Source organism: Rhinopithecus roxellana, chromosome 8 (genome assembly GCF_007565055.1).
Source record: "Rhinopithecus roxellana isolate Shanxi Qingling chromosome 8, ASM756505v1, whole genome shotgun sequence".
NCBI classification, from domain to species: Eukaryota; Metazoa; Chordata; class Mammalia; order Primates; family Cercopithecidae; genus Rhinopithecus; species Rhinopithecus roxellana.
In genome coordinates this window covers 111,930,364-112,074,542 of record NC_044556.1, presented here as the reverse complement: position 1 = coordinate 112,074,542, position 144,179 = coordinate 111,930,364, and the positions used below count along the sequence as shown (strand labels likewise).

Sequence of the window (144,179 nt, the reverse complement as noted above, 5' to 3'; positions counted from 1 at the left end):
TAATGGGATGGCTGGGTCATATGGTACTTCTAGTTCTAGATCCTCATGCACACGTATGTTTATTGCAGCACTATTCACAATAGCAAAGAATTGGAATCAACCCAAATGTCCATCAGTGACAGGCTGGATTAAGAAAATGTGGCACATATACACCATGGAATACTATGCAGCCATAAAAAAGGATGCGTTTGTGTCCTTTGTAGGGACATGGACCCTAGAACTTAAAGTATAATTTAAAAAAAAAAAAAAAAAAGAACTGAGGAGCATGAGCATGTATTCTAGAACAGCACAGATGCCTGTGTAGTTGGAATGGAGAATGGGAAGATGAGATCAGTGAGAGACAACAGCAAAATATGACTGGAAACTAAACTAAAAAGGGTCCTGCAGCAGCCTTTTGAGGCCCTTGACTTTCTGTCTAGGATGGAAAAACATGAATCTTAGAATATTTACTAGGTAAATGCGCGTTGTTTTTCAAAGAGATACACAAATTCACATTTCGATTGCTAATGCATCAGAGTTCGTTTCACTCCATATCCTCATTCGAACATAGTATATTCACTCATTTAAATATCTGCTGAAAAATAGCAAGTATGGAGTACAACCATGGTTTTAATTTCCATGATTATTATCCATATGCAGTATCATTTGATATGTTTATTGATCATCCATACTTTCTACTCTATTAACTACCTATTCAGGCCTTTTGCAGACATTTTTTTTCTGTTGGGTTATTTTCCTTTGTCTTAATGATTCCTAAAGATTGTGTACATATTTACTTACTGATTCAGTTCCACATCCAATTACCCACATGGCCTTTCCACTTGAATGGCTTTAGATATATCAGGTGTACTGTATTCTGATATTTCCCTATCCCATACCTGTTCCAGGCGCATCCTTGCCTACCACTTCTGATCACAATGGTACCCCTTAATACCTCTGGCCCAAAGGTTTGGGGTCACCCATGAGTGCTGTCTTCTGTACACACGCTACAGCCAGTCTACAATATTTCTCTTGGCTCTACTTCCAAAGACATCCAGAATCCAACCGCTTCTCACCATCTTCACTGCAACCTACCTGCTCTGGGCCACTTATTCTTCGTGAATTTATGAAATGTTCATGGAATCTTGCTGCTTCTACCCGTGCCCCTCAGCAACCTACTCCCTACAGAGTAGCAAAAATGATATGTGTACTACTTCTCTGCACAAGACCCTATATTGACTTCCCATCTGCCTTAGAATAAAAGTCTTAACAAAGAGGCTTTTCTGGCCGGGCGCGGTGGCTCAAGCCTGTAATCCCAGCACTTTGGGAGGCCGAGACGGGCGGATCACGAGGTCAGGAAATCGAGACCATCCTGGCTAACATGGTGAAACCCCGTCTCTACTAAAAAATACAAAAAACTAGCCAGGCGAGGTGGCGGGCGCCTGTAGTCCCAGCTACTCGGGAGGCTGAGGCAGGAGAATGGCGTGAACCTGGGAGGCGGAGCTTGCAGTGAGCTGAGATCCGGCCACTGCACTCCAGCCAGGGTGACAGAGCGAGACTCCGTCTCAAAAAAAAAAAAAAAAAAAAAAAAAAAAGAGGCTTTTCTATATAGCAGAAAGCCAGATGAAAGAAAATACAAAGTTATTTTAAACAATGAAATACTATGTCACAGTTTTATATTTTAAAAATGTCTTAACCATCAGTACTTGCATGAATGAATCTCCCAAGCAAACTGTTAAGTGCAAACAAATAAAGTGCTTTTGATATGATTCTGTCAATATAAAGCTCAAAAGAGATATGCACACATATATTTGAAGATATAGACATTTATGATAAAAGTGTAAAGATAAATGATTTACAAAACAAAATTAAGAACGTGGTGGCTCTCCAGAGAAGAAGGGAAGAGACCACCAGGAGCTCAAATACATTGTTGATGACATTTCTTCTGTGTATAGTAATTACAGGTTATTTCATTTTAAATTTGTAAATATTAATTAGATGGATTTTATTGTGTACAATGTATTTCATATTATGAATTAAAATAATTTTAATTTTAAAAGTGTTAAAAAATTATCCCAAAGCCACAATGAAGATCTCATTTTGATGTTCTACTGAATCACATTAATGAGTTCACCACTGTCTTCCCACTCCTGATACAGTTACAAACACAGACATCCTTCTAATAACTAAACAGTCTGTGTATTGTGCATGAGAATTGCACCCCATCCCAATGGCAAACACTCAATAAAATATATACAAAATGAGACCAACTCATTGCTGTGAATTTTCTAATCACAGCAGTCCAATGACTACACAAAGAGGTGATTGCTTAAAAAATACCTGGACAGGGCAATTTATAAAGAAAAGAAGTTTAATTGTCTTAAGGTTCTATGGGCTGTGCAGGAAGTGTGATTCTGGTATCTTCCAGGCTCCTGGGGAGGCCTCAGGAAGCTTCCAATCAGGGCAGAAATCAAAGGGGGAGCGAGACATCTCACATATTGGGAGCAGGAGCAACAGAGAGAGAGCAGGGAGGGGCTATACACTTTTAAACAACCACATCTCAAGAGAACTCACTCAGTATCACAAGAACAGCCCCAAGAGGATGATGGTAAACTATTCATGAGAAATCTACCCTCATAATCCAATCACCTCCCTCCAGGCACCACCTCTGACTCAGGAGATCACAATTTGAAATGAAATTTGGGTGGAGACACAGGTCCAAACAATATCAAATCCATAGATAGCTATCTAAAATAGCCATAAAATATAACTTTATGATAACAAATTTAATCCCTCACTTGTGGGGTCCAAAACAAGCAAAAAGATAATAAGGACACATCACCGTAGTTTTCGCAGGAAAACTGAAGTTATAAATTGAGATCAATCGCACAGGAATCTCAGCTCCATCTCTTGACACCTACCTAAGGCAAATAATGCTCTTCTCAAATCTATGTGCATTTAGGTATTAATGCAAAGGTTTGCTATGACAGAAAACTCCTCTCTCTGCAGACCTGGAACAGGTAAAATATGACAAAGTAGGTGGAGGTGAACTATTAATTTACTGGCTCTTTCACTAGAGGCAGGCACATTCCCATAAATAAAGGTGAGTAAAGGGGCCATGTGAGAGACAGAAGACTAAAGCAGGACCCTTGGTGTGAAGTCAGAGTAGGTGATGGGCTTCTGGCCTATATAAAAGGGGCTTAAAACAAAGGAGTCAAACTGCTGTCTGCAGTTAATTTATTTTATTATGTTTTTAATTGAAAAATAAGAATTGTATATATTGATGGAACACATGTGATATATATATATATTTTTTTTTATTATACTTTAAGTTCTAGGGTAAATGTGCACAACATGCAGTTTTGTTACATATGTATACATGTGCCATGTTGGTGTGCTGTACCCATTAACTCATCATTTACATTAGGTATATCTCCTAATGCTATCCTTCCCCCCACCCCCTCCCCACAATAGGACCTGGTGTGTGATGTTCCCCTTCTTGTGTCCAAGTGATCTCATTGTTCAATTCCCACCTATGAGTGAGAACATGCGGTGTTTGGTTTTCTCTTCTTGAGACAGTTTGCTGAGAATGACGGTTTCCAGCTGTGTCCATGTCCCTACAAAGGATGCAAACTCATCTTTTTTTATGGCTGCATAATATTCCATGGTGCATATGTGCCACATTTTCTTAATCCAGTCTGTCACTGATGGACATTTGGGTTGATTCCAAGTCTTTGCTATTGTGAATAGTGCCGCAATAAACATACGTGTGCATGTGTCTTTATAGCAGCATGACTTATAATCCTTTGGGTATATCCCCAGTAATGGGATGGCTGGGTCAAATGGTATTTCTAGTTCTAGATCCTTGAGGAATCGCCACACTGTTTTCCACAATGGTTGAACTAGTTTACAGTCCCACCAACAGTGTAAAAGTCTTCCTGTTTCTCCACATCCTCTCCAGCACCTGTTGTTTCCTGATTTTTTAATGACTGCCATTCTAACTGTGTGAGATAGTATCTCATTGTGGTTTTGATTTGCATTTCTCTGATGGTGAGTGATGATGAGCATTTTTTCATGTGTCTGTTGGCTGTATGAATGTCTTCTTTTGAGAAGTGTCTGTTCATATCCTTTGCCCACTTTTTGATGGGGTTGTTTGTTTTTTTCTTGTAAATTTGATTGAGTTCTTTGTAGGTTCTGGATATTAGTTCTCTGTCAGATGAATAGATTGCACAAATTTTCTCCCATTCTGTAGGTTGCCTGTTCACTCTGATGGTAGTTTCTTTTGCTGTGCAGAAGCTCTTTAGTTTAATTAGATCCCATTTGTCAATTTTGGCTTTTGTTGCTGTACAATGTGATATTTTAATACATGTTTACATTGTAGAATGATTAAATCATGGTAATTAACAAATCTATCACCTCATACACTTCTATTTTGTGTTGGAAACATTTAAAATCTATTTTCTTTAGCAATTTTTAAATATATAATGCACAATTATTTGTGATAGTCATCATTCAGTGCAATAGATCACTAAAGCTTATTTTTCCTGTCTCACTGAAATTTCATAATCTTTGATCAAAATCTCCCCTTTAGTATCCATCCCCTAAAACCTAAATATTTAAATTAGTATTAGCATCTGTTATATAGGATATAATAATAACAACAACAATATTTTGAACATGTATGGGAATGAAATATTTCTCTAAATTGGCACAATGAAAAAAATGAGGTGAGAAGATTATGGGAAGCCCAAGATATATTTCAATCCAAAAGATATCTTTAAGCAATCGGGAAGGTGGGACACTAAGTAGAAAATGATAGAAAGTAATTGAGGTTAGGAGCATACTCATTGAAGTAGCAGGAAAGAAATATAATGTAAGTCAGCAGAAAGAGAGAGAATGTAATGCACAAATAAAATTCTGAGTGCCAAAGTGACTGAATGGACCCTCCTCTTAACCAAGGGGATCCCAAGAAACCTGAAAAAATAGCTCAGGCCATGATGGAAAAGGGGGGGTCACACACACCCTCATCCCTGTGGAGTTTAGGCACAAGGGACCAGCATTAACATTAAAATAGAGATCATAAGGCTGACAAAACAGATTCTTTGTAGCAGTGAGATACCCACCCAGCTCCAACCTGACTCTGGTATCGGATCACATGATAGAGAGCAGGCCTTGAAGGAAATCAAAGTATTTTTGTCCCGAAATATATTCTCTTTGACATATTTTGAAATGTCCCTGCAAAGCCCTCTCTTGTAGGAGGAATTTGTATTCTGTAGAGAATCTCCTTCCCTTACCAGGTCTTTTCCAGATTTTTTAAAGATCTGATAAGATACATTCACCATCCATTCCTTCCGAAGCCTGTTACTTAGAGGCTTCACAGACACAACAAGAACCTTGGCTTCCACAACCTCCCTCATCTTAACTCAAGCATTTCTTTATGCTGACTTCAACTCTTCTCAGGCAAAACTTAACTTTTTCAACCCATTGCCAAGCAGGAAATCTTTGAATTCACCTAGGAGCTAAAGAGCCCTCTCCCACACCCTACCTTCTAGATGTCTCACCTTTCAGGGCCAAACCAGTGTACACTTTGCATGTATTGATTTATATCTGCCTGTAATTTCTGTCTCCCTAAAGTGTATAGAAGCAATCTGTAACCCAGCTACCTTGGGAATCCATCTCCCTAAAATGTGTAAAAGCAATCTGTAACCCAGCTACCTTGGGAATCTGTCTCCCTACAATGTGTATAAGTGAGCTGTAACCCAGCTACCTGGGCATGTCTTCTCAGGACCTCCTGAGGCTGTGTCGTGAGTCATGGTCATTCGTATCTGGCTGAAAATAAACCTCTTCAAATAGTTTACAGAGTTTGGCTTTCTGCATCAACAAAACTAATGGAGTTTGTGTTACTCAGGAAATTTTCTTGTTTAATCAATACTTTCCTCTACATGAGGGCTGAAATTAAAACACTTTAACTGATAAAAGGAATTTGCTGTATTAAAATAACTGAAGTCAATTCAATCTATCCCAGGATTTTTATGTTTTTCACTGACTTGACTGAACCTTTTACCAAACTGAAAACTTTTTTGTTAAGAATCTAGCCCAAGTTCTTCAGCTTTATAAATACATAAAACTTATGAGCTAACTTTAAATAACCAAACAGCTACTTTTGAAGAGAGCTGAATATCATATCTTTCCACACTTAATAAAATAATGGTATTTTTAGTGCAGTGACAATTTTATTATAAATGCTGTGACCCAGTCACAATACTAAAAGAAAGAGTCCAGTTATGAATCTGGATTGTTTTCCAAATACTGAAATTGGTAGTCATACGAGGGAACTAGGGCTGTCCTCGGAATGATCAGTTTATTCCAGTGAATAATAATCATATGCGGATAAACGTCATGGAACATAAGCACAGTTGTTAAATGAGCCCAAAGTTATCAAGGGGGACTCATTTTGCTGCTCTACCTCAAATTAATGGAACAAACTATTGTCTGTCTTCCTATTCACAAATACAGACACAGTGTGTTTAATAATAAGCAAATAGTCCAGTACTTTGTATGAGAATTGCATCTGGTCCCAGGTGAAACCTAAAACTTTTGGTCAAAATTTGCCTGATTTCACTGTTGCCAAGGTGCCTTTAAATGAACTTGGGGCTTCATTACTGTCCAGAATGCCAGGGAGAGCTAAGTTAGAAACCCAAAGGATATTATAACAAGTTCTTCTCCTCCTGGGATCCCAACTGCAGGTGCCAGTGCCTGTCGTTTCCTCTATTTAATTAAAACTTTTTAACTGGCATATTGTAGCACTCTAACAAGTCCCCTAGCACACCCAGAGCAGAGGTTTAACTGGCAGGGATCCAAGCTCCAGGAAGTTGCCAAGTAAAGAAAACAAAGCTGCTTTCAAATCCCTCTTCCCTGGTCTTTCGTATTCTGTGAGAAACGATTTAAACCATCCCTCAGTCCCTGTGCCTTTCACATATCCCTATTTTAATTTTTAAGAACTCTCATTGGGAGGCCAAGCGATTGTCAAATGAGAGAACTAGACTACCTCAAGAGAATATCTCTGGGAACTGTTTCTATCAGAATAAAGCAATCACGTTTTGAGTTAAAATTGTTGGGTAATAACCGATGCTTTTTCTTTGTTCCCCTACCACAAAGTTGTCTTGTTGTTGCTGTTATTCATATCTATCTTAACTCATCTTTATGAAACAAAACTGAATACAACACAAGGTCCTCCGTTAATGGACAAATTTCAGGAGAAAAGATATATTTATCAAACCCACCCCAGCTAGAAAATCAATTTTGATTTTATAAACTAATTCAAAGACTCATGCTGCCTTTCATCATCTTCCTACCCATCCCCTCAAACAAAGATTGGTTACTAACCACAAACTAATCTGCTTGAACAACTGATCACTGGTCATAGCCTGAATAAAACTGAGATTTATTAATTATATACACGATATATTATTTAACAGAAAAAATCTATACATAGATGGCTAAATATAGATTTAGAAATTGATATAAATACATCTAAATATGGATGATAGATACAGGTGAGTAGAGGCATAGGAATGAATATGATCATGGATATAGGTAAGGCGGCCATAGACCTAAGTTTACTTAAGACAGGCTCATTTTATACATCTCACACTAGTGTTATTATTAACCGGTCTTCATTAATTATCAACGTTATCTATTTTTGGATGATAAATTTTAAGTTCCCAGTAAACAGAAAATATATATACGCGCACACACACACACACACACACAAACATATGTACAGGTATGATTAGGTTATATCTATTTTTGAGTACAGATAAATTTATATATAGTTATTCTATCTATCTACAGAAAATTATTTTTTGTGAATTCTTGTGAATTTATTCTAAGTGGAGTGCTGAGTCATTCTGTTTTAATATTATGCTAGATGTAAACAAGTTCTATAACACAAAATTTTCTGAGCACTCCTTTCACTATTGTGATTCTCAGGGTATAAGTGATAGGGTTTAATATCAGGGTAATAATTCTATATGTCATAGAGACGAATCTATCTCTGACAGAGAATAGCTAACTGGAAAAGGTGCACATGTAGGTAAATATGGCCGTGTCATAAAACAGAGAGACTACACAAGAGGAAAATTGCTCATGGAAAAGGGCTCTGCTCTTGCCTTCCACAGACTGGATCTTTAGGAGAGTGGAAATGATGTATCTTAAGAGACAAAGGTGATCATGAAGGCACCGATCCCCAAGATACCTGATACCACAAAAACAACCATTTTTTTCATGTCCATTGATGTGCAGGACAGAAGCACCACTGGTAACATGTTACCAGAATACTGGGTAACTCCATCTGGTTTGCAGAAAAGACAGGTGGGAGTGACCACTGTGTGGAGGGAATTGAGAAATCAGCTAGTTGCCTAGATCCCTCCCAGACACCAGCTGGAAACAGCAAACTTTGGTCATAATCAGTGTGTAATGAAGGGGGAGAGTAGGTGGCCACATACAGGTCATAAGCCATGGTGGCAAGAATGAAGACTTCTGTTTCCAGGGACACCAGGAAATACAACTGCAAAGCACAACCAACAAAAGAAATGCTGTGCTCCTCAGTCAAGAGATTCCCTGGCATCTGGGGAATAGTGGCTGATGCATATTATATGTCTAAAAGGGACACATTTACCAAAAGGTGATAACGTAGAAGTGCACAACCTAACCTCAGTCCCAGTGGCTAAGAGAATGACTCCATTTCCCACCAAAGGAATCTGATGATGGCAAAGACCACAAAAAGAGGACAGTGCACCTCGGGGAGGTCTGAGAGCCTCGTGAGGATAAACTGAATCACTGTGGGAAAATTGTCTCCTCTCTCCACAGGGTATTTCTGGAAGGAATAAACCAATAAACACAGGTAACAAACCAGGGAGCTTAGTAATGAGAAATTCTTGGAGAGTAATTGATGCATGGCTGATGATGAATTGTGCTAGCCCTACTTTAATTAGGGATTTCAATTATTATTAGAACTACTTTATAAAACATCTCCTGCACTCATATTTTTTAAAATATTCATACTCAGTTCCTTTTCAAGAGAAAGACTCTGGCCTCCCAAAGTGCTAGAATTACTGGCGTGAGCCACTGTGCCTGGCCCTAGTGACAGATTTTTATGGGCACTTATAGATGGTCTAAAAAACCATATGCAAATATTTTTCAGATTGTTTTTTATTTTGGGAAAATGAAGGTTTCTACAACATATTGTTTCAGTGTTAAAATAAAGTGAAGGAATCAGCATTGCATTTGAACTATATTCTTCCTAGTGGGTTAGTGTGAAAAAGAGAGTTTGGCTGATTCCTAGAACTCTACCAGTCCTTAAATAATCTCTGGGGTCTATTATTGTTCACACATTCCATGGTGATTCCTGGGAAGGTGTAGGGGGACCCCCTGAAACTATTGCTATGGAATAAAAGATGAAATGCTCCTGATTATTGTAAATACAAAATTGCATGCAGGATTGTGTAAAGACAATGCCAGGTTGGGCTGCCCGAATGAGCCAACAGCGCATGATGTGCTTCCCCCTGCAGAAAGCCTATGAACAGATGTGCAGTCAGAGAGGTTTCATATCACCAAGATTCCTATCCCAGAAAAGCAGATGTTCATAGCTCTGGGAATGGAATGTGACCCTCGTGGAGAGCCTATAAACAGATGCATGAGGGGCGATGTTCATATGAATAACACAGGGCTATAAACGCCCTCATCTTGCCACAGCTCTTCTAGGCCTCTTCAGGGTTAAGGCATAGTCCCTTCCGGGAATTTCTGGTCTAACCGGTTGTCTAGCTTCACGTCCTGTTTCTATGGATTGTTTGTAACCAGCTTTTGCTGCAACTGTTACTGCTGATTAATATCTTGCTAATCATAGGTTATGGAAAGACTGTGTTCCTGTTTTAAGGCTCTGTTAGAAATTAGCAGATGCACACACTCTATTGTAAATTCCTATCTCTGTATACTGTACTTCTGCATACTGATGTTATGTTAAAGAATTACTTCATCCCCCTGTGACCATCTCACTTCATAATCAAACGACCCTAAATCCCTCACTAACCTACCCACACCCTCACTAAACTTAATAATAAATGCTGGTATATCCAGTGCATTGGTGGCATCACACGACCAGAAGGCAGTGACCCACCTGGACCCAGCTTTAACTGTCTTTGTGTGGCTATTATTTCTCGACCTGCTGATCCGCCTGGGAACAAAGAAAGCCCCATTGCATTGTGGGCTGCCTGCCAGATCCCACAATAGGAGGAAGCTTGGCTGCTCGGTTTCTGAGTCTGGGTGAGATGATGTTCTGTGAAGGGGCATCAGTTGTTCTTTGGTGTAATCTCTTTTGGTGAAATCTGCTCTGTACATCAGACAATTGCATCGCTACCAAGTTTCACACCAAATATTTGAAAGGATAGTATTGAATCTAAAACCAAATCTTAGTTTTTATTAAATTTATGGAAAGGCCAATTTATTCTGACACAATTATTATATATGGTTAAATAATTGCATGTTAATTTATTTTAATGTAAATATTTTTATGTTACTCTTCTGAGCCAAATTCTGAAGAAAAAATAATACATTTCCTTGTTGAAAAAAATATTTACCTCCTTAGTAAAAATGATGTTGACCTTTCAGTATTGTTTGGGATTTCACAACCCAGTGACAGCTGATGGTGCATTTTTCACACCTGCTTAAGCACTTGCTTTATTCTCCCTTGTATTGTCAGTGTTCATAACTTTGTGCACTATCTCAATATTAAATATCATGGAGAAGCTGTGTATTATTCCTTACTATATAAGTTGTGATAAAAACTTTGGCAATTAGCAGATATATAGAAAATGCAGATAAACAATGGAATGAAGGAATGAATAAATGCTTATCTGCTATGGCAGAGCATCTCTAGTGAGAAGAAATAAATATGCGTGTATAAGTTTAACATCATAATCATTAAAATATAAACATTAGCATGTCATTTCCAGAAAGTATTCCTTAATAAAATAAATTTAGCCTATAAAATATAAATACAATATAACTGATACTGTCAATGTCACCCAAACAAGAAACAAATACATTCACACATTTATTCAATTCCTTCTTCTCTTAAAATGTGTGGATTTGACCACATGTCTGAGAATGTTTAATAAAATATGGGTTATCAAAAATCATTCATGCTAGATAGGGTGACTTTATCTACTCTCATTTAATTTTTAAATTGTGTTTGTGTGTACCCTAATAGCCCACATAACACAATGTTTAAAAATGTTGGAAAAAAACACTTTAATTAAAAGTCTCCAATACTTGTTCCATGTTTCTGTCACTTTGAAAACTAATTTATTTTCTTTTATGTTACGTGTGCATGAAAGAAAATTCAAAGAGAGAAGATAGTTAGAAAATAAAGTGTAAAAGTTACTTTCTATGCTCCTCTTCCACCCATTTATTTTGCCTGGTGGAAACTAGTAATGCTTTTCTTTCTCAGACAAAATATATAGAAAAATAATACAAATGATACATAATGATTTGTTTACACAAATGGCACTAAATTATTTTCTGTCCCCATTTTTTTCCTGTAAGATTTTAATAAAAATGCTGAGTACTTGAGAGATGTTATTTTTTTTCCCAAAAAGCACTGGGTCTGTACCACATTTTCAGAGAAAAGCAACTTTGATTGCCTATCTCTTCAAATGATGAAATTTAGGAAAGAAAATTACTATAATAATCACAAAGTGCTTGAACATCATTCAGTCAATGAAAGATGTTTAACATGTCAATGAAAGAGAATGCAACATAAAACAACTGCCATGTCCATTTTCAGGTTCTCAAATGTTCACAGTTCTATAGAGCTATGCAAATTGTCTATCTACATCTTTATATTTTAATATTTTGAAGATATAATAGCAAATTTAAGAAATTAACTAAGGCAGTTTTTATTATAAGAAAAGTAATATCTTGAGACAGTAGATATTGATTTCCATATTAAATACCCATTTTCCTTTTTACTCACACTAATTTGACTCAACAACAAAAAAAAAAACCGCTGGGTGTGATGACTCATGCCTATAATCCCAGCACCTTGGGAGGCCAAGGCAGGTGGATCACTTGAGGTTAGGAGTTTGAGACCAGCCTGGCCAACAACCCAGTTCTACTAAAAATACAAAAATTAGCTGGGCATGGTGGTGCGTGCCTGTAATCCCAGCTACTCAGGAGGCTGAGGCAGAAGAATCGCTTAAACCCGGGAGGTGGAGGTTGTAGTGAGCCAAGATTGCAGCAACTGCACTCCAGCCTGGGGGATGGAAAGAGACTCTGTCTCAAAAAAATAAAATAAATAAAGGATTATAAAAAATAAGTTAATAACACCCTGATTTAAGCATACAATCTGGTTCTTCACAAGGTTACATAATCAATACATATCTTTCAAAAAATAAAAATACATTTCCCTAAATCTTAAACTTGACTGTTTAAATTTGTTAAATCAAATTATCAAACTTTTGGTCTTGATCTATAGAATGCAGAACTTGTTCATGTGGGAAGATAACTTGTATTTGTATTAACTTTTCTAAAACAAACATAACTAAATCCTATGTTTTAGCCATCTAATTAGAGAAATAAGAATGATCATGCTGTTAATAACATACTGCTGAGGAAGATGTGCTATAATCTTCCTTATTAACCATATGGATTGACTACTTATATATTACAGAATCAGATAAGTTCTTGTTTAGTGCAATCTCTCTACTTGTTTTGTGCAGTTACTTGGTGTAAATGTAAGCCTCTACATACATAAAGAATACACATTGAAGTCAGATGTGATGGTTTAAGCAGATAAACATAATGAGAATCAGCTCAAGGGATGTGTGCCTATAACTAGCAGTCTATTGACAATTTCCTAGAAATCAAACTTTCTTAGTATTTCTGTACTTATTATTTCCCATGTTTGCATATGATCACATCCATATGTACCATGTATGAAGTTTTTCTCTTTAGGAAATAGTTATTTCAAGTTTCCACTATACAGAGAAAAATAAAATTAGCTGATCAGGTAAAAATATCTCAGGTATATTTGAAATCTAAAGATTTTTTTAGTATATCAATATTATCTCACTTAAATATCTTTTAAAAAGAAGGGGTTATATTATCAATACAAAATTTAAGTTTAAGAAGGAAGCTTATTCAGTCAACAAATCGCATCAGCAAAGAAAGGCAAACTCCTCGCCTACATATAAGTCTCATATTAGAATTTAGTCTAACCCAGAATGTCCTGTCAAAGTAAGCTTTATAAGTGAAGAAATAAAAATTGCTTTCAGATATGCAAACATTAAGCTAATTCATTACTAGACCTGCTTTACAGGAGGCCTATTTGGGAGTGGTAAACATGGATAAAAAGAAAGATATCTGCCACCATAAAAACACACTTAAGCACACAGCCAACTGAAACTATAAATCAAGTACAAAATCAAATGTGCAAAACAACTAGCTAACAACACAACATGATCAAACCCTCATATATCAATATCACCCTTGAATGTAAATGGAGTAAATATCCAAAAAGCATAGAGTGGCAAATTGGATAAAGAGGCAAGACCAAACTGTCTGCTGTCTTCAAGGGACCAGTCTCACATGTCAGGACACATGCAAAGGTACATAGGTTCAAAGTAAAAGGATGGAGAAGGATCTACCATGTAAACAGAAAATAAAAACGAGCACGGGATGCTATTCTTAGGAAAAAATAGACATTAAACAAACAACAGACAAGAAAGACAAAAAGGAGCATTACATAATGATAAAGAATTCAATTCAAAAAGAAGAATTAACAATCCTAAATATATATGCACTCAAGATTGGTGCACCCAGATTCATAGAACAAGACTTTAGGGTCCTACTAAGAGACTTACATAACCACAAAATAGTAATGGGATGCTTCAACACTCCAAGCACGTCAAGCACCAGATCATGGAGGCAGAAAACTAACAAAGATATTCTGGATTTAAACTAAACACATGACCAATGGGACCCAGTAGACATCAACAGAATACACCAAGAAACAACTGCAGAATATACATTCTTCTTATCTGCACATGCCACGTACTCTAAGACTGACCACATGGTAGGCCATGGGCAAGTCTCAACAGACTGAATAAAGCCAAAATCATACTAAGCACATTCTTGGACCACACTACAATAAAAATACAAATCAATACCAAAATCTCTTACAACCATTCAGTTAAATAGAAACTAAACAACTAGCTCCTGGATGACTTTTGAGTAAACAACAAAATTAAGGCAGAAATCAAGACATTTTTTGAAACTAATGAAAACAGAGACACCTTAATCTTTGAGACACAGCCAAGGTAGTATTAAGAGGAAAGCTTATGGCACTAAATGTCTAAACCAACTTGCTGGAAAGATGTCAAATTAGCAACCTAACATTGCATGTAGAGGAACTAAAAACAAGAGCGAACCAGCCCCAACCCTAGCAGAAGAAATGAAATAACCAATTCAGAGCAGGAGTGAACAAAACTCAAACACAAGAATCTATACAAAGAATCAATAAAAATAAAATGTACCTCTTGGAATGAATAAGCAAGATTAATAGACCACTAGCTAGATTAACAAAGAAAGGAGAGAGTAGCTTCAAATAAGCATGAACAGATATGAAGCGTGACATTACAAATGACCCCACAGAAATATAAAAAATCTTCAGAGATGATTACAAACACTTCTATGCACACATGCTAGAAAAAAATAAAAGAAATTAATAAATTCCTGGAAACAATCTCCCAAGATTGGGAGGGCAAAGTATTTGGATGATGATGGAGATAATTAAAGCCAACAGTCCTTTGCCAAAGCTGGACTCATGGTATTTAACAGTCTTTGTGTAAATTTAAGGTTCTTAATAAATACTCAGAATCTATTAATTGCCGGAGGGGTAAAGCAAAGCTCTGTTGTAAAATAAGACTGATTCCCAGTAGGTACGGTCCCAGTATACACAGTGTATGGGTGACCATTATGGAACAAAAGAATACTTGTTATTTTGCTCTATAAAATGGGAACTTCAGGGGTGGATACGTATTACTGTCAGGAATGATTGTTATAGAAATGAATTTAAACAACTTGCTTAATTATTACAAAGGGAGTGATTCCATCTGTTTGGAGGAAGGCAATCAAACTGCAAAAAATATAAAAATTGCTACTATTATCCAACCTACAGTAACTCTGCAACAGACACGAAGAAAAGTTGGTAGGCATGTATCTATATTTTGGCTATCTTCAGGTCTTCCGGGTTCACAGGTGTGGTGGCTGATGGGCACTTCAGGTTCCAGGTCCAGGGTTTTGGGTATCGCAGGTTTGACCCTTGAAACATGTATCCACCTACCTAATAACAGTACTTTGACTGCAGAAGGCATGGCCAGTTATCACTGAAAATAGTTCCTTCCATTGGGGTTGTAATTGTTGAGGTGATCCCTCCTTCCATGTTTTAATGAGTACCTTATCTCCTGGCCTGATTTGGGGGTTGCTGGTTAGTTCCCAGTGTGGGGAGTCTTTGAGTTCCAAGGTTTTGTAAAACTTGCTGTAATTATCCCAGTTTAACTAGGTATTTTACTAAACTGGATTTTTCTGGATCAGTAATTAGATCATTAGTTAAAAATAGCCTTCCATATAACATTTCGTATGAGCTCATATTAACTTTTGCTCTAAGGGTATTACAGATCCTTAAGAGGGCTATGAGCAGTAAGCAGACCCAAGTTTCTGATGTTTCCTGACACAGCTCAGCTAATGCCCGTTTTAGAGTTTGGTTAGCCCTTTCTACTTTCCAGAAGGATTGAGACCTCTATGCTGAATGTAAATGGTGTTTGATTCGAGAGCCTTAGCAACCCTTTGAATTATTTGGAAGATAAAGGACGTCCCATTATCACGTTGGAGGCTCTGAGGTGACCCAAACCAGGAGATTATTTCTTTCAAGAAAAACTTTATAACCTCATTATTCTTGTCTGTTATGGTAGGGTAAGCTTCAACCTAACCACTAAAGGTATCTGCTAGCACTAAAAAAACTTTCGTGGCCTCTGCAAACTAGCATATCAAAGTGGTGAAGTCTAAGTGCCAGTCTTCCCCTGGGTAAGTTTCTCTACTCTGGCCTTGTTCAATGAGAGGGGGCATTTGGTTTCCTGAGTTTTTAAGTGCACACAGTGAGCAGGCTTGACAGATCTGCTTAACCACCGAAGCCAAGTTAGGCCCAATGAAGAGACTGTTAACCATGGCAAGGGTGGCCTCTCTCCTTATATGGAAAGTCATGCAGGGTTCTTATAATTCTTCATTGGGCTATTTGACAGAGAGAAAATTTTGATGCCATATACCACCAGGATCCTTGTTTTTGTCCTTCTTTCTCCTTTATTAACTGTTCTTCCTGTGGTTTGTATTCAGATTCTACTGGGAATCAGAGAAAGGAGGCAGTGCTAGATCTGTTGGGATTGCACCCTGAAGGCTTTGGCTTTGGCTTCTCTACCAGCCTTTCTGTTCCCTTGTGCTATAGCAGTTAAGTCCCTTTGATGGCCCCTACAATTATTGCTGCAGCTTTTGGCAGGTATATTGCTTCCAGTAGCTGAAGAATTTCAGGCCCATGCTTTATAGGGAAGTGTTTGCTAGTTAGTAGTCCTCTTTCTTTCCAGTTTGCCCAGCATGAGCACGAACCACAAGGAATGCATATTTAGAATCTGTATAGATGTTAAGCCTTTTCCTTTATCCCAACATTAATGCTCAGGTAAGATTTCTGCCTTTTGTGCTGGGATGCCGGGGGCATTGGCTGTATCCAGTTTGGTGCTTCCCATTTGACACAAAACTACTGCCATCTGTGACCTAGTCATCCTTAGAATCTGGGAGAAGCTCATCTTTTAAATCAGCCAGCTAAGATATGTGCGTGTAACAGCCTGTTCATGGGAATGATCAGTTACCGGGCCTGTGGGTAGCAACGAACCTGGATTCAAGTGGTTACAGATTTTAAGGGTTACATCTGGATTGTCTAGGAGCATGGCCTGGTATTTGGTTAACCTTTCCCCCACCAACCAGATGTGTCCTTTTATTTCAAAGAATGACTTCACCTGATGGGGGGTTAGAACTTCCAGTGGTCGCCCCAGGGTGATTCTAGTTGCTTCCTTTACTAACACAGCAGTGGCTGCTATTGCCCACAGATAACTTGGCCATCCGAGGCCACTCTATCCAACTTGTTTAAAGAGTCGGCAGTTCCTCTGGGTTCTGACCCTAACTTCTTGGTTAGCACTCCCATAACTATGCCCTTTTTTTCCTGCTACATACAAAGAGAAGGGCTTAGTTAGGTCTGGGATGTCAAGGTTGGGAGCCTCTTTTAGCTTGGTGAAGGCTTCTCTCATTTTCAGGGTCCATTGCAGTAGCTCAGTTTCTGGCCCCTTGTTGCTTCATACAGAGGCTTTACTATGATTCTGAAACTTGGTACCCATATTCTGCAAAACCCAGCTATTACCAGAAAAGAACGAAGCTTTTGCTTGGTGTAGGGGGGACCTAAATTGCATATAGCTTGCACTTGTTCTGGGGATATTTGCTGAGCTCCAGCAGCACAACCAATTTGTGTAGAAATCACCACTAAAGAACTTATTCATGTATTAATTTTGTAACCTAAAACTTTGCTGAATTTATTTATTAGTTCTAGGAGCTTTTTGGATGAGCCTTTATGGTTTTCCAGGTATACAACGATGTCATCAGCAAACATCAACAATTTGACTTCCTCTTTACTGATTTGGATGTCCTTTATTTCTCTCTAGTCTGATTGTTCTATGCTGAATAGAAGAGGTGAAAGTGGGCATCCTTGTCTTGCTCCAGATCTCATGGAAAAATGCTTTCAACTTTTCCGCTTTCAGTATAACATTGGTTGTGGGTTTGTCACAGATGATGCTGGGATAATTGGCAAGCCAGATATAGAAGAATGAAACTGGATCCTCATCTCTCACCTTACATAAAAATCAACTCAAGATGCATCAAAGACTTAAATCTAAGACCTGAAACCCTAAAAATTCTGGAAGACAACATTGGAAGACCCTTTCTAAACATTGGCTTAGGCAAAGATTTTATGACCAAGAATCCAATCACAAATGCAACAAAAACAAAGATAAACAGATGGGACTTAATTAAACTAAAAAGCTTTTGTACATCAAAATAAATAATCATCAGAGTAAACAGACAACCCAGAGAGTTGGAGAAAAGCTTCACAATCTATTCTTCCAACAAAGGACTAATATCCAGAATCTATAAGAAACTCAAACAAATCAGCAAGAAAACAACCCCATCAAAAAGTAGGCTAAGGACAGGAATAGACAATTCTCAAAAGAAGATATACAAATGGCCGACAAATAAAAAAAATGCTCAACATCACTAATTATCAGAAAAATGCAAATCAAAACCACAATGTGATACTGCCTTACTCCTGCAAGAATGGCCAAAATCAAAAAATCAAAAAATAATAGATGTTGGAGTGGACACACCATGAAATGAAGACTGTGTTACCATTGTAGAATGTAATCTGACATATGAAAATGCTCACCTCAAAGACCCAACCCTAGTTAACTAAATCAAATATCTAATACTAGCCACTTCACGTTTTGTTCAAGGATAGCGAGCTTCTATAGTCTGTGGTGCTATATGCCATTTGATGATCAATCAATATTATACTAAAATCGAGGATTAGGAAGTTGGTTTCCAGAGCTATGTTATTAAATACGGCACCGTTAAACACATGACCTTTGTGTACTTTGAAATGTGATTAGTATAACAGAGGAGCTAAATTAATACTTTTTATTAATTTGTATTTAAAGAACTGATATCTGATTCATTTATTGGAACATTTTTAAGTATGTTTGAAACCATCAGAATATGGAAATCTATTTTTTCCCTTCAAATTTCATAACATCTGAATACAAATTATTTTCAGTGAAAGTTTAGTGCTCCACTTCCTGCCCACAGAGCCCCCCCCACTGGAACACTTCTTACCTGCAGTGTCTCCCACCAGAGTGCCCCCGACCAAACCACCCTCTGCCCATGACACCCCTTGCTGGAGTGACCCCACCTGCAGCACACTATGCCAGAGTACCTCCCACCTCTGATGTTCTCACTGCCCCCATGAGAGCATCTATACCTGTGGCCCCTAGTCATCTCCTACACAGTGCTGTTGATACTGGTCTGGGAGTACCTTGACTCCTCCAGCCCAGCCAGAGATTGGCCTCAAGGGACCAGAGGACAAAGTCACTGACCCAATCCCAATCCCTCAGGATTACAGCATGCCACTCAGGGGTCTGGAGCTGAGCTTTGCCTTTTAAAATCATCTGGAAATGAAGCCATTTAACTATACCCAATTTGCACCACAGTCAAATCCTCAAGGGCAATAAAGATCATAAAAACAAAAAGGCCTATCCAAAGGACAGAAACTTCAAAGGATAAAGAAACATCAACCTTCACAGATAAGAAAGAACCAGTATCAAATCCTCACATATCAGTATTAAACCTGAATGTAAATGGGCTAAATGCTCCACTTAACAGACATAGGGTGGTAAGTTGAGTGAAGAAGCAAGAACCAACTGTCTTCTGTGTTCAGGAGATCCATCTCACAAGTAGTGATACCCACAAGCTCAAAGTAAAGAGATAGTGGAAGATCTATCAGGTAAACAGAAAGCAAAATATACCAAGAGTAGTTATTCATATATCAGATAAAACAGATATTAAATCAATAATGATAAAAAGGACAAAAAAGTGGATTACAAAATAATAAAGGGCTAAACCCAACAAGACTTAATTATCCTAGTCATACATGCACCCAACATTGGAGCTTCCAGATTCATAAAACAAATTCTTAGTGATCTATGAAGTGATTTAGATAACCATACAATACTACTGGAAGAATTCAACACCCCACTGACAGCTTTAGATAGACCATTGAGGCAGAAAACTAACAAAAACATTCTGGAGTTACACTCAACATTTGACCAATTGGACCTAATAGACAACTCCAGGACATTCTACACAACAACAACAGAATATGCATTTTTTTCTCATCTGTACATGGTACCTACTCTATGGTTCACCACATGCACAGTCATAAAACACATTTCAGCAAATTCAAAAATCTGAAATTATACCAAGCACACTCTCAGAAGATAGCACAATAAAAATCGAAATTACTATCAAGAAGATCTATCAAAATCATACAATCACATGGAAATTAAACAATCTGCTCCTGAATGAGTACAGAATGAAATTAAGGCAGAAAACAAAAATTATTTGAAACAAATGAAAACATAGACACAACATATCAGAATTTTGGGGGCACAGCTAAAGCAGCATTAAGAAGAAACTTTATAGTGCTAAATGCTTGTGTCAGGAAATTAGAAAGGTCTCAATTTAACAGGCTCACATTGCAACTAGAGGAACTAGAAAACAAGAGCAAGCCAACCTCAAACTAGCAGAAGAAAATAAATAACCAAAATCAGAGCTTAACTGAATGAAATTGAGATGGAAAAATCCATACAAAAAAAAATAACCAAAAATTGGTTTTTCAAATGATTAAACAAGATTGATAGACCACTAGCAAGCTTAATAAAGAAAAAAGAGAAGATCCAAATTTTAAAAATCCAAAGTAACAAAAGTGACATTACAGCAAACCACACAGAAATAAGAAAAACCTCAGAGACTATTATGAACACTTCTGTGCATATAAACTAGAAAGCCTAGAAGAAATGCATAAAATCCTGGAAACACACAGCCTCCCAAGATTGAAGCTGGAAGAAATTAAAGTAGTGAACAGACCAAGAATGAGTTCTGAAACTGAATAAGTAATAAGATGCCTACCAAGAAGAAAACCTTAGACCAGATGGATTCACGGCTGAATTCTACCAGACATACAAAGAAGAGTTAGTGCCAGCCTTACTGAAATTATTCCAAAAAATCAAAAGGTAGGAACTCATTCTATGAAGACTGCATCATTCTGATACCAAAATCTGGCAGAGACACAACAAAAAATGAAAACTTTACACCAACATTCTTGACAAACAGAGACGCAGAAATTCTCAATAAAATACTAGCAAACCAAATCCAGCAGCACATCAAAAAGCTAATTCACCATAACCGAGTAGGCTTTATCTCTTGGATGCAAGGCTGGTTTAACATATGTAAATACATACATGTGATTTTCTGCATAAACAGAATTAAAAGCAGAAACTACATGATCAGCTCAATAGATGCAGAAAAAGCCTTTGATAAATTCAACACTGCTTCAGGGTGAAAACCCTCAAAGAAACAACCTTGAAACAATAAGAGTCACCTAGGGAAACACACACACACACACACACACACACACACCCAACACCACACTGAACAGGCAGAAGCTGGAAGCATTCCCCTTGCTTGAGAACTGGAACAAGATAAGGATGCACATTCTCACCACTCCTACTAAACATAGTACTGGAAGTGCTAGCCATAATAATCAAGCAAGAGAAAGAAATAGAAGTCATCCAAATAGGAAAAGAGGATGCCAAACTATCTCTTATCGGATAATATAATTATGTACCTAGAAAACGCCATCAATTCTACTGGAAGGTTCATAGAACTGATAAATGACCAGTAAAGTTTCAGGATATAAAATCAATGTATAAAAATCAGTAGCATTTTTATTCACTAACAACATCTAGGCTGACGGCCAAATTGAGAACACAATCCTATTTACAATAGTCACAAAAAAATATATACCTAGTAATACAGCTTACCAACAAGATGAAAGATATCTAGAGTACTAATTACAAAACACTGATGAAAGAAATCTGAGATGACACAAATGGAAAAACATTCTATGCTTATAGATGTTAAGAATCAATATTGTTAAAATAGCCATACTGCCCAAAGCAATTTACAGACGCAATGCTATTGCTATCAAACTGCCAATGTCATTTTTCACAGAATTAGAAAAACAATTTTAAAATTCATGCAGAAGAATAAAAGAGCCCAATCTGCTAAAGCAACCCTAAGCAAAAAGAACAAAGCCAGAGGCATCACACTACTCAGTCTCAAACTATACTACGAGGCAACAGTAATCAAAACATTATGGTGCTGGCACAAAAAAAGAAACATAGACCAATGGAACAGAATACATATCCCCAAAATAAAATCACACACCTACAACCTCCTGATCTTCAACAAAGTTGACAATAACAATGCAGAAAGGACCGTTTAATAAATGGCGCTGGGATAACTGGCTAGCCACATGACAAAGATTAACAGTAGACTCCTTCTTTTCGCCATATACAAAAATTAATTCAAGACGGATTAAAGACTTAAGTGTAAGATCTAAAACAATAAAAACCCTAGAAGAAAACCTAGGAAGTACAATTTTGGACATTGTCTTTGGCAAAAATTTCACGATGAAGATGGTAAAAGGAATTGCAACAAAAACAAAAATTGACAAATGGGACCTAATTAAACTAAAAGCTTTGGCATAGCAAAACATACAACCTACAGAATAGTAGAAAATATTTGCCAATGATGCATTTGACAATGGTATAATATCCAGAATCTATGATGAAGTTTAACAAATCAGCAAGCAAAAAACACATAAGCACATTAACAAATGAAAAAAGGACATGAAAATATACTTCTCAGCCAATAAATACTAGAAAAAAAAGCTAATTATTACTAATCATTAGAGAAATGCAAATCAAAACTACAATGAGATACCATCTCACAGCCAGTCAGAATGACTATTATTAAAAAGAAACAAAAAGCAAAAAAACAAAACACCAGATGCTGGCAAAGTTGCAGGAAAAAAGGAATGCTTATAAACTGCTGGTGAAAATGTAATTCAGCCACTGTGGAAAGCAGTTTGTAGATTTCTCAGAGAACATAAAACAGAACTACTATTTGACCCAGAAGTCCTACTATTTGGTATATGCCCAAAGGAAAATAAATCATTTTCCATAAAGACACATTCAGTCATGTGTTTAATCACGTGTGTTTTGCTATTCACAAGAGCAAAGACATAGAACCAACTAAGGTTCTATCAACAGTGGACTGAATAAAGAAAATGTGGTATACATACACCATGGAATAGTGCACTGCAATAAAAAGAATGAAATAATTTCCTTTGCAGCAATGTGGATGCAGCTGAAGGCCAATATCCTAAGTGAACTAACACAGTAACAGAAAGGCAAATACTCTATGTTCTCACTTAAAGGGAGAGCTAAACATAGAATACCTATGGAGACAATGAAGGGAACAATACACAGGGAGGACTGTCTATTACTCCACACTCTGCATCCATGTATACAGGTTATTTAGCTTACAAGTATGAGTGAGGACATGTGGTATTTGAATTTGTGCTTCTGAGTTGTTTTGCACAAGATAATTAAGCTGACTCTTCACTTGGGTCTTTCTTCGGGGTCATAGTGAGCGTATAAGATTCAGGTATAAGATGATTGCCCCTTCCTCTCCATGGGACCAAGAGCAGACTTATTTATTTTTTGTTACAAAATATACATGTTCTTCCAAATGAGTGCTTCCAGCTGCACTATTGACCCACTTTGTGTGCCTACTTGGAGCTGCAGCGTCACTCCTGCATGACCTCAGGACAAGGAGAAGAGTTTCACGTCTTTTCTTCTGCCAGAATTCATGAAACACCTAACTCATTAGCTTTTAAGTCAGATAAAGTCACATCCCAGAAAATACATCTATGTGGAAAGAAGCCAGAAGAGGCTGAAAGAACAGTCAAACCACAATGCAAGGCTGATCCTTCTAAAGAAGAAGAAAGGAAGGAAGTACAGTACAGTTCTCAGTTCTACCAACATTCCAGAGGCTGATGAGGAACCCTTTACAAAAGGTCACCTATCAGAGAGCGGCTGTCTACCAGGAATGAACATGCTTTAGCTTACCTGCTGCATTCAGACATCGACGGGAGCAGCCCACGAGATATGTGGCATGGGGCCAACTTGGTGATGGATTTCGGAGCACAGCCACTGGCATTGTCAGAAAATTAGCAGGTACCCAAATTATCTGCCTTCATTCAGAGATCTGAAAGACACATTCTCATGACTGCCATATGGGGCATTAGATCCTAGGGTGTTCATTGATTTTTTTTTAAATTATTGGAGTTATCTCTCCATTTTCTTCTGGAGAAAGTTTGTTATATAGGTAAATTGCATATCATGAGAGCTTGCTGTACACACTGTTTTGTAAACCAGTTAATAAGCATGATACTCAATAGATAGTTTTTCAATCCTCACCCTCCTCCTACACTCTACCCTCTGACAGGCCCCAGTGTCTCTCGTTCCCTTCTTTGTGTCTACGTGTGCTCAGTATTCAACTCCCACTTGCAAGTGAGAATGTGTAGTATTTGGCTTTCTGTTCCTACGTCAGTTTCCTAAGGATAATGGCCTCCAGCTTTATGCATGTGGCTGCAAAGGACATGATCTCATCCTTTTTTATGGCTGCACAGTAAGTGTACATGTACTACATTTTCTTTCTATCATTGATGAGCATCTATCATTGATGAGCATCTAGGTTGATTCTATCATTGATGGACTATCATTGATGGGTATCATTGATGGGCATCTAGATTGAATCCATATCTTTGCTCTTGTGTATAGTGCTGTGATGAACATAATGTGTACATGTGTCTTTATGGTAGAATCATTGATATTCCTTTGGGTATATACCCAGTAATGAAATTGCTGGGTCGAATGGTAGTTCTAAGTTCTGTGAGAAATCTCCAAACTGCTTCCACAATGGCTGAACTAATTTACCTTCCCACCAGCAGTATACAAATGTTCCCTTTTGTCCACAACCATGACAGCATCTGTTATTTTTCAGCTTATTAATGATACCAATTCTGACTGGTGTGAGACGGTATCTCATTGTGGCTTAGATTTACATTTCTTTCATGATTAGTGATGTAGAGCATTTTTTCATATGCTTGCTGGCTGTGTATATGTCTTTCTTTTGAAAAGCATCTGTTCACATCTTTTGCCTATTTTTTAATGGGGTTGTTTCTTTTTACTTGATTATTTATTAAGGTTCCTTATAGACTCCGAATATTACATTATTTTCAGATACATAGTTTGCAAATATTTTCTTTGATTCTGTGGACTGTTTACTCTGTTGATAGTGTCTTTTGCATTGCAGAAGCTCTTTAATTACATCCCGTATATTAATCTTTGGTTTTGTTGAAGTTGCTTTGGGTGTCTTCATCATAAAATGTTTGCCAAGATCTATGTCTTGAATGATATTTCCTAAGTTATTTTCCAGGGTTTTCATGTGTCAGTGTTTAATCCATTTCGAGTTGATTTTTGTGTATGGTGTAAGGAAGGGGTCCAGTTTCAATTTTCTGCATATGGCTAGGCAGTTATTTCAAAACCATCTATTAAATAGGGAGTCCTTTTCTTTTCCTACTGCTTACTTTTGTCAACTTTGTAAAGATCAGATGTTGTAGGTGTGTGGCATTATTTATGGGCTCTCTATTCTGTTTCATTGGTCTATGCGTCTGTTTTTATACCAGTACCATACTGTTTTGGTTACAGTAGCCCTGGAGTATAGTTTGAAGTCAGGTAATGTGATTTTCTTCAGTTTTGTTCTTTTTGCTTGTGATTGCTTTGGCTACCAGAGCTTTTTTTTAGTTTCATGTAAATTTAAGAATAGTTTTTTTATTCCAATTCTGTGAAAAATGTCATTGGTAGTTTGATAGAAACAGCATTGAATGAGAAAGTGATAAAATTTAAATGGTAAATAAATAAGAAACAAAATAATATAAGCTAGCTATCAGGGCTCAAAGAAACAAACAAGTAATAATCATAACAATAATAAGAATGAAATTTAATGGTAAGAGTAAAATCTCTCTAGCGATGTTAGAATTGAACCGAAAGGTGGTGGAAAAGAAGGAGTCAGTTTTGGCAACGTTTGTGGACCTAACATTTCAGCTAGGGTGGACAGCATGCAAAACCCCAATCCAGAACAAACTTTATTTGCATTAGTAATAAAAAAGAGTATTAATATGGCTAGGAACAGAATTAATAAAAGAATAATATTAATAAAAGAAGTCAGAGTTAGATGATAGGCCATTTATGTAGCACTTTGAAATCTACCAAGGAATTTTTATATCATATTATGTATTGGGGTAAGCCACTAGAAGATTTAAAATATTTTAGCATAAGACTAGTATAATTCCCCCTTGTCTCTTTGTTTTTTCTTTCTTTGCTTGTTTTCTTGCTTGTTGTTGTTATTGTTAATTTTTTAAGGTTAAATATCACAGAGAAACATGTTAAAGAAGAAATAAATATAGGACAAAATTCAGGTGGTTTTTGTGGCAATCTGAGGAAAAGATGATAGTAGCTTGAACAAAAGAAATAGGAGTGGACACAGAGAAATGTTTGCAGATACCAAATGCCTGTAGTGAGAGCTGATATTTCTTAATGAAGAACTGGATTTGTGAATGTATAAAAATTATAGCACCAAAGGGGGTGACTAGATTTTTTTTGACAATTTCACTTGTTCAAATTTACCTTTACTAAGAGAGGTATGTGGGAAAAAAAACAATGACATAAAGAAGTTTGTTGGTGGTATAAGTATTTTGGCCTTGTTAGGTTTATGATACATATTAAACATCCCATGTGTATGTTTGGTAAGTATTCAATATATTGGTGTGAAATTTAGAGTAACCACCAAAGGTGGATGTCTAATTTTTGGAGTACCTGACATACAGATGTTCCTCAAAGCTACTGAAGTGGACCAACTCTCTGGGGAAGATAACATAGAGAAGAAAGCCATGCCCAGATCTTCAGTTTACACTAAGAATTGATGGCTGAACTGAGGAGAAATTTAACAGGATGAAGAAAGTTCAGCATGGGGGAGAAAGCCAGGAATGTGTCTGCCACAGCAGCCTGGAAAAGAGCAGGGCTCAAGAGTGAGGAGTGCTCAGTGGGACAGGGTGCTGCTAAGACTTCAGGTAGGATGAGGAGAGAGAAGAGGCCACTGGATTTATTAAGACTGACGTGGTGGATGATACGACTTCATTTTAATTGTATTGATTTAGGAATTAATAATAGTTATGAAGGTCAGACAGTCATTTTAGACAACATTTTTAAGAACTTTGTCTCTAAGGGAAACAGATATAGAGGGATGTACCTGAATGTGGAACTGGAATATAAAAAAATTTAGTGGACTGTATCTTGAGACATGTCTGTACATCACTGACAAGCATTCTGACAGGGATCATGTGGAAGCAATGTCTTTTGAAAAGCAAGTAAGAGTTGAGTCCAAGTAACAGCCAGAAGGACTTTAGTTTTCTATTTTAACAGAAGGGAAGACAGAAATGCCATTAAAAATGCAAATGTCTTTGGATTTCATGGTGGTAAGAACACCAATTGCATTGCTTATATTTTCTTAATAAAGTATACAATGTAGGTACAGTTACTGTTGTGAAAGGCAAGGCAAGGTATTGAATAATTTTTTTCTGGAGTGAAAGAGTAAAAACAGTAAGAAATATTCTTTCTCATATTCCTTCTCAGAATTGTCTACCTAATGCTTTTGGTACCAATAAAGGGACTTGTGTGTTGATATCCACCTATGTTCAGCTGTTCAACTCCACATATTGAATAGGCACATGGTTGGGCTTTATGTTCAGCTGTTCAACTCCACATATTGAATAGGCACATGGTTGGGCTTTATCAGATTCACGATGTTCTCATATGTTGAAGAAAGAGAGACGTGCAAGTAAATCAAGGCAATTTCAGAGACTGAATAAGGATTTTGAAAACAAAAAAAAAAGGTTAAGGAAGAAAATGGAAACCAACAGAGTACTAGATAATGGCAATTTGTGTGCTAGATAATTTCTGTCTTCCCTTTTCAGATTCACCTTCTGATTTCTCTACTCTGCTCCAGAAAAAGCTGACCCCTAGGTTTTGAGTCATCCAGGTTCCTTTCCTCTGCATGCCAGGTGTATTCATCCAGTGAGAACATAGCAAATGTATTAGTCCATTCTCATACTGCTATTAATAAGAAGAACTACCCAGGACTGGCTAATTTAGAAAGGAAAGAGATATAATTGGCTTACAGTTCTGCATGGCTGGGGAGACCTCAGGAAACTTACAATCATGGCAGAAAGAGAAAGAGAAGTAAGGTACCCTATTTGTAACATAGCAGGAGGGAGAAGTGCTGAGTGAAGAGGGAAAGAGACCATTATAAAACCATCAGATCTCATGAGAACTCACTCACTATCACAACAACAGCAGGGGCGAAACCACCTCCATAATTCAATTATCTACATCTGGTCTCTCCCTTGACACGTGAGAATTATGGGGATTACAATTCAAGATGAGATTTCAGTGGGGACACAAAACCTAACCATATCACTCCACCCCTGCCTCCTTCCAAATCTCATGCCCCTTTCACATTTCAAACCAATCATGCCTTCCAACACTCCCCAGTCTTAACTCATTCCAGCGTTAATTAACCCAAAAGTCCAAGTTCAGAGTCTCCTCTGAGACAAGGCAAGTCCCTTCTACCTATGAGCCTGCAAAATCAAAATAAACATCAAGTTAGTTACTTCCTAAATACAATAGGTGCGCAAGCATTAGGTAAATACACTCATTCCAAATGGGAGAAATTGGCCAGAACAAAGGGGCTACAGGCCCCATGCAAGTCTGAAATCCAGGGAGGCAGTCAAATATTAAAGTCCTGAAATGATTTCCTTTGACTCTGTGTCTCATACTGAAGTGACACTGATGCAAAAGGTAGGTTCCCACGGTCTTGGGCAGCAACGTGGCTGTGGCTTCACAGGGTACAGCCCCCCTCCCAGCTGCTTTCATAGGCTGGCATTGAGTGCCAGGTGGCTTTTCCAGGTGCATGGTGCAAGCTGTCAGTGGATCTACCATTCCGGGGTCTGCAGGATGGTGGCACTCGTCTCACAGCTCCACTAGGCAGTACCCCAGTAAGGACTCTGTGTGGGGGTCCAACTTCACATTTCCCTGTAGCACTGCCCTAGCAGAGATTCTCCATGTGGGCTCCACCCCTGTAGAAAACTTTTGCCTGGAGATTCAGCCATTTCCATGCATCCTCTGAAATCTAGGAGGAGGCTCCCATACCTCAATTTTTTACTTCTGTGCACCCACAGGCCCAATACCACATGTAAGCTGCCAAAGTTTGGGGCTTGTACCATATGAAGCAATGGCCTGAGTTGTATTATACACTGGCCCCTTTTAGCCACAGCTGGGATGGAGGGCATCACATCCTGAGACTGCAAAAAGCAGCAAGGACCTGGACCCAGCCTGTAAAATCATTTTTTCCTCCTAGGCCTCTAGACCTGTGATGGGAAGGGCTGCTGTACAGTTTGCCAACATGCTCTGGTGATATTTTCCTCATTGTCTTGATGATTAACATTTGGCTCCTTGTTATTTATGCAAATTTCTGCAGCCAGCTTGAATTTCTCCTCAGAAAAAGCGTTCTTCTCTTCCATTGCATTATCAGGCTGCACATTTTCTGAACTTTTTGCTCTCCTTCCCTTCTAAACATAAGTTCCAATTCCAAACTATCTCTTTGTGAATGGATAAAACTGAATACTTTGTTTTATCTTGAAAACTTTGCTGCAAAGAAATTTCTTCTGCCAGATGCCCAGAATCATTGCTCTCAAGTTCAAAGTTTCACAGATAACTAGGGCAGGGGGAAATGCCATTAGTCTTTGTACTAAAGCGTAGCAAGTGTGACCTTTACTTTATTTCCCAGTAAGTTCTTCATTTACAGCTGAGAACACCTCAGCCTGGACTTCATTGATCATACCACTAGTAACATTTTGGTCAAAACCACTAAACAATTCTTGAGGAAGTTCCAAACTTTCCCACATCTTCCTGTCTTCTTCTGAGCTCTCTGAACTGTTCCAACCTCTTCTTTTTACCCTGTTCCAAAATCACTTTCACATTTTGGGGTATCTTAATAGCAGTACCCCACCCTACTGGTATCAATTTACTGTATTTGTCCATTTTTACACTGCTATAAAGACATATGAGAGACTGGGTAATTTATAAAGAAAAGAGGTTTAATTGACTCACACTTCAACATGGCTGGGGAGGCCTCAGGAATCTTACAATTATGGTAGACGGTGAGAGAGAAGCAAAGCACCTTCTTCACAAGGCAGCAGGAAGGAGATGTGTCAAGTGAAAAGGGAAGAACGCCTTATAAAACCACCAGATCTTGTGAGGACTTACTATCATGGAAACAGCATAGGGGAAACCACCCTCATGATTCAATTACCTCCACCTGGTCTCTCTCCGTGGGGATTACGAGGATTACAATTCAAGATGATATTTGGGTGGGGATACAAAGCCTAACCATATCATCAGAATACTGGAGGGTGGAAGGAGAGGTCAGAGTATTTAACTCTACTTCTTCCTGCCAGCCTATGGTCTGGCAATTGCCCTCTTCCTTTGCCTAAGTTCACAGCTACCATTGTCAGTGAATAAAACCACTTTCTTCTTACCCATTGAGATTTCATCTTGTTAATTCTATTATGTGACATTATTGCTTGTTGGGTCTCTTAACCTTAATAACCACATGTAAATAGTTCTTTCATTAAAATCTCTTCTCAACTCCTTTGAGCAGGACATCTGTTTTCTACCAGTACCCAATTAATTCTCCAATTGAGACCCTAAGAACCTCACAAAACAACACATCAAAATGGGTTCTTGAATTGGTTTGCTCACCTGTTTTGGAATACAAGAATAACTTCAGACTGATAAGCCTAGATTAATTTGGAAGGATACAGAGTTACATTACCAATTGAATATATGACCATCCAAGTTCTCTTATGCTACAGGAAAGACATGGATTGGGAGGAGTGTGATCCTGAGAAATGGGTTGCAGACAGTTGTATAAACAAAGACAAGAGTGGCAACTTTGAAACTGAAAACACTGAACATTACTTATTGGTGTAAGAATTTCATACCCCCATCCTGATTTGAGACAATTAGCACCTCTGTACATAAGTATTTTCGTTGGCTTCGACTGGGTAAGTTATTCACATGTTTGCCAGAATCTTTCACTTCCTCTAAAGCATAGGAGATTGATATCCAGCTTGGCAGAGAAGAAGTAGAGAATATGCACTAAGGAATATGGCTCATGTACTAAGTGAGCTGTAGGTCTTAACATTTTTCTTGGCAGAAGTCTGAGGGACAACTATGGATGTACATTCTATGGCTTTTAGACAAAATAAGATGTAATATAAGATCAGATACAGTAATATTCATTACCATGGGTACTCCTGAAGGATTTATAATTTAATATGTTGGTTAAGTGTCTGGAAAGAGCATTCACAGTCTTCTGTGTTGACTAATTGAAATCTGGACTTAAAGGAGGCCTACAGTAAATGAGTATGAGATGCCAGAACTTCTGTGTCAAAGTATAGCAAGACGAATACTAAGGCTTAGTGAGATGGGCATTTATTATGGTCACTCTACCCAACCAGTTGTTATCTGTACTTACGGGAGGGCCCAAAGGCCACTGTTGTTGTTGCTGTAACTTTAAATCATATTAATTTTTTTTATTTTTAAGCAGAGCACCAGAATCCTAGAAAAGCTTGTGGCTGTCCTCAGTAGTCCACAAATAACAGTGAGGCATTACACACGGATTCCATTGGCCTCTCTGATATCAAAGAGTTTTAGACATGTTGAAGGGGCGTAAAAATCAGAGAGAAGGTAGACACATCTCTGGCAGATGGTGAGCTCAGTTTCTGTGTATTACAAACTTTCATCGAGTTCTGAGAAGCACACCTGCTCCACCTGACCCAATCATGACAAACTAAATACATCCCTGCATTCTGGGATAGCTCACTGAACAGAGGCTCTAACACCAGCTGCCATGCACCTTGACATTGCTCCCCTCCAGCCAAAGCTTATAAATGACAAGTGACACAGAGAAACCAGGGCTCTTTTCTGTCTTTCTGCAAGGAAATACAGCATATACTCCTGGTAAAGTTAAAATTATACCTTCTCCTTTTAAGCCTTTTGATTGAAGGTTCACAAAAACATGACAACTTTTGGAAATCAGATCTCTAACCCAGATAACTGAAAGAAAAATAAAGGAAACTGTATAAAAAATAATATTGTCCCTAATACTGTCAATTCAAAACTTTACCTCAAAATTCTTTTCACTCAAGAAGTAATGCTTATTAACTGTTCTTACTGGCAAGAAACTTGCTCAGGAGAAGCAAATATTCTAAAGAACAGAAATTTAGTCCAATTTTTTTTTTTTTTTTTTTTTTTTTGAGACGGAGTCTTGCTCTGTCGCCCAGGCTGGAGTGCAGTGGCGCGATCTCAGCTCACTACAAGCTCGGCCTCCTGGATTCAAGCCATTCTCCTGCCTCAGCCTCCTGAGTAGCTGGGACTACAGGTGCCTGCCACCACGGCCGGCTAATTTTTTTGTATTTTTAGTAAAGACGGGGTTTCACCGTGTTAGTCAGGACGATCTCAATCTCCTGACCTTGTGATACGCCCACCTCAGCCTCCCAAAGTGCTGGGGATTACAGGCATGAGTCACCACTCCTGGCCAGTCCAAAAATATTTTTTAATTGAAAAATCAAAGATTTTTTTCTTAAATAATTACAAATAGATAAAAACATACATTTTTAACATAATTTAAATTGTAATGATGAATCAGGATCATTAATATAAAAAACCATTCTTTCCATTTCTAAAGTATATCACTTATAACAGAGCTTTCTCTGAGACCTCTACAGATATTAGAGAACAAAAAAAGTGGTGGAATAATTTAGTTTTTAGGACATTTAACATATTAATATGTATAGCAACTTTCTTAGAAAGGATTATACTAAGTAATATTTCCCACATTTTAGCAGCATTTTTTCATTTATTTTCAAACAGCATCCTGTAGGAAGCCATTACTAGATGTATACTTTGGAATACACTGCCACAGAGGTGGCTATAATTAAAAAGTGGGTAATGCAGAAGAAAGGGACAAATGAGGCTTCCCATCTCTGAGCTGCTTTGGTCTATAACTTCCCTGAAATGACTTTCCAGAAAAAGACCTTGATGTCTGCTTTCCTTTGGAGATTTTTCTGTTTCACATAAAGGCAGGGTACCACATGTGTTACTATGATCCACAGGAGCAGTGCAATCGAGTGCCTTTTTTGAAAACTGTGGTCAATAAGCCAGATCAACCTGCTCCCCATCAGGGCCTATTCCTGTGTGTTCCTATGGACTGACCTCTTACAGGTTAACAGTCTGCAGAACATGACTCAAAATCTCACCTGAAGGACCACCTTTCTAACCTACACTTCCTTGACAAGATGTAAAGGACATTATTCACCATTTCAAAAATTCAACATTTCCAACTACTACCCAACTCACACTAATCCCCTCCAAGGTTGGTTTCCCTTCCAATACTTATCTCTCATCTCTATTCTCTACCTCATTTAGTAGTATCACCATCTACCTAGGCACTTCAGCTGGAAAGCATGGGGAAAATGTCTGTTTCTCTCTCTCTCTACTCAGCCACAAGTGCCATTAACCTCTAGGCCCCAGCATGTTCATCCTCTAATCTCCCTCAAATCTAACTTGCTCTTCTCCATTTCCAATTCATACTAACTCTCAACATCTCCTGGCTTTATAACAATCTCCCATCTGGCCTCCTTGCTTTCTCTACATCATCTTCATTCTAGATTCACTTCTGAATCACACATCTGGGCATGCTGCTACAGTTCTTTTTCTTTTTTTTTTTTTTTGAGATGGAGTCTTGCTCTATCGCCAGGCTAGAGTGCAGTGGCACAATCTCAGCTCACTGCAACCTCCATCTCCCGGGTTCAAGCCATTCTCCTGCCTCAGCCTCCCGAGTAGCTGGGATTACAGGCATCTGCCACCACGCCCAGCTAATTTTCATATTTTTAGTAGAGACAGGGTTTCACCAGGATTGTCTCGATCTCCTGACCTCATGATCTACCTGCCTCGGCCTCCCAAAGTGCTGGGCTTACAGGCATGAGCTGGGCTTACAGGCATGAGGCATGCTGGGATTACAGGCATGAGCCACCGCGCCCACCCGTTCTCACTTTCACATACATATTCCCACTAAACCTTAAAGCAAGTCTCTTAGAACTAGTTGATACCTTGCACATGTGCTTCAGCAAACATGGATAAGAAGATTCATATGAGGACTGTTGCTCACAATAAAAATTTACAAATGACCCAAATTATGTGACATAATCAAGTGGAATAATAGGCAGCAAGGAAAAACAAATTAAACTGTACACACAGCTGGATATTAATAACATACTACTGAGTGAAATAAGCTAGCTCCAAGTCATACCATACAGAATAATAAGCTTCTTATGAAGTTCATAAATGACTAAAAGTAAATAGAATATTGTTTAGGTGCTATATTTAGGCTACACATACATGTGAACATATATACACAAACAACACATATACATACATACACAAACATATATAAATATATGCACACTGACAAAACTATGAAAACTATAAAAAAGGCAACAGAACAATCAGCACAAAGAGGTAAGAGAGACAGGCATACAGGCTGCAGAGAAAAAGTACAGAGATAAATACAGACAATGTTGTTATTCTCTGGTTGGATATCATCATATATGATCATGCTATTGTTTAGCTATTTAATTATTAAAAGAAAGCCGTGCATGAGCTAAGAATTATATGTCCAATTCAGTACAGCTAAGGTATAGTGAAAGGAAGGGAGGCAGGAAGAGAGTGAGAAAAGAACTGTGTAATGCAGGAAGAAGTTTCCACGTTTAAAAGAGGACTTGAGGCCGGGGGCAGTGGCTCATGCCTGTAATCCCAGCACTTTGGGAGGCCGAGGCAGGTGGATCACCTGTGGTCAGGAGTTCGAGACCATGGCCAACATGGTGAAACCCTGTCTCTACTAAAAATACAAAATTAGCCAGGCGTGGTGGCAGGCGCCTGTAATCCCAGGTACTTGGGAGGCTGAGGCAGGAGAATTGCTTGAACCCTGGAGGCAGAGGTTGCAGTGAGCCAAGATCACGCCATTGTACTCCAGCCTGAGCAACAAGAGCGAAACTCTGTCTCAAAAAAACAAAATAAAACAAAATAAAACAAAAAAAGAAAAAACAAACAAACAAAAAAAAGAGGACTTGAAAAGGAAAAAGACCCAGAGCAAAACCATGTTAGTGAAAACTGGCTACGTGGGTCTGACAGTCAATGCTTTTGGTAAACTGTAATCTGTGGCCTATCTACAGGGAAGAGATTCTCCAAAAGAGCATTCAAGCAGCATAGATCACCCCAGCAGTGCTATCTGCCCCCTCCTCCTGAGCTTGCCAAGATTTGGGGGTTTTAATTAGGCCTCCCCATTCCTGGATCCCAAAGCACTCCAAGCAAGGTAATGTTGGTACTGTTTATCCCTACATGCAGTGTGCCATCTGAAATCTTGAGAGTTGCCCATGTCAGTCTATTTTGTTTTTTAAAAAGGATGATTATAAAATAAAGTGAACATCTGGATCTCTGGCCAAGTGAACCTCAACCTCCCTTAAAAACCTCAAGATGCTCATCTTCATTTACTAAGAAGCAGTAACTCTCTTCAAATTCTTAAGAAAACAATACAATATTAATTGCAATCTAGATCTCCCAATATGTCTTCCTTTGATCAGTTGTCAAGGACATTAAGGAGATGTCAAGACTCCTCAAAAGTTGGGGATGTGTGTGTAAGGGGAGAGATTTGTGACCAATTACAATGCAGAAAAGTTAAATAACATTTCCAACATCCTGGTTTGAGGCGCAAACACATTTGATGTGGAAGGAAATGGATTAAGAAGGAACAAAGCTATAATTTATAGCTTCAGTATGGTCATGGGACAGGAGATAACGTGTGGCACTTACAAATTCCATGTCCAGGCCAGGAAAAGCAAAACAGAAACAAGGACCAAGAGGGTGGTAGTTAACCTAGAAAGACTGAGGACTAAGTAAGTTCCTACTGCTGGGCAAGTCCATGCAAAGCAAAACCAGCAAGTGACAAGCAGCTGTCAACAACTTTGGCTTCCTGCCTACCCTGAGATACTCTTTCCAATAATTCAAATCTAAAAGGTTTTAAGCAGCATGAGAATTAAAAAAGAAAAGAAAAATCCACCTCTGTGAAAGAGTGGCTTATATACAGGTGACCGTTTTGGATGGCACACCTTAGCATTACTAACTTAATGCATCAGAAAGGTCACATACCCATCCTCTGTAAATCAGGACAGAACCGTGCCCTCTACTTGTTTTCTGCTCGAGCTTCATCCTTGACTTCTGAAGTTAATTTTAATGGTTTCAGCCCTTCCTCTCTGTTTCCAAGAGTTTTATTTAACTTTCTTTTATCCCCCATTCACACCCTGACAGATTATGGTAAAAAATAACAAAAAGTCCATAGACTTTGAAATCAGATAGACCTGGGTTTAAATCAGATAGATCTGATGCTTCATCTCTGAATCTTAACTGTAAGATTCTGCAAAATGGACTAGTAATAACTACTCCTGAAGTTTTTCTGACTGTTAAATGAGACCATGTATGGAAACATATCATGTCTGTTGTAGTAGATATGCTACAGTGACACAGCACATCTACTCCACGACAAATCATTCACGCCTCAGATAGTATCTGGAACAGTTAAGCCTCAGATAGTATCTGGAACAATAAGCTGCTCAACTGCAATCATCTTCTCAACACATTTACCAAAATACAGAAACGTGCTATGCATCAATTACTTGCGAAAATTCTATCTCCAGCCCTGATCTCTCTCCCTTGAGTTAGAGCCCTGAATTTGTAGCTACTTAGTGAATATTACTATCTACTAGAGATGTTAGAATTGGCTAGAATGCATTTTATGCCATTGCTATTAGAAATAGGAAAGCAGACCTCAACACATGAATTCATTTGGCCTCTGTTATACATACACAGACAGGATAGGACGTAGGACTTAGGTCACCCACCTCTCTATTTCCTGTATTTTCCAAAGTGCTTCTTGATGACTCTCCACCAGCTGAACCATATAGAAAAGCAAACTTATCACCACATTTCCTCCAAAATTAGCTCCCCCTCTGGACTTATTTCTATTAATTGAACCTTAATTTTCCTGGTCTGATTCAGGACTTGCAATGTCCTTGGCAAGATTTTCTGCCTTCTTCTACAACCATCCACCAGTCTCTGCACCCACTTGTTACCAAACTACCATAATTTCGTCTTTTACAAAGTCTCCTGTCTATCCTTTCCTTTAAGTTTCACCTTGACAGCACATTCTAGAACCTCATTACCTCACACCAGGACAAAGGGGTCCTACCCAGACGACCTTCCACCTGCCCATCTAATCCCAAACACTCTATGCACACTGCCACTTTCACCATCCCATATCCACGCTTCACAGAGACACCTGCAAAAACACTTCTAATGCAAGACTCAGCCACAACTGAGCCTGAGTGTGACATCTAGGGGACACGTTGACAAAGAACCACAGGAGAAACCAAAGACATGGGTAAAGAACCAGGAGAGGAGACTCCAAAGAAAGGTGAAGACCCGGAGGCAGACACCAAAAAAGAGATGAGAACGTCAAACATTGCTCTTTCGCAGCCTAAAGTCCTCCAAGTAAATGTCAGAAGCCAGCAAATGCCTTGGGGAGCTGATAGGGAGCCCTGACCCATCTCCGGAGATTAATCAGAAACCTGTGCAAGTAGAACAAGGGGCGGGAAGACTGATCTAGCTACACGGGAGGCCAAGGTGACGCTGAGGGACTCACTCACAGATCCTGAAGGCTCAGCAGGGTCTGCACGGGGTCTAAGGAACCCAGCACTGAAACGCCATTCCGCGTTGCTCAGGCACTCCGTGGACACGCGCTCGACTCCCACATCCTGAAGATGTTCGTTATCCCGGGAAGACGTTTATCAGAAGAGAATTTCAAAAAGAATAAGTAACTTTTCAGTAAATGTCTTCAATGAGACTCCCGCTTTAAGGCAACTGTTGAACTTTCCCCAGTGTTGGAGGATACATGTGACGACATGAAATGTTCCCATTTTTCAAAGTTTTCATCTACCAAGTCGTTCATGTGCGGTTTAGCACCGTTAAGTTCACTCCTCAAAGTAATAGGTCCTATATTATGGCAGAAGATTCTTCGTCCTAAATTTCTGATTCAAAATCGGGAAAAACTTCCAAGTCATAAAAGATACAGATATTTACCAGTATTCCAGTGAAATGTATAACATAAATGGAAAAATACGAGTAATCACTGAGTCACCTTTTCCAGATGTCTCAGAGAAAACCTCTGACCATAATGCCCATGGAAAATCATCTTAATTCCAGAAAGCGGGGGCTGAGGGGACACACTGTTGAGAGCGTGAGTCATGGGAAATCACGAGTGGTGGCAGGCGCCCCGCCTCAGTTCCCCTCAGGAGAGGGCGCCCGCCGGCGTCCGCCCAGCGCGCCCTCCCGCGCTGCCTCGTCCCAGTTCGGCCCGGATTCCCCGTCTCCAGTCGCCGGCGTCGTGAGGCTCGCGTGAATCCCCAGCGCCCGAGCCTCGCTATGGCCGCCCGGTCGCTCTGAGAGGTTCCAGGCAGCGCAAGGGCGGGATCCTCACGGCGCAGGCGCGCGCCTCTGCCACAGCCAGGAGAGGAGCGCGCGGCAGCAGCTACAGGGAACCGTTAGTGGAGGAGCCCCGCCCCCACGGCCGCCAGGCCCGCGCCTCCCACTCCGCCTCCTAAGCTGGAAGCTGAGAGAACCCAGGGCTCGGGCTCCACCGCCCGAGCCTGTCGCAGAGCGTGGCAAGTCCCCTTTCGGGAAGACTAGATCCTCAGACCGACATGCCTGTGGCCCAGGTGGCATTTCCAGGACAGGCCACTCACCAAGAAGCCAGACGACCAACTTCCCTTCTCTTCGGGCTAAGGTGGACACAATTGCTTCACTTTTAGTTTTAGTGACATTAAACATGCTCTGGGAAATGATGTCCCGTTTCTGAGTCAGCAGTCCCGCCTTTTCCACTTCTAAAGAGGGAATCATGAATTCCCTAGACTGCTATAAAAGTTAGGCCTAAATAAGATGATAGAACGTCGCATCAGACTTTTGAATCTTTTGGTAACTTTAGTAAGGGTTTGCGGCTTGGTGGCGAGAATTCCTGGCTCGTTCAAAGAAAGCTTTACCAAAGGAGAATTAACCTAGAGAAGGGTTAAACACCGTCACACATCAAGTGACAAATCCGAGGGGACTTTGCATTAGTAAAGAAAAATGAGGCGCAGGCCCTTAGATGCTGTAAAGGCGACACACCGTCAGCTGTACTGGCCACTCCAGAAAATATCAAAAACACATGTGGTTTCTGAATTCTTCTTAGATTTTTGACCACCTTTGATTAAACATCCTGGCTTGCAACATTTTATGTAATATCTGCAAATGGAGTGAGCTGGCTATAGCAGTATGTGCATTAAAATATATCTAATGCATGCTAATAGTGTATTTTTATGAAATTTCAGCCCTAGAGACAATAGTAGGAAACTTAAGATGTAAACTCGTGAAACATTCCATCATAAAACTGATTACGTTGAAAAAGGGAAGTAGTATAAAAAGGAAATAGAGTAATAAGTGCCAAAATACACTCTGATGCACTTGTCCATTTTCGTGTGTCTTCCAACTATTGTTATTTTTCCAGTCAGTTAATTTCTCCTCTGCTTTTCCTTCATTTTCCTAAGTTGTTCTTCACTTTCTACCCCTCTCCCTGCTCCACTTTTCCCCTGTGGCAGTGAATCAACTGTGTGATCCCAGCTCTCACAACTGCTGCTGGGAGGGTGTGGATAAGTTACAGCTCCTAGCTCACTTTCTCACCTGTACAGCGGGATTGACCACACCCTCCTCCCAGGGTTATTATGGGGTGGAGCAAGTCATGATCTGGGAGGTGCTCATTTATTCTTATCAGAAGATGGGAAGCCCCTACTATGAACTGGACACTGGTATAAGGACCCAGAAGCACAGTTCCTGTGCTCAGGGATCACATAACCTCATGGGAACAGCAACCAGAGAAGAATTTCATGAGGATGAGCTCCATGCTCTATCCTCACTCCAGGCCTCTTCCTTTTCCTTCTCTTTTACTTTGCATCTTAATGCTCAAGGCTAATGCCAAAAAAAAAAAGTGAAGTAGGGAAAGGGTTTCTAGAGCATCTCAAGCTTCTTTATGTCAACTTTACCTCCCTCTCCTGATGGACTCTGCTCTTTTCTCCACCCCATCCTCATTTCTGTGGAGTTCAGCAAATGTTAACTGCACAATCCTTGTGCAGGCACTCTACCAGGTGCTGAGAAATCAAATAACCTAATTTCAGTGTAAAAGTGAGAGTACTGAAATCAAGGGAACTTATCTAAGTCATCTGTTGCTGCCAAAAGCCCAGATAGTGTTTTCCATCAACAGGACTTTCCTGGGCCTCCACCATGGCTTTATGCCCCAGCAGGACAGAGCTGCCCTCCTGGTTGATTTTACATTTCTAATGAAATCTGTTTTTTTTCTTTTTCTTTTATGTCCCCATTATTTATATTCCCAAGCACACTGCAGAGCTCAGCTCCCAGCCAGATTGAGCTGCCATGTGACCTTGTCGGTTCTTCTTCCTGCCTGGGCCCTGCTCTAGTTCCTCAACATCCTTCCTGCTCATGGAAAAGGTCTCACCCCAAAGTGGCCCTGGGATTCCCTGTTGCATATTTTCGTGTGTGTGTGTGTGTGTGTGTGTGTGTGTGTACAAACTGAACTGATTTACTCCCACCTCTTTAGATCTCCTTTAGAAAGGAGAATGCAGACTGGGTGGCTGTGAGCAGCAATTACCATTCTCCATGGCCTTGGTAGGGCCCCTTGAGCCCTGCTTGCTTCTTCACACAGGAAGGAAACTAAAGAACTTTCTTGACAACCAGTACCTCTCCCAAGCATATTTGTGTTTTCACACAGGATTTTAATTTCTACCACTGTGGGAGGCACTAGGTTCATAATTTGGAAAAGTTAGTCCCCGTGCTGTCTCTGAAATTATATCCACAAAGACAGTTGTTCATTTTAAGTGGCAATTAAGATGGTGAGAAATTCAAAACCGTGCCTAAAAATAAGAACAGTAATAATAGCAACATCATCCATTAACTGAGTTTTAGTAGGGATCAAACATTCTTATTTAATCTTCAGTGCTTTATAAACACTATCTTACTGAATCTTCACTGACATCCTATGAGACATTTGTATTCCTATTTCACAGGGGTCTGTTGGGTGCACAGGAATCATGTCTTTCAAAGACCACCATGTGGAGAGGCCATGGCGAGGCCCCTGGACTCAAGTGGAAAGAAGAGAAGCAAACGTGTTCCCAAGCCCATGTTGAGACATCACCATTCCAAGGACACCCAGAAATAGCTGGGGAGGAATTTAAGGAGACAAAAGAAACATGGGGTTGAGATCTTGTCAAGCAAGTGAAGATTTGGAGACATGGAGCTATGCATGTGAATATGCATTGATATTCATGAACTTATTTACACTCATGAACTCCTGAAACCTAGGAGGGGTTGAAAAATTGCAAATCCTCTTGCTCCTTCTCCACACCCAGGCTCCACTTCTAAGTTATTGCCAACTGCTCATGGCTGAAAGCCCACATCCACTTCCATCCTTCATCAGCCATGTCAGACTCTAGTTTTCTTGGCCTCCAACTGCCCACCTACTCTTCGCTGCCTGGGTTGGTTTTCAGACACTTGGACTTCACTGATCTGCCTGTTCTTCTGAGCACTGGACTCTGCTCTCCCATCTGAATTTTTGATACTCCCATTGTGTTATCATCAAAAACATATATTTGGGCCAGAAGCAGTGGCTCGCACCTGTAATTGTAACAGTTTGGGAAGCCGATGCGGGAGAAATCCTTGATGCCAGGAATGTAAGACCAGCCTGGACAACAAAGGGAGACCCTATCTCTACAAAAAATAAAAAAATTACCCAGTATGAATGCATGCACCTTAGTCCCAGCTACTTGGGAGGCTGAAGCAGGAGGATCACTTGAGCTCTGGCATGACCCTGTCTCAAAAGTTAAGGTCAACATGTTTATCTATTTGGTCTTTGCCCTTGATTCCTGGTAAAAAGGCACCTGACATTCTTGGAATTTCCTGAGTGATAGGAGTTTCTTTCATTATTCATAAAGAGCCCCTTTTGACCTTACCTGAGTTAATGCTAAGAGGTGACTCCAGATGGCCCCTACATTGCTTCTAGATGGGAGCTGGTGGCCAGGGCCACCAACCACATGAACAGAGGACTGAACTCTCAGCCCTACCCCCTGATCTGCAGGGAAGGGACAAGGGCTGAAGATTGAGTCCAATCGCCAATTGCCATCAATCGTGCCTATGTAATGAAGCTTCAGTAAAACCCCTGAAACAATGAGACTGAGCTTCCAGGATGGTGAACACATTGAGGTGCTGGTGTCCCCAGAGAAGGCAGGGAATCTCCATCCCCACCCCACCCCTTACCCTGTACATCTCTTCCATTTGACTGCTCTTAAACTGTATCCTTTAAGATGTATCCTTTAAGATAAACTGTGGCTGTAAGTAAAGCGCTTTCCTGAGGAATGAGCCATTCTAGAAAATTCTCAAACCTGGGGACAGGAGTGGTGGAGTTATAGTTTGAAACAAACTACCAACCCTCACATTTTTAGTGAGCTAGGCAGAAGTGTAAATAGCCTGAGAGTGAGCTAGGCAGAGTGTAAATAGCTCATTTCTGGCCTGCATCTGAAGTGGAGGTGGTCTTGGGGAACTGAGCCCTTAACCCCTGGGATCAGTGCTAACTCCAGCTAGTGTCAGAACTGTACAGAATTATTGGACACTGAGCTGGAATAAGAGAATTAGGGGACTGGTTATTGTTGGAACAATAACATAACACCTATAATAATCAGGCTGTTAATATTTATCTTAAATAGATCCAACATTCCGCTGCTGCCAGGTATTGAGGAAATGCATACACCCTCATGAGAGAGACATAAACCGTCACAGAGCATGAGGTAAGCCCCTCCCAAACCCTTCTATCCTGGCTGGAGCCACCATTGTCTTTTGCCAGGATTGTTCCAACAGCCCACAGTGGTGCTTCCCAGTTCTTCCTTTGACCTCCTACAGGGCAACTAGAGGGGCACTGTAAAATAATCAGTTAGATCACGTCACTCCTCAAAGCCCTGCAGTGGGCCCCCATCTCCTCCATGGTGATCTGCTACTCAGCTGCCTCTTCACCTGCGTGTTCCACTTCCCTGACCCTCACTCACTCCCCTCCAGCCATGCCAGTCTCTTCCTCGTTCTTGGAACATGCCAGGCAGCTTTTACCTAGGGTCTTTGCACATGTTTCTCCGTCTGGAACATTCTTCCCCTAAATAACTTAGGACCAATTCCCTTACCTCCTTTAATCTTTTGCCTAAATTTCACCTACTGCACAATGTCAACCCTGAAAATGCTATTTAAGACAGTGGCATTCTCTAGATTCCTCCTCTTTGGGCAGGGCATCTCTGAAAAAAGGCAGTAGCCCAGTCAGGGACTTATAGATAAAACCCCCATCTCCTTGGGACAGACACTTGGGGGAAGGGGCGGCTGTGGGCGCAGCTTCAGCAGACTTAAACATCCCTGCCTGACAGCGCTGAAGAGAGCAGCGTATCTCCCAGCACAGCCAGCATTCAAGCTCTGATAAGGGAAACACTGCCTCCTCAAGTGGGTCCCTGACCCCCATGCATTCTAACTGGGAGACACCTCCTGGTAGGGGCTGACAGACACCTCATACAGGAGAGCTCTGGCTGCCATCTGGTGGGTGCCCCTCTGGGACAAAGCTTCCAGAGGAAGGAACAGGCAGCAATCTTTGCTGTTCTTCAGCCTCCGCTGGTGATACCCAGGCAAACAGGGTCTGCAGTGGACCTCCAGCAAGCTCCAACAGACCTGCAGCAGAGGGGTCTGACTGTTAGAAGGAGAACTAACAAACAGAAAGGAATAGTATCAACATCAACAAAAAGGGCATCCACTCAGAGACCCCATCTGAAGGTCACCAACATCAAAGACCAAAGATAGATAAATCCATGAAGATGGGGAGAAACCAGCACAAAAAGGCTGAAAATTCTAAAAACCATAAAACTTCTTCTCCTCCAAAGGATCACAACTCCTTGCCAGCAAGGAAGCAAAACTGGATCGAGAATGAGTGATGAATTGACAGAAGTAGGCTTCAGAAGTGGGTAATAACAAACTCCTTCAAGCTAAAGGAGCATGTTCTAACCCAATTCAAGGAACCAAAGAACCTTGAAAAAAGGTTAGATTAATTGTTAACTGGAATAACCAGTTTAGAGAACATAAATGACCTGTAGGAGCTGAAAAACACAGCACAAGAACTTCGTGAAGCAAATACAAGTATCAACAGCCAAATCGATCAAGCAGAAGAAAGGATATCAGAGATTGAGGATGAATTCAATGAAATAAAGCAAGAAGACAAGATTAGAGAAAAAAGAGTGAAAAGAAATGCACAAAGCCTCCAAGAAATATGGGACTATGTGAAAAGACCAAATCCATGTTTCATTGGTGTACCTGAAAGTGATGAGGAGCATGGAACCCAGTTGGAAAACACTCTTCAGGATATTATCTAGGAAAACTTCCCCAACCTAGCAAGACAGGCCAACATTCAAATTCAGGAAATACAGAGAACACCACAAAGATACCCCTCAAGAAGAGCAACCCCAAGACACATAATCATTAGATTCACCAAGTTGAAATGAAGGAAAACATGTTAAGAGCAGCCAGAGAGAAAGGTCAAGTTGCCCACAAAGGGAAGCCCATCAGACTAACAACAGATCTCTCTGCAGAAACCCTACAAGCCAGAAGAGAGTAGGGGCCAATATTCAACATTCTTAAAGAAAAGAATTTTCAACCCAGAATTTCATACCCAGCAAAACTAGGCTTCATAAGCAAAGGAGAAGTAAAATCCTTTACAGACAAGCAAATGCTAAGAGATTTTGTCACCACCAGGCCTGCCTTACAAGACATCCTGAAGGAAGCACTAAACATGGAAAGGAACAACTGGTACCAGCCACTGGAAAAATACACCAAATTGTAAAGACCATTGACACTATGAAAAAATTGCATCAACTAACGGGCAAAATAACCTGCTAGCATCATAATGACAGGATCAAATTCACACATAACAATATTAACCTTAAATGTAAATGGGCTAAATACCCCAATTCAAAGACACAGACTGGCAAATTGGATAAAGAGTCAAGACCCATCAGTGTGCTGTATTCAGTAGATCCATCTCACATGCAAAGACACACATAGGCTCAAAATAAAGGGATAGAGGACTATTTACCAAGCAAATGGAAAGCAAAAACAAAACAAACAAACAAACAAAAAAACAGGAGTTGAAATCCTAATCTCTGATAAAACACACTTTAAACCACAGAGAGCAAAAGAGACAAAGAAGAACATCACATAATGGTAAAGGGATCAATGCAACAAGAAAAGCTAACTATCCTAAATATATATGCACCCGATATAGGAGCACCCAGATTCATAAAGCAAGTTCTTAGAGACCTACAAAGAGACTTGGGACTCCCACACAATAATAGTGGGAGACTTTAATACCCCACTGTCAATGTTAGACAGATCAATGAGACAGAAAATTAACAAGGATATCCAGAACTTGATCTCAGCTCTAGACCAAGCAGACCTAATAGACATCTACAGAACTCTCCACCCCAAATAAACAGAATATACATTCTTCTCAGCACCACATAGCACTTATTCTAAAATCAACCACATAACTGGAAGTAAAACACTCCTCAGCAAACGCAAAAGAAGGAAAATTGTAACAGTCTCTCAGGCCACAGTGCAATCAAATTAGAGCTCAATATTAAGAAACTCACTCAAAACCACACAACTACATGGAAACTGAACAACCTGTGCCTGAATGACTACTGGGTAAACAATGAAACGAAGGCAGATGTTCTTTGAGAACAAAGACACAATGTACCAGAATCTCTGGGACACATTTAAAGCAGTGTGTAGAGGAAAATTTATAGCACTAAATGCCCACAAGAGAAAGCAGGAAAGATCTAAAATCGACACCCTAACATCACAATTAAAAGAACTAGAGAAGCAAGAGCAAACACATTCAAAAGCTAGCAGAAGACAAGAAATAACTAAGATCAGAGCAGAACTGAAGGAGATAGAGACATGAAAAAACCTTCAAAAAATCAATGAATCCAGGATCTGGGTTTTTGAAAAGATTGACAACATAGATAGACCACTAGCCAGACTAATAAGAAAAAAGAGAAGAATCAAATACACACAATAAAAAATGATAAAACTGTTATCACCACAAAGGTTTGAGCCCAAACCTTTAAAGCAATATAATTTTATTAGGAGTTACACTATTTCATAGATTTACTATAAAGTAAGCACATTACTTTATAATCAAACATTAATTTGAAAATGTATTAAATCCCTGATGACCTAGAAAACATTTTGTTAAATGTTTTTGTAAACACTTCTCTTTTGTTAAGTGTCACAAAAAATTATTTGTTAATTTAATTGCTGTGACACATTATTACCATTTAACTAATCTCTAGAGTATTGGCGGAGAATCTTTACCAACCAGGAATTAGAGAAATGTTGGCCTCTCGAAGTTAAAATCACCAGTTCCAAAAGGCTAGAGGTATGACCTATACATGTGCTTTGTAAAGAATGGCATTGTTTATAAAGAATCCATAAGCAGATTTATTCACGTGCTTTGGGGTAAGCAGGAGCCTCACTCGTAAGTAACTCCTTAAATTTTACTCACTGAAGAGAGAAGCAGGATTATGGATTTTGTCAATTCTCTTTAAATTGTGCAAGAGTGATATTCTTGCTAAGGAAGGTAAACTTGATAGTTCACTTCTTAGGTGTTTTTGGGTGTCTTAATTCATGTGTGTCTTTAAACTTGCTAGTGAATACTTCACTGAAATAGCTGTGATATGTCTACAGATTATTTGTTTGCTTTATTATTTCTGCCTCTTATGATAAATATATACTAATAAAATAAACTAAATGTTCTGATTGCAGGGTTTATCTTAGATTATTTGTTTTTCAAAATGGTATCTGATAATCTGTTTGTGACATATTGTCTGGGTCAAAGGGTTGAAACTATAATGACAGAATAGTCCCCTAAGAACCGAAATACTGCAGGTACAAAGAATGAAATATTCTTGAAATTGATTTTATAAGATAACTCTGATATCTACATGCATTTCATGGAAATGGTAATGTAAGCAAATATACTGTTTAAAATATTGAAAGAAAAGTGAAATATCTTATATCGTTATTACTATGAACAATTTGTGATATTTCCTTCATATCCAGATATTGTGATATTTGCTGCATATCTAGAGATTCTGGATGCTGATGGTCTCAAATGCTATTATATTTCATCTGATTAGCAATCAACAAAAAAATTAGGAATGCCACTGATACTATTATTAATCACATTTTTAAAGTCATAAAGCAAATGATTTCTAAATATCACTGAGATAATGAAGAGTAGGGAAATATTCTGAAGTTTCTCTTAGGCTCAAGAGCATGCCTTTTGCATTTAATCACCATGATACATTCTTGTGTATGAAGAAGATATAAGGTAACTTCAGCATAGAGAAATTTGAGATTCCATGTAGACAGAGAAGAAAAAAACCATGCAATCTGAAGAGAGGAAGCATGGAAATGAGACTTCTAATGACCAGTAGCTAATGTGTGGTTTTGATAAAGCAAATTAAAAATAACAGTAAAGGCTGGGCATGGTGGCTCATACCTGTAATCCCATCACTTTGGGAGGCTGAGGCGGGTGGATCACTGAGGTCAGGAGTTCGAGATCATCCTGGCTAACACAGTGAAACCCCGTCTCTACTAAAAATACAAAAAGTTAGCCAGGCGTGGTGGCATGTGCCAGTAGTCCCAGCTACTCGGGAGGCTGAGGCAGGAGAATCGCTTGAACCCGGGAGGCAAAGGTTGCAGTGAGCTGAGATCACACCACTGCACTCCAGCTTGGGCAACAGAGTGAAACTCCATCTCAAAAAAAAAAATTGTCTTCATTAGTAAAATGAGGATAATTTTTAAAATCACAAGTAACTAAAGGGTGTACTAGAGAAAAACAATAGCATAAACATTTTTGCAAAACTGTTATTGAAAAATCATATGAGTATAACCAAGGCAAGTAACTCATATTTTTAATGTCATTATAATACCAATAAAATTGTGGCATAAACTAAAATAGTTTGGTAATGATACATGAATTATAAATAAATAACAATAGAAAATGAAATTTTTGATATTTTAAAATTATAACTAATGATTCTAGGTTTTTATAGAAAATTAAGTAGTACAGACATTAAAACTAACAAATGAATCTTACTACTAAAATGGTAATTAAAATCACAAGAAGATTTTCTTAAACTTGAAATGCTGCAACACAAGCCAAAAAAAAAAATGCTGAGGTTAGAATATTTGATTTTGTTTTGTTTTGTTCTGTTTTTAGACAGGGTCCTGCTCTGTTGCCTAGGCTAAGTGCAGTGGCATGATCACAATCACGGCTCACTGCAAACTTAACCTCCTGGGCTCAAGGGATCCTCCCACTTCAGCTTCCTGAGTAGTTGGGACTACAAGTATTGCCCAGGCTGTTCTCAAACTTTGGAGGTCAAACAGTCCTCCAGTCTTGGCCTCCCAAAGTGCTGGGATTACAGGTGTGAGCTGCTGCGATGGGCAGAATATTTAAATTTTAGTTAGAAGATTTCAACAAAGTCTAGGAAACCATATGGGGAAGAGGTCCAGATTGATGTTTAGCCTTCTGTTAAATATTGGAATACATTTCGGGCAAAAAGAAGAATCTTTTTTACAGGAGCAGGGTCTTAATTGTAATGTGCAGAAGAAGAGGTGAATGAGAGTACAGCAAAGGAAATAGACACTGCCAACAGAAAAACAAAATACATTCAGTTGTGAATATTATCACAGCTTTTATAGATGATGCTGCAAAGAAAGAGAGGAAGGCTCATATCCATGTCTTAGAGAGCAGCTGAAATTTAAAAATGGTGAGGCATAATCTATCTGGTCCCATTGGAATTAAAACTGTTGTCAGAGGAAGCTCAGGGTCATTCATTAACTTATCATGTAAACCTCTTTTGGAGCAGCCTGTCAGAGGAGGGGACATAGCCAACGGGATTCTAGGCCCCTGAATAGAGAGAATGAATAATGGCTGGAGAATATTCAAACCATTGGGCTGATGAAGAATCTGTCGTAAAGCATGTCTGGAACAACAATTTGATATTGAAGGAAATGAGAAAATAATCTCTGGATGTGTGTCCTGGCAGAATTTTTAAAACATTTTAAAATAAATACTGTAAATGTGCTCAATAGCTGAAAGGTTGTAAGATCTTGATCTCATTTTAATTCCTTTATGTGCTTAGCTCTCGGATCCTATGATTTTAAAAGCTAAGAATGAAAGAAAATATGCTTGTAGAGAAAATATGCTTAATCATTGATTCGAAAATGCTTGCATTTTGTCCATTTCCTCTATCTCTACATTGATGACAATAGCTGCCTTCATTTGTAGATGTTACCAATTTTCTGCATTTGTGGGGGGTTTTGTGTCATTTTATAATTTTGTTTTTTATTCCAGATTATTGTAACATATTATCAGGTATGGACAACATCACCATCTTCACAGAATTCCTCCTCATGGATATCTCAAGCTCCCGGGAGCTCCAAATTTTGCAGGGTCTGCTGTTCTTAGTCATATATCTGGGAGCCTTGACTGGGAATCTTATAACGGGTACGGTCATTGTGATAGACCCACATCTTCATTCTCCAATGTACTTTTTTATAAGCAATTTGTCCCTCATAGACCTTTGCTGCATCTCAATAAGTGTTCCCAAGTTGATTGTGAATTCCCTAACAGGTAGTAAGTCAATCTCACTCAACGAATGTGCAGCTCAGATTTTTTTTACATTTTCTTTGCATCTATAGAGCTTGCTTTCCTTGTGGTGATGTCCTATGACCGCTATGTTGCCATTTGCCACCCTCTGCACTACGGGTTGACCATCACCCCACGTCTGTGCACACAGGCAGCAGGTGCTTCTTGGGCCTGTGGTCTGGTCTATTCAGCGATCCACACAGGCAACATATTCAGGCTTCCCTTTACAAAGTCCAATGTGATTCATCAATATTTCTGTGATGTACCTCAAGTTATGAGAATCTCATCCTCAGGTGTTCAGTTTTCTGAATCTGTGATCCTTGCTGTAAGTGCTTGCATTGTTTTAGCATGTTTTGCCTTCTTGTCTATGTCATACATTAATATATTTTCAACTGTGCTTAGGATGCATTCTGTGGAAGCTCACAATAAAGCCTTGTCCACGTGTACTCCACACTTGGTCATTTTTGTTTTGTTTGTAATATCTGGATTAATTGCTGTTTTAGGGCCCATTGCAAATAAAGCATCCCTTAAAAATCTTCTGACAGCCATGTTTTATATCATGGTGCCCCCATTTGTAAATCCCATTATCTACAGTCTACGGAACAGGGGGATTAACTCTGCTTTAGGCAAAATATTCCACGGATAGTTCCCAAGCAGAAAATTTTCTTGATTACAAAGATGCTGAAAACAAAACAATTTTAGATAGTTGTACATTATATTTAACATATGTTCTTAAATTTCAATTCATCGCAGTCAATTATCAATTGATACTTTTTAATGTATTTTGTTGTCTAACTTTGTCTTTCTATGTCCACCTGTGTGATAATGAGCTACAAATCTATCTTAGCTTTCCTTGCTCAAAACTGTATTTATATAATTCATATATGCTTCTTGAAGACACAACCATCCAGACTTCCAGAATGTTTTAGAAAATGGTTAGAATGATTTTGAGCTAAGCACAAAGGACATCACATGTCCATGCTTATGCATCAGTGCCTTAACAGGAGCCTGTGCACCTGGGAAGACTTCAGCATACTGGATACTGTCAATCAGGAGTAGAATACTGGATACTGGATACTTACCGGATACTGTCAATCCAGAGTAGAGTACCATCAGAGAAGCCTACTGTTTAAGTTGTATTCTTTGCATTCACTTGTAAACAAACTGGACAAATTAATAAAATAGTTAACTCTTAGAGTTAACTAAGGAATTGAGGACACCATGAAGAAATAGCATTGAGACCCCTGCTGAACTCTTGAAACCAGCTTTTCCATGTTTCTTGGAATCCTTGAAGATTTCTTTCACTCTGGAATGGTGGGCTAAAAACTACTGGACTCCCACATAAAATATAGTTTGATGCTTTTGTTCTCTCACTGAAGTCTAGATGCAAAAATGTAGGTCATGTTTGATTCATCCAAAATTTCTGCATGATGAATAAAACAGAATGAGTGGTTGCAGAGTGAAGTGAGACACAACAATAACTAGGATCAGATTTTACCCAAAAAAAACCTGATATTTCTTTTTTTTTTTTTTTTTTTTTTTTTTGTGAGACGGAGTCTTGCTCTGTCACCCAGGCTGGAGTGCAGTGGCCCGATTTCCACTCACTGCAAGCTCCGCCTCCCGGGTTCCCGCCATTCTCCTGCCTCAGTCTCCCGAGTAGCTGGGACTACAGGTGCTGCCACCACGCCTGGCTAATTTTTGTGTTTTTAGTAGAGACGGGGTTTCACCGTGTTAGCCAGGATGGTCTCGATCTCCTGACCTCGTGATCCGCCCACCTCAGCCTCCCAAAGTGCTGGGATGACAGGCCTGAGCCACCGCGCCCGGCCTAATCCATTTCTTAAAAGAGAGAAGACAAACATAAGTTCCATGACGCATTAAAAATTGCATGAATTCGGCAATGTATGAAAGAGATGTAAGGGAGGAAATGATTCAGTCTCTAAATAAATATCCCTTGCCCATTAGGGAGACCATGTCTGCAGTCCGTATGACAGGTAGCAGAAGGTTAAAAGAAAGTCAGCACCTCAGGGTGAGAGTGGACTGTGCAGGTGGTGGCTCCTCCACCAAACCACTCCACAGACGCCGGGATGTGACAGAGCCGAGGATGCATGATGAAGGCGTTAAAGTAGAGGACAGCAGACAGCCACATAGCGGTCACAGGACATCACAGCCGGGAGGACACACTCAGTGGAGCCCAGGGCAAGGGAGGCGTGGAGCTGAACCACACAGCTGCCATCGGTGATGGACTTATCTGAACCGCCCAGGTTGACTTGAAGCTGAAGGATGATGTTACTGGTGAAGTAGAGGTCAGGGAAGGAGAGATAGGAGGGAAAGGTACATGGGAGTATGGAGTTTCGAGTCCAACAGGGATACTAGGATGATGGCAGTGTTGCTGAGAAGGGTCATGAGGTGAAGAATTAAGATTACCCCAAAGAGGCCGGGCGCGGTGGCTCAAGCCTGTAATCCCAGCACTTTGGGAGGCCGAGACGGGCGGATCACGAGGTCAGGAGATCGAGACCATCCTGGCTAACACGGTGAAACCCCGTCTCTACTAAAAAATACAAAAAACTAGCCGGGCGAGGTGGCGGCGCCTGTAGTCCCAGCTACTCAGGAGGCTGAGGCAGGAGAATGGCGTGAACCCGGGAGGCAGAGCTTGCAGTGAGCTGAGATCCGGCCACTGCACTCCAGCTGGGGCAACAGAGCGAGACTCCATCTCAAAAAAAAAAAAAAAAAAAAAAAAAAAGATTACCCCAAAGAGAGCCAGCTCTAACAGGCCGATCTGAAAACCCTAAGAGAATGAAGCCAGGGAGGCGCTGTCATTGTCCCCACATTACACTTGCTTTGATTATTCACCCTCTAAAGATGAAATAACATTAAACAGAAACCCAAAGTGTTTTACATCAAGACCTTAACAATTAAAAACTAGGTTTTGGGGAAACAAAATTTGGAAACAGGTGAAAAGAAAAGGCCAAAGTAGAGAATACTAACGTCTGATATATTTGATTATCCCATGAAATGTCATACCCAGTCTGTCGGCCACAGGTTTTTCATCTACCTTGGAGGATAAAACAAAGTTAGAATATATCAACACTGAGATTTTGCCTGATTTTTATCAACAGTTTGTTTCATGTAAAGGTGGTGGGATTTTATAGGACTGTGGGAACCACAAACACCATGGAAATATAATATATTCCCAGGATCTACCAATTGGACATTTAAATTTGGTGAACACATGATGAAGCATGTCTGAATACACATGACATCATCTGTGCGCTATGAGAATGCAGAGAAGGATAAGCAACTTATACAGAGGAAGGTTGAGAAGGAGTTAAAGTGTGTGGTTATTGCTCTTAATGAGGTAAAAAAAAGCAATCCAGGCCTAAAAAAAATACCTTGAGTACAGAAATGGAGAAGGTACATTAAAAGACGCAATAGGAAAAAAGATTCCAAATTTAGAGAGTGATCTTGCATATATAGGGAATGCTACATAATAAAACGTGGCACTTACAAAGTAAATTTGGGTTAGTTTTTCAAGGACCATAATATCAGTAGACATTGTTTGGGTAGCATAGGTTATAGTTTGTTTTAAATTTTCCTTTTTAAGATAACTATGTCTGTACAGCATAAGAGAATTTGAAACAGAAAACGCCCTTGTCCAGAGACTGTGTAGGCAGCTAAAGCCACAGTGAACAATGTTATGCATTTGGAAGAGACTGAGTGTAATATAAATAGAAAGCAAGAAACACTGTAGAGGGCTAATAAAGTGAAATTCATTAAAATTTGGGTGTCAATAGGACATTGGGCCACAGAATAGGAAAAAAATCAAAATGATTGAAGCTTTATACATGATGAAATAAGGAGACTGAATAATTAAAGCCAGTCTCTGTCCATTCAATCCTAAGCCAGTTGATGCTGAGACGAGTCAGAGTGACCATGTCTAAAAACTCCAAGAACAAAATTGAGATCAATTTAGTGTGCTTCCTGCAATAAGGACTTTGCCCATTATACTCTCCCCATCCGTAACACATTAATACCAACTACTGACATGACATCCTCCACAATTAAGACACATATAAACATATAAGTCATGTATATAATTTACAATAATGACAATTATTTAGTCACAAGATTAGGGAAGCCAAATGAATATAAGCACCATCCTCAGGCAAATGCCAAACCCTGCAGGTCTAACAAGCAATATGACACATCAATCATGGCCATCCCTCAGCTCTTTGTAAAAATCAAATGCAGCTGACACAGCCAACACTTCAAGACCCTACGTACTTACTCTGAAGCTGGTTTTTTTTTTAACCAATCCTGTTCAGTTTTGAAATATCTGTTAACTGCATGTCCTTATACAACAAAATTTCTTGTGTCAGCTCAAGTTGTCAAAATTTCAATTTTATATCATTAAAATGAACTTGTAACTAGTGTCCTACCACCAGGACACGACTGAAGCTACATTTAATGTCCTTACACACACAAGCTATTGCTGCTACATGTGTTAATGAAAGTCTGTAGAGTATGATGAAAAAGCAAAGACCATCACAACAGAAAAGGCTTGAGTTTAATTCCTGGTCTTTCACATGTTATTTGTGTGCTGGATACCACCGAGCTTTAGTCTGCTCATCTGTAACATCAAGAGGATGAATAGCTCTCACGTTTTAGGGATGGTGTAAGCACTATGTGAAATAGCAGATCTAGAGTGCCTGCCCTTTGGTGCAGATGAATGCATGTGAGTAAACAGTGTGTTAGGTCTATTAAAAGATAGGTCAAAATCCCTCATACAGTTTACAATCATCCCAAAATCATGCCTAAGCCTCGTTTGCAAGATTTGCTGTCTGCATTTGAGCGACTGTAAGCCCCAACCATACAGAACCACTTCTATTTCTCCAAACTTAGCATACGGTTTTCCATTGCCAAGTCTTGTCATTTGCTGTGCTTTTCACGGTATCCACTCACTACATCTGCTTAGACGCTGTTACACACTACTCTATTCAATATGAATACATCAAAGACAAGTTTTCCCATTCTTTAATAACACATTCTAAAGCCCTTTATATTAGATGAAAAACTGTTATTTAACTATTTCTTATTGGACATTGTTTTAATCTATTCATTAATATGTATTGGATGCGTAATGCATTTCAGGCCCTATGCTAGATATCAGGAATGTGAAATAAAAATACATGAGTTTTGCTACCAGGAATCTTGTTAGGTATTAGAAAACCACCAGCAAACCCCAAAATAACTACGAGAATCAGTTCTAGGTGTAACTGGGTAGCAAATCTAACTCTATTCTACCATGGCAAGTGCAGGGAAGAAAGAGGGAGATGAAAGACAAATTTCAGAAAGTAGATCTGCATTGAGTCTTGAAGATTATAAAGCACTCAAGTTAAACAATGTTCAGGAAGAAGCAACAGTCTTATACGTAATACAAAGTCTTGAAATAACCTGGCATATTCATAACTGCTAGAAGTAGAGTGTTATCGGGGTTCAGACAGCAAGGGATGGAGAGTAAAAAGGGCTTTAGAGGCTGCAACCAGCTGTAGATTTGTCTTAGGCCATGTTGTACAGATGCTGGATGTCTAGACAAGCACTTTCATGTACAGTGACAACCACGTGGACAATTTCACAAAAGTGAATGTCAGGAAACTATTTTGAAGGCTACAGCAGTCGCTGGGTGAGCAAAAAAGGGATCTGGAATGTCAGGATGGAAAGGAGAAAATGGTTCCGTACTTTCACCTTCCAGTCTTTCTGACCCAATTTATATTTTTATCTGAAAATAAACGCATCTCATTTATAATTTTAAACAGCATGCTCTGATAAGAGAATTCCAAATGAATTATCTGTTTAAGTGTGTTTATTTTACAGCACAAGGACCTGGAAGTCCACCTCTCTCCTCCATACTTAAATAGAGGACCTAACTCTGCAGGATTTCTAGTAGGAGGGTCAGTGAATGTGAAATGACCTCAGGTCATTTCTATGAGTTCTTCCTTCAGAGTAACCATTTGTAGACAATAAAGATGCATGCAGGAAGGAGAAGAAAACTGGGACAAAGTGATAGAGGTAAGGCCAGCAATAAAAGTCTTCCAAGGGTTTGACAGAACTCGATAGATAGCAGCGTGGGTAATGGAAGACATATGCATTTAGGAGAGATTTAAAGCATAATTTACATGGCTTTTGAAAATGAACCTAAGTCCTTAACTTCAGGGAAACCACTCTTAAAATTCTTTGGGTCCTTTAGGAGATGACAAAAATAAAGCCATGATTTCCAGTTTCAGCAGCCATGTAGATTAAATTTTGTCTGCACCCACTGAATCAAATACCTTGATATATTTCCCTCCTCAAAAGAAGCCCAAGTGAATTTTTCCAGGAGAGTGTTACCAACTGGATAGAGTCAACATCCTCTTGAAAAGTAACCTGGAAGTGAAGGGACAACCACAGGGGAGTGATCATCAGTTTATTCCTCTGAAGACTGGGGTGCTGAAAGAACCACCAGGGCAAACGTCATGTCCGACAGTAAACCAAGTGCTTAGTAAGTCAGTCCAGTGGTCCCCCCAGCATTGTCAACTGCGGGAGCCACTTCTCTCTCTTCAACGGAATACACAGCCTAGTCCAGATGCTTTGCTAATGAAGCCTTCTGCCTGCTGTTACCTGTTTTGGAACACAGGACAGATATTCTGAGCTGTATATGTGGTAATTATCCTGAGAGAATGTCAGGACTGCAATCTATGTGCAGCTATCCAGGAATTTGAGAAAGGACAATAAGAGATCTTGGGATGATTACTGACGTCCTCACGAACCTTAGGAAATGATTTCATGTCCTTGGGACTAAGTGTCTCCATAGATAAAGTGAGGATATCAGCATCAATTTCTCTGTGCATCTAAGACATGTTGCTGTGGTTAATTCAAATCACATTTGGGGTAGACAGATGAGCCCTGAGTCAACAATAGAGTCAGGATCTCCTGGTGATTCTGATGATATAACAGGAGACACTTACAGAGCACTCACCGGCACCAAGCTCTGTTCTAAGGACATGACTTATATGAACCTGTTGTATTCTCTCGACAATGATATTAATGATATCCCCATTCCTATCATCACAGACAAGGAAACTAAGTCTGAGAGTGGAGAAGTAAGATACCCAAGGACACTTGCATAGCAGAACCAAAATTTTGAGCATAGGTGCTGGCATTCCAAATCCTCACATATTATGCTGCTGTCATGGGTTCCTGCTGAAATGGAAGAAGGACATACATGTACCTACCGGGCAACCACTACTCACCCTTCTAAGTCATCTCTTTAGTGAGTCATTTTTAGTGCTCTGCTTTCCTTTAAACTATATGCTTCGGGGGAAATTGCTCTGTTTTGAGTTACAGCTTTGAGCTCCCCAGACTGCTCTGTTCTCTTGAAGAATCCTCAGATATTTAACGTTTAAATAATTGATGTTCATACTGCACACATGTAGACAGGAAACAGTGTCACCTTGGTGTACATCAATTCCTATTTCACACAAATATATCTGAATGCTCTGCTTTGGAGTAAGAAGAGTAAGGGAGGTTAAATAAGAACATATAGGCAGGGCCAGTGACAAGTGGGGTTCTGATAAATATTAATGACTGATAGTGACCCTGAGAAGGGATGAAGGGTAGGAATATAATTATGAAAAAACTAGCAGATAAGATATAGCTTTGTAGCTTCTGAATTTGGGGGTATTTGCTTTGTCAAACCTGTTGAGAAAACCTGGCATGGATGAAACCAACATCTAGAGTTTAATCTTAGGATGGTGTTTTCAGGTTCAGAAGTGGACACCAGAGGACAATTGGAATATGGGAAGCAGTTCAGAATATGCTTGTCTCATTCAACAGGTGGCCCCTCAGCACTAGATCCAAGCATGTTTACTCTAATCAATGTGCAGTGGGGGGACCTGGTGAGACATTGTAAAACACAGGAAGTGTTACTTGTGGGAGAAGGACTGAGAAATCTTACAAAAATCACCTTTAAAAATCTGCAGATAGATAGATAGATAGATAGATAGATAGATAGATAGATAGATAGATAGATAGAGTTTACATGTAATTACAAATCTGAGCTACCCACTGTGAAGACTATAATCATTCCTGCGAGACATTTGGTCTCATCTCAGCATTTAGTTTTTGCTTGTGTTGACTAATTCTCCCTTTTTCCTAAAGTGGAATGAGAATGACAGAGAAGAAAATTGAACTGTACAGGGCCGGGTTACAAAAATTTAATTTTCATTATTATTATTCAAGTTTAAGCATCGAGGAAGAAAGGGGAGGCAAAGGTGTCTTTGCTACTATCTGATCTGAATACTGTATGCATCATTACTAAGGTGGTACTATTTAAAATACAAGTTTTGAGCCCACAAAACTGAAGAGGAGAACCCTATATTTTCATTAATTCACTGACGCAGTTGGTACTGTTAGAAGCATCTCAGTAGCCAATTTCTCACAAATCCACTAAGGTTTCTTCTTCTGAAATGCATTACCCAGTTACCTTTCGTTTGCTGAATGGTGACACTGATCCAAAATGATTGATCACTAACCATTGTAGATCCTCAAACTCGTAGTTTCTTTTCTATGTTTCTGTTTCCATCTTTGAAAAAAGGAAATGAAAATTCAGATACCTTTTGGTATGCTCTAAAGAAAAACTAGATTTTTTTTATTTTTTTAATTTTTAAATTTTAAAGTGATTTTTAAGTCAACAAACTATGTCTTATGACCGTTGTCAATTTCCCTGAAGAATGGATACTTGCACACTCTGCAGAGAGCTCATGAGTTGGTCCTCTGGGATATCAGGCCGTACTAGAAAATACTTATTAAACACAAGATGACCAAAGGAAAAAGTGAGTTGTAATCCCTAAGGTCATAATTTTCACCATAGGAAGCACTCTTTTCTAACCTAGGAAATGTAAATGTAAATGCAATTCTGGAAACACTCTCAAGACTTCATTGAACACATGTGCACAGTCTCTCATGCAGTCACCATCCAGCCAATCATCTAGCGATCCTTCTGTAGCAGCCTTTTATTTGAACCCCCTTCATGGTTTTTCATTTGATGCTGACAAATCCCAAAGTTCTGAGCACTGATTACAGGGCCCGGCATGCTTTGCCTCGGCTGACTTCCTCAGCTCTATTTGTTCCAGTCTTGGAGTTATGTTTCGCTTTGTTTAAATTCCTTACATTTTAATTTGTCTCCCATATTAGGGCATTCTTACTTGCTATTTGCTTACACAGAAATATTCTTCTCACAGTATGTTTTTTCGTATTTTATTCGTCAGAAACATTGTCCAAATTGTCAACTAAACCAAATCACTCCTTTGTTATGTCTTTGATTTTACTTTCCAGCATCAAAAAATAATTTTGAAAGAATTACATACCTATTTTTAAATTTCTGGCTATGACTTTAGATTCTGAACTTTGTGGTGGCTGCTTGACAATTGTATCTCTAGCACTTAGCCAAGTGTCAGACATAGCAGTATGCAATAAATATTTTTAAATGAGATTATTTTAATCCACCCATCCTTATTTAAACTATTTCCACCAACATTTCTTCACATTTAAAATACTTCTATGTAAACGCATATTAAACTTCATGTTATACCTTTACATTATTGAAAACTGGGATTGTGTCTTACTAATCTTTTTTTTTTTTTTTTTGCTTTTTATTGTCTTTTTTTATTATTACACTTTATGTTCTAGAGTACATGTGCACAACGTGCAGGTTTGTTACATACGTATACATGTGCCATGTTGGTGTGCTGCACCCATTAACTTGCCATTTACATTAGGTATATCTCCTAATGCTATCCCTCCCCTCTCCCCCCTCCCCACAATAGGACTCGGTGTGTGATGTTCCCCTTCCTGTGTCCAAGTGATCTCATTGTTCAATTCCTACCTATGAGTGAGAACATGCAGTATTTGGTTTTCTGTTCTTGCGATAGTTTGCTGAGAATGATGGTTTCCAGCTGCATCCATGTCCCTACAAAGGACACAAACTCATCCTTTTTTATGGCTGCATAGTATTCCATGGTGTATATGTGCCACATTTTCTTAATCCAGTCTATCAGTGAATTTTATGATTAGACTTGAATCCCATCTTCCAACTCCCTCATTATGTGTATGGAAATATTCCAAAATCCAAAAATAAATCTTAAATCCAAAACACTTCTGCTCTCAAGCATCTATCTAAGGGATATTCAACTTGTATACTGTAACTATACAAAAAATATATATCATAAATGCATTGTCAATTAAGGCTTTTGTCTCCAAATTAGGAAGCTGGCATATCTTTTAAAAATTTCTTGGGAAAGAAAGTATAATTAGATGGATTATTTTCCAGTTTGCTTGAATTTTAAAACCAGAAACTATACATCCACCTTCAGTAGAGATAACTAGTCACAGGTTAAATTAACTAGTGTGTTGCATACAAAGTATAAGCACAAGTTTATTTTCAATTTTTACTAATCTTTAAACAGAATCCTTCAATTCTCTATTGGCTAGAAAATTGAAAAAATGGACAATTATATATGATTCATTTCATCTTTTTTTTTTTATTTTGTGACACTTTCAATTTTCTTCTCAGAAAAGCCAATGTCAAAAACTATTAATTTTTGAACTATTACTGTAAGTTTATAAGCAAAAATCTCCAGTACATAGAAAAAGAAAAATTGAAGTAAATATCAGGTTAGCAAAGGGTCTGCTCACTGGTCTTATACAGTTTATTGAGTAGATTACACCTCAAAAATGAAATAGGTAATTGGATGGGGAGATGTTGGCATTTGAACTTTGGTGAGCAGGGTTGGAACTGAAGATTCTTGGACATTTATTTGTGGAGATGTATTGGGTATATTTAAAGAGGTTGATTCTGAGCCAATATGAGTTACCATGGCCTGGGGTACACTCTCAGGAGGTCCTGAGAAAGTGTGCCTGAGGTGGTCAGGTCACCGTTGAGTTTTATACATTTTAGGGAGACAGGAGTTACAAGCAAAGACATAAATCAATACATGGAAAGTGCACATTGGTTCAGCTTAAAGAGGCAAGACCTTGAAGCAGGAGAGAGCTTACAGGTCATAGGTAGATTCAAATATTTTCTGATTGGCAATTGGTTGAAAGAGTTAAGCTTTGTCTAAAGACTTAAGAAGTCAGTAGAAAAGAATGCTTTAGCTAAAATAAAGGGGTTGTGGAAACCAAGGTCTTTGTTACGTAGACAAAGTCTCATAGATGGAATCCCTCAGACAGCGTGTGATCTACACCAGAGTCAGGTTGGAACTGGGACTCTTATTGCCACAGTCTGTTTCATCAGTCTTATGACTCATCCTGGTCACTTGTGCCTAAACTCCAAAAGGGAAGGGGTATAACAAGGTGTGTCTCACCTCTCTTCCTATCATGGCCAGAATTCAGTCTTTCAAGATCATCTGAGGTCTCCTTGGCCCAGAAGGGGGTCCATTCAGTTAGTCAGGGGGATTAGGAATTTATTTTCATTTTACATTATTGTCCTAAGAAAGTTTTTTTTATCACCTCCATGTCCTCAAACTTTACAAGCAAAAACACAGAATATTTTAGATCATTGTTTCAATTTCTATGATTCCACCTAAACCACAGAGATGCCACATTTCAGAGTTGCCTAAGGATATATAATAAGATAATATTTCTACACTTTAGCCAGAAAGGCATGTTTCATGCACTGCTCAGGGTGAAGAACTTCTCCAGAGTCTGCTGTTCTGCATCATCTTCATTGCTGCAAGGTGATAAAGCGGCTTGAGGGTTTCAGTGTGGAAGCACAACTTCGTAATCATGCTCATGGGTGCAGGAATAAGGCCTACTAACAGAAGTCCTAAGAAGGGCATATTCTGTCTCTGACCTTTCTCTAAATTCTTTCACTTTCCTTGTGAGGGAGTCAATGTTCTCATAGCCATCATCATTGGAGCTCAGGGAAGATCTCCGATGGGGGATGTGATTAATGACAGTGTAGCACACTTCTTCAGAACCACTGCCATTCTCATTTTCCTGCCAAGCACAAAGAGAAAAGAAATCAAGGACCCAGGGTCATTCATAAATTGAACTCAGTGTACTACCTTCCCATCTTCTTTATATACCCAATGGTGCTCTTACACCTAAGGTATCCAAAACCCAAGCATTCCTATACACCAATAATAGATAAGCAGAGAGCCAAATCATGAGTGAACTCCCATTTACAATTGCTACAAAAAGAATAAAATAGCCAGGAATGCAACTTACAAGGGAAGTGAAAGACCTCTTCAAGGAGAACTAAAAACCACTGCTCAAGGAAATAACAGAGGAAACAAACAAATGGAAAAATATTCCATGTTCAAGGATAGGAAGAATCAATATCATAAAAATGGAAATATTGCCCAAAGTAATTTACAGATTCAATGCTACTTCCATCAAGCTCCCATTGATTTTCTTCACAGAACTAGAAAAAACTACTTTAAATTCCATATGGAACCAAAAAAGAGCCTGTTTAGCCAAGACAATCCTAAGCTAAAAGAACAAAGCTGCATAGAAATAGCTCTGGTCTGCAGCTCCCAGCAAGACCAATACGGAAGGTGGGTGATTTCTGCATTTCCAACTGAAGTACCCAGTTCATCTCAGTGAGACTGTTTAGACAGTGGGTATAGCCCACAGAGGGTGAGCAGAAGCAGGATGGGGTGTCACCTCACACAGGAAGTGCAAGGGATCAGGGAACTCCCTCCTCTAGCCAAGAGAAGTCACGAGGAACCATACCTTGAGGGACAGTGCTATCCAGCCCAGATACTACGATTTTCCCATGGTCTTCGCAACCCACAGACCAGGAGATTCCTTTGGGTGCCTACACGACATGGACCCTGGGTTTCAAGCATAAAACTGGGTTTCAAGCACAAAACTGACTGGCCATTTGAGCAGACACCGAGCTAGTTGCAGGAGATTTTTTCGTACCCCAGTGGTGCCTGCAACAGCAGTGAGAAAGAACGGTTTACTCCCCTGGAAAAGGGGCTGAAGCCAGGGAGCCAAGTGGTCTTGCTCAGTGGGTCCCACCCCCATGGAGCCCAGCAAGCTAAGAGCCACTGGCTTGAAATTCTTGCTGCCAGCACAGCAGTCCGAAGTCGACCTGGGACATTTGAGCTTGGTGCGGGGAGGGGTGTCCGCCATTACTGAGGCTTGAGTAGGCAGTTTTCCCCTCACAGTGTAAACAAAACCACAGGGGAATTCGGGCTGGACAGAGCCCACCCCAACACTGCAAAGCCACTGTAGCCAGACTGCCTCTCTATATTTCTCTTCTCTGTGCAGGGCATCTGTGAAAGAAAGGCAGCAGCCCCAGTCAGGGGCTTACAGAAGGGAAGGCTATGAGCACAGCTTCAGCAGACTTCAATATTCCTTCCTGTCGACTCTGAAGAGAGTAGCAGAGCTCCCAGCACAGTGCTCAAGCACTGCTAAGGGACAGACTGCCTCCTCAAGGGGGTCCCTGACCCCCATGCCTCCTGACAAGGAAACACCTCCCAACAGGGATCGATAGGCACCTCATACAGTAGAGCTCCAGCTGGCATCTGGCAGGTGCCCCACTGGGACAAAGCTTCCAGAGGAAGGAGCAGGCAGCAATCTTTGCTGTTCTGCAGTCTCCACTGGTGATACACAGCCAAACAGAATCTGGAGTGGACCCCCAGCAAACTCCAGCAGACCTGCAGAATAGGGACCTGACTGTTAGAAGGAAAATTAACAAACAGAAAGCAATAGCATCAACATCAACAAAAAGGACAACCACGCAAAAATTCCATACAAAGGTCACCAAAAGCAAAGACCAAAGGTAGATAAATCCACAAAGATGAAGAAAAAGCAACTCAAAAAGGCTGAAAATTCCAAATACCAGAGTGACTCTTCTCCTCCGAAGGATCACAACTCCTTGCCAGCAAGGGAACAAAACTGGACAGAAAATGAGTTTGTCAACTTGACAGAGGTAGGCTTCAGAAGGTGGGTAATAAACTCCTCTGATCTAAAGGAGCATGTTCTAACCCAATGCAAGGAAGCAAAAACCTTGAAAAAAGGTTACGGGAATTGCTAACTAGAATAACCAGATTAGAGAAGAACATAAATGACCTAATGGAGCTGAAAAACACAGCACGAGAAGTTTGTGAAGCACACACAAGTATCAATAGCCAAATTGATCAGGCAGAAAAAAAGATATCAGGCATAGAAGATCAACTTAATGAAATAAAGCATGAAGACAAGGTTAAAGAAAAAAGAATGAAAAGGAACAAACAAAGCCCTCAAGAAATATGGGACTATGTGAACAAAGACCAAACCTACATTTGATTGGTGTACCTGAAAGTGACGGGGAGAATGGAGCCAAGTTGGAAAACACACTTCAGGATATTATCCAGGAGAATTTCCCCAACCTAGCAAGACAGGCCAACATCCTAATTCAGGAAATACAGAGAACATCACAAAGATACTCCTTGAGAAAAGCAACCCCAAGACACATAATCGTCAGATTCACCAAGGTTGAAATGAAGGAAAAAATGTTAAGGACAACCAGAGAGAAAGGTTGGGTTACCCTCAAAGGGAAGCCCATCAGACTAATGGCAGATCTCTCTGTAGAAACCCTACAAGCCAGAAGAGAGTGGGGACCAATATTCAACATTCTTAAAGACAAGAATTTTCAACCCAGAATTTCATATCTAGCTAAACTAAGCTTCATAAGTGAAGGAGAAATAAAATCCTTTACAGAGAAGGAAATACTGAGGGATTTTGTCACCACGAGGCCTGCCTTATAAGAACTCCTGAAGGAAGCACTAAATATACAAAGGAAAAATCAATACCACCCACTGCAAAAACAAACCAAAATGTAAACTCCATCGACACTATGAAGAAACCACTCAACTAATGAGCAAAATAACCAGTTAGCATCATAATGACAGGATCAAATTCACACATAACAATATTTGTTAAATTTACATTTGATTTGTAATAAATGTAAATGTACTAATGTAAATTAATATAAATTATATAAATTATAATTTATTAATGTAGTAAATAAAATAAATGAATAAAAATATAATTTATTAATGTAATTTAATATAAATAATATAAATTAAATGTAAATTTAATTTGTAATAAAAGTAAATTTATTAAATTTACATTTAACAAATATTAACCTTAAAGGTTAACTTTAAGTTTACATTTAACAAATATTAACTTTAAATCAAATTCACATATAATAATATTTGTTAAATGTAAATGGGCTTAACCTTAAATGTAAATGTAAATGGGCTAAATGCCCCATTTAAAAGACACAGACTGGCAAATTAGATAAAGAGTCAAGATCCATTGGTGTGCTGTATTCAGGAGACCCATCTCACGTGCAGAGACACACATACACTCAAAATAAAGGGATGTAGGAAGATGTACCAAGCAAATGGGAAGCAAAAAAGAGCAGGGTTTGCAATCTGATAAAACAGACTTTAAACCAACAAAGATCAAAAGAGACAAAGAAGGCCATTACATAATGGTAAACAAAATGAAGGCAGATATAAAGATGTTCTTCGAAACCAATGAGAACAAACACACAGCATACCAGAATCTCTGCAACACAGCTAAAGCAGTGTTTAGAGGGAAATTTATAGTACTAAATGCAAACAGGAGAAAGCAGGACAAATCTAAAATCAACACCCTAACATCACAATTAAAACAACTAGAGAAGCAACAGCAAACAAATTCAAAAGCTAGCAGAAGACAAGAAATAACTAAGATCAGAACAGAACTGAAGGAGATAGAGATGTGAAAAACCCTTCAAAACATCAATGAATCCAGGAGCTGGTTTTTTGAAAAGATTAACAAAATAGATAGTCCACTAGCCAGAATAATAATGAAGAAAGACAGAAGAATCAAATAGACACCCTAAAAAAATAATAGAGGGGAGGTTACCACTGATCCCACAGAAATACAAACTACCATTAGAGAATACTATAAACACTTTTACACAAACAAACTAGAAAATCTAGAAGAAATGGATAAATCTCTGGACACATACACCTTCCAAGACTAAATCAGGAAGAAGTTGAATCCCTGAATGGACCAATAACAAGTTCTGAAATTGAAGCAGTAATTAATTAGCCTACCAATCAAAAAAGCCCAGAACTAGATAGATTCACAGCTGAATTCTACCAGAGGTACAAAGAGGAGCTGGTACCATTCCTTCCCAAATTATTCCAAACAATAGAAAAATAGGGACTCCTCCCTAACTCACTTTATGAGGCCAGCATCATCCTGATATGAAAACTTGCCAGAGACAAAACAAAAATAGAAAATTTCAGGCCAATATCCCTGATGAACATCAATGCGAACATCCTCAATAAAATACTGGAAAACCAAATCCAGCAGCACATTAAAAAGCTTATCCACCACGATCAAGTCGGCTCCATCCCTAGGATGCAAGGCTGGTTCAACATACACAAATCAACAAATGTAATCCATTACATAAAAAGAATCAATGACAAAAACCATATGAATATCTCAATAGATGCAGAAAAGACCTTTGATAAAATTTAACACCCCTTGATGCTAAGAGCACTCAGTAAACTAGGTACTGACCAAACCTATCTCAAAATAATAAGAGCTATTTATGGCATACCCACAGTCAACATCATACTGAATGGGCAAAAGTTGGAAGCATTCCCTTGGAAAACCAGCACAAGAAAAGTATGCCCTCTCTCTCTACTCCTATTCAACATAGTATTGGGAGTTCTGACCAGGGCAATCAGACAAGAGAAAGAAATAAAGCATATTCAAATAGGAAGAGAAAAAGTCAATTTGTCTCTGTTTGCAGATGACATGATTGTATATTTAGAAAATGCCATAGTCTCAGTCCAAAAACTCCTTAAGCTGATAAGCAACTTCAGCAAAGTCTCAGAATACAAAATCAATGTGCAAAATTCACAAGCATTCCTCTACACCAATAATAGACAAACAGAGAGCCAAATCAAGAGTGGACTCTCATTCACAATTGCTACAAAAAGAATAAAATACCTAGGAATACAACTTACAAGGGACGTGAAGGACGTCTTCAAGGAGAACTAAAAACCACTGCTCAAGGAAATAAGAGAGGACACTAACAAATGGAAAAACATTCCATGCTCATGGATAGGAAGAATCAATATTGTTAAAACGGCCATACTGCCCAAAGTAATTTATAGATTCAATGCTATTCCCATCAAGCTACCATTGACTTTCTTCACATAATTAGAAAAAAGCTTCTTTAAATTTCATAAGGAACCAAAAAAGTGCACATATAGCCAAGACAATCCTAAGCAAAAAGAACAAAGCTGGAAGCATCATGCTACCCGGCTTCAAACTATACTACAAGGCTACAGTAACCAAAACAGCATGGTACTACTACCAAAACAGATATATAGACCAATGGAACAGAACAGAGGCCTCAGAAATAACACCACACAGCTACAACCATCTGATCTTTGACAAACCTGACAAAAACAAGCAATGGGAAAATGATTCACTATTTAATAAATGGTGTTAGGAAAACTGGCTAGCCATATGCAGAAAACTGAAACTGGACCCCTTCCTTACACCTTATACAAAAATTAACTCAAGTTGGATTAAAGATTTAAACATAAGACCTAAAACTATAAAAATCCTAGAAGAAAACTTCGGCAGTACCATTCAGGACATAGGCATGGGCAAAGACTTCATGACTAAAACACCAAAAGCAATTGCAACAAAAGCCAAAATTGACAAATGGGATCAAATTAAACTAAAGGGCTTCTGCATGGCAAAATAAACTATCATCAGAGTGAACAGGCAATCTACAGAATAGCAGAAAATGTTTGCAATCTATCTGTCCGACAAAGTGCTAATATCCAGAATCTACAAAGAACTTAAACAAATTCACAAGAAAAAAACAACACCATCAAAAAGTAGGTGAAGGATATGAACAGACAATTCTCAAAAGAAGACATTTATACAGCCAAAGAAACATATGAAAAAAAGCTAATTATCACCAGTCATTAGAGAAATGCAAATCAAAACCACAATGAGATACCATCTCATGCCAGTTAGAATGGTGATCATTAAAAATCAGGAAACAACAGATGCTGGAAAGGATGTGGAGAAATAGGAATGTTTTAACACTGTTGGTGGGAGTGTAAACTGTAGAAGACAGTGTGGCAATTCCTTAAGGATCTAGAACTAGAAATACCACTTGACCTAGCAATCCCATTACTGGGTATATACCCAAAGGATTATAAATCATTCTACTATAAAGACACATGCACATGTATTTTTATTGCAGCCGTATTCACAAGAGCAAAGACTTGGAACCAACTCAACTGCCCATCAATGTTAGACTGGATAAAGAAAATGTATCACAAACACACCATGGAATACTATGTAGCCATAAAAAAGAATAAGTTTATGGTCTTTGGGGGGACATGGATGAAGCTGGAAACCATCATTCTCAGCAAACTAACAAAGGAAGAGAAAACCAAACACTGCATGTTTCCACTCATAAGTGGGAGTTGAACAATGAGAACATATGGGCACAGGGAGTGGAACATCACACATCAGGGCCTGTTGTGGGGTGGGGGTAAAGGGGAGGGATAGCATTAGGAGAAATACCTAATGGAGATGATAGGTTAATGGGTGCAGCAAACCACCACAGCATATGTATACCTGTGTAACAAACCTGCATGTTCTGCACACTGTATCCCAGAACTTAAAGTATAATAATAATAAAAAAGAAATATAACAAAACCCAGCAAAATAATAATAATAATAATAATAATAAAAGAACAAAGCTGGAGACTTCCTGCTACCTGACTACCAACTATAATATAAAGCTACAGTAACCAAAACAGCATGGTATTAGTACCAAAGCAGATATATATGCCAATATAGACCAATGGAACAGAACAGAGGCCTCACAAAAAACACCACACATCTACACCCCTCTGATCTTTGACAAACCTGACAAAAACAAGCAATAGGGAGAGAATTCCATATTTAAAAAATGGTGCTGGAGAAACTGGCTAGCCATATGCAGAAAACAGAAACTGGATCCCTTTCTTACACCTTATACAAAAATTAACTCAAGATGGATTAAAGACTTAAATATAAAACTTAAAACCATAAAAACCCTAGAAGAAATCCTACGTAATACCATTCAGGACATAGGCATGGGCAAAGATTTTATGACTAAAACGCCAAAAGCAATTGCAACAAAAGTCAAAACTGACAAATGGGATCTAATTAAACTAAAGAACTTCTGCTCAGAAAAAAACAAAACAAAACAAAAACTATCATCAGAATGAACAGGCAACCTACAGAATGGGAGAAAAATTTTGCAATCTATTCATCTGACAAAGGTCTAATATCCAGAATCTATAAGGAACATAAACAAATTTACAAGAAAAAGACAAACAAATCCACCAAAAAGTGGGTGAAGGATATGAACAGATACTTCTCAAAAGAAGACATTTATGCGGCCAACAAACATGAAAAAAAGCTCATCATCACTGGTCATTAGAGAAATGCAAATCAAAACCACAATGAGATACCATCTCACACCAGTTAGAATGTCAGTCATTAAAAAGTCTGGAAACAACAAATGCTGGCAAGGATGCAGAGAAATAGGAACTCTTTTACACTGTTGGTGAGAGTGTAAATTAGTTCAACCATTGTGGAAGACAACGTGGCAATTCTTCAAGGATCTAGAACCAGAAATACTATATGACCCAGCAATCCCATTACTGGGTATATACCCAAAGGATTATAAATCATTCTACACAAAGGATTATAAATCATCATGCTATAAAGTCACATCCAAACGTATGTTTATTGCAGCACTATTTACAATAGCAAAGACTTGGAACCAACCCAAATACGCATCAATGATAGACTGGATAGAGGAAATGTGGCATATATACACCATGGAATACTATGCAGCCGTAAAAAAGACTGAGTTCATGTGTTTTATAGGGACATGGGGTATAACTAAAGGGCTTCTGCACAGAGTTTATGTCCTTTGCAGGAACATGGTTGAAACTGGAAACCATCATTCTCAGCAAACTAACACAGGAACAGAAAAACCAAACTATGGCATGTTCTTACTCGCAAGTGGGAGCTGAACAATGAGAACGCATGGACACAGGGAGGGGAACATCACACACTGGGGCCTGTTGGGGTGTGGGGGGCAAGGGGAGAGAGAGCATTAGAACAAATATCTAATACATGCGGAGTTTAAAACCTAGATGACAGGCTGATAGGTGCAGTAAAGCACCATGGCACATGTATTCCTATGTAACAGACCTGCACGTTCAGCACATATATCCCAAAACTTAAAGTAAAAATAAATAAATAAATAAATAAAATATATATAATGTAAGAAATATTTCTAGAAAAAAAAAAAAAAAAAAGCCCTTGCTCCAAGCCCTGGTGTCTTAGAGACCTCATTATAGCAGCATAAACTGCACTCCAAGCTTCTACTAATTATGCTTTAATTTTACCTTGAATAATAAAAGAGGAAAGAAGGATGCTATTATGCTTCTAAATATCTAGGGAAAAAACAATTCTATACTTTAGGTCACACATACTGAGATGCAATGTATGCAACAATCAGACCTCAGTAAGTAATGAATAAGTCATTATTCACTATAATTTTTATAAGATAAAATACTAAGAAAAAAATGAGTTTATGCACATTTTCAATTGCATAGACAGTGAAGGAAAGAAAAAATAAAAACATTAATATATACTAATTAAATCAACAAAAATTTTATGGTATAGTATCAAAAGGAATAAACTTTTTTCCATGTTATAGTTTCCACCATACTTGTCAATGTAAATGCTAATTCCTGGATATAAGGTTTGAAAGGGAATGTGGAAAGCTAAAAATAATTAATCTTTCACGGTGGTCAGTTTATAAGTATAAATTTACTTAATTTCATCTGTTTTTGTCATAATAGCTTTGAAAATTAAAACAATAGGCTGGACACAGTGACTCATGCCTGTTACCCATGCACTTTGCGGGGCGGAGGCCAGTGGATTCACTTGAGGCCAGGAGTTCAAGATTAGCCTAGCCAACATAGAGAAACCTTGTCTCTACTAAAAATAAAAAATTAGCCAGGTGTGGTGGTGCACACCTGTAAAGCCAGCTACCTGGGAGGCTGAGGCACCAGAATCACTTGAACCCAGGAGACGGAGGTTGAAGTGGGCCAAGATTGTGCCATTGCACACCAGCCTGGATGACAAAGTGTGACTCTGTCTCAATAAATACATAAATAAATAAATAAATAAAATTAGACTTCAGCAGAATTGAGGCCAAAACAATAAGAACTTGCTACTCATCCAGATCAGTTAAAATACTTTTTGATTTTTTTATTTCCTTTCATTTCTGCATCACAATGGCCATATAAATTATTTAAAATATGAACAATTTCTAAAAGTACATTTAGAAATTACAAATGAAGGAAGACAGATGCTACTCTTGAACAAATCATCTGTATTTTGACATTTATCAGACAAACATAATAAAAGTTTGTGTTTTTCTTTTGTCTTGCTTTTTGTTTTCTACTTACCTGATTAGAAATGGATGAAACTTCTTTGCCTGGAGGATTAATAAAAGAAAGAAAGAAAGAAAGAAAGGAAAGCATTGTGAGACTTTTGCACCATCACAGATTGAAGGAAAAGGTGAAAAAAACAGAATGTAGAAATAATAAAACTGCAGAGGCCTATTATCTAAACATCTGACATTACCCCATCTTATAACTGAAGTTCTCAAGACTGAGTGACAAAATCAAGAAAGAACATGTGTTCTGAGATACCATCAATAGTATGTTCTTTCTGTAAATAAAGCACATTAATGTACTGAATAAAATGGATTTCAAAATTTGGTAATAAAATGTTCATAAACGTGCTGTCAATGCAATATAATAAGCATAAAGAAAGAATGATTATAGCTGCAAATTTAAGATATAAATTTTATATAAATATTACAGGAAAATTATACAATTCTTTAAAATGAACACCCACTATAGAGGTAGGTACAGAAATAACACGAGTAACTATTTCAAGTTACATACAAATATGCAGATTCATGTTGATTCCATCTGTGAATGGTGAAGCAATTTACATATGTGTGAATCTGAAATTCACTACTAATTTTTTTTTTTTTTTGAGACAGAGTCTAACTCTGTCACCCAGACTGGAGTGCAATGACGCTATCTCGGCTCACTGCAACCTCCGCCTCCTGGGTTCAAGCGATTCTCCTGCCTCAGCCTTCCAAGTAGCTAGGACTACAGGCACATGCCACCACGCCCAGCTAATTTTTGCATTTTCAGTAGAGAGCGGGTTTCACCATGTTAGCCAGGATGGTCTCAATCTCCTGACCTCGTGATCTGCCCACCTCGGCCTCCCAAAGTGCTGAGATTACAGGCGTGAGTCACTGTGACCAGCTGTCTGTTCACTCTTGTTAATTATTTTTGCTGTGCAGAAATATTTTAGTTTAGTTAGATCCCATTTGTCCATATCTGCTTTTCTTACAATTGTTTTTGATGTTTTCATCATGAAATATTTGCTCATTCCTATGTTCTGAATGGTATTGCCTAGGTTGTTTTACAGGGTTTTTGTAGTTTTGGGTTTTACATTTGGGTCTTTAATCCATCTTGAGTTAATTTTTGTATATGGCGTAAGGAAGGGATCCAATTTCTATCCTCTCCATATGGCTAGCCAGTTAACCCAGCACCATGGATTGAACAGGAAATCCTGTCCCCATTGTTTGTTAGTTAGCAACATAGTATTCTTTATTTGAAATTTGGTAAGGGAATACATCCCAAGTGCCCTTGTGTCCCCACATTCACACAGGATGGTAGCTATGTATAGTGATGGATATATTAATTTGGTGTAGCAATCATTATACAGTGTATACATATATCAAATCATCGCATTGCACACCTTGAATATAGGCAATTTTTATTTGTCAGTTATACCTCAATAAAGTTGGGGGTAAAAATAAACAGAGAGTTTCCTTTAGATATACTTGTCTACAGGGGCTGAGCCCTGTTATTCATAACTGTCGATTTTGAGTAATTACATGATTACTATACCTAGATACTATGGCAAACAGAGCAAATTCTTTTTTTTTTTTTTTTTTTTTTTTAAGACAGGCTCTTGCTACATTGCTCAGGCTGAACTCTAATTTCTGGCCTCAAGGAATCCTTCTACTTTAGCCTTCCAAGTAGCTGGGACTACAGGAGTGCACCACCAACTTCTTTCAACTTCTTGAGAACAAAATAATACACTTTTTAGGGGCCAGGAGTGGTGGCTCACACCTGTAATCCCAGCACTTTGGGAGGCCAAGGTAGGTGGATCATGAGGTCAGGAGTTTGAGACCAGCCTGGCCAACATGCTGAAACCCCATCTCTACTAAAAATACAAAGATTAGCTGGGTGTGGTGGTGTCTGCCTGTAATCCCAGCTACTCGGGAGGCTGAGGCTGGAGAATCGCTTGAACCCGGAAGGCGGGGGCTTACAGTGAGCCGAGATCACGACACTGCACTCCAGCCTGGGTGACAGGGTGTGACTCCATCTCAAAAAAAAAACACACTTTTTATCACCTGCTAATATTCAGAGGCCCTATTTTAGAACACCAATATACAAATTAAAATCAGTAGAATTTTGGTTAACTTCTTTCCACAGACATTTCTTAAATGTCTCTCAAAAAATAATATACAAATATTACTTTAATACCAAGAATGATGTGATCAATTTTATGAAAGAGTAAGAACTCCAAGCAGCCTCTTCTGCAATCTGTTATTACAATAGGCTCAAGAGTGTCTGCTAATTGGATGCTTAAATTTGCACTTCCCTACTATGAAAAATATTATACAGCCATGACTTACTTTTATCTTGATCTTGAAGTTTTCTTTCAAATGTAGTCATTTCCTGCCTACAAGGAAAGAGATCGTTAACATGAGACACTCCAGGTTCTCCCAAGCTGAAAATGCCTTTCAAAGCATTTGGTTGCCCTTAACCTAAGGCCATTGTTAGATTTTCCATGCAAATATTAAATACAATTAAAAGGCTGCTTACTCCAGCCTTTTTTGAAAAACCACAAAAATCTAGATAAACAATGAAAAGTGGAAAATAAAGCTCCATACAGCAAGAAGCTAAGGGAATTATTAGCTTATCAGATATATTATCGCATGCATGGAAAACATACGTATAATATAATGAAATTTAGGACAATTCAAGAGAGAAAATTGAAAGTTTTGAAATTTACTTTTCTGCTATTCTTGATGAGGGTGTATAAATCCTTAAAGGTAAATGATTTTTACAAATTTTAACTAAAACTTTACGGTAATAGACATTAATAAGTGTGGTGGCCAGGTGCAATGCCTCATGCCTGATCCCAGCACTTTGGGAGGCCGAGGCAGGCAGATCACGAGGTCAGGAGATCGAGACCATCCTGGCCAACACGGTGAGACCCCGTCTCCACTAAAATACGGGAAAAAAAAAATTAGCTGAGCACGGTGGCATGCGCCTGTAGTCCCAACTACTCGGGAGGCTGAGGCAGGGGAATTGCTTGAACCAGGGAGATGGAGGTTGCAGTGAGCCAAGATCGTGCCACTACACTCCAGCCTGGTGACAGAGCAAGATTCCATCTCCAAATAAAATAAAATAAAATAAAAATAATAAGTGTGGGCCAGTGATGAAAGAAATAGAGATTATTTTTAAAGGGACACAATTTATACAGTAAAGAGGATTCAAAGGTGGTAGTGAGGAGATGGGGTTGTCAGCATATCACCTTTTATTTATCTGTTATCAGACTCCTAAATTTAAGGGGAAATATGAAAAAAGGACATAACTTGTAATGAGCTGCCCGCCTCAAGGACAGTCAGTTACACAGTATAGAGATGTGCCTGGGCTGAGGGAAAAATATTTTGTGAGGAAGTATTCTAAAACGACATGCCACAATCACCGCCTGGATTTTGCAACACAGCAGAGACCCCTCTTGGAAGCCTGTTGGGCACCCACAAGCAAGGAAATAAAGGAAAGTCGTGAGTTCCTTCAAGGGAAATTCTGGTACCCGGCCAGCCCTGAGAAGTAAATGAGCAGCCTGATCAGCAGGAGGAAACCTGGACCTCCACCACATGCATCCTCTGGCACACAGACCTCAGGCGCAGGGGCGCTGAGGACTGAACTCCCACTGCCAGGCTTTGTCTACCTTTCTTCCTGAGGAGCCTGAGAAAGTCATGACCAGGAGCCAGACCTTAGCATTCCTTTCTCTTGACTCCACATTTTTAGACAAAGTTTGCTTCCTTAAACAATAGCAAATCAAAGAATCTTTCATTCCACCTATGACCCATAAGGCACCCTTCCCCCTCAGCTTCAAGGTATCTCAACTTTTTAGGCCAAACCAACTATAATCTCCATGTACTGATTTACAATTTTTTTTTTATTATTATACTTTAAGTTCTAGGGTATATGTGATCTGCCTGTAAATTCCGCTTTCCGGAAATTTACCCCTGCCTTTTAAAACCCTTGATTGTCAGCCATTGAAGAGGACAGGTCTTAAGCCCGAGGGACCGATTCTCCTTGCTTGGCGACCTGCAAATAGATGTATCCTTGGTCCTGCTGCAGCCCTCGGTGTGGATGTTTTTGGCTTTACAGCACCAGGTGAGCTACCCCTCAGTTTGGTTCAGTCACAGCCATAGCTTGTTTCTCTTCTGCACCCTCCTTAAACACACACGCATACACACAATTTTATCTCACAGATGATCTACTTTCATTCAGAATACTAAGCACAAAGTTACAAAGATGAACTGCATAACAAAAGCAAAACAAAAAAAGCAGAAACAGTATTTAGAAGCAGAAAAATAATATCTGTTTTTACTGTTAATAGTTATTAACAATAATAAATAAAGAACAATTATTGGAATAATTACTAATAATTATTGTTCATAATAATTAACAATAATAAATGGAGAAGGAAAATGGACTGGCCTAAACCAGGAAAACAATTGTAGAGAATAACATTTTTATGTTAAATTAAAACAACATTAATGGGAGAGGAAAGAATCAAGAGAAGTTAGCTAATGGGTACAAAAATATAGTTAGCTAGAACAAATAAGTCCTAGTATTTGATAGCACGGTGGGGAAAATTATAGTTAACAATAATTTATTGTACATTTCAAAATAGCTAGAAGAATTGTAATGTTCCCAAGACAAAGAAAAGATTGGTGTTTGAGTAGATGGATATCACAAGTACTCTGATTTAATCATTACACATTGTATACATTTATCAAAATATCACATGTACCACCCAAATATGTACAAGTATGCTAGCTATATCAGTTTTTAAAATAGCCCAGGTATGGTGGCTCATGCCTGTAATCCCAGCACTTTGGGAGGCCAACGCAGGTGGATCACTTGAGCCCAGAAGTTTGAGACCAGACTGGGCAACGTGGCAAAACCCTGTCTGTACAAAAAAGGTGTATATTATCCAGGCATGATGGTGTGCACCTGTAATCTCAGGTACTTGGGAGGCTGAGGCAGGAGAAGTGCTGGAACCCAGGAGGCAGAGGTTGCAGTGAGCCGAGATTGCACCATTGCACTCCAGCCCCGGCGACAACAGCGAGACTCGGTCTCAAAAAAAAAAAAAAAAAAAAAAAAGATCTAAACAAATGAAACAAAAGTATAACAAGAGAAAAGTCATAAAATAAATACTTAAATCTGAAAACTGACTTCACAGGGGGAAAAAACAAATGGCACGGAACACTGAGATATGGTGACTACAACCAGTGACAACATGTGCTTGAAATTCGCTGAGAGTGGATCTCAAGCATTCTCATCACACACATAAACAATGGTAACTGTGTGAGATAATAAATATATTAAGTAGTTAATGTACTTTATAGTGATAATCATTTCACCATATATACACATCAAAACATCATATTGTATACCTTCAATATGTACAATTTTTGTTTTTCAATCATAGCTCAAGAAAGGTGAGAAAAATATTTAAAATAAAGACATATGTATAAAAGAAAATAATACATGATTGGGGGTGGGGGTAGGGAACAAATAATGAGTTTTTGAACTTTCATGGGGAAAATGTATGTAAAACCAAGTCATCAGGAAGACCAGTTAAGGTGGCCCAGCTCCACAGGCGCAAAGTGGAATTACACTCGCTAAGTTGTGAGGAGAAAGATACGATCCAAGAACTGTATTACTCTCCAAGGAAAGAAAACGTACTGTCAAATGTCTTAGTACTGAGATAATCTAAAACCTATGAGATCTTTAGGAAAGAAAGAAAGCAAACATTACTGCACAACCACATTTGGACTTTGTAAAATGCAAAGTTATGTAACAAAGCAGTTGGTGAATGAAGAATTTGGCCACTCGGTTATCTGTCATTCTGAGGCTCTAGCCACAAAATCCAAACCTGTCTGAGTCCAGGCTGTGGATTATCAGCACCTACTGGTTGTCCACTCTGTCTTAAATACAGTGGAACAATTCTGCATGCTGTGGCCACTGGAAACTTCCAGACAGTGGCAGGAATTCCTGGATTTCTAGGAATCCTCTTAGATTTTCTTGACATCTCTCATGAACTAAACTGTGTCCCCTTAAAATCCACACGTTGAAGTCCTAATCCCCAGAACCTCAGAATGTGACTGTATTTGGAGACAGGATCTAACAGAGGTAATTACATTAAAACGAGGTCATAAGATTAGGCCCTGTTTCAGTATGACTGGTGTCTTTGTCAGAACAGAAAATTTGAACACAGTCATAACACAGAGGGAAGACCATTCGAAGACTCGGGGAAAAGACAGTCATTGACAAGCCAAAGACAGACTTCACAAAACAGCCCACCTCTGCCAACATGTTGATCTCAGACTTCCAGTCTCTGTAATTGTGAGAAAGAAAATTTTGGTTCCTTAAGCCACCCAGTCTATGGTACTTTGCTTGAGAGCCTTAGTAAATGAATACAGATTGATATGTGGGAACTGGACTAGTCCATACTAATGAAACAGGACCTCCCTCTATCCTCCGTATCCGAGAGGAAGCTGCCTGCAATGTCCCCTGGTGTCTTTGATCTCCCGTCACAGGGACCTTCTCACACTCCGGAAGATGAAGACTTTAGCAAGACTGTCATTTCAGAAAAAGAGCTGGACAGGAGATGGCATGATAGAGATTAAAACCAACAAACACCTAATACCGTCATGAATTGCTACACACGAAACTATTAAGAATCCATATGAAAGAAAGAAAAAGAAAATATGAAAGGTTACTCAAATAAACCAGCAGATTAATTTCTCTCAGCTGTAACAAGTAGGAAAAATAATGACAGTGAATATCTGAAATACACAATAATGTTTCTCTAGCAGACAAATTTCAAAATTATGATCTTTGAACAAAAGATTACATCATAGATTTTCAAAATCTAGGCACATAATGATGCGCACAGATACCAGCTAGTATGTATTGAGTGTTGGTGCCAGACAGCCACTGTGCTGATGAAATAGACCGTGATTTCTTTTTCCATAAACACAAGCTAAAATTGTAGTATTTTAAGGCTATTTTGCATATGAAGAACCCAAAATTTACAGAATGTAAGTAATTTGTCTCAAAGTTAACATATAGGACAAAGAAAACCTTAATAAAATCCATAAAGCAGAAATAACACAGGCCACACAGATACTGGTAACAATGACATAAAATTTAAATTATATTTTAGACTACAAAACAATATTTGAAATTTAAAAACTACTCAGGTCCAAGAATAAATTAAAAGTTACAAAATATTAGATAATAATAGTATTTCCTTTAATTACACATAGGATACAGGTAAAATATTATTTAGAGGGAAAGTTTATATTCATATATGCTTCCATTCCTAAACAAGAAAAATTGAGAACAAAATTTTTAAGTTTTGAATTCAAAACAATTAGAATAGCAATAATTTTAAAAACTAAGGGAAGCAAAAATAAGAATGCAATAAAGATAAAAGCAATGATACTATGACATCCTGGAAAAAATGCAAAACAGAAATCAGATCAGTGGTTGCCAGGGGTTAAAGGGAAAGGGAGGGGTGGTAGGAATATTCTGTATCTTGATTGTGGTGATTACATGACTGTGTACGTTTTTCCTAAACTTATCAAACTGTATATATAAGGGTGAATTTTACTGTACTATAGCTCTATAAGCCTACATTTTAAAAGTCAAGTGACTTGAAAGAGCTCATACTGTCCTTTCTGTAAATATGTTTTAATGAATAATATTCTGGTAAGAATCCAATAATCAAAATTGACTCAGGAAGATATAGAAGATCCAACTTTATTCAATAGACATCATCCTGTGAAATTAGCCAAAAAGGAAACTGACTTCTCAACCCATGTGAAACACATATTTGACTGCAATTGACTAGAATGGTAAAATGGTTCAGATCTTCCTCACCATGCTGACTAGTGAAAGTTCCATGAGTCGTGCTCCTAAAATTTTCTTGCACGAGAAAACCCTAACGACATTTAATTTATCTACATTTGGTTACTGTCTGCTTGTAATAAAGACTTGCTGGTATTTGAAAATGTTAACACTTCAGTTCCTTTAACAGAAAAATATTAGAGAATGACATCTAGTGCAGATCTCACCTTAGACATGATGAAACAAAAGCCTAGTTTAAATGACTAGTTTATGCCTAAATTAAACGTCTAATGTAAATGCCTAAATTAAAAGTCTACTTTAAAAGACGCTATACAGAACTGATTCACAGCAGCTGATAAAAGAACCTTGGTTCAATAACATCACCAGATCATTGCTATCTCCTCTCCAGCTACAAACCATAAGGGGAGTGGGGGGAGTGGGGAGAGCATGAGACAGGGTCACAAGATAGGCATAGCCAGCTCCACTGTCCCTGAGGGCTGACTCATGAAGCCAACTCTCTCCTTTGGCAGGAAAGTGTTATTCAAACATTTAGGAGGGGGCTGATGCCTGCAAACATCATTTCACATCACCAACAGATACCTGACTCATCTCCTCAATCCTCTGCCCCTTCATACCATGGAAGAGAAGAAGCAGCCATCTCAGAGACAGAAACCAAGACATTGAGATGAAATGATTAAAAAAGAGCTTAGTGCAAAAATATGAAAAGCCTGTGGTTAACCAACAAAGCAGGGTGTTTCTGTTCATCTAAGCTGAGGCAAGATATCAACATCTAGATATCTACCATTTTTCCACTCCATTTTTTATCTTTTTTCCACTGAGTGTCTTGTGAGGGTTGAGAAACAGATATACACTAGCAAGTGAAACAGATGTGACTTTAAAGTGCGTATGGTCTATGAAGGAAGTGGACTATAAACAGCTCAAACAACATATAGAGCTACAAGTTGAGATAAAGGCCACAACAAATATAGGTAGTTTCTAGTGCCATAAAACCATGGGGTGCCGAAGCAAAGTTCCTCCATAATCTTTCAGAGAGGGGCATGAGGGCCAGCATCTCCAGGAGGAGACATTATCAATCAGTCCAAGTGCAAATATGGAAATTTGTTTTAATTGTGAAGTAAAAGACCAGCTTGTAGAAACGCCCTAAAGTGAGGCTGAGCTTGGTGGCTTGAAGAACATCAAATAAAAGGAGAATGCATATAAGATAGTGAGTGAAGGTAGAGGGTGAGGAACCACATGGGAGAGATGCAGAATCCAATCCTAATAGAATTGTAGGCCCTGGTGAAGAGTTTGCATTTTATTCTGAATGCAGTGAAGAACCATTGAATGGTCTCAGGCAAGGAAAAGGCATAATGAGACATGTTTTCCAAAGATTATTCTGGCTACTTGTGAGGAGAAGGTGGGAAATACGGCCACTGCATATAACCAACCAAAACCAGACATCCTTTATTCTATCTTTATGTTTCTACACTCGCATTATATAATCGATAGAAACAAAACACGTGGCTAACACCCTGTCTTTCTTATTTAGACAGAGTCAGTGTCTAACCTGCTGCCAAGTCATGCAGGTAATCACCAAAGAACTCTGTTACAGGGGCCCTGAGAGGTGTTAGTTCGAGTGGGGCACACATTCTGGAAGTAATCTCAGAGAAAAAAAAGACTCTGATACGCTCTGTTCTTACCGTTTTCTTTCCTCATCTGGGTTTCCTTTCCTGGGCTTCTTTTGATTCTCTCCCAGACAACTATATGGAAACACAAAAGAAAAAAGAGAGATTGTTACTGCCCTCCACATTTTTCACCTTCTTCTCTAACTTTCTGTACCATTAAAACCAAACCTGCCTTTTCTTTTTGACAAACTTCCCTTTCCTTCAAAATCAACAAGCAGTCACAGACAGAATGCATTTCAGAACTTAACCACAGAAACCAGGCCTCTGATGGGACAAAATGCCCATAGTCTGACTTTTGATTCTCTCAGTCTTTGGATTTATTGTGACCTGACATGCAAACTTCCGGAATCTCCAGAAGAGGTGAGAGCTCCCAAGAAGCTAGAAAGACCTTAACAACAGGGAGGCGCCACTTCTGCAACAACCTGAGGCAAGCTGAGCTGCTTGTACACACCTTTGTGGACTATGAGGACTGTCAGTCTTGGCCCGCTGAACCACAGCAGGCTTCTCGGGGCCCTGCTGCATGTGGCCATTCATGTGCACTTAAGACATTGGGATCTTTACATACATTCAGGAAAGGTGATTTTTTCATATTACTCTTGGTGTTTTGCCATCAGTTATCATCATCTTTATGATAATCAGGCAAACACTAAACGATGAAGTTAGAGAAATCAGGTGATTTGCATGGTTAACACAATAGTTAGCAGCTTGTGTTTGTGACTTGGTTAATCAAACTTTCTACTCCACCAGTTGTCCAAACATAGCATTTCTTTCACGGTTTTCTTTTCCTCTGTTATCACATCTGGAGCGCTGGTCTATCCTTCTGCTTCTAGGTAGCTTTGCATGGAAGAGCCTCACCTCTGCTTACCAGCAGGATTCAGGGAAGGCATTTCGAACCAACGCTGAGAAAGTGCCTTCCCTGAATACAGCTCATACGTATATGTTCAAGAAACATTGCTAGATATCAACACACAAGGCCACTAAGCAAAGAATATATTTGTTAAACATAAAGGAATATCAACTTATAGAGGAGGGGGCTTTTTATAGAATCAGTTGCTGATGTAGAGATTTTGTATAATAGTCTCAATCACAGTCAAATCTGGATGTAATGTTTATTTAATAGTGTAGATTGTAAATCAGGTAAAAAGTAATTTAAGTGTCTCCTTTTCTCCCCCTTTTCCTGGAGTTCAGTTTTCTCATGATTCCATCTTCCTAAACTGGTCAATAAAGAAAGAATTTGGTAAAATAATCATCCTTGGGGTTATTAGTGATTCATTGACTTATACATCTAAAGGATGTTTGTATTTTAAAGTTGAAAACAAGACAGGAAAGTACTTAGCATCGGTACGGACCTAATTGGAATTCCACATCATTAATATTATTAAACATAACTGGATACTAAATTCTACTGTGAATAAAGTAAAAAGTGTTTTTCTTAATCCAGAGGGATTCAGATAATATCAGGCCATAGGTGATGTACAAAAATTTGTTGACCAAATTAATAAATCAACTACTACTCCATTGTTTTTAAAAATAGGTATTTTACTAAGCTTTAAAAGTATCTTGGCCAAATAATTAAGATTATGAGTAATTTTTTTTATACCTTCTGGGTTTTTTCTTCTTATTTTTAAACTTTCTAAATGTTGGATGTTGACTTATGACTTCATAACTCCACAAAGAAAGTCTTAATAAACATCCCCCAAAATCAGCAATTTGCACACGATTTCTCCAACTATCAAGCAGTAAAATTAAAACCCAAGAAGCTATAACCAAAAGTGTACATGTCTAGGTATAAGTAATATTCTAAATAATCCTTATGTTAAACAGGGAATCATAAAGGAACTTTCTAAAAACACAGAATAAAATAATAATGCAAGCTACACAAAACTATTTGAAGGATAAAGTGAAGTGTGAAGAAAATAGCTTGCTAAAATACATTCATAAGAAAACATAACTGACTAATAATGACAAAGTAAGCATTTATCTTTAGAAGTTGGGAGAAGAAAAAGGAAACAAGAAAGTTGTGGGTAAAAATAAATATGATAGGGAACCATATCTTAGAATAATATCAGTAAGATAGCAAAAGTCTGGAAAGACCAACTAAAGAAATAAGGAATGGAGACAAAAATATAATGAAAACAGAAAGTTCAGAATAAGTATTACAGACATACAACAAACATGATGAAGAATTATTTATAATAAACACGATGGCTTAAAATGAGTAATATCTTGGAAAAATGAAATAAAAAATTGACACATGAATACCATCAATAATAAAAAAATTCCAGCTTACACAGCTGCATACACAATTTACCAAACTTCAAGTGACAAATATACTCTCTCATATATAAGATGTTCCAGAAAGTAGAAAAATGTAAAATGATGCCAACCCATTTAATGAAATTGGTAAACTTTCATTTCAAATTAAATAAACCAAATTTTTAAAAATCACAGGTCCAATTCAATCATGGAAATAGATGCAATAATCCTCAATAAAATATAAGTTAACTAAATCTAAAATTATGGTAAAATTGCACACATCACAATCAAATGGGTTTTATCCCAGAAATTAAAAGATAGGTAATTAGCAAAAATATTTATTAACACAATTAACCACTTTAGAAGTCTAAGAGAAGACTCATGAGGTTATCTCAATAGTTTAAAAATGCATTTGATAATGTTTGGTCCTTATTAACAATAAAAACCCTCAGAAGAGCTAGGTGCAGTAGTGCATGCCTGTAATCCCAGCTCCTTCGGAGGCTGAGGCAGGAAGATCACTTGAGGCCAGGAGTTCAAAGCTGCAGTGCACTCTGATTGCATCTGGGAATAGCCACTACACTCCAGACTGGGCAACATAGTGAAACCTCATCTCTACATATTTTTTTAAAAAGTAGAATCTCCTTATTTTGATAGAGGCAATATGCCAAAAACATAAATGCCAAATATAAATGTCAAAAATATACAGCAACCTTAATGAAAACAAATTTAGAAAAAAATTATTATGATCAGTTACAAGACAATGATGCCTAAGAATTCTGACATTGTCAAACATAATTATGCTATAAAACATGATAAAGATACCTATAAGATTTGTAAGAAACAAAAAAGAATAGAAAAATCTTTAACTTTATAGATGATATATTAACTATGTAAACCCAGTAGGATTAAAAAGCCATGAAAAAAAATGAGAAATTCAACAAGGCTAGTGGATACAAAGTCATCAATAACATTCCAACAATAACAGGCTAGGAAAAAATGTCATTCATAGATTTATTACTGTTGCATATGGTATCTAGAAATCTATCTAACAAGGAATAAAAGAAAAACAAAAAGCGAAAGCTCTATTAGAATACATTAAAGAAGATTTGAATAAACGTCGTTATAAATAATTGTTTTGACTGGTGTATTAATAGTATATCTTCATAGGCCAGGAGCGGTGACTCACGCCTATAATCCCAGCACTTAGGGAGGCCAAGGCAGGTGGATCATGAGGTCAGGAGTTCAAGACCAGCCTGGCCAATATGGTGAAACCCCGTCTCTACTAAAAATACAAAACTTAGACGGGCATGGTGGTGTGTGCCTGTAGTCCCAGCTATTCGGTAGCCTGAGGCAGAAGAATCTCTTGAACCCAGGAGGCAGAGGTTGCAGTGAGCTGAGATCGCGCCACTGCCCTCCAGCCTGGGTGACAGAGCAAGACTCCATCTTAAAAAAAAAAAAAAAAAAAAAAAAAAAAATATATATATATATATATATATATATATATATATAGTATATCAGCATAAACACAGAAGAATTTGCAAATAGATCTCTATATTCACAATGTTATCCCAATCAAAATTCAAATTGGCACTTTTTATACAATACACAAATTCAGAATTTGTGTATAAATTTATATGGGAGGATAAAATCTTCAAAGAACTGAATGAATTTTGAAATAAAGACTAAAGAGGGTATGTGATGGACACTGCCCATGGGCGATGTCAACATTTATTTCACCCTCTTGCTAGTCAGAGAGGCTAGAAAGCAGCAGCTACCTTCCCCAGACTCATCTGCAGTCAATTATCAGGCTGCAAATTAGGTATTGCCCAAGGTAACAGGCCTCTGACAAGCAGGGTCAGGGCACCAGGAGGCTCTCTGCATCCGTGTTCTAGAGGCCATTCTCCAGCCTTCTCTAACACCACATCTGTGATCCAAATGACTGACACACACCAAGGTGACTCCTTGGGAATGCCTTTACTTTCACTGAATGTCCTCTTCGTGTTGGTTGTTCCTAATGAATTTCAGCTCTTTACCATCTCTTTGTTGGGGCTCAGAAAATGATACTCCAAAATAAAAGCCTCAGAAGCAGCTCTCTTTCTCTTGCCCTCCTCTCTGTGGCAACTGTTTCCTATCCAGGGCTAGCCATAGAAATTAGAATCCCTCTTCCCCAAGGTGATTGACAGAAACCAGAACCTCTTTTCCCCAAAGCCAGCCATAAAATTAGTCAGATGACTCTAACTTTCCCTCTATCTTTCTGTGTAAGAACCGGCCATAAAGACATTATCTGACCTACTTTGTTTGACCGTAGGTCATAAGCCGCCATTCCAGAGAGTGTTCTGCCCCATATGCATAAGTAAGGAACCCACACAGAGAGGTCAAGAAGAATCTAAACAGACAGAACAAGACTTGCTGGGATTTTCCACTCTATTAGCATTAGGTCATATCCTTTTTGTCCAATCGTATTTCTACATGGCTAGCCAAAATTTGTAGAACCTAAGCATAGAAATGGACAGTTTCCTTTGCATCTTTGCGTCTTCATTCTGAGGTTCCTGTGTCCCATAAAATGATGATCAATAAATTTGTATGACTTTTGTCCTATTAATCTGCGTTTTCTCAACTGATTTCAGAGAACCTTCAGGGAACAAAGGGGAAGTTTTCCTTTTGCCCCTACATCTTCTTTGGTATATTTTAAGAGCTTGTTGTCTATTTCTCTGTGTCATTCCTCGATACTCACTGAGCATAGACATTTCTTCCTAAAATACATGCCACACTGCGTTTTTCTCCAGCTTATAAATGTTCACTGCTTTACCACTTTCTATGTGCCTTTGAAGGCACTTCATTATCAGACCCCCAACTTCATTCTCAACTTCTTCTGCTACTGGAGTCATCTCTGAACAATATGCTCCAATTATTGACAGTCATACCGTGTACTTGAAACTCATACATTTTCACACGCTGTCCCTTCAGCTTGGACCATCTTTTCCTGCTTTGTAAGTCTGCCTAACATTTACAGCACAGTCCAAATGGCAATTCCTCAAACATGTCCTTCCTTCCTGCTATCCCAAATCAGAATTCCATTCCTTCCTTCCTTTTATTTCTACAGTGCACTGTTTGTGTTTCTACCTAGAACACATTAGCAACTGCCTTATCTTAAAAAGAAGACATTGTGGTGTAATGGAAATGACGGATGACTTGACATCATAAATTACATGTTACATTCATAATTTTATAGCAAAGGCAACCTTGACAAGTTTTAATTCTCTCTCAGTTTTAATTATCTGAGCCATGTAATGCCTGTTTTTTTAAAGCTGAGTCAGAGTCATTAAGTACGATGTTCTTTGAAGGGGCCTATCCATTTTTAAAATTTGCCTCCATATCCATTTTCCTTCCATGTTTAATTTTTTCTTGCGACCAAGACCATTGTCTTACCTAGGCTTTCCATAAATACTGGTTAACTTTAAAAGAAGGGAAGCATTTTTTCTTTAGGGTAAATAATTGAATTTACCTCTCAGCACAATTGTGTCATTTTTCCTCCATCTACTGCCCAGACTCATGTTCATCCTGAACTTTGATGGGCCCTCTCCATCCATGAACCATTAAGCTTTTTTTTTTCTTTTTTTTTTGAGACAGTCTCGCTCTGTCGCCCAGGTTGGAGTGCAGTGGCACCATCTCAGCTCGCTACAAGCTCTGCCTTCCAGGTTCACGCCATTCTCCTGCCTCAGCCACCCGAGTAGCTGGGACTATAGGCACCCGCCACCACGCCTAGCTAATTTTTCATATTTTTAGTAGAGACGGGGTTTCACCGTGTTAGCCAGTATGGTCTCAATCTCCTGACCTCCTGACCCACCCACCTCAGCCTCCCAAAGTGCTGGGATTACAGGCGTGAGCCACTGCACCCAGCCACCCTTAAACTCTTTAAGAAATAGGGATTTACTGAAAGACTAAATGAAGAAGTCAAGGGACAGCTGAGCTATTTAACCTGGTGAAAGGAGACAGCATGAACCATCAGGTGTGGGGAAGACAATCTGCTACCTCATAAAGACAGCTTCTCTGACCTATTTTGTTTGACCATAGGTCATAAGCCACCATTCCAGAGAGTGTTCTGCCCCATACCCATAAGTAAGGAATCTGCACAGAGAGGTCAAGAAGAATCTAAACAGATAGAACAAGACTTGCTGGGATTTTCCACTCAGTCTCTTAGCATTAGGTCATATCCTTTTTGTCCAGTCATGTTTCTACGTGGTGCCCACTGGAGCACAGGAGTAATATGATGAGAGTTTTGCCTTGGGTCTATCAATGTAGTCACATCATATGCAAGATTGTCTGGAAGGGGACTGGGAGAGTGGACAGAGGAGTGGGATGCTGTAGAGCCCATCATTTAAGATTAAGCAAGATGTAAGAACAATAATGCCTGTCATCTGTATATGTTCTATAAATTATGAACTATTGGAAGAGTGTAAGGCTAAACATTACCAAAAAAAGGTGTGACTAAAGTCAGAAGCATTCAAATGCATATCCTGCATCCATAATTTGCAAGGACCTGACTGTTCATTCTCATACCAACCCACAAAGCTGATGGATGGAAAGTTAAGCTCTACACCCTCATGAAGAAAAAGAGGAGCAGAAAAATTCAAGTGACAATTGTGTAGGGTTGCCAGATGAATTACAAGATGCACTGCTAAATTTGAATTTCAGATAAACAATGAATAACTTTTTAATAAAGTACAACCCATGTTATAATGCCCAAAATATTATATGAGGCACATTCATACTAAAAAAAAAATGTTTTTCTGGAATTTGAATATGACTTAGCATCCAGTATTTTTGTTTTCTACATCTGGCAACCTATTGTGGTTCCAGAGTAAGGCAAGAGAAGCAGTCAACGGGGCGTCACTGTGTGCTCCTAGAGGATGCTGTCTCCAGGCTCAACCTTCTAGAAGCACAATGTACCTCACCATTACAAATGTGTATGTCCAGCCTCCTTATCTCTGTTCTCTTTCTCCCAAGAAAGGCAGCACCAAGAGTCAAGACTCACCTGAGTTTTCGCAGGAGATAATTTCCCATCTTTCCACAGTGACTCGGTTTCTCAGCTCCTGAGTTTCACTCCACTTGGGGAAGTTCTGACCAAAGCACCAAGAGGAAAATGCATGAGGCAGGAGGTTGCATCTGACCACGGGTTCGTGCTCTTGCCAACCACGAGCTGCCAGGGGCCTGCGCATGATAGAGAAGGCAGGAAGAGCTCGAAAGGGGAGGCGGAAAGGAAAGTGTGAGTGTGCGTGTGTGTGAGTGCCTGCATGCACACACACACACACTCATACACACACATGTGGACATACAGTGGGAAAAAATCAGGCTGAAACATGAGAGTGAATCTATCAAGGTTCACTTTGCTTTCAAGGAAATTCTGGTATCGCAAGACGAAACAAGGTAAGGACTTCCCTATTCCTCCGAAATGAGCATAATAATAAGATTACACAAGAATGGCAATAAGAGAGTTGCATTTTTGTTGGAATAGAAATGATTAATCTGGATTCATGATTTCTTAGGCAAACTGTTCATTATGGAGATCTGAGATCTCAAGATTCCAAATATGTTGTCCTCTTCCAAACATACAAACAGAAAGCCTCTTCTTAGGGAAAACAAAAAAAACAACATTAGAAATAAAATTTCTCTTTGTGGCTCTGGCAATTATAATCAGATCAAATGTCAATAGCCTTTCCTCAGAGGTCTGATACTTCCAAAGACAAGATGGGAAAGAAAAAGGGGGAAAAAAGGATGAGAATAGAAGGTTATCAAAATTATTTGGGGTAGGTTGAGAAGCCGTTGTTCTGGTTGTCAACTCAAAGACTAACATGACAATGGGGAAAATGCAGGGCCTGGAAGACCTGTTGCCAGCATCTGGTCCCCCACTTCCTCCCCTACGCTGCCCACCAGAGCCACAAAGCACAAGCTGGTTCTAGTGATAATTTCAAGGCCACAATATCAGCGGCAGGAGATTAGCTAACAGCTGACTCTGAGCCGTGGCTGTCAGGAGACTGAAATCGCTTATTCATGATGTCTCCTGCTGAAGGATTTACACCACAGGTGGTTGATTTTCTTCAGCTTCAGTACAAAATCTATTTGCTGAAATCAGAAACTATATGCTCACCTATTCCAACTCTTTTTTTATCCCAATGAGGAAATCAGGACTGAGGAAATTTAATTGACTGTTAACCAGCAGCAGAACTCAGGAGTCTGGAGTGCTTTATAATTATTTATAAGTTTTGTATTATTTATTTATCAATCATAAACATGAGAAAAATATATTACAAGCAGGAATGTCACACACCCCATTTCAGATTTATGATTTATCTAATTGGTATTTGACAACCTATGTACCAAAGCGCTGCTTCCCAAACTTTCTCATGTAAGCAAATCACCTGAGGATCCCGTTAAAATGCAGATTCTGACTCTTCCAAACTGGGATCAGTATTCTGCCTTTCTAACCAGTTCCCAGGTGATGCCACCCCAGCCAGTCCATGGACCAGTAAAGGCACTAGGAAGCGTGTTCCACCGCTGCTGGTCCTTGCCCAGAAACACGGGCATCACTGAGAACTTAGAAACGCAAATTCTCAAGCTCCAAACCTGCTGACTCAGAAACTCTCGGGGTGGAGTCCTCCTGTTTCCTACTAAAATGTGAGAGTTACTGAAATAAACCTTTGTTTCTCTTATCTGATTACTCACAAATAAGCGCATTAATCCTCAAATGCTCAATCAAGTAGGTCCATGTGAGTTTTTAGGCACCGAATGACAGAAATGTGGTAACACAAAAGGTTTCCATTTTTTCAGCACTAACTCCCATTCTCTCCCATCCTAGGATAAATTGGTCTGGTAAACAAATCTCCTGGAACTCACGTTCTCCATCTGTAGAATGGATAGGAGCTAGGTGAAAGGGAGTCTTAGTAAGCCATAGCTATTCTGCTTATTATTATGGCCATGGCTGCTGTTTGAGAACAAAGACATGCACAATATTCAGCTTGATTTAGATTCTCAGTGCCATGTAGAAAATTAAGTACAAATAAGAAAAATAAATAACCCAGAATCCTACTACCCTCAACTACCTTCTTGTGCCTTTTTGTTTGTTTTTGTTTTTGAGACAGGGTCTTGTTCTGCTGCCCAGGCTGGAGTATAGTGGCATGATCAGGGCTCAGATGCAGCCTGTACCTCCCAGACTCAAGCGATCCTCCCTTCTCATCCAGCAAGTAGCTGGGAGTACAGGCGTGTGCATCACACTAGGCTAATCTTTTTATTTATTTATTTATTTTATTTTAGCAGAGGCAAGGCCTTTTATGTTGTCCAGGCTGGTCTCAAACCCCTGAGCTGAAGCGATCCTCCTGCCTTCATCTCCCAAAGTGCTGGGATTACAGGCTTGAGCCACCACATCCAGCCCCCTTGTGAATTCTGATGCACACATTTATCATCTTTGCTTTGTGAAAACAAACATGCACCCGCTGATTTAAAAATTTCCAAAAATAGGATCATCCTTTGCACATAAGTGTTTTCATGCCATTAAATACAGTTTTAAAGACCATTTTTGGCCGGGCGCCATGGCTCACGCCTGTTATCCCAGCACTTTGGGAGGCTGAGGCAGGTGCATCAGGAGGTCAGGAGATCGAGACCATCCTTGCTAACATGGTGAAACCCCATCTCTACTAAAAACACAAAAAGTTAGCCAGGTGTGGTGGCAGGCGCCTGTAGTCCCAGCTACTAGGGAGGCTGAGGCAGGAGAATTGTTTGAACCTGAGAGGCGGAGCTTGCAGTAAGCAGAGATCACGCTACTGTACTCCAGCCTGGACGACAGAGCAAGACTCAGTCTCAAAAAAAAAAAAAAAATACTAATCCATAGCATCATGTTCCAGAAAATGGATTCAGGACAGTGAAGGATCTGGTTTGGGTGATTCGTATTGAGCTTGTGATGATGGTCATGAGACTGTGATTTCTCAGGATGAATGTGATTGAAAAGGTTCTCAGTGGGAAAGATGCAACATTTACTACAGGATACAAAATCCCTGTATATCTTCCCGGACAACAGATCAGCATTTTTACTTTAAGTCTCAGTTAAGTCAATGAGAACCTCACCTTTTCGGCAAAGCAATTTCGGAATTTGTTGCATTATAAGAATGTTTTTGGCTGGGCGTGGTGGCTCAAGCCTGTAATCCTCAGCACTTTGGGAGGCTGAGGCGGGTGGATGACGAAGTCAGGAGTTCAAGACTAGCCTGACCAACATGGTGAAACCCCGCCTCAACTGCAAATACAAAAAATTACCCAGGCATGGTGGCGCATGCCTGTAATCCCAGGAGGCAGAGGTTGCGGTGAGCTGAGATCGGACCACTGCACTCCAGCCCCAGGCAACAGTGTGAGACACTGTATTAAAAAAAAAAGAGAGAGAGAGAGAAAGAGAGAAAGAGAGAGAGAGAGATGGAAACTATTCTAGGCAGAGGAACCGGCAAAGCTAAAAGCAGCATGGCAAATGAGAGCCTGGCATGTATGAGGAACAAGGAGGCCCGTGAGGCTGCAGTCGAGGGAGGAATGGGAGAAGTGGTGGGAAGTGGGATCAGAGAGGTAATGTGTGTGGAGGGGGAAGGCACAGACAGTAGATACCTCATGGACTATGAAACAACATGGTGTATTTACAGAGTGAGGTAGGAAGTCAGTGAAGTATTTTCAAGTAAAATGGTTGTGATTTTAATACAAGTAATCTAGCTGAGACAGGGTGATTTGTTGTAAAAATGATTGTAATCTGGTATCTTTAAACATAGAGTCAATAGGATTTGCTGACAGATTTGATGTGAGGAACAGAGGTTGTGGAAATGAGAGGGGTCAATGTTTGAGGCCGAGGGCTCCCTTGATTAGGTCCAGACTTAACTTGCCTCACTGGCTTTAGTCGCTTGCTTTTAGCCGGTCACTTGCTTCTAGTTTATTTTAAGATTTACACAGCTAAAGGTCACATAGCTAAGCAATATATAATAAAACTTCCACCAGTTTCCTTATAGATAACATCTCTCACATCTAGATCACTGTGGTACCAACTGCTTAAGTTCTTTTTCAGGAACTAGGGTCAACTCTTGTCTAGTTCAAGCTAGCTGAAACCACTGGCCCCCAACTGGACCTGCATGAATATCCAATGGGTGACCTTTGGATGTCACAGTGCCCAAAACTCCACCCTCAGATCATGTTAACGACACCATTTTGTGAACATGTGTGCTATGAAGAGCCATGAAGTTTGATGATATTTGAGCAGATTACTGATTACTGATTATCTCAGTATCTTTTTTCCTATCCCAATCACATTTTCCTATACCTGGGACCACCTCACTCCTCTATCCCATAAATATCCCTAAAATTCCATTTTCAGGGAGATTGATTTGAGACCTGTTCTCCTGCTTTCTCACTTGACTGCCTCATAAATAAACTCATTCTCTGCCGCAAAACTCATCGTTTCAGTGATTGGCATACTGTGCCATGGGCAGAACAGACCTGGTTTGGAACCACATGGACTCCAAGCTTCTGGACTAAGCAAATGGAAGAACAGAGTTGTCATTAACTGACAAGAGGAGCCTGCAGCTGGAGGAGGTCAGGTGTACAACAGGGTTCATTTTCTAAAGTGTTGCATTGGAGCTTCGCATTAGCCATCTGTATTAGGCAGGTCAGGATATCAAAACAAAATACTACAAACTGGGTGGTGGCAAACAACAGAAATGTATTTTCTCACAGTTCTGGAGGTTGGAAGTCCAAGATCAAGATGCCCTCAGGGTTGGTTTCTGATGAGGCTTCTCTTCCAGATCATAGCCATCTGCCTGCTTGCTGTGTCCTCATCTGGCCTTTCCTCTGTGCATGTATGGAAAGGGAGAGAGTGGGGTAGGGAGGCAGGGAAGACAGCTAGTATTTCTTCCTCTTTTAATAAGGATTCCAATCTTATGGCATTAGGCTACCACTCTTATAAACACATTTACTCATAATTATCTCCTTAAGGGCCCTATCTCCAAATATAGTCACATTGGGGGTTATGGTTTCAGCATATGAATGGGTGTAGGGCACAATTCAGTTCATAACACCATCAAATGAAGCTGTAGTATAGGTAGATATATGAATCTAAAGTTTGGCATAGAGGTGCTGGCCAGGAATATAATTCAGAGAGTCTTCAGAATATGGTTCGTATTTGGACCCATTAAACTAGATACTAACTAACATATATCTATGGGTCTATGTCACTTGATTTTTGACAAGGGTGTCAATAGAGAAAGTTTAATCCTTTCAACACAACTGGATAGACACCTGCTAAAGAATGAAGTTGGACCCTACGTTACAGCATATACAAAAAAGTAATTCAAAACATATCAAAAGCCTAAATGAAAGAGCAAAAAATTATAAAGCCCTTAGAAGTAATTATAGAAGTACATTTTCATGACCTTGAAGTCTCACTGTTTTGTTAAATATGACATGAAAACCAAAAACAACAACAAAAAAATAGATAAATTACTTCATCAACATTAGAAACTTTTGTTCATCAAAAAGACATTATCAAAAGAGTTAAAAGACAATATACAGAATGAGAGGAAATATTTGCAAATCATATATTTCATAAGGGTGTAGTATTCAGAGTATATAAAGAACAGTTACAAAAAGACAAATAACCCAATCAAAAAATGGGCAAAAGACTTGAATAGAGATTTTTCCAAAGAAGACAAGTAAGTGGCCAAAAAGCACATTTAAAAATGCACAACATTATTAGCTGCTAGGGAAACACAAATCAAAACCACAGTGAGATGCCACTTTGCATCCACTACGATGGCCATAAAGGAAAAAAAAGATTGTAAAAAGTGGAAAATAACAAGTGCTGGTGATTATGTGGAGAAACTGGAACACAAATTGCTTGTAGAAATGTAAAGATGGTTTAGCTGCAGCAGAAAAGTTTGCTGGTTCCATAGTAAGTTGCTCATAGAGTTTCCATAAGACCTAGCAATTCCACTCCCAGGTATACCCAATAGAATTAGAAACGGAGTTCAAACAAAAATTTGTAAGTGAATGTTCATAGCAGCTCTATTCACAATAGCCAAAAGGTAGAAACAACTCAAATGTTCATCAACAAACAAATCCAAATGTCTGTCAACAGATGAATAAACAAAAGGTGGTAGAGTCATAGAATGGAATATTATTCCTCTTTAAAAGAGAATGAAGTACTGATACATGTTACAACATAGATGAACCTTGAAAATATCATGTTGAAAGAAACAAGACACAATAACATGTATGATATAAGTCCATTTATATGTAATATCCAAAATAGGCAAATCCATACAGACAGAAAGCAGATTAGTGGTTGGCAGGGCTGGGGAGAGCTGGCAAATGAAGACTGACTGCTTGATGGCTACAGGCTTTCCATTTGAGGTGATGAAAAAGTTCTGACGCTTGATACAGGTGATGATACAGTCTTGTGAAAGAACTTAATTCCACTGACTTGCACACTTAAAATAGTTACAATGATAAATTTATGTTATCTGTATTTTACCGAAATAAAACTAAATTGGTAAATCTAACTTATTAAGAAAAACATTATCTCATCACTGAGGTATACACAAATAATAAAATCAATGGTTTTTTTTTTTTTTTAGCAAAAGAGTCTATAGTAACATGTATCAAAATTAACAGAATGAGCAAATATCTCAGACTATCCCCCCCACTACATGATAGAGAGACTTGATTCTTATGCTCCATAAGCAGTTTGGCAGTATACAAACCTAAAATAATATTCTAGTCATAAAAAAGAAACAATTCCATGTGTGTAATACAATGAAATTATAATTATCCAATAGGGAAAGAAATCCCAAAAGCTTTTTTCCCTCCACTTTTACTCCCCTGATATATACCATCACCCTCAGGCTCCCTTCTGAAGGCTCCAGGGTTACAATCAATGTCTTAGAATTATAAGGACTTTACGTAACACTTCACCCTTTGGGGTCTGCATATAATTTCTCATTCTGGAAACACCATGAGCCATTCTCACTCCTTTGATTATCAATTTTCTTACAAAATATTTTAAGTGCTTTCTTCTAGTTCAATCCCATTGTGATTTAAATACTTAATAATGTGTCCTTTAGACATGAATTTGAACAGAATCTAACACATCTGCTACCACCGACTTAGAGATTTCCGCTATTTACGGGGCTTTAAAATCCCTTGGCTAATCTCCTATTTTTTCAGTGCCACATGCACTGAATTCATGAATGTTATCAGTCTTTTTAATAAAATATTGCCCATTTTACAACATTTCCGCCCTGCATAAATGGAGATGATGTTGCTAGCTCACCATTAGTAAGTGACATTTTGGATTTTGTCATTTGTTTGTTGGTTTTTTTTTTAATGGTATTTAAGATAAACTGGGATCTCAGACTTTCTGATAATTCCAATTAAAATTAATAAGCACTGATCCATTTGAGTGATCTGATTTTCTCATGTGGCCTTTGATATTTTAGCAGGTTGCCTATGCTCTAGGATACAGTTTGTGACTGCCTAGTTAACTCAGACAAAATCTGAACGCAAGATGTTTCCTTAGCTTTCAGTATGCTATCTTTGTCTTAATGGCACAGTATTTGGGTTAGGGTTGCATTTTGAAAGGTAAGTTTTTAATTGTGACAATTTTGGTGAATCTCTGTGGGTAAGCCAACCTCTTCCTTTACTGAAAATACTATTTTTGCCCTATGAATCTGAATATCTTCGGTATAGCTCCAGTATGACTGAGCAGCTCTGGGGCTTTGGATAAGTTGCTAAACATTTCTAGAAGTAGATCAGATCACCACAAAGATCTCTTTTTCCTCAAAAATTCTACCAAACTATTACCTCATGAGTGACCTTGTGGTTCCTCTCTCAGCATCATTTATACATTTTCTGCATGTTATCAACTGTGAGTCAACAAAATTTTTATCTTTCCACAGATGGGACATAATACTTACACCCACGGGTCATAATGCAGTCGTCAGTTGAACCTGTTGTTTTTCAGCTCATCAGTGGTGACTCTATATACAGTACACCCACTTTGACTGTGTCATGACTTAGTTGTACCTAACTCTCCCAATCCCAGTTCATCTTTTCTCTCTCACATTCATATGATGAAAACACCCACGTTCTGACAGGTCTCAACTACCTCCCTGATTTGTTTGTTGTTTTGAGACAGGGTCTTGCTCTATTGCTCAGGCTGGAGTGCAGTGGCACAATCATGCCTCATTACTGCCTTGATCTCCTGGGCTGAAGCCATCCTCTGGCCTCAACATCCCAAGTAGCTGAGACTACAGACACACACAGCCACACTCAGTCATTTTATTTTATTTTTTTGTAAAGACACTCTCTCACTATGTTGCCCAAGCTGTTCTCAAACTCCTGAGCTCAAGTGATTACCCCCACTTCAACCTCCCAAAGTACTAGGAATACTGGCATGAGCCACCGCCCCCGGCTTGCCTCCCTGATCTGGAGGAGGTTGGAATTCTCCAGGATGCCTTCTCCCACATTATCAATGCTTCCCTGGCCTACCATACACAGGCCAGACGATTGTCTCAGTATTCTGATACAGTAAGTCCACATTGGGACAGCTTCCACATGTGAATTTTAACAAATGCCTGGAGTTTTCTGAGCCTTATTTCTATACATGCACAATGGAAAACCTACCTGTATTTTTAAAACTGAATGCACATGTCTGTTCATGTCTATTTTGTTTAATTGACTTCCAGTTACAGGGATAGATAAATTCTACTCTCTGGGATTTTAAGAAGGCTGACAGTTAAGTTCACAGCTGCTCTGTTCCCCAAATTTGGGTGAATCCTAACTATAATAAATCGATTCTTCTTTTTAAAATACAGGCTAGAATTAATGTTTTTGCAAAGAAGGACCCCAGAGGTCTTCAGGGACATCTGAAGCACACTGCAATTATCCAGTTTCTGACTTTATGCACTGCCCCTGCTAAATCGTGTTTGTTTTATTCCAACTGTACAAAAGCAGAGAATAGTCCAGACCCTTCTGCACGCCTCTGGCAGTTCCAAGAGCTCTTTTCTGACAACACCACTGAAAGTTTATGCTGAGTCCTTCCACTCTGCCTTCATATTACTCTAATCCTGCCTCTTCCACCCCACAGAACCTTTCTAGAAACCTGTTTCACGATGCATGTCCATGAATATTAAGGGACTACTGTGTATCAGACACTGGGTTAGACACTGGGGACCCAGAGGTAAACAATACAAAACTGTGGCTCCATGGAATTTATGATCTAGTGGAGTGAGACAGGTAGCAGACAAAAGAAATAAGAGTAGTTTATTTGTTATAAGATTATTGCCTTATATAAAAATAATTCAGGAAAGAGAAAGAAGGAAATTGTAAGGGCTTTCAATATTATATAATACAGTGAGGGAGGGCCTCAGTTAGAAGGTGACTTTTCAAAAATGACCTGAAGAAGGTGAGAAAGGGGGTGTGTGGATGTCTTGGGGAGAAAGCACTGTAAGTACAGCAAACTGCAGCTGCAAGCCTTGTACCAAGACAATGAGGGTGTTGAGCAGCAGACTGACATGATCATATGCCTTAATGTAATCCTCTGATTCCTTTTGTAGGAGTGAGGAAAATTTCACCTTTGTCCTCTGAAGTTTCATGGAAATCAACTGACAAAAGGCAGATTCATAGAAGAAAAGACATACACATTTATTTAATCATAGTTTTACATGACAGAGGAGCCTTTAGATGAGGATCCAAAGATACAGGAGAAACTTCTCATTTTTATGCTTAGGTTCAAAGACATTTGGACAGCCGTGTAGAAATACAATTGAACACAAAGGGCGTGATCTAATGCTGATGGACTGAGTGAAGAAGCCCAGCAAGACCCATCTGTGAGGTTCTTTTTGGCCTCTCTGAGCAGTGTTCCTTTTTTCTTGGTAAGGAGTAAGACCTGTCTGGAATGGAGGTCTTATGATCTACAATCCAGTAAGGTAGGTCAGATAATTTGTTTATGGCTGGTTTTAACATAGAAAGGTAGAGGCAAAGTTAGAGTAACATTTTTAGGTTTTATGACTGGCTTTGAATTCCTATGGCTAACCTCGGGTAAGAAAGAGGGGCCAGGGACAAAAAGGCAGGAGAAAGAGAAACTTTTGCTTCTGAGACCTTCATGTTGGGGTATCATTTTCTGAGCCCCAACACTTTTTTGAGAGTACTTGGAAGGGGAGCAAAGGAGAAGCAGAGAGATGAGTTAGAATACTAGATGAAAATTCAGATGATAAATGATGGCAAGATGGGCCAGAGTGGTAGTAGCAGAGGTGGTGAGGAGGGATAAAAAACTGGACATACTTAATGACAGAAAAAAATTGCAGATGGTTGTTGAATTTGAGAGGGCACAATTTTAATGCCTGTACAGTGGTTCATCACATGAAAGACCACTCTCTACCTGACTAACCCTTTATTGTTAAACATTTAGGTTGCATGTAGATGTTGTTACTACAATATTTCAATTTTTAAAGAACAGTGCTAAGGATTTCGCATGAATGTCCATTTTCCCCAGACAGTGAACACCCCCCAGTCTTTTATTACACAGTCCAAGTTGGCTGTGAGGAAGGTAATGCAGTGCCATCCACAGAGCTGTTGAGTGGCTGCTTTTGAAAACAATGGGTATAAAATTTATTTTTAGCCAGTCATGGTAGTGCGTGCCTGTATTCTCACCTACTGAGGAAGTTGAGGTGGGAGGATTGCTTGATCCCAAGAGTTTGAGGTTAGCCTGGGCAAACAGTGAGACTGTGTCTCTAAAAAAGAATAAAACAAAATAAAATTTACTTTTAATGTTTGCTAACTAATGTAATTGCTTGTCTCATGCCCGGTATATGCCCTGTGCTCTTCCCACAGGTGGCCTTTTGCCCCACCCCCAGCATACAATGATGGAAATAGCCAATGTGAGTTCTCCAGAAGTTTTTGTCCTCCTGGGCTTCTCTGCACGACCCTCACTAGAAGCTGTCCTCTTCATAGTTGTCTTGGGTTTTTACATGGTATCGATCTTGGGCAATGGCATCATCATTCTGGTCTCCCGTATGGATGTGCACCTCCACACGCCTATGTACTTCTTTCTTGCCAACCTCTCCTTCCTGGACATCAGCTTCACCACGAGCATTGTCCCACAGTTTCTGGCCAACCTCTGGGGACCACAGAAAACCATAAGCTATGGAGGGTGTGTGGTCCAGTTCTGTATCTCCCATTGGCTGGGGGCAACCGAGTGTGTCCTGCTGGCCACCATGTCCTATGACCGCTACGCTGCCATCTGCAGGCCACTCCATTACATTGTCATTATGCATCCACAGCTTTGCCTTGGGCTAGCTTTGGCCTCCTGGCTGGGAGGTCTGACCACCAGCATGGTGGGCTCCACTCTCACCACGCTCCTACCACTGTGTGGGAACAATCGCATAGACCACTTCTTTTGTGAGATGCCCCTCATTATGCAACTGGCTTGTGTGGATATCAGCCTCAATGAGATGGAGATGTACCTGGCCAGCTTTGTCTTTGTTGTCTTCCCTCTGGGGCTCATCCTGGTCTCTTACGGCCATATTGCCCGGGCCCTGTTAAAGATCAGGTCAGCAGAAGGGCGGAGAAAGGCACTCAGCACCTGTTCTTCCCACGTGGCCGTGGTGTCTCTGTTTTATGGAAGCATCATCTTCATGTATCTCCAGCCAGCCAAAAGCACCTCCCATGAGCAGGGCAAGTTCATAGCTCTCTTCTACACCGTAGTCACTCCTGCGCTGAACCCATTTATTTACACCCTGAGGAACACAGAGGTGAAGAGCGCCCTCCGGCACACTGTGTTGGAGAACTGCTGTGGCTCTGCAGGCAAGCGGGCCCAAATTTAGAGACTCCAGTTCCTTCTGAGAAGGAAGATCAAGTTTACATAGAGCAAACTGACCTGGAGGGCGGGACACTTGGGATGTCGTTTTTCTTCCAATATTGTTTGAGCTCAAGGTAGATGGAAATCTGAAAGGAGTGTGCTCACACTATTTCCAGACCAAGAAAATACATTTATTGTTTGTTAATTATCGTAGTTTTGTTAAACTGTCGTTGGTGGTTTTTGCTATATATACACATGTTGACTGTCATCTTGTTTTGTGAACTCCTTGCGTTGTTACACAGCTGTTCCTCAGTATCCGAATCGGGTGGATTCCAGGACGCTCCGTGGATAATAAACTTTGACGATGCTGAGAGTGCGCGGGGAGACCGGAGCCAACCTGTTCCCCGGCGCCCCTGGAGCCCTCCCAGCCCTCGGCTCTGCGCCTGGGGTGAGCTGGTCCCAGGACAGGCCGCGGCCTCCGCCTTGCAGGCTCCGGAGCCCTCGCTGTGGCTCCCCGCCCGGCCCAGGCCTTCAGGCTGCGGCGAACCTCTTCCTACCCCACCTCGGGGACCTGATGACAGCGGCGGCCTCCCCCAGCCTTGGTCTCCCGGTCCAGCCCTACCGGCCCAGACCAAGATCACGCCGAGTTGCCGGGATTCAGCGCCTTTGGGTGGCGGCGGTAAGTGGGGAGGAAACATGGCGCCACCCAAATGCGCCCGGAAACCGTTAGGCTCTGGCGGGCGAGTAAGGCGATCCAGGGGCGCGGGCTCCGCTGCCCGTTTAGGCCACGGAGCCGGCAGGTCCACACTCTGGGCGACCTCTTTGTCGCAGTTAGGCGAGACCTACCTAGTCCTGACGGGTTATATTTCCAAGACATTTTCATATTCTATCCATTATTTTCTGTGCATTTTATTACTTCTGAATAGAGTTGACAACACTAAGCTTTTTTGAAATGTCTGTTCCTTCTAGATGTTCTTAAGTACCTGATATATGTTAAAATTAGAGGTAGTAAAATGACATATTTTGTAAATAACTTTTTGCTAAAATTCATAGGAAATGTTATTTTGTGGGGGGATGGCATGGTGTTTGTGGACTAGTTCAAGGAAGGAGGGGATAAGAGAGGTGCAGAGAGCTCTAAGCCAGTGTGCTAACAGTGAGGCAAGATTCACCATTGTTTCTTATGATTGTGCATTTTCTTTTACTTATCTGTGTATACAGTGTATCTAAAGGACAAACGAGTCCTAATTTACAACAGCTAGTCTTTCGAGATGTTAAAGAACTTCTGTCAATAGAGTAACCTATCAATAGAGTTCACCTCTCTCTATATATATATTTAGTTTTTAATATAAGGAACTATGACTCTCTATATTCTCTCATGAAAGTAGTCTACTTTGGTACTAGGATCTTCCAATTCACTGTATTAGTCAGGGTATTCCAGAGAAACAGAACCAAAAATGTGTAAAAGAGAATATATACACAAATACACACACACACACACACACACACGGGAGAGAGAGAAAAAAAGAGTGAGAGAGATCAAGAGTTAAGAAATGGGCTCACATAATTTAGGGAACTGGCAAGTCTGAAATTTTCAGGGCAAGCCAGCAGGCTGTAAATTTTGACAGCGGTTGATGTTGCAACTTGAGTTCAAAGTCTGGAGGCAAAATTCCCTCTTTTTGGAAGCAGGTCAGTCTTTTCTCTTAAGGCTTTCAACTGCTCCGATGAGGCCCACTCACATTATAAAGGGTAATCTGCTTTACTAAAAGTCTGATTTAAATGTTAATTGCATCAAAACAAACAAAAACAAACAAACATAAACCCTTCACAGTAACACCTAGGCTGGTGTTTGAACAAAAAATGGGCACCATAGCCCAACCAAGTTGATACATCAAATTAACCATCACACCTAACCCAAACTTTCAGTGAAGTGAAGCAAAATTCTTCAGCTGGATTATTAGGCATCATGTACAAGACACTCTCATGTCTTCTTGGTTTCTGGACTCATGTATCAGGTTACGGTGGCTGCAGGTTTAGGGCATACACTGCACCGTGTAGGAAAGTAGTCCTTATTTACACAGTATTGTTTCTCAGCTTCAATAACTAAACCTTCAGCAGGCCATTCCATCATTCAATAAAGCCCATTCCATCATTCAGTCAAGCCCACTGCTTCTGAATATTGAGGTATGAAGTAAGAATCGTGAATTCCAAGGGCGATTCTATTGCCACACCCCTTTGGCTGTGAAATATGTTTCCTGGTTACAGGTGATATTGCAGGGGATGCCATGGTGATGGTTAAGGCTTTGTTCATTATGTAAATGGTTGGGACATGGAAGACAAAACGGTCCCCAGAATATTATTCTGTCCCTATAAAGACTAACATTGATTATTCTATGCTCAAAAGAGTCCAAAGTAATCACTATGCTACTAGTCCAGCCAGACGCCTGGAAATAGTGCCAAATTACATGCTAACCTTGGTGAGAGAAATGTCATAATGCTGAGCCCATTCATAGTTGCCATCCCTGCTTCCATGTTCAATTTCTCATAGGCCCAGTGAGCAAGCCTGCTGGCAAAAGAGATTGACTGATTATCTACTAGATGAGTCATCGTATCTACCATACTATCAAGATCCATCTCTGCAGTGGATGCCCTCTCCATGGGCATATATGTAACACAGATATCTTCATGATCTGTGCACTTTACAAGAAATTCTTCAATGTCCTCTTCTCCATATTTGCCTGCCATTAATTTTCCAGCCTTGTTCTTCACAAATCTCTCACCAAAATAACCTGTTATCCAATGCTCCTAAATCAGCGCATATCCAAACTTCTGTGCCCGTCTCCTTCTATAAAAATTAACAACCAGCTAAACTGCCTGTAGTTTGACCACTGGGAAGTTTCCCTTCCTCACCATCTTTCGGCACCACCTGGAGGGGTACTGTGGTATAATGCTATTTGCTTCTTTCTGTTGCTGGTGTATAATGCAGATTCATTTGTAAACTGGCCCATGCTTTTTCCTTAATAGTTGGCTAAACATGAAATATGAGTGAGATCATGCAGGATTTGTCCCTTTGTGTTTGGCTTATTTCACTTAACACAGTGTCTTCTAGGTTCATCCATGTTGTGAAGAGAGGATTTTGAATGCTCTCACTACAAAGAAATGACAAGTGTTTGAGGTAATGGATACGTTAATTACCTTGATTTGATCATTACATAAGTATACATGTATCAAAACATCATACTGTACCACATAAGTATGTACAATTGTTATTTGTGAATTAAAAACAAACTAAAATGAAATTTAAAAAATAATTATACAATTTTAGGGGCTTTGGGGTGGGGGAAGGGGAAGTAAAAAAGCAGACAGCAGGTAGTCTAGGAGTCAGAGACACATAACATTAGTATGAGTCGGGAAGGCAGGAAATCAAGTTATTGACATTTATTACTCAGTTTAGAACCCAAAGACTGAAGAAACAGAAACAAATGGGGGAAATAATAACTTTTAAAGTATCAGATAAAATTTTTAAGAAAGTTAAATACTGCATTTCTCACTCATATGTGAAAGCTAAAAAAAAATTTGATCCCATAGAAATAAGTAGAACAGAGGATACTTGAGGCTGGGAATGGATAGCAGTGGTGGGGGAATGAGAAGAGATTTGTTAAAGGATACAAAATTATAGCTCCATTGGAGGAGTAAGTTCTAGTGTTCTATACCACTGTGGGATGACCATAACAATAATATATTCTGTATTTTCAAACAGCTAGAAGGAGGATATTGAATGTTCCCAGCACGAAGAAACGATAAATGTTTGAGATGATGGATATTCTAATTATACTTATCTGATCACTATACATTATGTATATCCAGACATCACTGTTTACTCCAGAAATAGGTACAATTATTATAGGTCCACTAAAAGCTAAAATAAAAAATGTTCAAACATTCAAGATCTGAAGAAAAACTTCAATCTGAATATTAAAAACTTTCTCTAACCTCTTAAAAAGATTAATTAAAAATCTCTGGAGTTTGGATGCACTGTAATTTTCCTCTGCCAGTTCATGGCTTTGTTTAAGCTCAGTAGTCAAGTTTTTAGAACCCCCAGAGAAAGCAATAAGGAAGTGACAGAAGGATCCTCTGGGACCCGTTACCCCCAAATATCTGTCATCTTCTTGACCTCAAGGCTGGGTGTCAACTCAGGACAGGAGTGCAGGTCCTCATCAGTTTATGTGAGGATAGCAGACAACATAGACCCTCCCAGAACCATGAGGACAGCACTGGGCTCTGCCCTGACCATCCATCAGCCCCTCTTTGGCACAGAGGAGAACAATGACCATAACTCACACTTTCCTCCAACTGCCTTAAATGCTCAGGCTGATTGGTCATGTGCTCACCCAACTGCTCCCTAAATGCTTAACAGAAAATGAAGACATCCTCTCCAGAACCCAAGGAAATACACTTGAAATGTGATTTGTGCCTCAGATTGGTATCCAAGAAGAACTGAAAGAAACACCAGGCATTCCCACACAATTTCTGGCTCTACATCCAGTAGAACTATTGGAATCTTCCAACATAGCCATCTTGAGGCAGTAAATCCTGAAAGTGAAAGACCCTTCTAAATAGAGGGAAGTCCCATCTTACTTAGATTTAAATCATAGTAAATAAAGAGGAAAATGCTTACATGCCATATTGGATACGACTTGTCTTTCGATGCCAGGTCCCTTTTCAGCCTAATATGTCAGAATTTTCTAGGCTCCATCTTTTCCTTTATTCCTCTTGCAACAACCATAGGCTTTGATGGCTTCTCACAGAAGGATACAAAACCTGGATCATCCCAAACCTGCTCTGTGAACCCTCTACTTCATGTTTGGGTTTCCTCCCATGCTGCCCACTGTGAGGGTCATGCATCACCAGAGCATGCACAGCTGAGAAATGTGGAGAGTGAAGGACCCAGGCCACACTGACTATGGGGATGTAAGCCAGTAGAGACACACTTCCTGAAGTAAGATGCATTTCACAAAGCTCCCAGGTTCCAGAAGGATGGAGCACCAGTCACCCTTGGTCATGGCCAAACCCTCTTTGTCCTTGCCCTTTCCTGCTCTTTGGGACCACAGAACATGTGCACTAGACACAGCTTCTGCCTTGGAAACACCCAGACTAAGGTAATTTCTCACACACCAGTTTATCTTCCAGCTTCTGTCAGAACTTTAGGTCAAGTGTTGCGAGTCATATACAGTAAAAAATATAAACTTTAAAAATTATAATCACCCTCAACATGGCAAGCTTCTCATGGTAAGAAAGGAATGCAAGAATTGAGAAACCAACCCAGCGAATAGCATGCTCAAGATTTCTTGGCAAATAAATTCACTTAATAGATCACAGATACTTTCTAATCTCAACATATGCTGTGCACATATATATTTCAGACCTAATGACCATGGAATTTTCTCATTTTCATTATTACAAACAAAGCTACAATAAGTTCATGTGTATTGAAATCCTTGCAAACTTGACTAGTAGCTCAAGATAAAGTTTAGAATAAAAAATCAAATGGTATTCACATGTGTAATACTCTGACGTGTATATTTGGTCCTCAACAGGTTTCCTGGCATACAACTACTAAAATCCTTAGATTCCTTGAAGTGGTACTTGTATGTTAATGAGTTGACAAATGGCTGGTAGTCCCTAGGTAGCTTCAGGATGGGAGCTGGACACCTGAAAGACCAAGGCACAATTAGAGGATTCAGATAGTCAGACCCAGCCCCCAACCTTCGTGGAGGGGAGAAGGGATGAATGTTAAGCAGATCACCAATGGCCAGTGATTTAATCAGTCATGCCTACAGAATGAAGCCTCCATAAAAACCCTCAAGGACTGGGTTCAGAGGGCTTCCAGACAGCTGAACACATGGAGATTCCTGGAAGCTGGTGAACCTGGAGAGAACTTGGAAGTTCCACACCCTTTCCCTATACCTCACCCTATGCATCTCATCATCTGTATCTCTTGCAATATCCTTTACAATAAACTGCTAAATGTAGACGCCTCCATGAGTTCTGTGGGCTACTCTAGCAAATGAATCAAACCCAAGAAAGGGGCTGTGGTAACCCAGACTTATAGCTGATTGACTGGTCAGATGCGCAGGTAAAAAGAACTTGAGGCTTATAATTGGTATTGGAAATGGGGAGATGTCTTCTGAGACTTAGCCATCACCCTGCAGACCTGGCATTATTTCCAGGTGGATAGTGTCAAAACTGAATTGAAGGACACCCAGCTGGTGTCTGCCACAGGATTGATTGTTTGCTTGGTATATCGGCTTAACCTCATCACCTTTAGTCACAGAAGTATTCTGTGTTGATTGTTGAATGAGAGAATAGAAAAAGCACTTCAGTTTGTTTTGTCCTTAGAGAATATGTTGACATTATGTGGACATATTTAAATTTCCCTTCAGAGACCAAATTCATACTTTTGCCAATAATGTGTACAAAGGCATATATTCTCACAATTTCACTAACATTTGATTTTGTCAGTAACTTTAGTTTTACTTATAAATCTTACCTCAGTATCATTTTATTTGGCATTGATTTAACCATTAGTGAGGTTTAACATCTTCTGGTATGTTTGGGGGCTATTTGCATTTCTTCAATAAATTGTTTTTTCTTACATTTTCATTGTTTTATACTTTTGCTTACTGATTTGTAGTGGTACTTGACATATAATTCTACACATCTTTGTCATCATATAAGTGTTGAATCGTTTTTCTAGTGGGACATTTATCCTTTTGCTATGTTTTGTTTGTTTGTTTCCTTTGTGGTACAAAAGTTTTAAATGTTTTATGTATTAAACTCTATCAATCATGCCTTTATGCCTTCTAGTTGTGGAACTGTTCACTATTTCATTCAAAGACATGAATTATTATTTAAACATCATTTATGTATGTGGCCTGTACTGAAGGCTGAAGATGCAGGAATAAATAACTGATATCCCTGCTTTCATGGGATGCAAAAGTTCCAAGAAGAGAGAATACTCATCAACAAAGGAAGCAAATGAGAATGTCGGTTAAGAAGAGATATGATCAACCGCCATGCAGGGTAAGCCTGGAGAAGGTGACATGAGGTCTAGGGGCTGCCATTTGAGTTCTCCCCTGAAATGAAGGAGGAAGTCACACAGCATGAGTATGGAGGGCATCCCAAGGGGAGGGAGTAGCCAGTATCAAGGCTTTGGAAGAGGAAGGGCTTCATGTGTTGAAAGGCTGTTGTGGCTGAAAAAGAGTAAGGGAAAGAATGGCAGGAAGTGAGGTCTGAGAGATCCCTCAGGCCCAGGTAATACATGTCTTAGAGGTCCTAGACGCATGGAATTTCATATTTTCAGACTATTTGGAAGAAGTAAAGGGCATGATAAGCCTTTATGCCTGGAGTTATGCTTAGAAATGGCCTCTGATCTTCCAGATTGTATTTATCTTCTCGTTTTATGGGTTTCTATTTTATGTTTAGGTTTTCAATTCGCTGTATCTGCAGAGAGAGAGAGAGTGTGTGTATGTGTGTGTGCGTGTAAGACAGATGTTATTATTTTCCAAATGTTCAGTCAATAGTCCCAAAACAATTTATTTCACTAGCTGTATTTTTGTTATTAGCTTCAAATTATATCTTTACCATATTCAAAATTTCATATGTGTGCAAATTTGTTTCAGGAATATTAATTCTATTAATATTTATTCATTTATTTTATCTCATTTATTCACATTTGTAACACACTTTAATAGCTGTTGATGTATAGTATATTTTGTCATCTAGTAGAACAAGGCATCAATCGTTATCTATTTTTCTAATTTAGACTTTTCATGATTGCCACTATATTCTGCTCTACCAGGTTAAAGTCACAACTAGTTTCCTCCTAACCCAAAACAATATCTTATTGGGACTGTGGTTGGTATTGAACCACATTTTTAAGTTAACGTCTGGAAAATTTACCATGTTTGCAGGACCAAGACTTCCGTGTGGATAATGAAGCACGGGGTGGGATCATGTCATTGAGTAAGCACTTGCTATGGGTCCTGATGCCTCACTTGACTATGAGTCCTTGGTCAAAACCCATCTCTCTGAACCCTGCTGCCTTTATCTGTAAAGGGTGGCAAAAACACCAGTCTTGAAGGGTTTCTGTAGAGAATTAAGTAACGAGAAATTGGTACTCAATACAGTGACTAGCACAGTAAAACCTCAATGAATGTTAGGAATTATGGCTGTCTATATATATATGTAGATCTTTTATTCTTTCAGGAAAGATTTCCAGTTTTCTTCATATAGGTCTTGATTATTACTTGATTATTACACTGCTGTAACAGAGATCAAAACTACAGTGGTTCAAAGGAGATAAAGTGTATATAGGTTGACAGGACATCTGTTCTGTAGGAGGTTGCCAACCCCAAACTGCAGAGCAAGAGCTACTGACAAACAGTAGATGGAGCTTCTTCAATTGCCAACTCCTGCTCTATATGAAATAAAATGAACTGAGATGTGACAACCATCAGCTTCCTCTTAGTCCCTGGGAAAGGTCACTTGGTCCTTGCTTAGATCACAAGACAATACTACCCCCCTTGGGGTTTTTATTTCGATTGCCCATGAGTTTCCTTAATTTAAGGTCCAGAAAATGAAGAGATTTGGGCTATCAAAGGAGAAGGATAAAGAAAACAAGAAAATATATAATCTCTGCATATAGAAAGATTGTTACTTCATCCTCAGCATCATCAACATTGGCATTTTTGCCAAAATCATCGTTATCAAATTAATCATTATTTAGACCAAGTTTCTGATATTAAGAAAAGAAAACAAAGCCAAAGGGTAGTGAAGTTATATGGAATAAAACGATTCTGTTTGGAACCATATCCACAGTTGAATCGTATTTAACAGCAAACCTTGAGAAGACTGTCCACACAAAAGCCTTTGAGTAGTAAGATTTGTTTAATGATTTCCTTTTGTTTAGAAAGCAAAAAAGTATGCTTAGCGAATGGCTACATAGAACTATTGAAATATTCAGCTACTCATTCTTATTCCGTATCTTGTAGTAATCTCTACATTTATTTACTAAAAATGATAAACATTTTTGATACAATACAGAGGATTTCATATATATTTTCTAAAACTAGACTGAGTGTTAGCAATGTGAAGCTGTATTTGTTAGAGCACTGAGAAAAAGTTCTCATTAAAAGTTATACATTATGTTTTTCTTAAACGGTTGAAAATGCTTACAACCTTGTAACAGTCTCATCAATCCTGTTATAATTAATAGTGCAGGTATATAAAAATTGAGTGGATTCTTAATTTTTTTGTATTCCCAATTCCTAGTTGGGTGGATGGTTAGAAAGGTGCCTACAGGATTTTCTCCTTGCAAAAAAAAAAAAAAGGAAGAACATAAATTCAAAATCTAAAAGATTTATTTCACCACGGAATAAAATTTTTTTTCTAACACAGTTGCTTGACTAAGTTTATATAGGCCCACACTAAATGCATGTGGTGTAGTGCCAGAGGCAATGTCTAGCACACACCAGGCTAAGCATACTAAAACTATAAGACAAAGTAGTGAAAAATTCAGAGGCTTAATAAGAAACACAGAAAAAGAAAGATTGCAACAAATTTCTTTTCACTTTCAGAAATCAGAAGATAAAGTAGTATAGACATAAGTTGGTTTCCCCTTTTCCTTTTGCAATGTCCATAATTTTTTTAACCTCTAATAATCCAGTGGGGAAATCTGAACTGAAAATATAAGGAAAGATTGTCCTGCTTGAAGAAACAGCTATTTGAACATGAGAAACGAAATTTGAAAACTATGCATTAACCTAAAGAGTTTAGGGGCTTTTAAAAAAGGCAAAAACGTATCCAAATTTGATCAAGATGTGCTTTATTTTCTGTAACTTCTGGGAAGTTTGTAGTACAACTGCGTTAGTCAGGGCTCTCCAGAGAAACAGAATCAACAGAAGGGGTGTAGGGGAGGGTGTGTGTGTGTGTGTGTGTGTGTGTGTGTGTGTGTGTGTGTGAAGAGATGAAGGTACTTATTTGAAGAAACCGGCTAACTCAACTGTGGGGGTTGGCAAATCAGAACTCTTCAGGGAAGGCTGGAGACTCCAAGAAAAGTTGATGTTACAGCTATAGCTTGAAAGCAGATGTAAGAACTCTTCCTTCCTTGTAGGACCTCAGTCTGTTTTCTCTTAAGGCCTTCTACTGAATTGGATCAGGCCCATCCACATCATGGAGGGTAATCTACTTTACTCAAAGTCTACTGATCTAAATGTTAATGTCATCTGAAAAAAATACTTTCACAGCCACACTCAGACTGGTATTTGACCAAGTATCTGGATACTACAATCTAGTCACGTTGACACAAAACTAGCCATTACAGGAACTAAGCATAAGTAGTTCATGGAAATATTTGCAATTTCATTTATTTTTAGAGTAATCAGAGAAGCTCACCTTTGTTTTTTAGTGTAAATTTTAAAGGAAAATATGAAGTAAAAACTATGACTTGCCACTAGATCTTAAAATGTTCCTACTTCATAATTGTCAAAAGGTGAAAATGCATGAGTTGAAAAAATAGTTTCATTTTTATCATAATTAGCATGATTAACATTATCACTGTCAACATATCATCATCATTTATCCTGGCAAATCTTCCCATACTAAGCAGCTATGATTTCCTTGCTCTACACACTCTTCGAATCCGTATCTTGCTACACACGACCCTATGTTTCCTTAAAGTGATATTGCTAGATTTTCCTCTAGTACAGACGTATGGGTTGCTTGGAAGCTTGTTCCAACAGAAACTCTCTAAAGCTCTAAAGCAGTGACTTTCCAACTTTTCTATCGGTGTAAGAAACATATTTCACACACACATACACACAACTGACTCACTACCATGCATAGTCCTCTGTGAAATTTTCTAATCCATTTTATGCTAACCTAGAATAACAAATGTTTGCCGCATTCTTTAAATTGATGTAAGTGGCATATAACCTGAAATATAAAGGAAACACTGCTCTTAGGCAGGTACATGTTACCTGCTTAGGGCCTGAGGGGACAGGCAACAGCCTGAGGAAAACAGTGTCATCTGCACAGGGGTCTGGAAAATTCAGAACAAAAGGGCCAGTAGGAAGTAAAAAGTGTACCCCAGAAAACACTCCCCACGGACACACACGTGCGTTTCTGCCATGCTGTCTCCTTACTCTTGTATCTCATCTAATATTGACATTACCGCTCAGTGGAATCAGAGTCACAAGTGAGCTGCAAAGCAGTCATTATCTGCCTGTAAAACGCCACTAAGGAAAGAGGAAGCAGTATCTCTCTTTCCACCAGCACATCATCTCTTGCAACGAACTCTTTTGCAATTAACTTTGAAGGTCATGGGAGTCAGTCCACCTGCAAGCAAAGATACAAAGTCTAAGACCCCTGAAAAAGAGAACGCCTTGCTCCATTCACGTTCACATCCCTGCCACTTTTTTCTTGTTTCAGAGATAGGGTTTTGCTCAGTTGCCCAGGCTGGAGTGCAGCGGTGTGATTAGAGCTCACTGAAGCCTCAAACTCCTGGGCTCAAGCGATCCTCCCGCTTCAGCCTCCCAAGTAACTAGGACTAAAGGTAGGCGCCACTACGCCTGGCTAATTTTTAAAATTTCTGGTAGCATGGGGTCTCGCCGTGTTGCCCAGGCTGGTATGGAACTGTTGAGCTCAAGCAACTCGCCCGCTTTGGCCTCCCAAAGCGCTGGGATTGCAGGCGAGCACCGCGGCGCCCGTTCCCCACCGTTTTATTAATGGATGCCATTGTGCAGTGCTGTCCTGAAGAGAAAACGCTTCGCGCACCACACGGAATCACCGGGTGAGTGCTCCCGCCTACCTCCATGTCCTCCCGCGTCCAGCGGCTGCGGGCTTTCCCGCGCGCCTTCCCCAGTGCGCCTTTCTAGTCCTCTCAGCGTGTGGATGAGGGAATTCAGCGGCCGTTACAGGCAGTTGAAGCGGGTGCGGCGCTCGCGCAGACTGCGATGCTGTGGAAAGCGTGGCAGCCGCGCGGGAGGGCCGGGCGCTGAGACCGCATGCGCATCAGTGTGCCGACCCCGAGGGGCCCAGGCCAAGTCGCGCGAGAGACGCCGTAGGACGGCGAGGGTGGCCGAGGAAAGCCGGCCTTCCACCCGGCCGGTCTACGCGGAAATGCGGTGATGGCCGGCGTCACACACACGAATTGGCTGAAGCGGCGGTGACCGCACCGCCCCAGGTACGTGTACGCGGCGACCTCAGGGCGAAACAGCAGCCCCCGGAGCCGGCGCGGCCAGGCCAGACCCGGAGCCAGAGGCCCCAGAGGGCCGCACCTCTCACCCCCGCGGGCTATGGATTTGCTTGAGCCCCCGAGGTTAACCAGCACTTGGGGGAAGTTGCGAGTACAGTGGCAGGAGGTGGAGGAGGGCCCGGTCGCTGAGGAAGCGGGAGTGTTTAGTGGAGGCTCCGCCAGGGAGAGGAGGAGGTTGATGCAGTTGCCAGTAATGGCCAGAAAGTAAAAGGCCGTGCCGACCACAAACAGGACCGTCTTCAGCTTTGGCCTCTCCAGAACCCTAGCAGAATGGCGTCTCCCCGCGAGCTCTCATTGACCCTCCATCACCCTTGGTCTCATTTGCCTATTTAGAGAGGTTCACGGGCGCAATTGAGAGGTGACAATGTGCTAGCAGCCCTCACTCTCAGCGCCGCCTCGGCCTCCACTCTGGCGGCGCTTGAGGAGCCCTTCAGCCCGCCGCGGCACCGTGGGAGCCTCTCTCTGGGCTGGCTGAGGCCGGAGCCGCCTCCCTCTGCTTGCGGGGAAGTGTGGAGGGAGAGGCGCGGGCGGGAACCGGGGCTGCGCGCGGCGCTCGCGGGCCAGTGAGTTCTGACGGGCTCTGCGGGCCCGCACACGGAGCGGCCGGCCGGCGCCACCGGCCCAGGGCAGTGAGGGGCTTAGCACCCGGGCCAGCAGCTGCACAGGGTGCACGGGGTACCCCAGCAGTGCCTGTCCGCCGGCGCTGTGGTCCAATTCTCACGGAGCCTCAGCCGCCTACCCGCAGGGCAGGGGTCGGGACCCGCAGCCTGCCATGTCCGACCTCCCCGCCTGCGGTGGGTTCCCATCCCGCCGGAGCCTCCCCGATGGACGCCGCCCCCTGCTCCGTGGCGCCCAGTCCCATCGACAGCCCAAGGGCTGAGGAGTGCAGGCCCGCCTCGGGAGTGGCGGGCAGCTCTGCCTGCAGCCCCCTGCAGGATCCACTAGGTGAAGCCAGCTGGGCTCCTGAGCCTGATGGGGACTTGGAGAACTTTTGTATCTAGCAAGAGGATTGTATGTGTACCAATCAGTACTCTGTATCTAGCTAATCTGGTGGAGACTTGGAGAACTTTTATGTCTAGCTAGAGGATCCTAAATACACCAATCAGCACTCTGTCTAGCTCAGGGTTTGTAAATACACCAATCAGTACTCTGTGTCTAGCTCAAGGTTTATAAATACACCGATTGGTACTCTGTATCTGGCTAACTCTGTGTCTAGCTAACCTAGTGGGGACTAAGAGAACTTTTCTGTCTAGCGGTGTCTAGCTCAAGGATTGTAAACGCACCAATCAGCACTCTGTAAAATGGACCAATCAGCTCTCTGTAAAATGGACCAATCCGCACGATGTGGGTGGGGTCAGATAAGGGAATAAAAGCAGGCTGCCCCAGCCAGGAGTGGCAACCCGCTGGGGTCCCCTTCCACACTGTGGAAGCTTTGTGCTTTTGCTTTTTGCCATAAATCTTGCTGCTGCTCACTCTTTGGGTCCATGCTGCCTTTATGAGCTGTAACACTCACCGGGAAGGCCTGTAGCTTCACTCTTGAAGCCAACGACACCATGAACCCACCGGGAAGAATGAACAACTACAGATGCGCTGCCTTTAAGAGCTGTAACATCAGGAAGGTCTGCAGCTTCACTCCTGACAGCGAGACCATGAACCCACCAGAAGGAAAAAGCTCCAGACACATCTGAACATCTGAAGGAACAAACTCTGGACACACCATCTTTAAGAACTGTAACACTCACCGCGAGTGTCCGCAGCTTCATTCTTGAAGTCAATGAGACCAAGAACCCACTAATTCCGCACACACAATGATTAGAAAAGGGCATGTGTTGTTCTGTACTCTCAGTGCGGAGGATCCATTCCACCACCCACAGTTTTTAGCAAGTCTCTCTTGCCTGCTGATTATCTAGCACTGAAGGGCAAGACGTTTAAGTAAAGATATTTGTGAAGAGAAGGAAGCTAAAACTTTTTTCTCAGCAGTCTGATCTAGTCAAGCAAGTTAACTGGATAGACCTTTAAAAATAAAAATTTTTTAAACACACTTTTTGTTCTTTTCAGAAAGTAAATAATATAAAAACCAATGTTTTGTCAGAATCTACTAACCATGAACCAATTTCTCTGCTACTGGATACAATCTCCTAAAATTTGTGGAACAATAGCTTCAATTAATATGATCAGCTCTCACGTTTCCACATTTTACACTTCTGTGTTCCAATGATTTAAAATCCACTGCACAAAGAGTATTGTCTCACACTCTGTGCCAGCCTTGCACTGTGAACTGCAGGTTTAGACAGGAAGGAGAGAAGACACCTAGTAATAAGTTACCCACAATACCTGTACATTTTGCGGAAAATAGCCTGGGGGCCCTTGAGAATAAGGGAGCCCTGAATTCATTTTCCTCTGAATTGTTAAAGATTTGGTCCAGTCTTCTTACTCAGTGATTAGTCTGACATTATCCAAAAGACCAAAAGCAGCTTTGATTGTGCAAAGGTGAAAGGATTTTCTTCCTTGCCATGTCCACTCACAAAAGAGCAGAAAAGCAAGGAATGTTCTTTTGTGCCTTTCCAGTCAATATTATACAGTGCCCAGAGATCAGTTAAACAGAATAATCAGGATCATTGCAGAGGTTTATTTTGGCAGTAAGTGTGTCTTATGACCTGCACTCCTTCAGTGAAAGCAAACTAAATGTTCACATTATTTAATAGACACTCATCGAGTATTTGGGCTGGGAACGTATATCTCACCTATAATTAAGAAATTAGGCCGGGTGCGGTGGCTCAAGCCTGTAATCCCAGCACTTTGGGAGGCCGAGACGGGCAGATCACGAGGTCAGGAGATCGAGACCATCCTGGCTAACACGGTGAAACCTCGTCTCTACTAAAAATACAAAAACTAGCCGGGCGAGGTGGCGGGCGCCTGTAGTCCCAGCTACTCGGGAGGCTGAGACAGGAGAATGGCGTGAACCCGGGAGGCAGAGCTTGCAGTGAGCTGAGAGCCAGCCACTGCACTCCAGCCTGGGCGGCAGAGCAAGACTCCGTCTCAAAAAAAAAAAAAAAAAAAAAGAAATTAACTGAAAAAAAGTATTTTCTGTATGTCAACAATTAACTGTTGGCTGTACGAATATAATTTTCTACTATCACTGCTTTTGGCTTGACAAGGACTCAGCTGCTGAAGAAGTAAGGATGCAGTGTAAACAGAGGGTTACAATTACATCCCTCTGGTTTTCCCGAGCTCTGCTGTACAGGTACAGGATGTGTCCATTTGAGGTCTAATCTGAAAGGACTGTAGACCTTAAACTCAGAAAAGGGTTACTGTCTGATCTCTAGCCGTATATAAAGTGCAATTAGATCTGGGGTTTTTTTAAAAAACAACATGAAAGTTACAGAGAAACCAGTTTAAGGGACAGTTTGGAAACAATCTATTATGAGCATATTGTATCTACAGATATCATCATGAGAATACAATGATGATCTAGAACTAAGTCAGCATGAATTGGAACTTGAAAGTTGTAACATGGACACAAGGAATCATTTACTCAAGTTGTTCGATACTCATCACCTGTGTTCAATAACTGCACTGTCACAGACCTAGGGTCCAGTATCTTTTAAATGTCTAAACTCAACCAAAATCCGTAATGTCAACACAGGACTACAAATTGTCTTACGACATTTAGAAAAGAGGGAATGAGAGATTAGGAATTCCTGTGTTTTCAGAAATACACAAGAAGGAGTGGTCCTGCCTTATTGACATGAGTGTTCCTACTGTAGGTGGCAAAACACACCTGTTCTTGTAGTTTTCAGGCCTTCGATTCACATCGGATCATCTATCACTCATTGTACCACCCTACCCTCCTCTGCCATTTTTGCTGTCCACCTAACAGCCTAAACATCATACCCTAAATGACAATATTCTGGTCCTTCTTTGGGTCTCCTCCCCTCTCAACCAACAGATAGCAGTCTTATCAGCTAACTAAGTGTAGGTGTGGTCAGTATAATAAATGTGCTTCCTGAGTCTGATCACTGCTATGTGATAACAGCTTGGATTTGTGTCACCACCCAAATCTCACATTGAATTGGATGAGGGGCCTAGTGAGAGGTGACTGGATCATGGGGGCAGATTGCTTCCTTGCTATTCTCATGATAGTGAATGAGTTCTCACAAGATCTGGTTCTTTAAAAGTGTGTGGCACCTCCTTCTACTCCTGCTCCATCATGTTAAGAGTGCTTGCTTCCCCTTCGCCTTCCACCATGATTGTAAGTTTCCTAAGGCCTCTTAATCATGATTCCTGTACAGCCTGCAGAACTGGGAGTCAATTAAACCTCTTTTCTTCATAAATTGCCCTGTCTCTGGTAGTTCTTTCTAGTAGTGCGAGAATGGAATAATACACTACGTCTATTAACACAGGAAGCTGTTGGACCTACAAGGACCTCATCAAGGTACAGAGTTATTATATATTAATCAGTTACCATTCCTTTTTCTTAAACATTTTAAACTGTATTTCTAAATATATTCTTGCATATTAAAAATTAAAATTACTGTTGCAGTGCCACAATGCGTCAACCACAAACTTCACACAGGGGAAAAGTCCTTGTCTTCAGTTACTTTGTCAGAGATTTGAAAGGCTTTTATTCATTTTCCATGCTCTCATTACTTACCTCATTATCTGGCTGCCTTGTCTGGTGGCTCCTTAGCTTTTATGTGGTTCATAGTCCACATATTCTGGTTTTGTGATAGTCAAATGGCAGCATTTTAAAAATAATGATGTTGACACAAACAAATGGAAACACATCCCATGTTCATGGATGGGTAGAATCAATATTGTGAAAATGACCATATTGCCAAAAGCAATCTACAAGTTCAGTGCAATTCTCATCAAAATACCACCTTCTCTCTTCACAGAACTAGAAAAAACAGTCCTAAAATTTATATGGAACCAAAAAAGAGCCCATATAGCCAAAGCAAGACAAAGCAAAAAGAACAAATCTGGAGGCATTATGTTACCTGACTTCAAACTATACTATAAGGCAATAGTCACCAAAATAGCATGATACTGGTATAAAAAATAGGGACATAGACCAATGGAACAAAATAGAGAACCCATAAATAAAGCCAAATACTTACAGTCAATTGATCTTTGACAACGCAAACAAAACAAAGTGGGAAAGGACACCCTATTCAACAAATAGTGCTGGGATAATTGGCAAATCACGTGTAGAATGAAACTGGATCCTCATCTCTCACTTTATAAAAAAAAAAAAAAAAAAAACTCAAGATGGATCAAAGACTTAAATCTAAGACCTGAAACCATAAAGATTCTATGAGGTAACATTGGAAAAACCCATCGGCTTAGGCAAAGACTTCATGACCAAGAACCTAAAAGCAAATGGAACACAAACAAAGATAACTAGATGGCACTTAAGTAAACTAAAAAGCTTCTGCACAGCAAAAGAAATAGAGTTAACAAACAACTGACAGAGTAGGAGAAAGTCTTTGCAATATATAATACATCTGACAAAGGACTAATATCTAAAATCTACAAAGCACTCAAACCAGTGAGAGAGAAAAAAAGTGGGCTAAAGACATGAATAGACAATTCTTAAAAGGAGATATCCAGGCTGGGAGTGGTGGCTCATGCCTGTAATCCCAGCACTTTGGGAGGCCAAGGTGGGCGGATCAAGAGGTCAAGAGATCAAGACCATCCTGGCCAACATGGTGAAACCCTGTCCCTACTAAAACTACAAAAATTAGCTGGGCATGGTGGCATGCACCTGTAATCCCAGCTACTTGGGAGGCTGAGGCAGGAGAATGGCTTGAACCTGAGAGGTGGAGGTTGCAGTAAGCCGAGATCACACCACTGCACTCCAGCCTGGCCACAGAGGGAGACTCCATCCAAAAAAAAAAAAAAAAGTGCATGGGGGGGGGTGGTCATTGGCAAGATGGCCAAATAGGAACAGTTCTGGTCTGCAGCTCCCATCAACATCAACGCAGAAGGCGGGTGATTTCTGCATTTCCAACTGAGGTACCCAGCTAATCTCATTGGGACTGGTTAGAAAGTGGGTGCAGCCTATGGAGTGTGAGCAGAAAGAGGGTGGAGCATTGCCTCACCCAGGAAGTGCAATGGGTCAGGGAAATCCCTCTCCTAGCCAAGGGAAGCCGCAAGAGACTGTGCCCTGAGGGATGGTGCACTGCAGCCCAGGTACTACGCTTTTCCCACTGTCTCCGCAACCCGCAGACCAGGAGATTCCCTCAGGTGCCTGTGCCACCAGGGCCCTGGGTTTCAAGCACAAAACTGGGTGGCCGTTTGGGCAGACACCAAGCTAACTGCAGGAGGTTTCTTTTGTACCCCAGTGGCACCTGAATGCCAGTGAGACAGAACTGTTCACTGCCCTGGAAAGGGGGCTGAAGCCAGGAAGCCAAGTGGTCTAGTTCAGTGGATCCCACCCCCATGGAACCCAGCAAGCTAACACTGACTTGAAATTCTCACTCTCAGTACAGCAGTCTGAAGGTGACCTGGGACGCTTGAGCTTGGTGGGGGGAGGGGTATCTGCCATTACTGAGGCTTGAGTAGGCGGCTTTCCTCTCACAGTGTTAAAACCACCAGGAAATTTGAACTGGGCAGAGTCCACCACAGCTCGGCAAAGCCACTGTAGCCAGACTGCCTCTCTAGATTGCTCCTCTCTGGGCAGGGCATTTCTGAAAGAAAGGCAACAGCCCCAGTCAGGGGCTTATAGATAAAACTCCCATCTCCTTGGGACAGAACACCTGGGGGCAGGGGTGTCTGTGGGCACAGCTTCAGCAGACTTAAACCTTTCTGCCTGCCAGCTCCGAAGAGTGCAGTGGATCTCCCAACACAGTGCTCAAGCTCTGCTAAGGAACAGACTGTCTCCTCAAGTGGGTCCCTGACCCCCATGCCTTCTGACTGGGAGACACCTCCCAGCAGAGGTTGACAAACACCTCATACAGGAGAGCCCGATCTGGCATCTGGTGGGTGCTTCTCTTGGATGACACTTCCAGAGGAATGAACAGGCAGCGATCTTTGCTGTTTTGCAACCTCTGCTGGTAATAATGAGGCAAACAGGGTCTGGAGTGGGCCTCCAGCAAACTCCAGCAGACCTGCCTGACTGTCAGAAGGAAAACTAACTAACAGAAAGGAATAGCATCAACATCAATGAAAAGGATGTCCACACAGAAACCCCATCCGAAGGTCACCGACGTCAAAGACCAAAGGTAGATAAATCCACACAGATGAGGAAAAACCAGTACAAAAGGCTGAAAATTCCAAAAACCAGAATGCCTTTTCTCCTCCAAAGGATCACAACACCTCACCAGCAAGGGAACAAAACTGGACAGAGAATGAGTTTGACGAATTGACAGAAGTAAGCTTCAGAAGGTGGGTAAAAACAAACTCCTCCGAGCTAAAGGAGCATGTTCTAACCCAAAGCAAGGAAGCTAAGAACCTTGAAGAAAGATTACAGGAATTGCTAACTAGAATAACCAGTTTAGAGAAGAATATAAATGACCTAATGGAGCTGAAAAACACAACACGAGTACTTCCTGAAGCATACACAAGTATCAATAGCCAAATTGATCAAGCAGAAGAAAGGATATCAGAGATTGAAGATCAATGTAATGGAATCGTGAAGACAAAGAGAAAAAAGAATGAAAAGGAATGAACAAAGCCTCCAAGAAATATGGGATTACGTGAAAAGACCAAACCTACATTTGATTGGTGTACCTGAAAGTGATAGGGAGAATGGAACCAAGTTGAAAAACACTCTTCAGACTATTATCCAGGAGAATATCCCCAACCTAGCAAGACAGGCCAACATTCAAATTCAGGAAATACAGAGAACACCATTAAGGTACTCCTCGAGAAGAGCAACCCCAAGACACATAATCATCAGATTCACCACGGTTGAAATGAGGAAAAAATGTTAAGGGCAGCCAGAGAGGAAGGTCGGGTTACCCGCAAAGGGAAGCCCATCAGACTAACAGTGGACCTCTCTGCAGAAACCCTGCAAGCCAGAAGAGAGTGGGGGGCAATATTCAACATTCTTAAAGGAAAGCATTTTCAACCTAGAATTTCATATCCAGCCAAACAAAGCTTCATAAGCAAAGGAGAAATGAAATCCTTTCCAGACAAGCAAATGCTGAGAGGTTTTGTCACCACCAGGCCTGCCTTATAAGAGCTCCTGAAACATGGAAAGGAAAAACCAGTACCAGCCTCTGCAAGAGCATATCAAATTGTAAAGTCCATTGACACTATAAAGAAACTGCTCAGCTAATAGCTGGCAGAATAACCAGCTGGCATCATAATGACAGGATCAAATTCACATATAACAATATTAACCTTAAATATGAATGAGCTAAATGCCCCAATTGAAAGACACAGACTGGCAAATTGGATAAAGAGTCAAGACCCATTGGTGTGCTGTATTCAGGAGACCCATCTACATGCATAGACACACATACACTCAAAATAAAGGGATGGAGGAATATTTACCAAGCAAATGGAAAGCAAAAAAAAAGCAGACTTTGCAATCCTAGTCTCTGATAAAGCACACTTTAAACCAACAAAGATCAAAAAAGACAAAGAAGGGCATTACATAATGGTAAAAGGGATCAATGCAACAAGAAGAGTTAAGTATCCCAAATATATATGCACCCAATATAGAAGCACCCAGATTCATAAAGCAAGTTCTTAGAGACCTACAAAGAGACTTGGACTCCCACTCAATCATAATAGTAAGAGACTTAGATTCCCACACAATAAACTGGGGAGACTTTAACACCTCACTGTCAATATTACACAGATGAATGAAACAGAAAATTAACAAAGATATTCAGGACTTGAACTCAGCTCTGGACCAAGCAGACCTGATAGACATCTACAGAGCTCTCCACCCCAAATCAACAGTATATACATTCTTCTCAGCGCCTCATCACACTTATTCTAAAATTGACCACATACTTGGAAGTAAAACACTCCTCAGCAAATGCAGTAGAATAGAAATCATAACAGTCTCTCAGACCATAGTGCAATCAAATTAGAGCTCAGGATTAAGAAATTCACTCAAAGCCACGAAACTACATGAAAACTGAACAACCTGCTCCTGAATGACTCCTGGGTAAATAATGAAATTAGGGCAGAAGTAATAAGTTCTTTGAAACCAATTAGAACAAAGACACAACATACCAGAATCTCTGGGACACAGCTAAAGCAGTGTTTAGAGGGAAATTTATAGCACTGAATGCCCACAGGAGAAAGGAGGAAAGATCTAAAATCGACACCCTAACATCATGATTAAAAAATAACTAGAGAAGCAACAGCAAATAAATTCAAAAACTAGCAGAAGACAAGAAATAACTAAGATCAGAGCAGAACTAAAGGAGATAGATATACGAAAAACCCTTCAAAAAATCAATGAATCCAAGAGCTGGTTTTTGAAGAGATTAACAAAATGGATAGACCACAAGCCAGACTAATAAAGAAGGAAAGAGAGAAGAATCAAATAGACACAATAAAAATGATAAAGGAGATATCACCACTGATCCCACAGAAATCCCACAAACTACCATCAGAGAATACTATAAACACCTCTACGCAAATCAACTAGAAAATCTAGAAGAAATGGATAAATTCCTGAACACATACATCCTCCCAAGACTAAACCAGGAAGAAGTTGGATCCCTGAATAGACCAATAACAAGTTCTCAAATTGAGGCAGTAATGAGACCCAGGTCCAGATGGATTCACAGCCGAATTCTACCAGAGGTACAAAGAGGAGCTGATACCATTCCTTCTGAAACTATTCCAAAAGGTGGAAAAAGAGGGACTCCTCCCTAACTCATTTTGTGAGTCTAGCGTCATCCTGATACCATAATCTGGCAGAGACACAACAGAAAAAGAAAATTTCAGGCCAGTATCCCTCATGAACATTGATGCAAAAATCCTCAATAAAATACTGGAAAACCAAATCCAACAGCACATCAAAAAGCTTATCCACCGCGATCAAGTCAGGTTCATCCCTGGGTTGCAAGGATGGTTCAACATACACAAATCAATAAACATGATCAATTACATAAACAAAACCAATGACAAAAACCACATGATTATCTCAATAGATGCAGAAAAGCCCTTCAATAAAATTCAACACACCTTTATGCAAAAGACTCTCAATAAACTAGGTACTGATGGAACGCACCTCAAAATAGTAAGAGCTATTTATGACAAACCCATAGCCAATATCATACTGAATGGGCAAAATCTGGAAGCATACTTGAAAACCGGCAACAGACAAGAATGCCCTCTCTCACCACTCCTATTCAACATAGCATTGGAAGTTCTGGCCAGGGCAATCAGGCAAGAGAAAGAAATAAAGGGTATTCATATAGGAAGGGAGGAAGTCAAATTGTCTCTGTTTGCAGATGACATGATGATGTATTTAGAAAACCCCATTGTCTCAGCCCAAAATCTCCTTAAGCTGATAAGTAACTTAGCAAAGTCTCAGGATACAAAATCAGTTGGCAAAACTCACACACATTTCTGTACACCAATGATAGTCAAACCATGAGTGAACTCCCATTCACAATTGCTACAAAGAGAATAAATTACCTAGGAATACAATTTACAAGAGATGTGAAGGACGTCTTCAAGGAGAACCATTGTTCAAACCACTGCTCAGAGAAATCAGAAAGGACACAAACAAATGAAGAAACATTCCATGCTCATGGATGGGAAGAATTAGTTCATGAAGATAGCCATACTGCCCAAAGTAATTTATAAAAGAATTCAATGCTATTCCCATTAAACTATAATTGGCATTCTTCATAGAATTAGAAGAAACTATTTTAAAATTCATTTGGAACCAAAAAAGAGCCCAAATAGCCAAGACATTGCTAAACAAAAAGAACAAAGCTGGAGGTACCACACTACCCAACTTCAAACTATACTATAAGGCTACAGTAACCAAAATAGCATGATACTGGTACCAAAACAGACACATAGACCAATGGAATAGAATAGAGAACTGAGAAATAAGACCATACACATACAACCATCTGACCTTTGACAAACCTGACAAAAACAAGCAATGGGGAAAGGATTCCTTCTTTAATAAATGGTGTTGGGAAAACTGGCTAGCCATATGCAGAAAACTGAAACTGGACATCTATCTTCCTTACACCTTAAACAAAAATTAACTCAAGATGGATTAAAGACTTAAACGTAAGACCTAAAACCATAAAAACCTCAGAAGAAGATCCAGGCAGTACCATTCAGGACATAGGCATGGGCAAAGACTTAATGACTAAAACACCAAAAGCAATGGCAACAAAAGCCAAAATTGACAAATGGGATCTAATTAAACAAGAGTTTCGGCACAGCAAAAGAACTATCATCAGAGTGAACAGGCAGCCTACAGAATGGGAGAAAGTTTTCGCAATCTATACATCTGACAAAGGTCTAATATCCAGAATCTACAAAGAACTTAAATTTACAAGAAAAAAAAAACATCAAAAAGTAGGCAAAGGATATAAACAGACACTTCTCAAAAGAAGACATTTATGTGGCCATCAAATGTGAAAAAAGTTCATCACTGGTGATTAGAGAAATGCAAATCAAAACCACAGTGACATGCCATCTCACACCAGTTAGAATGGCGATCATTAAAAAGTCAGGAAACAACAGATGCTGGAGAGGATGTGGAGAAATAGGAATGCTTTTACACTGTTGGAGTGTAAATTAGTTCAACCATTGTGGAAGACAGTGTAGCAATTCCTCAAGGATCTAGAACCAGAAATACCATTTGACCCAGCATCCCATTACTGGGTATATACCCAAAGGATTATAAATTATTCTACTATAAAGACACATGCACACATATATTTATTGCAGCAGTGTTCACTGCTGCAATGACTTGGAACCAACCCAAATGCCTATCAACAATAGACTGGATAAAGAAAATGTGGCACATATACACCATGGAATACTATTAAGCAATAAAAAATGATGAGTTCATGTCCTTTGCAGGAACATGGATGAAGCTGGAAACCATCATTATCAGCATACTGACACAAGAACAGAAAACCAAACACCACATATTCTCACTCATAAGTGGGAGTTGAACAATGAGAACACATGGACACAAGGAGGGGAACATCACACACCGGGGGCCTTCAGGGAGTTGGGGGCTAGAAGAGGGATAGCATTAGGAGAAATACCTAATGTAGATGATGGGTTAATGGGTGTAGCAAACCACCATGGTACATGTATACCTGTGTAACAGACCTGCACGTTCTGCACATGTATCATGTCAACTATAATTCCAGCTCAAAGAGCACGCCACAAAATTATGAGGGCCTTTCCACCAATCTCTAAATGTATGTCCTCATAACATTACATTTCTGTTTCTTCTTGAATAATTTCCTGATTTTAGCTATGATTCAGTGATAGTAAGATGGCAATTATGAGGAGAAAATCCTGCCTCATTTCACCACACACCTAAGTCTTAAGTAGTCACTTCTAATGCAGCTGAATAATAGATACTCACCCAGCTAAGTCTATGAATTGAATCCATGTATGTAAGATAAGGCCCCCCAAGGAGTCGTAATAAGCTGGGAATGCCATCAGCTCATCTTCCTTCAGGCTCATATTTGTCATTGTCACTTGTAGAAACAGGACAGCACTGGCACTAGGATTGTTAGAAACAGGATATCAAAGGGAAAACTGAACTTCCTTAATTTTTGGAAAACAGCAGATTGGAAACAGATGGACTCCAATGTTTTCCACGTGTGAGGTAATTGCCCCAGGTAGCCTTGCTCAGATGGGTGGTCTGGCCTCACTTCTTGTCAACAAAACAGAAGTCAAACATTATTTCTACCTTCCAAGAGAATAGAACATAATGTCAGATTTTCTTATGGATTTCCACTAGTTCAAGGAAGTTTCATGGCCTTCATTTGTTTCTTCTCCAGAGGTCTCAGGATCACCTAGAAATATAAGATACTTTGTTGGAATTTGGAAGATACCTCCTGCTCCAAAACTACTTCAAAGATGTACTCTTTTTCCCTGGGAACAGAGCCCCAAGTCAAGGCATCTGGCGTGGGAAGCATAATGTAGGCTGCTTTTCACCTCTCACATATTATGGTGTATTTATCATGGGCAGAAATACTCCATTGCAGGCAGCACTGATGACTGAGATGCACACTGTCCTCCTTTGTAAACCTTATTTTAATATAAATTTCCAGGAACCTGTGTTTGCCATCCCATTCCTTTTTCTCCTCTACTGTTTCTAGTCATTGGGATGTTTTACTTCACAAACTAGAACACCCACTTGGCAACAGACATACTTTTTCTTTGTGACACCCACCAACCAAACCTGAAATACAACTTTAACTTTAACCTTAACCCTGATTATAACTGCCACATTTGTGATTCTTTTAATTAAAAAAAAAAAAAAACTTGATGTTATAATGGTAGCTTTTCTTCCCATAAACCTATATACCTTTGCACAGAGCACCACCTCAGCCTGTTTGGATTTGGCATGGTGTGTTCCCATGCATTGTCTTTGATTCTGTAATAAACAAGTCTTCCAATTGGCCTCATTTAGGACACCTTCACCCTCAGACTTCTACTCTCTGCAAGTACAGTTCTGCCTGAACTCTCTGACTGGATCCATTCTATCATTAGCTGCCATAATTACAACCTCAGTACTCAGTCTTTGTTGTTTCTTAGCTCTTAATTTTGTTCATTTTATTGCTTTACTTGAAGTTTCTCTATTTCTTCTTTTTAAACTTTCTTTAGCCAGTGCTCACAGAAAAAAAGAAAAAACTGTCAACTAAGAATCCTACACCTAGCAAAGCTATGTATCAGACATTGAGGATTGCTTGAGTTCAGGAGTTCAAGACAAGCCTGGGCAACATAATGAGACTTCATCTCTGCTAAAAATAAAAAATATATATATTAGCCAGGTGTGATGGTGTGCACCTGTAGTCCCTCAACTACTTCGGAGGCTGAGGTGAGAGAATTGCTTGATCTCAGAAGATCTAGGCTGCAGTGAGCTGCGATTGTGCCACTGAACTCCAGCCTGGGTGACAGAGTGAGGTCCTGTCTAAAACAAAATAACAACAACAACAACGAACCTTAGGGAATCTCACAAAAATGTAGTTTTGGTCAATTTTTCCTATTTTAAGTTCCTGATTTTTCCTTACATTCTAAAGCAAAGGACAATGAAAGCATTGATGAGACCTAGGCTGGAGGAGCCCGCCCTAGACTTAACATATTACCTCTGGGCAACCCCTGCAAAATCTCCAGAGACATCTACGGTGAGGAATAAGCCAATGTCAGCATCTCCGAAAAGATTTTCACTTTAGGCCTTCCTGAAGCAAGAGCCTAAGAGAGTTGAGATCTAGCAGGTGCACATTGTGCTCTCAAGCATTTCCCACCTGGATACAGGGCTGTCTCTAGGATGTGGGTGCTTGGTTACCAGAATTCTAAGTTCTGTTGGGGTCTGTCACCAAGGAAGTAAGATCACTTTTTCAAAGTTTCATCCTCTGGGCTCCTTGCTTCCATAAGACCTACCCCAAGGCCTTGCTGGGCCACTGACTGCTCACTATCCCTGCATGTTAATTCTTTACCTGTGTACAATTATGCAAACACAGCCCTCAGTTCCCCGGAAAGACCTGAATACAGCCAGGGCCTCAGGTGTGAGGTCACAGATGTGGGTAAGAACCTACTTTTTCTTACAGTTTTGTGACACTAGAAAAGTTATTTTGGGTTTAGGGGCCTTTCAACACGTACAGTAGGTAACATGCCAGCATCTTCTTCCTAGGGAACTCATCAGGTGTGTATGAGATAAAACTTGTAACTCATAGTGTGGCATCCCATGTAGATAATGCACACACTTAGGGATAAAGGAACTATAAGAAGGAATGGGAGGTAGCATAGAGTACACCTCAGACAGGCCTATATCCAGCAGTGTGATATTGGAAAGTCGCTTCCCCTCTCAGCCTCATTTTTCATTCTGCACCAGTAAGAGTTTGAGATGAAATGGAATTCAGAGAGTGTCATCCTCTGACATTACTCCTTTCAGTGCCTTCTCATTATATTCAGAATCAGACCCATGTCCTTCATTTTGGCCTATGTGGTGGGCAAGGCTTACAGGAAGGCACACAATACTAAGGGGTTAGTGACTCACTTCTAATCAACAGAATGCAATGGACATAATGGGATAACACTTCTGTCTTAGGTCAGGCTGTTACAGCAAAGATAGACTGAGCCACTTATCAACAACAGAATGTTCTTTCTCACAGTTATGGAGGACAGAAGTTGAAGATCAGAACACTAGCGTGGTTGGGCTCTGGTGAGAACTCTGTCTTCTGAGTTGAAGACTGTAGACTTTACATTGTATTTTTACCTGACAGATAGTGGAGTAAGGAGCTCTCTGGGGTTTCTTTTATAGAGCCGGTAATCACATTCATGAGGATTCAGAACCTAATTACCTCCCACTTCCTAGCACTGTTACACTGGGAGCTATGATTTCAACGTATAAAGTTTTTGGTGGGGAAATGTTCAGTCTATTGCAATTCTCATTATGTTATTATCAAAAGAGCTGTCATTTTCTCCTAGTCACTTCTGTGTTTCCTCTCTCAATCTTTCTGTCTATTTCTCTCATCTACTTACTCTGTCCAGTATTTTCTCCCTCATTCTCTGCCTGTGTCTTTGTCTTTCTCTGTCAATATGTAATTATCTCCCTGTCTTTCTACTGTATTCCTCAAATTCAGAAAGCAAGCTCCAGTGTTACGAGCTGCCCTAGGCAGAGGCCTACACAACAGAGAATGAGGGAGTGCCCAGGCCCCGGGAGACACTCAGGCTCTCAGTCTACACTGACCCTGGACAATACCCACGTGAGTGTGCTTGGAAGCCAATCCTCCCACAGCCCAGCTTCAGCTGAGAACACAGCCCCAGCCTCATGGAGCCCCATGTGGAGGCAGCCAGCAACGCAGTGTCCAGATTCTGGTCCACATGAATCATGAGATAGTAAGCATTTGTTGTTTAAAGGTGCTAAGTTTGGGGACAATGTTGTCAGAGAGAAACAGATCAGTATCTTCTTCCAGGCCCCAGAGTCATCCTCCCTCTTTTCTTCTCTCCCCCAGGCTCCTTCTAGCCCACACTGGCCTCTTTCTCACATCCTCTGCCAATGTCACCTCTGCCTGCATGTCTCTGCACCAGGAGTGGCATCTCCCTGACATACTGTTCCCAGACTTGTGTAGGGCTGGACTTCTGTTGTTATCCTGGTCATGGCATAAATGTCACCTCAGTGAGGCATTTGGGTCCCTCGAATGCCATGGCTCCCCTGCCCTCCCTCCCAACATCTTACTTTATTATAGCATTTACTCTTCTTTTACATGTACTTGCTTTAGTGATTTTGTCCATACATCCTCAGACTGTGGGCTCCCTGAGTTGGGGAAAGGGCAATGCAATCATTTCTCAGCACCACATGCTGTGCCCACCAGGGCACTTGGCATAGGTTTAGTTCTGTGGCAGAGTTGCTAAGTGAATAAATGAGGGAATGTTTAACCTCCTTGTCTGCTTCTGATCACCTCATAATGGTATATTTGTTTCTTTTAAGAAACACAATAATCAGAGTTGATAGTAAAACAAATGGCAAAATAATTAAAATTTCTGGTTTCCTGTTGAGTATTTGTGATAGCTTTTATTATATAATTATTCCTGTTATTAAGATTTTAAGTTTTACAACTTTTACATAATTTGATTTTTAATGAAAACCTGTTTTATTTAACTCTGAGTTGTGACAATAAATTTTATAGTCTATCTCCAAATTCTTCCATGGTTTAATAATTTTATTGTTTTTATGAATGAGTTTGACCCTGATATTTATTTTGGAAAGAGGAATTCTACATGTTTCCTGTCTTTCTCTGTCAATTCCAAAGGTATGGCACAATGCTGACCACCAGGTCAGACCAAATCACATTTTGTCATCCAGGATTTAGCATCTGATGTTTCAATTAACAGGTGTACAAGTTGATATGTCAAGCAACCCTGGGCCATATGTGCCCTAAAGAATTCTAAATCATTTGATTAATATTTGATTTCCTTGTCTAGTTTTTAAAAATTGTTCATTATAACTTCTTAGTTCATGTATGACTCTGAACTCATGCACTAGATTTAAATTCTGCAGTTGCTTACATATCTGGCTCATGGTAAAGATGGATCTTTAGATGGAACAAACAATTTGAGAATTTATGACGGGAAAATAATTTCAGAACAAAAAGCAAGAAGGAAAAGTCAATGGTGGGGCAGAAGAAGAGAGAACAGAATCATAAGGGACAGGTGGGAGAGCTGCATGCCAGGAGGCAAGTGAAGGACAAGAAAGGGAAAGATTTACTTTAAAATGTGTCTAGTTTTTATTGCTTCTGATTGTAAAATTTTTCATCTTTAGCCACAGAATATTTTAGTGGAGCAGTGTTTGATTCAGGATTTCATGTGGAGTTCTCTGCCTACCAACTAAAAATACTGCCCATTGGACCCACGGAATCTTTGTTTTCCTAAAATGCCACTCGAAGGAACAATGTTTCTCTGGTCAACATTCGTTAGTGTGGCCATTAAAGGTTCAAATAATCTTTGATGAAGTAATGCTATTCAGAAAAGTAAGCATAAGAATTGTAATAAAAGTATATATGTACCAATAGTTTTATCCTAAAATGAAGAGTATTTAGAGTACAGTTTGTATGTAATTCTGTGCACCTAATGTCTAGGTCCCAATGTGATCATTGGCCATATCTTAAGGCAGAAAAAAGCCTGTGACCCTAGTGGGTGTAAAACCATAGAAAACATGCTCTATGGATTAAAGATGTTTTCTTAAGACAAAAAAAAAAAAAAAAAAAAAACCCGAATAGAAAATGTAACCAGTTTCATAGTAACTGACAGCAATGTATATCCAAATTGATGCTGATCCCGGGAAAACCACTAACTGTCCTCTCTGTGAGTCTGGCTCAAACAATAGGCTCAAAGGTTCTATGCCTATGGTCTACCCTCAGATTATTCATCTATAAAATAACTTTAGGCATCATAAAACATAACAGTAACACAAGGATAGCACAATGGGATGAAGATGCTCTGATTCTACCAAGAATGTCAAAGAAATGGGGTCTACAAAGTCTAGGTACCAAACTCAGTATAAATAGCTGCAGAACTCAATAGAAAGAGAACAGAGTTCAGTTCTTGCGCTGGCTTGCCACATCATCATGCACTTGACAAGTCAGGAAAAGCAAGGTAAAGGGGACCTTCATGGATGGTGCACATAATCAAAGCTGTCACCTTTGGGAAGATATATCTCAGTGGAATCTTCATGTGACCATGAAAATTAGCACACCACCTGAGGTAAATGCCATATTCAAGTGTACCATTTTTTAATCTTTTATACCTTGTTTTTACTCTGCCTTTTGTATGTTATATACACAAATGCTGACCATTGTGTTACAGTTGCCTACAGTATTCAGCACAGTAACGTATTGCACAGGTTTGTAGTTTAGGAGCAATAGGCTCTACCATATACTCTAGGTGTGTGATAGGCTATACCACCTAGGTTTGTGTAAGTACATCTTACAGTGTTCACACAACAGTGATATTACACAACGGTGCATTTCTCAATACATATCCCATTATTAAAAATACATTATTGTATAAAAATAAAATGGATGTTGAAAGAGTGAAATTGCTATCTATTGTTTCATAACATATAACCCCAAAATTTTGTGGCATAAACTCACAGTATTTATTACCTAATTGAGTTTTTGTAAACGAGTAATTCAAGAACAGTTTATCATGGTGGTTGTGCCTCTGGATATCTCATGTGGTTACAGTCAGATTTCAACTGGGGCATCCAAAGGCTTGACCAAAAGTAGAAGATCCACTTTCCAGTTTGCTCACATTCACGGCCCACGAGTTGGTGGTGTTTGTCATTGAAGGCCTTAGGTTCTCTCCACATGGATGTTTTTGTAGGGCTCCTTGGCTGCTTGATTATTCTCACCAAATAGTTGTTGGTTTCTTCCAGCGTGAGTGGCTTAGGAAAAAGGAAAGCATAAGTGGCAAAATCTTTGATGACCTAGACTCAGAAGTCACACATGGTCACTTCTGTCACATTCTATTCACAAGAAAGGATGCTGAAGCTGGACATACCTTCAAGAAGAAGAGAATTAGGGTCTATGAAAGGACTTCAATAAGTTTGTGAAAAAATGAAAGTAAAACACAAAAGTAAAATACGGAAATTTTATTTCTCAACACAAGCTTCATCAAGTTCAAGACACATTTATAAGCAATAATACTGGCCTTTAGTCTATCCCTACAAAAAACTAAGGTCCTGGGAATTTAACCATGTCAAGACAGTCTTTTTTACATTATTAACTGAAGAAAAATGGGTGTCCTTTCAAGTTTTTTTTAAATCAGAAAAGAAAAAGGAAGTTAGTGGGAGCAAAATCAGGGTTATAAGGTGGATGCCTAATAATTTTCTATTGAAACTCTGGCAAATTTGTCTTTTTTTGATGAGAGAAATGAGGAGGAATATTGTTATGGTGGAGAAGAATTCTCTGGTGAAATTTCCTGGAAGTTTTCCTTCTAAAACTTTGGCTAATTTTCTCAAAATACTCTCATAATAGCATGTGTTATTGGAGTTTTTTTGTTTTGGGCCCTCTAGAAAGTCTTGAGGATTTCACTGGAACGGCTGTGTTTGACCTCCTCTTAAAATTATTGGAAGAAATGCTTCAGGATCTTGATTCCACTTATGCAAAATATCAGTTGAAAGCTCTGCTCTTGCTGCAGTTGATCTGGGAACAAGAGTTTTTGAAACTATTGAGTGGAAAATTTTTCAAAATTGCGTAAATTTAACCAATTGAGATGGCTATGGTGTTGGCTGTTGTTTGTGCTATTGTTATTCCTAAAGCAGGACATGAACAAGATTTTTTTTTTTCCTGGTGAACTAATGTGAATTGTCTGCCACTGCAGGCTTTATCTTCAATATCTTACCATCCCTTCTTCAAATGAGTTATTCATTTGTAAACTTGCGAATGTTAGAGAGCATTGTCCTCATAAACTTGTCATAAAGAACCAGTGATTTTACTATTTCACCCAAAATTGCCATAAATTTGATGTTTATTCTTGCGTTAATTTTGGCAGAATTCATGTTGCTCTAATAGGACCTCTTTTCAAATTGGTGTCTTAGTTTTCTTATAATTCCTCAAATTAGATCCTATTCAGATGTGTTATAACAAGTTAGTACAAGTTTATTTAGGTGCAAAATATTTCTGAAATCTATGCATAGTTTCTTCATAATATGCATTTCCCATGAACTTTTTGAAGATACCTCATACTTTTTGAAGAGTTTCAAATAATTATTGAACATATTTTTTAACTACCACAAGAAAATTATCTATTGCACAGAATTTCAGATTTATCAAGTTTGTGATAAGTATAATAACCAATAGAAATACCAGATGGGCAGCCTAGCTATTGAAATAGAATTGGAGTTAAATGATTATAGAAGTATTCAGTAAAGACCTGCAGGCATTGAAAAGCATTAAAAATTTTAGAATAAAAGAACAGGATTAGATGTACCATTAAAGAAGAGGAAGAAGAGAGGAGAGATATCAGGAAAAAAAAATAACACAGAGAAAGACCAATAATACAAAATGTTATGTAAAATTTAAGGACAGCAAAGCCTTTGCTGTTCTCCACAGGAGGACTGACATTTCCTTGTCAATAGTATCACTGAAACACCTGCTTCCATTTCCAACATCCTGTCTTTGTTTTTTGCAGTGACAGCAGCCAAGATTACGGAGTAGACTGGACGTAAGCACCACATTTCAGGTGTCACTGTCTCCTATCACCCTCTGATGGAACTGTCTAGTTGCAGGAAAACAAGCTCAGGGCTCCCGCTGATTCTACATTATGGTGAGTTTTATATTTCATTATATATTACAATGCAATAATAATAGAAATAAAGTATGCAATAAATGTAATGTACTTGAATCATCCTGAAACCATCCCCTTGCCCAGTCCATGGAAAAGTTGTCTTCCACGAAACCAGTCCCTGGTGCCAAAGATTGGGGACTGCTGCAATATAGGAATAACAATATAAAGAAAGGAAAACACGAAATCTATCACATCTTTAATAATATATGCACTGAAGGTGTACAGAATACACTAATTACATGCATTCATTTTAGTATCAACGAATACCTACAAACCACATACAAATGCCTGGACTTGTTTTAGGAGAACAGTGAACAGAAAAGCAAGAGAGACAGATAGTATATTAAAAATAAACATGTATGATTATCAAAGCAAGACCCATCTCTATAAAAAAAATCTACACACACATCAAATAGTAATGAGTATAAGAAAAAAATAAAGAAGACTGAGAGGAGAAAGAGACAGGTAAGTCCATTGACGTAGAATGATCAAGGAAGATTTCTGCAGTCATGGTAGTTACCATCGCAGGTTTTAGAATCAGACAGATGCCAGTTTTAATCCTGGCTCTGAGCGTGTTATAGCTGGGTGTCCCATGGACAATTTATTCCACTTTTTTTTTTTTTTTTTTTGAGGTGGAGTCTCGCTCTGTTGCCCCGGCTGGAGTGCAGTGGCCGGATCTCAGCTCACTGCAAGCTCCGCCTTCTGGGTTCACGCCATTCTCCTGCCTCAGCCTCCCGAGTAGCTGGGACTACAGGCGCCCGCCATCTCGCCCAGCTAGTTTTTTGTATTTTTTAGTAGAGACGGGGTTTCACCGTGTTAGCCAGGATGGTCTCGATCTGCTGACCTCGTGATCCGCTCGTCTCAGCCTCCCAAAGTGCTGGGATTACAGGCTTGAGCCACCGCGCCCGGCCAATTTATTCCACTTTTAAATCTCAGTTTTCTAATTTCTAAATGTTTATTACATTATTAGAAATAAAAGTGCATGAGCAAACATAAACATACATAACATACATAATCAAGCACAGAAAAATGACTATAATGAATCAAGAATAATGGTTATAAAAATGAAGACAATAAAACTGCCAAACTTGTTAAGCATTTCTAAAGATTAGAAGATAAATATACATAAAGAATTTAGCATGTCGTGTAGCATATAGTTAGCCCATGGTAACTACAGTTATTATCGTCATATTACTAAGGGAAAATATGTATCATACTTTGGCATTTAAAAAGCTGCAAGACATAATTTTTCAAATTTTGCAAATACATAATTAAAATTTCAATATTTCTACCTTTAACATTTTTTAAAGAGATTCCTTGAAAGCATATGTCAAGAATCTCATGTAATGCTTTCTGCTTATTAACCAAAGTTCAGAGGAACTTAACATTCAATCAAACTCTTAAAATGTAGTTATATTAAATAAACTAAAGAATAAGCACAACAGCTTTAACTTCTTAAAAACTGCTTAAGCATTTCAATTAAAAAATCGTTTGTCTTTCAAATACACAGGAATCTGTTTAGAAAAAAATTAACTAGAAAAAGTTGAAATTCTAAAGTAAAAAGTGCATAAGGCCATACAAATGTTTTACAGTTTCCCATTTAGATGTCAACTGGGGAAAAAAACATTCTCTGAGGTTTGCTTTTATACCATTAAAGATTATTTTTTATTACCAGCAATACAGAGCAACTCATTCAGGTTGAATCTTGAAGGTAAACTTTAACTTAATTTTAAGTTTTGGCTAATTTTGAAGCATTTGTCAGTCACCTACCAGCTACTCGGGAGGCTGAGACTGGAGAATCACTTGAACCCAGAAGGCGAAGGTTGCAATGAGCCGAGATCGCGCCATTGCACTCCAGCCTGGGCAACAAGAGCAAAACTCCATCTGAAAAATAATAATAATAATGCATAGAACAAAAGTGAAATTACAAACAAAATTCCTCACTGATACAGATTCGAAATCCTGTCATTTGCGGCAACACAGATAAATCCAGAGGGCATTATATTAAGTGAAATACATCAGGCACAGAAAGATACACACCTATATTCTCACTGGGTGGGATGGAAGAAACAGTGCTTTGATTGTTAGTGTAATTATATCTGCAATGACAAAAGTAAAAGAATGGATCAGCTCAGTCAAATAATCTGGGTAATAAAAATAAAGTCAGTTTGAACTGGACCATTTACTGACTTAATTCACCAGCTGTTGGACTTTTAAGGAATTATATGGTTTGATCCATTATAGATGTACTGCTCAGAGACAGAATTAAGTCAGGCAGATCAGGATCAAACTATCTCTGCCTTTGCCCAGGGCAATGAGATTCCAGACACATTGACTTGTTAGCCACATCCCTCACTGGGGTTGTCATCATCCACCCAGGCCTCAGAGCTCCTTCTCGTAGGGACGACAGAGACAATCCCCAAGAAACCTTCACCTCAGAGGCCCAAAACAGACATAAGAACACCACAGTTTTTAATGGCTTAGTTCCATAGCTTGGAGTGTGTTAGCAAAAGCTTAATAAGTCCTTCTGTGCCAGGATGGCTCAGAGGACTTGATGAATCTGAGATCATTATTTTCACAGGATTTGGACCCTTAGTCTTAAAATAGTGATTCTTGAGATGCTTCCTTCTAATTTGGGAGAAAACTGTGTTAACTATCAACTCATGTAAAATTAAAGTCTTCAGCCACCACCCAATATGCTCTTTCTACATCCAGAAAAGCTAATCACATACCAGAGACTAAATTGTGTTGATTCTCTCTTACTCATTTCTCACTTCCAGTCAAATCCTAAATCCTGAAAATTCTATTCCCTAACATCTCCAAAATCCAATTCCTATTCTTCACTCACACTCTGGTTTTCTTAATTAAATTGTTACAACTTCTCTCTTGAGTTATTAAAATGCTTTTCTTCTTCCCTTTTCTGAGATATACTTTACATTGCAGCAAATGATCTGCCTAAAATACACCCTACTTATGCCACTCTTTCCTAAATGCATTCATTTTCTCTCCATGTTAGGGAAAATAAAATCCAAGTTCCTCAACTTGGTATTAGGTTAGAAGAGTGTGCTCAACCTTGTTCTTGCCTGTGCCTCCATTATTTACCCATGGCAGTTCCCCATGAGAACCCTACAAACAAACATGTCAAACTACTGAACTCAAAATACCTTTCATCTCCTCTTTGACTAGCACAGTCTTTTTATTTTTTACATATAGCATTTCCTTCTCATTCTTTTCCTTTCTTATTCACTCTTTAAGACTCAAAACAGACTTCATGTCCTATAGAAACACCCAGACTTCAATGATCAAGTCAAGTACCCACCTCATTCATTCCACAGCACGTTGTCAGCATCAGATTGCATTTTTTCTTTAAGTCTGTCATATACATATCTCCATTGTCCTAGCATAGTATACTTGCTGACAGAAGAAAAAAGGAAGGGAGGGAGGGAGGGAGGGAGGAAGGAAGGAAGCCAGCCTTTGCCTACCCAATTCAGGGGATTCTCCCTGCCTCAGCCTCCCAAGTAGCTGGGATTACAGGTGCCCACCACCATGACTGGCTGATTTTTGTATCTTTAATAGAAATGGGGTTTCACCATGTTGGTCAGCGTGGTCTCAAACTTCTGACCTCAAGTGATCAGCCTCCCAAAGTGCTGGGATTACAGGCATGAACCACCACGCCCGGCCAGATTCAACATCATTTACAATCAATCTTACTCTACCTGCCTTCCATACACAAACTTTTTTTCAGACAGAAATACTTTTTTTATGTACCATTATTGTCTTTCTGTATTTCCCAAATACTTTTTAAAGAGCATCAGAATTTCACAATTTTATGTTCTAGTTCAATTCTCTGGTCAAATATTTTCTTACTATTCCATCTCTACCTTACTCTGTATTATATCATTACTTTGTCCAATTTTATTATAGTAGTATTTTATTCTATTTTCTTTCCAGTTGATGAGAATTTGGGGGGAGTACCTTTGAGTCAGTTTCCTAAGTCCCTATAGAGAAATCAGATTAACAAAGTTTATCAAACTGTGAAATAAGTAATTCAAACTTAAGCTGTTGGAACTTTAAATTACTTTGAGCCTTAAGAGGAATGTGACTATGTGGCCTGAGTCGTAGCATACAGCTGCAACTTCTGCTTTTTCCTGTAAATGATTAGGAAAGACTAAATCGTACCAGAGATAAGACTCCTCAAGACCATTACCCCTTCTTGTGGAATGTTCATGTTAAACAATTTTCCTTGGCAGGTAGCCAACTGAACATAATCAAATCCCCATAATGTATTTATTGACCTTATATGAAAAATACTGTAACTCTGCTAAACTCCTCTGCTTCTGCCTAAATCAGTGAACTTTAACTTTTCCACTTTGAAGTACTGACTAGATTTCTTTGGAGTCTGTGTTATTCAGGTGGCTAGTTCTCAAGCTTTGCCCTCAAATAAACTCTATATTTAATCGTATTTTCTGAATCTGATTATTTAAAGTTAACAAAACTGAAGCACATAAGTCAATGGTCAATTTGTAGATGGGTTGATTGATTCCTCTCCCCATACCCTGAAACTCCAACTCGTCACTGACTGTATCCAAGATAAAGGTGTTATTGGATGAAAACGTCCACTGTTGCAGTGTCAGTGCTAGGACAAATGACAGGGATCTGAGTGGTAGTGTACCCTAGGAGCTGTCAGTGGACAGGCCCCTATAGCCACGTCAATTTCTTTGATTTCCTTGGAATTTCCAGAGTATTATATGCATTTAATAAATACTCCTTAACTTGATCCGTTGAAAAATTTATCACAGAAATAGCATTAATATAAAGAAAAAAACCACGCGGGAAATGATATTCACAGCTGTGGTCAGTACCCTCCTCCACATCAGCTGAAAATATACTCATTAGATATATGGGGGTGCTTTCCTGGCAGTTTTTATGCCACAGAAACTCAACCAGGAGAATTGGAGTAAAGAAAAGGACTGGTATTTGGATTAACAGACAAAATCTTTTTAATATTTTATCTCTAGGATGATGCCTTTGGATGATTTTAAAAGAAAAGATTTTAAAAGAAAAACTTAAATTTTTTTATCAATAAAAAATAGCATTTGGCTACTAAATAGTCCAATAGTCCAAATTTAACCACATAGGACCTAAATGTGTAAGCAGTAGTTAATGGAATGAAAAACTCCATGGGAAATGTTTGACAAATAATGAATGCCATCTTAGGTATTCACTTGCCTTGTAATTTAAGCAACTCCCTTAACCTCCCTATGTTTTAGTCACATTATTTGCAAATAGGGTAAAGAATATCTACTTTTCACATGTCCTATGATCACCTTTATTCAGGAAGATGACAGGAGCAACAGGTTTTGAAATATTTCATGCAATAGTTCCAAAACACCTGTTTAAACAACTTTGAAGTTTTATCCATTTCTGTCTGGGTATTTTTGTTATCTCATAGATTTAACCTCTGTGATAGTCTATGGACACACTCTGCCCTGTAATTCAAAAAGCCTGAACTGGTATTATCTACAAATAATGTGAAATCTACACACTTACCCTGAATCGCCACCTCACCCCCCAACCCACATTTATATTAAGGTGCAAAAGTAGGAAGCAAAGTCCTCTGAGAGTTTATGAGGGATACTATCTACCTAATGTGAAAGAAGCAAGCAAAGGGTGTTTTCTACACATGGAAGAGAAGAATATTTTCCATCTTGCAGATAATAAATGGAAAAATACTGAAGCAGAATTTTACTGAAAGCAAGATCTAAACAACAATTGTATAAGACCTACAAAAGAAGATTGCCCAATGCCTGTAGTACATGGGGAAAAAAAGTATTACTGAGAGACCACCCGCCCTCATATTTAACACACCTTGTCTTAATCTCTACTACAACCCTCTAAGGAGAGGAGTATGACCTCCATAATACACATGAAAAAGGCTAGGCTTTGAAAGTTAACTGGTGAGAAGATAAATCAGTTCCAAATCCAGATATGGATAATACTGTCTTTCCCATGCCTGGTGCACAGAATCATTCATACCCAGTTAAGGCAGCCATGGATTCAGAATGCTACAGGAAGAGTCCTGGGTAATGTGAGGAGCTGGATTTTTATTATCTCTAAAACAATTATTTCAAAATCTATCATCGGTAACACCTAGAGAGCTTTTTAAAAACAAAGATGCCTAGACCCACACCTGGCATTGTTGATTCAGGAGATTTGGAGAGTTCTCGGAAATTTGTGTCTTAAGCGTTCTGATGCACGATCAAGTTTTGGAAACACTGCTTTCAGTAACGCCCCATTCCAACATGCACTGATTTTACAAGATTGGTCATCAGAGTTATTTGTGGAGGTTGGGGGTCAGTGATTAATTTGAATATAGGACAGCTGTCTTTGAAGTAGAATATTTACAGCTGTTTAAAGTAACCTGTTAAGGAGAACAAAGTCATTCATTCTATCTGGGTGTGTATCATTTGCTCTGTTCTTCCCAAAGGCTTGCATTCCTGACTAAAGTCAGCTCTTTTGTAGGTACTTTGGCTATGAGAAAAGGTCAAGGAGAAGATGTAAATAACTCTGAGCAAATTCGTCTTTTTCAAAAAGCAACTCAAAGGATATTCCCTACTCATACAGAACCAACCTGTATCCAGGACAGGGCACTATAACTTTACTGATGTTTACCCCTCTCTCTTTGAAAAACTGCCACAGAAGCAAATAAAAGGGCTTGAAGAAAAGGCCACTCATGTTGTCTCAATTTTTATTTGACATCCATGACATAATCTGCAGACTGCCCAGTACCTTTGTGTGATTGAATTAGTTCAATAAGTCCCCAGCGGTTGTGGATAAATCAAAAAGATAAGGAAAGTGCAAGATACAGCAGAGATATCCTGAAGCAGGCACCTTCAAACAGAAGGAAACCACTTCACATCCAGAGGGCAGAGGACAGGTTCAAACTCAAAAGCATCTTCCCACCCACGTTCACTCTACTGCTTGAATATTAGTTCTCCACATGGCCACAGACACATCTAAGACAATAACTCCAGCAAACTGTCTACATTACTAGAGTGTTCCCCTCACTGAGGCTTACCAGTCCCTTTCTCCCACCCCAGAAGTTTCTTCATGGCCCCCTTCAATCTTTGTTCCTCAGAGTGTAGATGAGGGGGTTGATGCTGGGAGTGACAATGGTGTAGAAGAGAGTCAGGAACTTCCCCTGATCTTGGGAGTGGCTGTTGGCTGGCTTCAGGTACACGTAGATGATGGTTCCGTAGAAGAGAGAGACCACTGTGAGGTGAGAAGAGCAGGTGTGGAAGGCTTTCTTTTGCCCTGCTGCTGACTTCATCCTCAGCACCACGGCCGCAATCACACCATAGGAGATGAGGATGAGGGAGAGGGGCACCAGGAGGAGAGCCGTCCCCAGGGCAAAGGTGAGCGCTTCCATCAGCATGGTTTCCTCACAGGACATGGCAATGAGAGCAGGCATCTCACACAGGAAGTGGTCCACCTTGCGACGTCCACACCGTGAGAGCCGCATCATCTGAGGACACATGATGAAGGAGTTTAGGAAGCCACAGCACCAGGCCATGGTCACCAGCTGCAGGCAGAGACGTGGGTGCATGACTGCCGTGTAGTACAGGGGCCGGCAGATGGCCACATAGCGGTCATAGGACATGACAACCAGGAGGACACACTCGGTGGAGCCCAGCACCATGTAGATATAGAGTTGGGCCACACAGCCGTGGTAGGTGATGGTCTTCTCTGGACCCCACATGTTCCACAGCAGCTGAGGGTCAATGCTTGTTGTAAAGCAGAGGTCTAAGAAAGACAGGTTCCCAAGAAAGAAGTTACATGGGTGTGTGGAGACTGACATCCACGACCAGCAAGAGGATGATGGCAGTGTTGCCCACCAGGGTCAGGATGTAGAAGATCAAGATAACAGCAAAGAGAATTTTCTCCAGTCCAGGCCAATCAGAAAAGCCCACCAGGATGAATGCCTGTAGGTCACTGGCATTGTACTTTCCCATAATCCACCAGCTATTACAGAGAAACAACGAAAGAATTAGATAAGGGGGCACATGCAGATCATCTGGCACTCTCCAATTTCCATTTACAGGTCTGTGAAGTTAAGAGGGCCATTTGCCCTTTCTTTGCTTTTTTAGAATACACTTATTGAAACCTGTTACATGCAAAGTCATGTGCCTGATGCCCCAGGAAGACGGGATGAATTGACTCTGGAGCTTCCCTCCTTGGTGAATAATGTGTATGAATAATGACAAAGAAGGGAGAAAGAGAAAGTTCTCTAAAAAAAGATTTGTTAAAAGGCTGAGTATTATGCAGATCACTCCCAAGTGACCAGGGGGGCCTGTGTGAACAGTTTGCATTAAGGGAGACTGCTGAGTCTAAGAGTTGTTTTCGGTTGTTCCAAATAATAAGTAAGAATTTGACATGTGGCAGATTGAGCTAAATATGTTTCACAAAGAGGAGGTAGTATATGCAAAGTCGTGAAGGACCACATTTATGGATGATGCTTAGGGAAGCCATGAATATACATACCAGACAACTCCTTAATGGCATGTAATTTTATTAAGAAGAAACACAGTGATTTTTGACCCTACAAGAAAGGACTGAGATGATAGGTTTAATTCTGCCTCTGTAAAACACAGGTCTGCAAATGTATGGCCTGCTATCCAGTTCATCTCTCTCTAACTTGAATTTTCTGGTGCAACATGGGAAAGAGGTTAGATCTTCTCTAAGTCCCCACTCAGACCTCACATGTCTATGTAACTGGTGACACTGAGTTTATACCCTGAGCCCTTTCAGCTATTGATGATTTCCAGTCTAAGCCAAGAGCTTTGATGGGAACTCTGCCTTATACAGCCAGTGTCCACCCAGGCTTGTATCTGCTGTGATAATAGCAAACAGCATCTAGGCAACACATAAGAAGGAAGCTGTGGGAATGAGGGCACAGAAACACATTGAAGGACATGTGTCTATGCAGCCGCTGTCACCACCTGTCCATCCTGACAACTGACATGCTATGAGCTGTATCCTGTTGGAGCTGCAATTGGGAATTTGGTAGTTCCCATCCATTGGTCCAGGCACTGGACCCTCTGCAAAGCCCTATGAAAGGGTAAAAGGGGGCAGGGTCTATCAGAAGTAGCCAGCAAAGTGTCAAAGAATGGAAGACTTTCAGAGGCTTCCTGAGTACTCACAAAAGAGACTTTCACAGACACACATTTTACAGGTATTGGTTATTAAAAACAACTTGTACTTCTGTATCCTCAGACCCATCATAAGTTTTCTTCCAGGTTCAGAAGATCCCAAGAGTGGCAATGACAAGCTACACAAATTGCTCAGAAACTTTATCACTTTGGGTGATAAAGTTGTGATCACTTTGGGTGATCATAGCAAAGTTTATCACTTTGGGTCTGACTCCTTAGCCAAAATTGCAAGTTTACCTTGTAGTCATCTGTTCAAAACTACTTTTTTTCACAATGCTTTATTCTTTGAATCCAAAATGTCCCACTGCTAACCCTTATGACAAATATGCAGAGGCTCTTCTCTGTTTCACCTAGCATGTATTCAATTATAAATTAATGCACCCTGTCTTCTCACGTTTCTTAGCTCTTATCTTTAGTTCAGAACCATGAAATTGCAAGGAATGCAGCTCTTAGAAATGCCCAAATACCTTTAGTAGTTTAGTTGACACATAATACTATAAATGCTTACTAATTTTGAAAACTTAGGCCCCAAGGTCTGAATTAGGTTGATTCTCTGGTTGAAGGTTATGCCCAAAACTGTACCAACTCATGTAGAGGAGAATCCACCAAATGGTTCTCTGTGCTTACTGAACAGGATTTAACAATGCCAAGCAGTAGAGCTATTTTTGCCTGGCTTAGGTATAAAGCACATCATAAACAATCACAACCCTTTCATATTACTATATATTAGACTTTTACAGAGCTTTCACACTCTAGTTTCAAACCATCATCACAGCAGCCCTGAAAGGTGGACAGGACAGGCATTAGAATCTCCATGTTAGAGATTATCAACCTCAATAACAGAGAAGAAGAAAGAATAGCCAATGCTTGCACTACAGCTTCATATCAGAGCAAGGTTTATAGTGCCAGCCCTACGCATTAACTCAAGTTTCCTTCCTCCCTGTTCCTGTCTATTTCTCACCCACTTAATGCTGTAGTTGTTTAAAGTCAATCACTCATTACTGCACTCCCATTAACCTACACATTACAATCCTAGCAATAAAATCCATCATCATGAGCCGTTTCCAGAGAGAAGCTTGTGATCACTCTAAAAATCGCCAGAGATTTGCAATGCTTTATTTAAACAGAATCACATGGTTGTCTGTTCAAATCAGCTATCATTTTATCAAGAGACTAAAAAGATTGGTTTATTGTGTGTGCATGTAGGCTCAGAAGAGGCCCTAGGATTGGCTCAGCTAGCAGTGGACAAATGGATAATGAGTAATCACATAATCACTCCTAATCTACTTTAGATTCACTTTGTTAGAATTTGGTGCATTTGATTGTTTCTGAGTTGGATACAATGTCTCTTTTCCAAAATTGAGTTCCAAATTATGAGTTGGCATTGAGAAACCCGTTACTCTG

At 39.7% G+C, this 144,179-nt stretch overlaps 3 protein-coding genes across 5 annotated transcripts; 1 reads left to right on the top strand and 2 right to left on the bottom strand.

Moving 5' to 3' along the window:
* Positions 1–60,592: 60,592 nt before the first annotated feature.
* Positions 60,593–125,289, bottom strand: GCSAML (germinal center associated signaling and motility like). Of its 2 annotated transcripts, none has more exons than XM_010387348.2 (5): positions 125,132–125,289; positions 104,740–104,858; positions 73,928–73,974; positions 71,607–71,635; positions 60,593–62,031 (listed from the first exon to the last, which is right to left on the bottom strand). In XM_010387348.2, exons 3-5 carry the CDS (start codon positions 73,965–73,967, stop codon positions 61,792–61,794), a joined length of 309 nt encoding a protein of 102 aa, XP_010385650.1. In that variant the 5' UTR covers positions 73,968–73,974; positions 104,740–104,858; positions 125,132–125,289; the 3' UTR covers positions 60,593–61,791. The 2 variants fall into 2 exon arrangements, with proteins under 2 accessions (XP_010385650.1, XP_010385646.1); XM_010387344.2 differs by lacking the exons at positions 104,740–104,858; positions 125,132–125,289 and adding exons at positions 81,155–81,214; positions 88,431–88,607.
* Positions 88,761–100,909, top strand: LOC104681134 (olfactory receptor 2C3). Of its 2 annotated transcripts, none has more exons than XM_010387352.2 (3): positions 88,761–88,822; positions 98,199–98,397; positions 99,302–100,293. In XM_010387352.2, exon 3 carries the CDS (start codon positions 99,331–99,333, stop codon positions 100,291–100,293), a length of 963 nt encoding a protein of 320 aa, XP_010385654.1. In that variant the 5' UTR covers positions 88,761–88,822; positions 98,199–98,397; positions 99,302–99,330. The 2 variants fall into 2 exon arrangements, 1 of the variants encoding a protein (XP_010385654.1); XR_004059012.1 differs by lacking the exon at positions 88,761–88,822 and adding an exon at positions 100,571–100,909 and having other exon boundaries at positions 98,351–98,397; positions 99,302–99,348.
* Positions 125,290–140,616: 15,327 nt separating the features above from the next.
* On the bottom strand, positions 140,617–141,578 carry LOC104681131 (putative olfactory receptor 2W5). Its single transcript, XM_010387343.2, is given in 4 exon segments — positions 140,617–140,693; positions 140,696–140,986; positions 140,989–141,400; positions 141,402–141,578. Coding segments are annotated over 4 exon segments (957 nt in total).
* Positions 141,579–144,179: the final 2,601 nt, after the last annotated feature.

What these genes read in the sequence shown, in the direction of transcription:
- GCSAML (XM_010387344.2), bottom strand. Translation starts at nt 88,459, where the DNA reads ATGGGAAATTATCTCCTGCGAAAACTCAG. An exon ending in TATCTCCTGCGAAAACTCAG is followed by an intron (nt 81,215 to 88,430) that starts GTGAGTCTTGAC and finishes GTTTCCATATAG; the next exon opens with TTGTCTGGGAGAGAATCAAA. An exon ending in CCAGATGAGGAAAGAAAACG is followed by an intron (nt 73,975 to 81,154) that starts GTAAGAACAGAG and finishes CTTTCCTTGTAG; the next exon opens with GCAGGAAATGACTACATTTG.
- LOC104681134 (XM_010387352.2), top strand. Translation starts at nt 99,331, where the DNA reads ATGATGGAAATAGCCAATGTGAGTTCTCCAGAAGTTTTTGTCCTCCTG.